The sequence below is a fragment of the Pelobates fuscus genome, chromosome 4 (genome assembly GCF_036172605.1).
Source record: "Pelobates fuscus isolate aPelFus1 chromosome 4, aPelFus1.pri, whole genome shotgun sequence".
Taxonomy (NCBI): domain Eukaryota; kingdom Metazoa; phylum Chordata; class Amphibia; order Anura; family Pelobatidae; genus Pelobates; species Pelobates fuscus.
Genome location: NC_086320.1, coordinates 322714827 through 322859005, shown reverse-complemented (window position 1 = coordinate 322859005; position 144179 = coordinate 322714827). Strand labels below are relative to the sequence as shown.

Genomic DNA, 144179 nt, shown 5'->3' with positions numbered 1-144179 from the left:
CTCTTTGAATCCAACCACGTATGGTGGCACCATCTAACTTTTGGTCGTCTTCGACCACTTTGAAAATCTAGGCTGTTGCGCCCAAGATATCCAGCACCTTATCCTGGCAGTTCTGTAAAGAGAAATCTAGACCCTTATTGGGTTTCCAACCCATCTTTCCCAGGAATTGTATTATTTTTTTTATCAACTGCAGGTGTTCTGCAAGCCCCCTCTGGGACCGTAGGGCGTGGGCATTCTGCCCTCAATTTGTTTCATGTCACCTTATCCAAAGGCTTGCGCACTCTTGATGCTACATATCTGGCTAAGTGGTCTGAGGGAGACCATTCTCCTGACCATGGATGGCGTAGCTCATCGAGGTCAAATAGGGGTTCGCCATGGGGATCTAAAATCTTACCTATGTCCCCTGAAGCCCCATGCTCCAAATCGATTTTAGCAGGTTTCACCATAATAGTGTCCTGGGACGGGTCAGATTCCTTGACTCCAAAGTCAGAACCAGGATCCGATGGATCCCCTGATTTATCCATATAGGACGAGTCAGGTTTTCTGCTTTCACCCCACTGCTCCTTTAAAACTTTGCCCATGACTCCCCCTTCCCTTTCTTTTCCATCATTTGAAATTCATTCGATTCGCATTTTCAAACCTTTCTCTGCTAAAATTGCCGTTATTTATCATCCCCCTGGTTCCCCTCTCCTATTCCTTGACCACTTTGCTGCCTGGGTATACTTCCTCTCTTCTAATATTCCATCCGTAATTTTTGGGGACTTCAATATTCCCATTAACCCACCTTTGACCTCAGCAGCCCTAAAATATTTTCAATTCCCTTGCCATATGTAGGTAGTGGAAGTGCATTCAGCCCTTCATCCTGGAATCCTGGGTGCTGAACTGGATAAGTCCCAGTACCAAAAAGGACCAAATATAGAGTTTTGAATATAGAAAATAATCCAGGCACTCCAACAAATTCCAAAAAATAGGCAATTTTATTGGACCCAAGAACCAGAAAGCAACGTATCTAATATCAGCAACACTCCATTTCCTCTGTCTGATCACCACCTCTTATTGTTTGCTCTTGAGTACCCCCTCACCCAACAACCGCAGCCTACCCCCCTCAACTCAGGAGCCTTAATTCTATTGACCTCCAGCAGCTGTCAGCTGATATTAATTCACAACTGCTATCTATCCCTTTCCTCTCCTGTCCCTCACTGTCCATCTCCACATATAACACTACCCTCACCTCTGCCTTGAACGCTGCAGCCCCGCTCCAAACATGCACCTCGAAGAGGACACGACCCCAACTGTGGCATACTAAATCAACACGCTATCTGCAAAGTTGCTCCCGTTGTGCTGTATGCTCCTGGAGGAAGTCTCGCACCCAGTCAGACTTTCTCCATTATAGATTCATATTGTGTTCATACAGCGCAGCCCTTGCCCTCACCAAACAGTCATACTTTTCCTCTCTCATTAATTCATGCTCCCACAATCCTAATCGTCTCTTTGACACCTCTTCTTCACCCTGTTATGACCACCCCCAAACTAACCTTACAGCCGATAGCTTTGCATACTACTTTACCAACAAGATTGAACAGCTAAGGTAAGAATTCTCCCTACCTTGCCATTCTCTTTCTCAACCACATGTAGATAATTTCCTACCCATCACACTTTCTGCCCGGCTACTGAACAAGAGGTGGCTGCGCTTCTCCTTTCCTCCTGTCCCACCACTTGCACGCTCGATCCTGTCCCGTCTCACCTCATCAGATCTCTCACCCTTTGTCTTGTGCCTTCCTTAACACACATCTTCAACTGCTCTCCCTCTTCTGGCATTGTCCCTGCTGACCTTAACCCCTTAAGGACACATGACATGTGTGACATGTCATGATTCCCTTTTATTCCAGGAGTTTGGTCCTTAAGGGGTTAAACATGCCACTGTAGTACCTATCCTGAAAAAAACATATCTTGACCCGTTCTCCCCCTCTAACTATCGTCCCATATCCCCGCTCCCTTTTTCCTCAAAGCTTCTGGAAAGACTTGTCTTTACCTGTGTGTCTTGCTTCCTCAATTCCAACTCTCTCCTTGGCCCTCTTCAGTCTGGCTTTCGCCCTCTCCACTGTACTGAGACTGCTGTTATCAAAGTTACTATCGACCTAATCGCAGCTAAATCCAAAGGCCACTACTCCATACTAATTCTTCTTGACCTTTCTGCTGCCTTTGACACAGTTAATCATGCTCTCCTTCTTCAAACTCTTCAATTACTCAGTCTCTGTGACTCTGTCCTCTCGTGGTTTCCCTCTTATGTCTCCCAACGCTCATTCAGTGTCTCCTTTTCTAATGATACATCCTCCCCTCATCCTGTCTCGGTTGGAGTCCCCCAGGGCTCTGTCCTTGGTACCCTTCTATTTTCTCTTTATACTGCCTCTCTTGGCAAACTTATTGCCTTTTTTGGATTCCACTACCACCTGTACGTTGATGACACCCAGATTTATCTCTCCTCCCCGGACCTCTCCTCTGCCGTCCTGCAACGTGTCACTGCTTGCCTTTCTTCCATCTCTGACTGGATGTCCTCTCGCTTTCTGAAACTCAATCTCTCTAAAACTGAACTCCTTGTCTTTCCTCCTCCTAATACCGATCCTCCTCTCTTGCTCTCCCTTCAAGTTAGTGGTATCCACATCAATCCATCCTTGCAAGCACACTGTCTTGGTGTCATACTTGACTCTGGCCTCACCATTGAGCCTCACATCCAGTATGTTGCCAAATCCTGTAGATTCCAACATAGCCCGCATCTGCCCCTTTCTTACGAAAGATGCTACCAAGGAGCTTGTCCATACTCTAGTAATTTCCTGCATGGATTATTGTAACCCTCTCCTGATTTGTCTTCCCAAAAGCCGTATTGCCCCGCTACAGTCTGTAATGAATACCGCCACCAGACTGATTTTCCTCTCTAGTCGGTCCTCTCTACCTCACCCCTCTGTCAGTCCTTACATTGGGTTCCTGTGTACTATAGGACTCAATTCAAAGTGCTAACCCATACACTGAACAATTCTAGCCCCTCGTATATCTCTTCACAGATCCATAGGTATGTCACTTCTCGGTCCCGCCGCTCTGCCCGTGACCTTCTCCTGTCCGCTGCTTGCACCCATATGGCCAACTTGGGCTTGTAGGACTTGTCGCCGGTGGCTTCCTTCCTATGGAATAGCCTGCCTACCACATCAGACTCTCCCCTAGTCTTCAATCTTTTAAGAAGTGCATTAAAACCCATCTCTTTAGGAAAGCTTATGGCCTCCCAGAGTAACCTCTACCTTACATACCTGTCTCTTGCTCTCTCCAAAAGAGCAGCACTCTACTCTCTCCTCCAGCTCTTCTTCACACCCACCTTATTTGATTGCTATTTCCTGTCCTAATGTGTTTTATACTCCACCTCCTATAGACTGTAAGCTCGTTTGAGCAGAGTCCCCTTCAACCTATTGTTCCTGTTAGTTTTCTTGTAATTGTCCTATTTATAGTTAAATCACACCACTCATAATATTGTAAAGCGTTACGGAATCTGTTGGCTCTATATAAATCGTGATAATAATAATAATAATAGTGTTCTCTTCTATATTTTGATTCAGGACACCCCCTTAACCTCAATAAAACCTGGAATAAGAGGTATTACTTCATTTTGTTCCTGCTCTCAGATTGAGTCCTGCAGCCATTCAATCCAACGTTTCTACACATCTAATGCAATGCTCCTTATAGAGAGGCAGTGTAGACGAAAAGTGTATGCATGATTAGCGTTGCACTCCTCCAATGGATTGGAGGTTAGCTGTGAGAACCAATTCTAAACATTAGAAGGCTAGCTAGTGCGCATGAATGGCAAATCACCTCGCTGAGCCAATCAAATGCTCTATATTAGTAGCAGTTGATTGATAACCAGGTTACTTGGTTCTCACAGGGAAAGTGCCTCTAGTGGCTGTCAATGAAGAGAGCTGCTAAAGTTGTGTTTAACCCCTTAAAGAAGCACTATAGTGCCAGGAAAATAAACTTGTTTTCCTGGCACTATAGGCTTATTAGGTACCCCTCTCCCTCAGGGCCCCTCTCCCGCAAGGCTGAAGGGGTTAAAATCCCTCTCCTCCCCCACCAACGTCAGCTCCGAATGCACATGTGCGGCAAAAGCCGCGTTTCTCTGAAACTGCTATGTTTTCAGCTGCAGGGTTAAAACCAGGGGGACCTGGCACCCAGACCACTTCATTGAGCTGAAGTGGTCTGGGTGCCTATAGTGGTCCTTTAATGTAAACATTGCCGCATCTACTAAATCAAAAAGTTATTACAGGCTTAAAACTATAAAATCATTGCACCTAGACCACTTCATGAAGATGAAGTAGTCTGGGTGCCTTCAGACATCCTTAAAAGTAATCATAACACATTTTTTATATTTTTGTTTTAATTTTTGTTTTGATTTTGTAATAGTTTTTCTTATACAATTGGGAAGCACTTTCTTAAACAATTGGGTATGTTGCCTTGAATTAACTGCAAATACCAGTATATGAGAGAGATTGAATGTGATGGGCACATCACATAGACGTGGATCGTTTTTAACTTCTATAATTAATGAAATAATAATTATTATTTATTACTCTGCAACACTGATATATTTGAGAAAGGGGTTTTTAAACAGCTTTAAACAGCTGACCATTGGAAATGGAATTGTGAAATTTATACTGAAGGAGCCAACCTGTCAATATTGCCAATTTGAAGAATTTTTCCAAATAAGCATTTTTTTGCAAAAATTTTGCAATTTGGTTTTCAATTTTACTTAAATCCAGTCTTTACAGAATAAACCCCACATTCTGGGTATGGCCTCTTACAAAATGCTTTGAGCCCCTCTGACAGGATCAGAACATTGTCAAAGCAATGAAAACTACAAGAAAGAAATGGAGAACAATTTAGGGCAGGGCCAAAAGGAAACGGTTTGTTTTCCTCGACACATGTTTCTTCATGGTGTTATAGGGCAGAGCATGTAGTGTTGCCCTGTAGACTGTATAATTCATATATATATATATTTTTTTTTATTCTTTATTTTTGTTGTGCAGGTGGTTACAGGGTTTGACAGACGCCACAATAGCGTATCTCAAGCTTTCACAGTAGTCAGACAGTGGCATGTTAATTCGATTCGCACAAATTTTTTATTTTACATGTTTAACTGAGCAGGTACGTTAACAGAGTGAGGTTAAGTAAATTATTACAAAATATAACAGCATATAACAAAAGAATGATGCTGGTTGCTTGAGATTGTTAGGTCATCTATGCTAGTATAGGTATGGTGTGTGAACTCGCTTTGTAGATTAACAGTAGGTGTTTGCACAGTGGAGCAGCTGTGCCCCATTTTTAGTATAATGCAGTGTGTAGTTTAGCGAAGCATTTTAAAGAACGGCGTAAGTGATATGCTTTGTGTGGTAAGTAGTGTAACAATGCCTATTAGAAGCAAGCGCACATAAAATGCAATACGTAGATTATAATGTAGTCAGTCACATGCAAAATAAGGCAAGGAACAGTAGATTGGTCGGAACAATAAAGGGATGATATAAGGCTATAATGACAAAGTACTGTCCTGCAACTAACGTAGTTTAAAAGAAATAATAAAGCTTGCCCTGCTATATGCAAACACGCTGCTCATGTTAAATAACGTTAATGCTACGTAAGGCTATAAACAAATGCCTGCTCGGTGTTAATCTAATAATGGTAATGATAAGTAAGTCATTGATGCTTCTGCCTCAGTTCAAGACATACATTAAACATGATTCAAAGTGGAAGGCTTCTTGAAACGTAAAGTAAGTTAACGAAAACTTCGGTGGTATGAAAAATGTATAGTTAAAAATGAGTATGCTTAGGTAAAAAGAGTTCTCACGTACATGCCCAGGCACGGGCTATGAGAGATTTTGTGGGTCAGTTCCTGAGAGATCAGCCGACGCCCAATCTGGAGGCTGTAGTTACCCGCCTGATGGACTCATTGGGGTTGATTGCCGACCAGGGTTCAACCGATTGCCCTCTCCCACTCCTGGCTCGTTGCAAGGCCGGTGTCTTGTAGCCCTGGACTCGGGGATCTGTGCCGTTGCTGTGCGCCACAGGGCTCCCTTCCCCAATGTGTGCCATTATTGCTGTGTTGCTGTTGCTAATCCAGCAGCTGCTGGGATGTGGGTATTTGCCAAGCTTGGGTCACGCACCCGGTTTTGGTCGCGGTGGTGCGGAGCTGTGTCGGTCCGGGGGTGGGAATCCTCCCTTGACCCGGGGTTGTAGGAGAGCCGGTGCTTGTGGTCCACGAGCCTGGGAACCTGCGTGGTCCAGGGTCGCCCCATAAGGGGTGGTGCGGTAAGATTTGTGTAGTCGCTTACGTGGTCGCTGAACTGCTTTCCGCCTGTGTGGCCTGCACCGTCGGGTTATACCCGGTGTTGCTCTCAGCCCGGGAGGGCCTTTGCTGTGGGACTCTGGGGTGTGGGTCGTGGCGTTGCCCTGGTAAGTGTCCCCAGACCTCCATCTGCCGTTGGCTCCGACCTTAGTAGGCGTTTGTCGGCGCAGGATTTCAGGCTGCATGCAAGCCTCCAATTTTGCCCAGAATCTGTCAAATATTTTAGTAATAGAGTCTCTTGAGCAGGCTTTGGTTACTGCTCTGTTAGTTTGGTGCCATCGCTTAACTGACACTCTCGTGTCAGGGTGAGCCACCATCTTGTGGGCGTCCAACTCCATTTTGTGTAGGGGGTTTGCTGCATCCATCGTTTGGTGTGAAGGTCGGAGCACCCTGTCCGGTGGGGACCGAGATCTCCCCCATCGGTCCATGGGGGGGTGAGTGTGGTCTGTACGCTTGGTACGGTTGGCATCTGGCGGGAAGGCGGCCGTCCGTCCCCCATGCCTCCGCTAGGCCTCATATCGCCACTGTGGTTTTCTTTCGAGTTCAGTGGTGTGAAAGGTACCGGCAGGTCAGTAGGAGCCTCCTCTGTGCGTTGAGCCCAATTGCAGGTAGATTCCAGCAAGTGGGTTAAAGATATTCGCAGGTTTTGGGCTCACACTGCAGGAGCTCAGGGAATGTGCGACTGATCTGCTAGCTAGCTCGGCTCCGCCCCGTAATTCATATATTTTTGGCAATTTAGTTACATCCATGTCTTACTCCGTCTTGTCACTACAGACTCTTGACATTTTCTTTTGTTCTTATTGATTCTGTACTGTTTCATTAAAGCTCATTGAGACAAAAAAATAAGAATTGAAATCCTGCAGGATGCAATTTTAATTAATCAAGAATTTCAAAGGAACTGACTTGATTGTGTGATTTCCATTCTGCTGCATATTATTAATTCACAGAGCAGTTATATTGATATATTGTCCATGAGAAGTGATAAACATCCTAGAACAGGGATAGGCAACCTTCGGCACTCCAGATGTTGTGGACCACATCCCCCATAATGCTCTAACACACATAATGCTGGCAAAGCATCATGGGAGGTGTAGTCCAAAACATCTGCAGTGCAGAAGGTTGCCTATGCCTGTCCTAGAACTCGTGGTAAGTGCAATTTCCCCACATGTATTGGATCATACAACACCAACAGGCATAACTGAACATGGTCTGTGGATGACTCATAAGATAACTTTACCTTATTAACAAATTCCATTTGAATATGCATTTAATGATATACTAAAACCTACTTGCAGTGGACCTACCAATGCACATAGCCAAGCCCCTATTTACTGCTTTTGGCCACAGTACTAAAAAATAAAAAAACACATTCTTCAAATAAAGTTTAATTTATATAAAACAACGTATATGGGGGAACTTCAGTATAACTTATTCATATGAATAATGTGTTGAAAAGCATGCATTTTAAAGACACAAAGGAGGCTGCTATTAGTTTATTCTCATCTGTGCAATTTCTGACCAGTATCTGTGATTTGAATTCAAGCTGCATTGTGATTGGCTGAAAATACAAACTAGCTGATTGGAATAAAGAACTGGTTGAACATGAGCCTTGTTAGGTAGGTACTTATGTGTCCCCACAGCTCACATTGATGCTGGTTATTTTTATTTTATTTTTTTAAATTATCTTCTTACAGCAATAATCGGCATAGCAGGTAAGACCTGTAATATTGATTTCAACATTTTGAGTAACTTTTATTCCAGTGTTCCATTTTATATGATACATTAAACTATTAGAGACATTTCAGACAGTTTGCAAGGATTTAAAAAAAAAAAAAAAAAAATACAAAATTGACAGTAAGGAAACTGTCAGATGCATGCTGAGAATTTTATACCAAGACATTTTCTAGCAGATGTAAAAGTGCATCTAGAATATCAAATTGTAGGGAATTCACATGCCTTATTTACTATGTATTTTAAGGCATGTGGATATATTGTGTATTTTACTATGATTTTTAAAAACATATTTGTTTTCTCCCCAGAAAGTAATTATAAGCTTAATTAGAACCCTCTCCCTTTTGGAGAAAATTTTACAGGGAAATTCTATACATGAGTCAGTGACTTGTTATCGATTAAATCAGCTTAAAGGGAACACTAGCATCCACCGAATAAAGTAGGTTATGGTTAGTAATTCAGAAAGGAAACCTATTGCAGGACAGCTAGCGTAGTACAAATTACTTAACCATGCTGCGCTCTCAGGACACAACATCAATCAGTCTTTATTTTGATGTATAGCTTGGTCCCAATCAAAGGAAAGCATCAGGGCCTCTTACAAAATGCTTTGAGCCCCCCTGACAGGATCAGAACATTGTCAAAGCAATGAAAACTACAAGAAAGAAATGGAGAACAATTTAGGGCAGGGCCAAAAGGAAAAGGTTTGTTGAAACCAGATTCAACAAGTTTTCCTCAACACATGTTTCTTCATGGTGTTATAGGGCAGAGCATGTAGTGTTGCCCTGTAGACTGTATAATTCATATATTTTTGGCAATTTAGTTACATCCATGTCTTACTCCGTCTTGTCACTTCAGACTCTTGACATTTTTTTTTTGTTCTTATTGATTGTGTACGGTTTCATTACAGATCATTGAGACAAAAATAAGAATTGCAATCCTGCAGGATGCAATTTTAATTAATCAAGAATTTCAAAGGAACTGACCTGATTGTGTGATTTCAGTTCTGCTGCATATTATTAATTCACATAACATTTCACAGAGCAGTTATATTCATATACTGTCCATGAAAAGTGATACGCATCCTAGAACTCGTGGTAAGTGCAACCCCCCACAAAAAATGGGTTTTAAAGGGGACTGTGCATCAGAAATGCACATTAGCAAATCACTGTGCTGCACCAATCAAATGGTCTTGACGAGCAGCATTTGATTGGGAACAGACTGACGCAATTCTGACACGTGAAGTGCCTCTAGTGGCTGTCAGGAAGAACGCCACTAGTGGTGTGTTGCACTGTTACCAAAAATAAACTTCATCAAATCTGTTTCTATATGGCTCCTGTGCCTGAACCTCTTTTTATTTATTTCCCGAGTGCTCTAGTTTATAGTATATTAAATACATAAGATAAAGTTGTGACAATGTTTTTTTTCCATGTGTATAGCAGTCAGATTCACAAAACTTAAATGAAGGTTCTGTTTCAGTTGCCAATACAATTTCTCCACAATCCATCAGTACTATCAGTCCCACAGAAGGGAAACTGCGGGCACCATGGGCAGAGAAGAACAAAATGGCTGCTCCCAGATATTGAGATCCAACACAAGTAAGAAAAGTTATTAAATGTAAACAAAGTCAAGTGACAACAAGGGGAGTATAATTAGTAACATACAGAGGGCATAAGGAAAGGAAAACAAAATGGGAAAAAGAAAAAAGTCAGGTCCATTTTAACCCTGCAAACATAATTCTATCTTTACTAAACGCCAATATTTTACATTTTTGCAGGGTCAAAAATAAGGAACCACTGCGCCCAGACCACTTTGTTGAGATGAAGTAGACTGGATGCCTTTTAGTGTTCCTTTTAATGGGTTATAAATGTGTAAAATAGTGCAACACCAGCAATCTATGTTCACCTTAACATAAGGCAATGCTTGCACTAGCAATAACCTGCAGTTCAGATATGTGCAGCCTTTGTAATGCTAATCTAAATCTGATGCTAATCTCAATGGGAGTGTCCCCATCACTGCATGATATCTCCCAAGTGGCCCTCTTTCAATCCCAATTTCCCCTGTCCATCTTTTTAAAGCAGTTCCACATTGTTGGTGCATATTAATGGACAACGGAGCCTCGCAGTGATGTCTCTTACTAAAATAAATGTGTTTAGTATTTTACACAGATTATTTTTTGAAACTTAAATTTCATTTTCTTACATGTCTATTAGCTGGTCACAAAGTTGCCTAGAATGTTCTGCAATAAATCCTGGCCACACACCCTAAAATGACAGTGTCCCTCTTTGGCAAATTGTTCTGCTATGATGCAAGCTGATTTGCAAAGAGCAACTTGTGATCTCCTTAAAGGAACACTGTACTTGCTAGAACAACTTCGTGTTATTGAAATTGTTACAGTGCCTACCGTAGTTCCTCCTTTAAATTAGCCCCTAGAATATTTTATTTTACTAATTAGAAGACTTGCAAGTGCAGCTCCAAGCCCCCTGAATAGGAGAGCTGGGACTGTTACTTTTCTGCTCTCATATCCAAGTATACTATGACGTCACTCACACATCCTCAGTACCACGGCTTGTCATATAAATTTGTTGCATTTAATGAGTCTCTGTGTCAAGAGAATCATTGGCCGATCGCGGCAAGCTCCACGCATACGCCTAAGATTCCCAATACTCCTGTATAAGGAGAATTGGATTGGGCTGGAAAGAATAGGCAGTAGTACCGAGGGAGAGAAAAGGGAAGTAAAATGTTTTTTAAGTCTCCACGGCGGGGGGCCTAGAACTAACTAGGGACATTAAGACTATTGCGTTAGGAATACAGATTTGTATTCGTAATGCTCTAATGTCCCTTTAAGTAGGATAACACAGAATTGTCAAACAGTATACCTCCAGTTATTGCTATACAAAAAATAAATAAATAAAAAAACCCTATATTCTCATGCCAACTAGTGGCAGAGAAGAATAGGGGTTGTAGTGCAGCAACAGCACAGGACTGCAATTCCACATCTCTGGGCTAATGGGTTTGGAAGCTAGTATCTGGTGTGGGGGATGGGGCACAGAATGCTGGAGTCTATAGATCTGTGTGTGTCGCCATAAAATCACTACACAATCAGTTGAATGAGAATTGCCAAAAAGCAGCACTTCAGTGTGTGTGTTTTCCTGTGGGGGTTGCAAATTCTTTCCTTTTTTAAAGGACATAGAACCCCCTGCTAACATGGCTTTTAAAAAGAAGAACTGAAGTTGCAACATTATATTTACTAAGCTAACATGTAACATTGGACTATATGGCATATGATTTTTCTGTTTTGAAAAAAAATACACAACATAACAAATAGAAAAAATAATTGTATTTTTTTTTTTTTTTAAAAACATTTATATTACAAATATTTTAGAACGCCCTTATCCACGTAATTATTTAGGTTTACTTAAAAAACTTTTTTACAAAATTAATACTTTTGATATACAGGTTTAGTTAATACAAGTTAGAATTATATATTACCTTTCAACTGTTATGTAAGCAGTAATAGAGCTAACATTTGCTATCTATCTATCTATCTATCTATCTATCTATCTATCACCTTATGATTTTATTAGTTTTCCAAAAACAATACACAGTGTGACTAGATCGAGGCAGTTGACATGTTTAAGAAATTGTTGAAGTGGGAAAGATACATTAATGCTATATGCCATTCAGTATACATTGATCATGACCATTTCTAGTTAAATTTGTTGCCCAATGTGTCTTATTTTGTTATTTATTTATTTTTTATTTAGAAATTGTTTACCAGAAATGTAATTTCAAGAAGTAGTATTCATGAGTAATTTGTACTATATCTGCTTTATTTTTTCATGTGCAAACTGGTACAATTTTCTAACAGAAATTCAGAAATAAGGTTACAATTAACGACTTGTATGCAGACATTTCTTGATGAACTGTTGTAGCACCTGTGTGTTCTCTTTTTAGCACTTTAGTTGCAAAAATGAATATATTTAAAGGTAATGATTAAATCTTTTTATTTATATAACCTTCAAGGTATACTGCTACAAAAGCAGCATGGCAGCTCAGAGCAATGTTATTCACATATATCAGACAACACACAGCAAGTCTGGCAAAAGAAACAATTTCGCATGTGATAAATCTTATTTTCATTTTTGTTAAATTTTATTTAAAGGTACACTAACGATAATTTCCGTTTTAAGAACTTTGCAACAGTTTATTTTAAAGAACTTGTTTGCAGACTGTATGATATGTTCATAAAAATCATATTCTTGAGTGAAAAGTTTTCTTAAATGTTACACGACAATAATGATGGATAATAGCCCCAAGAATTGATAGAAAAAAAGCACTATCAGGGAATATTTGTTAATTGTATTTGTTTTTTCGAAAGACATACCTAAAACACATAAACTGAACATGCAAAAATTATGACTACAGAGCAAACAACTTTCTTATATATTTTCCAAATTTTAGAAAGCTAAGTTTATGTAATATTGTAGACATTAAACCACCCATTACCTAATACTAGCATAAATAACGAAGAAAGTTTAAACTTTTTTTATATATCAATATTTATAATTGAGGGCACGTGCTTATTTTGATGTTAAAAAGTCTGAAAATCACACTATCTTCCATCTATAGAATTTGTATTTTCTTATTTAGTAACAGAATTTGTAGTTTTTTGTTGTGTGTATTAACTTTTCAACGTTGTTCTTTTAATTTATCTCATGACAATTCGAAGAATCAAGGTAAATAACATTTAAGTGCTAATCTCCAGATTATAAACAATATTTTTCAGAAAAAAAAACACTAAACTTTAATAAGGAATATTTTGAAGAAACATAAACATGTAACCCACATATATTTTATCAGAGTAAAATGTTTCTTTCCCAGGATATTTTATTTACTCAGTTTAAATGTAATAAAAACATTTTTAAAAAATACAAAAAGAATATTAAAATAAGCTAGATTAGAATGCAAATGAACGTTTTTGTTATTGTTTTTTTAATATATACTTCTAAAACTAACGAATCTGCATCTTTAAATGTATATCATTAAAGTATTTTTTTTTAAACTGTTTTACTTGTCGATTGTTTAAAAGATTTGTGCTACTTAAAGAATTGTTTTTACATTTGCAATTCTAATGTTAAAGCCTTATTTTTTATATTAGATATGCAGGACAATATAAATTGGCATGCAACATTTATATGAATGGACCATTAAGGTGATATGTTAACTTTGTGACTTTAGATTAAGTTTAGGCTACAGTTCTAGTGTTTTCACTTCCAAGAATACTTTATCACATTGAGGCTAAAGAAGCATGACCTAAATGTCATACTGGTTTGTTTTGAATGATTTAGTCTACACTTTAGAATGTCTATTTTGATGTTATGCTGGATTGATTAGATGTATTATTGGTTAAAGCTTTCTACCTTTAGAGGTTCACAAATTAATCCAGTTTCATATTGCTGGTGCAAGTTAATTTTGACAGATTTAATTACGCAGATTAAGATGTTTTGTTGTTTTATTTTTCTGATTATGAACGGTTGTTTAATCTACTGTCATATAGACTACTGTAAGTGTTGCCAGGTACTGTTAATAGCTTTACAACATCTGAGCCAATGCAGTTAGGGGCATGTTTTTTTCCATGCAGTACATGGTTTATTTGACACTTTGAGTTCTCCATGACTCAACTGACTATACTGTAACTCCCATGATTTCCCCAAAACTTTTAAATGTAGTTCAGGTAATGTCAAAGCTGGTCTTTGGTTTATCAACACAGTAAAAATGTAAGCTCATTTGAGTAGGGTCCTCAACACCCTCTGTTGCTGTGTGTCCATCTCGTCTTGTTACAAGTATATGTCTGTTAGTCCACCTATTGCACAGTGCTACGGAATTTGTTGGCGTTTTATAAATAATAATAATAAAAATGCTAGATCAAGGACCTGCAACCTAGGCCGTCCAGCAGTTTATTAGACTATACGAGCTGGCAGGGAAATGTAGTTCAAAATGTTGGAGAGCCAAGGTTGGACACCTCTTAACTAGACTGATATTTTTAATAGGCTAACTAAGAAGATGTCAGCTTTGAAAACGTTTATGTGATCAACGCAAGTTTATGCAAAACTTGTTACATGCTGAAAGAAACTGTATTTAAGGTAAAAAACATGATTCCCTTAAAAAAAAAAAAAGATTTGATCAAGGTATAGCTATGCAGAAGAAGTAAAAGTATAAGAAGATGTGAAATATTGACTAAATTGGCGACTTGTACTAAAATAGAGCATGGAAAAGCAGTACTTTTAACATTGCTTATAACTATTAACTTCAAATTATCTGTTTATTCAGACAGTGAAATTGTAAGTGTTTTATTTTATTCATAGCATCTCCTGGAAACCATCAATGCAGATTTGTAAAAACAAACAAACTAATTCTAATGCTCAAGCAACATTCATCAACACATACATACGGTATATAAGATGTATGGTAATGAATTGTATACAGGTATCTGAGCATAGAACATTTACTTGATTTACTTTAAAATGTCATGTCTCTACTGCACAATATGTTTAAAAAGACTAACATGGACCTGGTTGTGTCTGTTTACCTATAGTTGCTTATATTCAGTATATTGATTCATAAATATTTTATTTTTAATGTGTGTTTTAGGATAATAGGTAAAATACAAGCATTTTGAATGATATGTTATTTTATTGAGACACTTTTTTTTGTATAATTGGCAACCAAACCATGACCATAAATGACCTATCTGCAACTTATTATGCTCACAAGAGCATGAATAACCACGTTCAATCTATTATATGGATTATCTTGAAAAGTTTGCCTTCTTAAATTTTCAGTTTTTCCAGCTAGATAATACATTTCGAATCATAGGGAGCCCTTTTATTACCATCTGAAGTTTCACTTTTAGTGCTAAGGAAAACCTATTATCAGGGTGCTGTAATTAAGAGATAAGGGCACTCTATACAGTAAAAAAAAATATTTTTTTTTAAATCGAATTGTCTCCGTGTGTAATACACATACATATATACTTTGACTTGGTTTTAAAAAATAACCTTCAAAATGATTGAATAGATTTGAATGCTACAAATCTGAATAAGGGAATTGATGCCTATAATATAAGCAAAAGTGTACTTCTCTTTACATACAATACAGCAAATGTAAACAGTAATATAAAAAATTTAATGTTTTAATGTGGAAGGGTAAAGTATTTAACTTTTAATTGCTGTTAAATGAGTAAATGCAACTTCTAATTTTAAAGTAAAATATTGTTCAGGTAACCATTTAGAAGAAAGAGGGGTAATTTCCTGTTAGAGGAAGTGTAAGCAGAGTTATACACACATACACACCAAACAGGGCAAGCAGATATCTTAGGAATGTAAAAGCCTAAAAGGGCAAGGATCACTGTAGATAGCTCAGAGATCCCTTGCCCCCCTACCCCACCTCCTTTTTTCCTCTCCCCTTTTATGTATAAAGTACTCACCTCTTAGTATTCCTCAACCTGGAATATACTTTAACAACTTCAATTTAGTTAAGAAAGCAGAAATTTGTTAAAATACAAATCAGTTATATTAATTTCATATAGTGTTTAGTTGCTTAACCAGCTTATTATACTTTGTTCGAAAAGTTTAGAAACAATGTTCTACTGAAAGAGTTTGAAAATCTTTTTAACAAAACCTTTGAAAAGTTTCAAAGTGATGTTTTCAAGTAAATAAAAAATGATGCCATATAAATGCTGATCTATAAAACTAGTTCCAACCATATCTCTTCTTAGAAATTGTCATGCTTCTAAAAAGGAAGCTTAATTCCCCTATGAAATGCATTTCTGAGCCAGTGGTATGCAAAAGCAAACATAATCAGTTAATATAAATGCTGTACAGAAAACAATTTCTAAATAAACAAAATACTAAATTGACTTTTTAAATCAATAATAATCAGATATGGCTATAATAACCCTAATACTTAAAGTGAATTGTTGGATTTGCTGTACATAATATAAGTTTTATAGCAAATAGATCTAAAATACAGACAAAAATAATCCAATAAACTATTTTTATAAAAATGTTTAGTCTTAGGGGTTAAGAAACGGGATAAGCACAAAAACCCATGTTCACTCAATTTTGTTTAGTCCAGCAAATTCTGTTTTGTCTGTTTATGGATTCTTATTTAAAATGTACAATTATCAAGTGTCAGGAATAAGTGAAATATTTGGTTGCAAGAGGATAAAAAGGTTACATCAAGCAGGTCAACTGTAAAGCTGAGAATCAAATTGGACAGCACTGGGTTGCAGAAACTGTCTGAAAAAAAGACCAAAACATATTGTCACCAAAACACATTTTAACCTTTTTTTTTTTGTACAGAGATATAGATATGTTTGTGCTTAACTACGCCTATTCATTCTGTTGAGTTATTTCAAACCTCTATCTGAGACACATAGTTGGTTGTACATTCACTTTTCTGATTGTTTGAATTTAACCTGAAAATTCCAACACTATATAAGCAAGTCTTCTCTTGTTCAGCCATCTAAAAACATGCATGTGGGACCCTCACTCCTAGATGAAAATATTTAACATTCTGCTCCTCCAGAGCCCCTCTCATTAGCATGCTGACCTAAAACCACATGGCCTGCTAAGAGACTGATCAGCTGAAAATGTAGAGCTCATCTCTTTTGTTCATTCTAAAGTCTTTTATTCATTGAAATAAATATCTTGAGTATCTTCTATTTGACTTAAGTTAAGATTACCTTGTATTGATATGTCAATTTTTTTATTTTCTTAATGCAAAACCTCATTCCATGGATTTTGGATGATATATTGACATCAAATAAACAATCATATGAATTAAAAAAAAAGGTTAAAAAGGCTTGCTGCAAAAGGAACTTTGGCTAAGATTTTTTTTGTATTTCTTTAAAGCACATTTTGTTGTGATGAAACCTGTATATAAAATTAGGTGTATAATTAACATATATGATTTGTGAAATATAAAGATACAACTAAAAGTCTTTATGTTCCTTGACATTGCCATTTCCAAGTATGCTAAAAATATAAGCCGCTTCATTCATGTTTTTTTCATTAATATAAAGTTATTTTTTTAACTTTACAAATATATATAAAGAAAAAACACAAAATGCATTGCGTGAAACTGTTTTTGTTTTGTGTTTTTGCAAGTTCACATTATACATTGTCGGAAATCTTTTTTAAAAATTGCATTAACATGTTTCTCGAATAAAACATTCCAACACTCACATATTAACAATAACAAAGTATTTAACCAGGAAAGGTACATTCAGATTACTCTGGTTTCCAAGTACGTCCTGATGATGTAACCTTAGCCCAACATCCAGGGGTTGTTACTATTACCCAATTTAATGGTACTCTTTTTATCTACCTTGTGACCAGAAAACATGCCCAGATTCCTAGTAAAAATTAGCTTATATGAATATTTCTTTTATTATTATTAATTTGTAAAGCGCCAACAAATTCCACAGCACTGTACAAAAATACCCTCTTGTTTAGTTTATTAAACATTTCCAAGAAATGAAAGTTTTATTTTCTCTTCAAATGGAGATATAGCATTATCCATTGGTGTAATATTGCACCACTTTTATTAAAACTTTCACTTATATTTATAGTTTAGGAAACAGGGTAGATTAAGAGAACACACCTATTCTGTAGCACTGTACCTAAATACAGTTAGAAAATGTTAAGTGATTTCATCGTACTGACCACATTTTATATGCATAAAGTAAAACTTTTTTTCATGAGTTTTATTTATTTATTATTGCCATTTATATAGCGCCAACAGATTCCGTAGCGCTTTATTTTAAAATGGCTCCCTCCTATGTATGTCTATATTCACATACTTGTACATATAGATATGTGTGTGTGTGTGTGTATGCAACCCATTGTACAGCACTATGGAATTTGCTGGCGCTATATAAATAATAATATATATATATATATGTATGTGCATATGTAAGTGTATGTGTGTATATATATGTGTGTGTGTGTGTGTGTGTGTGTGTATATATATATATATATATATATATATATATAAAAAGGATAGTAGGTGCACTCGTAGGTCTTTTTAAGGTGAATTCTTTATTATAATTGCATATTACATTAAAAAGTCCCGATCAACGTTTCGACACCAATAGGGTCTTTTTCAAGCAATATTTCACGAAAGAGACCCTACAGGGGTTGAAATTTTGATAGGGACTTTTTAATGTAATATGCAATTATAATAAAGGAATCACCTTAAAAAGACCTATGAGTGCACCTCCTATCCTTTTTCAATATATATTTGTACACTGAGGATGCGCCAATGCAAGATTTTGCTTTAATATGCTTTTAGGGTGAGTGCCAAGACAATTTTATATATATATATATATATATATATATATATATATATATATATATATATATATAGCAGTAATCATACCACTACTCTAAGAGTTCAACTTAAATTTCTTCTTTATTGAATCAAAAACCCACATGTCGACGTTTCAGCTCTACCATAGAACTTTGAGGAAACTCTCAAACTCTGAGGAAAGTTCTTTGTTAGAACTGAAACGTCGAGATCTAGGTTTCTAATTTAATAAAGAGGAATTTTACTTGGAACTCCCAGAGTGCTGGTATGATAACTGCTATATACACATAGTGTTGCTGAGCACCGGGTAACATATGTCAATTTAAGTTGGAATGCAGAGCACAGGGGATTGAAATATATATATATATATATATATATATATATATATATATAAATATTTCAATATACAGAACACAATCAAGGCAACTCTAAAATATATCCACAAACACATGTCTGTATGATAAAAGTTATTTACAATATAAAAATCTGCTGGTTCATTAGCTTTTTAAAGCCCCACACACCAGCATTTCTACAAATGCATATTAAACAGAAACGTATCTCCTTTTCGCCAAGAAGGTTAAAGAAACTATTCAACATTCTTAAAGAAAGCATGGTTTAAACAACTTGTGCATATTGTTGGTCGCTCACTAGCATTATACTGACATGGCAGACAAACAAGCAATTTAGCAGATTCCTTTAGATCTTAACATCAGCACAGCATTATCAGAGTGAACAGATGTATTGTAGTGTATCTACTAATACAACTGATATTTGCATGAGGCCTTTGGACTTATTCTGTGATAATGGTTGTTGCAGGCATGCCACACTCCAGGTTCTAAAATAGGCTGGTGGAATGTCAGTCAGCCATCTTTGATGTTCAGCTTGTTTAGTCTCCAAGCACCATTTTAGGAATGGGCAACTTGAATTGTTCATTCTGTGAACCAAAGATCCAAATTACTCACCAATTTTACTCCTTGTACGTGATTACGTAATACATTATACCCCTGGAAAGACTCACCAAACCAAGCTGAAAATAAGTGTTAACATATTTTGAACTTATAAGGCAAACACATGCCTAAATAGCCACAAAGGCGTAATATATGCTTGCTTTTTAAGTAGTCTGCCTTACAAAGGATGTAAGCTACTGATTTAAAATACTGAATATGCACAGCATTTTGTAACAAATTAATTTTTGGTATATTGTCTGTAAAGGTAGGATTTTACCACATTCTAGCAGCTGTAGAAATTAGTCTCTTAAATACCAGAAATGCAAGGATTAGTGATGTCCCGAACAGTTCGCCGTGAACCGTTCGCCAGCGAACATGATGTTCGGTCCGCCCCCTATTCGTCATGGAGGTGGAAGGGTGTGGGAGGGAGGGTCTGCTGCTGATTGGCTGGAATGTGTCTGCTGACTGTGAGGTACAGGGTCAAAGGTTACTCAATGATGACAAATAGGGGCGGACCGAACATCGCGCGTGTTCGCGACTGCGAACACGCTATGTTCGCCAGCGAACGGTTCCCGGCTAACTGTTCGGGACATCACTAGCAAGGATACATCAGATAGAACTTACAAAAATATAAACCAGATTTTTTATTTATTTATTTTTTATGATTTCAGCTTTTTGTTTTTCCCACTGCAGCTTTGCCCACTCTCTCCCACTTCAGTGAGGAAGTGACAAAAACCTAGCCACATACGCATATTTCCCATAAACTACTGCACAGCATGTTATTATTCAAATAAGACGCTCATGCCTCCACAATAGTAATGTGAGTTTTTTTTTTTCACTGGACTTGTGAGGAAAATTAAGCATAAATAAAATGGACTCTGCTTTGCCTTCCACTCACTTTTAATATTGTAACAATTTTTATTCGTTTTCAAATTCACATATTTATTCTCTAGAATAAATATAATAAATTACTGAATACAATGTCAGATTGCTGAACATAAAGGCTCAGTAACCGTACTTTGAATATGACTGGATGGAGAGCAATTTTTGTGGGTGCTAAAAAAGGTTAGAGCCCAAGAGATTTAAAGTTTTTTATTTTTTGTAATGCAGTGTTTTTACAACGCATTCCAAACATGCTGGACACAATCTGGGGTAGCTCTTTAAACATAATCACAGTATGTTTGTATTATTACAGATTATTTTATTGTTTTTCTTTATTTTGAACATTGATAACTAAGATACCAAAATATTGGATGTTTTCACTGTTCAAACATTTTTCCATGTGCAATTGTTTTGAATAATGTTATCCCTTTTTTAAGAGTAATAAATACTGATACTACTGATAACATTAAATGTTATGTATATGACCGTTAGCTAGTTTTAAACAGGCCCCTTGTCTCTTAATATTTTTCCTGTCTTGTTTTGTTAATTGTATGAATCCGTTACCCCTTCTAAATGATGATTTACAAGCTTAAAATAGTTATAAGAAAACTAGCTAGTTAGAAAGACACCTGCCATTTGTAATCTCATCCCATCACAGATTTTACATTATCGCCAGTTGGTGCTATTTTAAAAAATATATATTTTACTTTGTTGAGACATAGGTGACAAAAACACATTTCAGTTTGTATGTGTATATATAATACACACACTTTGTTTTCTTTTTATTTAGCTTAAGGCATATGCATTGGTTACTTTACAAATGCAAGATGCTTGGTTTATATTTTTTAGGTGGAAGCAATTTAGCGAACATTAGAGCACCATAACTTTTGTAATTAAGCAATGACCTGCAGCATACAGTCAGTGTGTGGTTTTGGTTTAACATCTAAATGTGTTTATTTACATGAAAGCAAAACAGGCGCCTTTATCTAAATGTGTTTTTACAACACTGGGTATCAGTAAATATGGAGATTTTCAGAATCTCTATAAAACTTAGGAACACTACAGAAATGTATATGTTACTTAATTTTAAGTATATTTAACTGGTTTTAAGAAGATGGTTTAAAAATTATGTACCCAAACTCAGCATGCTAAAATTCTCCACATATACTGCTGGCATATGGTTTGAATTTCATAATAGGAATCCCTCCATTTTGGAGGAAACGGTAGCATGCTGAAAGTATGTAGTTTCTCCTATAGTCACTGGAGCAAAAGTTTTGTTTTGTATTAATCCCACAATGGATCTAACTTACAACCACATTCTTCTTATACTACATCATATGAATTCGCATGTAGTTTGGAACATTCCTTAAAAGTGCACTGTAGGGTTCGATGAGACACTGCAGGGCTACAATGTTATTTTTCACGATGCTAATTAATTGATTGACATGCTTTACCACTGCAAGGCATATATCCACCATAAAAAGCACATTATACACCTTCTGCTATGCCCCCTGTTTGTGATTGCTATTTCAATTGCAGCAGGGCAGTGTTTACTTCGTGAATTGATTGTAGTGAAAGTGATTGGAGGTTCACAACAAACCAGTTTAAAGTCAAACGCATACATTCGACCGAAACTCGGTGCTGTGTAGATTGGCTGAACAATTATTATTTTGTACCACACGACTGTGCCTGGGCGCGTCGCCCGTCTCTAGTCACCACGTGTTACTGTTTACGTGGGGGAGCTGACCACACAGAAAGTTGGCAAAAATCACTATGCGAGCAGCCAGGCGCACGAGGGGTTAAACCAACATGCTTTAACTGTATTTCTAATAAAATAACTATTATTGAAGTAGTTTTTTTTAATAGTAGATCCCTATCCCCTCTTGCCTTCACATACATATTTCTACCAATAAACACAATAGGCGCTGCTGGTAGAACTGTGACTTCTAGAACGAAGGCAACAGTATAAACGAAAAGGGCCGTTTAGAACGTTGCCACCATTTACTGTAGAACACCACATGGACCTGCTTTAACCCTTCCTATTCTTTCCAACCGCCTTTAAACAATAAGGTCACGGTAAACAAGGCGAGTAGTGATGGGATGGAGGGAGGGGGGCGTGTGAAGGGCTGACTTGGCGCCAGAAACGCAAGAGCTTAAGGCGCAGAGAAGCCAATGAATGGGGAGAGGGGAGGAAAGAAAGCAGCCAGCCTGTGTTAGAGGAGCAAGCAAGGCAGGGGAGGAGGAGATATTCAGTCAGCTCCTGGCCAATGGGGCGCCAGTAAAAAGACGCTTTACACACATACAGTGGCAGTCAATGCCGCACCATACTATGTATTGGCTACTACCATCTACTACACTCAGCCCCCCTCCCTGTACCCTTGCTCTTTCTGCTGACTGGGCTCTAATGGCAGGATGCAGAGGAGAATTCTGATCACCTGAAATTATTCCATGTTTTTATTTTTATTTCTCCCCACAGCCTTCCTATATATACACCCCCTTCCTTCTGTTATTGTTTTGTCTCCAGGTGCATGTACTGCAAGGGTTTTAATGAAATATTCGCATCACACACCCCCTTTTCCTTTCTCTCCTCTAGGCGCTATTTAGCCTTCTTGTGTGAAAGAATGATTTAAAAAAAAAAAAATCTTATATATTAAAGATTGTGGAGTAAGAAAGTTTCCTGCCTAGTCTGATGGCTAGTAGCTTTACAGCATGAATGGGGTGTTTGTAGTATTCTGTCCGGGATCCTCCATTCGCGTGTGCCTTTTTTTGGTGGTTTTATAGCATAGCCTGTGGGTTTATGTAAATCAGAGAATTCCACACTCGATAACACTTAAAATAGGAAAACAAAAAGCAGGCATTTTATTCGGAACAAAGGTTCAGTTATCTTGAAAATTGCTTGTTAATATATATAAGCCGCCCAAAACCTTTATTACAGTAAATACAAGGTTATAGAATCATAACCTATTGTCTTGTAATTGTATCTAAATGGAGGACCCCGCCCTCAGTATACATTGAAACCATAAATGCTTTTATTACAACCACTCCTCCCCCTTGTACTCAAATGTATGCATTTAAAAAGCACATATATTAAATTGTTAAATATACAAGTCAACAGCTAATAATGGTAAGTGAACTTGCAGAACTATTGTTTTCTTTAACCATAATTTTCTGAATATACAATATACGTAAATCTTTGTTTTTTCCCCTAAACACACGTCCTCCATTAACATTCCTTCTATTGATACATAATCTTTACGCCATACCCACCCCCCACACATATACTGGCCTTCCTTCCATGTTGCTGATAAATACATTGACCAGTGTAGGGGGTGGGGAAGAACAGATTACAGAAAACAGAATAGTTAATACATATTTTATTCAGTGGGGTGAAGTGTTTTTTTTTTTTGTTTAATATAAATATAACACCACATGTGCACGTCTAATAAAATAACTAAAACCTGTACATATACAATTAAATATATAATATAACTAGGCCTTCCTCTGTACTTAAGATGTAATTAATTACTAATTCAGATCATATCTATTTCCCTAATACAATACAACAATTATAAAATATATAAAAGGTTGCATCTTTAAAAATATGTCTGTTTAAAAACATGTAGTTACCTTAGTGTACACAATATAAATTACGAATGCAATTCATAAATACAACATGCAATTAAAATCAATTTTAAATTCCAGTTAAAATATATAATTTTTTTTATTTCCTTCAAGTCTATGTTACAATGTTGACATCACAAATGTAAATCTGTAAATATCAAATATACTTTCAGATTGTTTTATAACGATCACACAAAATTGTATATACATTAATATATACTTTTTGTACAAAAACACTTGCATGATGTAAATATCATAGTTAGAAAAACTGATTGGAAGAAAAGTGGATGGTTTAAATATTAATATTTCAATAGAAAACAGAATATATATATAAATCTTAGTGTTATAACACACGAAGCCTCAGTCATAGTTGTGCTAGATCTGTAGCTACTATACTCATTCAAAAAAAAAAAACTAACATTTTTAGTCCAAGGGGAAATACATTTACAAGTCATAGATGCTTTAATATATATAAAGCAGAACAAGATCCCTGCTAATTGGCTAACAATAAGGTCTAACCATGTATATAACCAATCACCTCCCCCCCCCCCCTCCTCTCATAAAAACTATTATACTTACAGATCTGTTATGTCGAACTTAAATAGTAAAAGTATAAGTCTGCAACAAGTGAACAAAATGAAAGCATACTGAAATGAGGCTCCGGGTGGTGAAAAATGAAATGCTTTAATTTCAGTAGGTTCCTGCTACCTCCACTCTACATTTTTTGTTTTTACTGTGTGAACCACTTCCCATCCCCTTCCCCTCCCCCACCAATCCACCATTGTATTCCTTGCAAATGCAGAAAAAAAGTATGAATGGCAATGTGCATGAGATAAGACGATGTGCTTACGTTGCTCAAATTTCAGAAGGGCTGTCATTTATTAACATATCATCATCCTAATCTCGTGGTGTTACTTTGTACACAAACTATTAATCAGGGATAGAGATAAATGACCAATGTAAGGAATAAGCAGCTTTGTTCCCTCTTCAGAGCCCTTCTTCTATTTTATTTATAACAGGGAGCCTCCGACTGTTGATAGATCTGTATCCAGTGCTGATCAGGCTGCAAGATAATATAAAAGGAAGGGGGGGGGGGGGAATATATCACATAACCCCCAAATATAAAATAATTCAGATTACCATACGCGGGGCCCAGGCAGTGGAATGCCCCCTTGTATACGTTACTAGCATACACCCCCTTCCTTGTCATTCATCGTTGAACAACCAATTGTAAGCAGGATCTCAGAAAGCTACCAAACACGAATCACAGGCTTTACTGCAGCGTATTACATACATGAAGTGTGGAGCAGTGTGGCACATGAAGACTATAGAGAAGCCTTGAACCACGATGCCACACCTCCTCCAAAGCAGCCAACGTCTCCATCCCCCCCTCATTCATTCTTGAAAGCGATCTACCTATTCAAAGTCCTCCAAGCCATATTGGCAAACAGCAAAGAGAACTGCAAGACCTCCTCCCATTTTTGCAAGAGGGATTTTTTTTTTTTACGCACACCCAGAGGAGGAGGAAGAGGGCGTGGGAGGGGAGAAAAAGAGAGAGAGAGAGGTGGGCTTCCCCTTCTCTTTTTCTTACACAATGTCTTATCAAATACAGAAATAAACATATAGAACGTTTAAATGTATCAAAACTTCACCAACGTTCTATTCTGGGACAGCCCTCCCAGAGTTGAGGGGAGTCTCCCTCTCTAGACCAGAGCACAACTCTCTTACTATTCAGCCCCCACCATGCCTACTGACAGACAGACAAACTGACACCGTCACCCTGCCCCCCCATCCAAACTTGTCCTGTCGTCTGCTTCCCCCCTCCCCCTTCATCTCAATCTTTTTTTTTTCTCTCGTTTTATTCTCCTCCCATCATCCCCTTGTCCCTCTACCCAATCTCTCTCTCTCTCTGCCACCCCTCCCTGACTTTTTTTCCTCCTCTTCTTCTCTCCCCCAAATCTTCTATCTAATTGAGGAGCTGGGATTCCTCACGTGAGAAGTTGATTTGTAGTTTGAACACGTGGCTCATTCAAAAAGCCGGAATATTAAAGTGATTTTTTTTTTTCTTTCTTTCTCCCCCTCTTCCTCTCGATTTTATTTAGAGGCGGCGCCTACATTAACGTAGAGTGACATTTTCACAGTCTGCCTGCCAAAAGGATTTGGGGGGGAAGACAAAAAGTAGTTTTTTATTTTTTTTTTTGGTTTTTTTTTTTCCTCCCTCCTAAGGCCGCCATTCTAGTCAAAACGCTTTTTTCCTCCCTTTTTTTTCTGCACATCCGGATAACAGCCCATATTGCTCCTCTTTTTTTTTTCCCTCTCAATTCTATCTTTGAGTCCGGCTGCGACTACAGAGCTGATCACTCCTCAGCGTGCACTGCTCCCCCCCCGCCTCTTTATTCCGTGCAAACATTGCAGAAGGTTGTTTGGGGGCGATCTCGTGTTTTTTTTCGTTCCGTTTTAAGATTTTTTTTTTAATTTGACATTTTTTTTTTTTTTTTTTTTTTACAATGAACAAGCTGTATATTGGAAACCTCAGCGAAAACGTAAGCCCCCCGGATTTGGAAAGTCTCTTCAAGGAGTCAAAGATCCCTTTCACTGGACAGTTTCTGGTCAAGACTGGATACGCGTTTGTGGACTGTCCTGATGAGAATTGGGCTATGAAGGCCATCGACACCCTCTCAGGTAATCCCACTGGGAGAGGGAGGGAGGGAGGGAGGCAGGCTGGTAGAGGCTGAAATCCCCCCTCTTCTGCCCTGTGCCCCCCACACCACTTTTGGCCTCTAACCTGGGACCCTGCGCAAGAAGGGGGTGCGCCCCCAACTCTGCTGACCTGGGAGGGTCATTTAAAGCACTGAGCCTGCAAAGGGCATCAGGTTGTACAACGACCTTCAACCCTGTCTGATTACTTTTTATTTTAAGGTTCTAATTTGCAAATAACGTAGTCTACACTAGTGCATGGAGGGGGAGTACACGCAGCCATTGCTAAAGCTCGCTTGCCCCTGGGGTGTGTTGTGAGTACATGCTGCTGGTAGTGGTGGGGGATGTGTGCGCGTGCAAACTAGGGTTCTTTGGGTGGATATACGGGGTGAGCTTAGTCTTGTTGTGACTGAAGTGTACAAGGGCACTTCGTGATCACACGCAGAGTGGGGGGTGGTGGTACCCCTCGGGATCCTCTACATCCAGGTGCTCTCAACGGCTCATTAACTCCCAATTCCGGTCACTTTGCTCGTTTAACCCATTGCCTTGCACGCTAAATTAAACCGTGGCGTGGGTGGTGGCCCACTCTGTGCACCACGTTCCACGCACGGCCGTGGGATAGAACGCTGACTATTCCTACGTGTTCTATTTCGAAGCTCTGCAAGGGTAGGTAGTTTTCGGCTTCTACAGGGTTAACCCCCTCTTTTTAATAAATGCACCCCTTACTTATCGCAAGGTAATGACACCCACGCGTGTTTATAATATGTAACCGAGATGGTAGGGGGAGAGAGGCTGGCTGCATTCTTTTTGCATGTGATAACCCTGCTTGGTGCTGGATAATAACTATATAGGTGCTTTGCCTTACTACAGGGTGAGTGATCACTCTTGGCTACCGGGAAACATGTCCCGTTGCCGAAACCACGAAAACACTCGTGCTCTAGTGAGGATTTAGCAGCTCCTTCCACTCATTTGAGAGTTATTTTATTTGATAAATGTAATTAGGACTGCTACTTCCCTAAGTCGGAGTGCCCCTTGGCCTTAATCTGCAAAGATCCATAGGGGCTCATTCATAAAAAAAAAAAATGTTATCTACACGCGTAAACACGCACATGACTCGATCACGAGCCTCGGCTGCACACTATCCATCAAGCGACAGCTGCTCCGATCCACATGCTATCGAGGATTGTCATAGAAAAAGTGCAGAAGCTCTATTTTGCCACTAACACAGCTGCCCAAGACCTTACTATACCCACTCATTCTCTTCCACCCATGACAACCCACCCCCTCCATCTCTGCGCCTAAATTATTCATTATTGCATTGCTGATCTCACACTAGCTGCTACTTCCTTTTTAGAAGACCTCTGCTTATTTTCTCCTTAATATTATTTAGACCATCATTCGTGTGTGTGTGTGTATATATGTATGTCTAATCATGGCTGATGCATAATTCTAGATCTATGGGGGTCGATAAAAATAGCTTTACCCTCTCCATTGGATGGAAACATGTTGCTTTTTTTGGCCTTTATCATCCTTCTAATAGGGAGTAAGATAAATGGTATCCATGAGTACTATGAATACCCCAGTAAGTCTAATTCCCATGTATTTTCTTTACAGGGAAAGTTGAATTGCATGGCAAAGTTATAGAAGTTGAACATTCAGTACCTAAAAGACAGAGGTAATTTTATTTTATTTTTCCTTCAAATCGGTGTTAAGGTGTGTTTTAAGATTTATAGTTTTACTACACTCTTCTGTGAAAACATGCATTTACAGATATATTTTTAATTGAGCAAAATACAACAATGTGATTATTTCCTGAACTGTATGTTGTGGTGAATTAAACACCAGATTTGTGTTTATGTGTAACTTTTTTTTTTTTTTCAAATCTATATGCAAATTGGGTTCTTAATTTCCTTGATTGAGAGTAAACCCCTTATTTGGGCATGTGTCAATGCATTAACATTTAGAATTTTTCCTTGGCATTTTCATCCTCTTGTCTCACTGTTGGTATTGTAGGTTTTGGTAATAAATACAAATCTTTATTCTTTAACTTGATAAATATGGAGTAATATTATTTTGGTAACTTTTCTTAGACCATCTTGGATTGAACTTTAACCCACAAGGGCCTGCAATCCAAACACGTGACTGACTCCATATTTTTCCTGTGTGCTTTTTAAATATATATTTCATCAGCTTTCTTCTATAGTGCACATCTTTAGTGTGCTTGCATGATATTATACAGTGTTGTTTTTTTATATTTGCTCCTTTTATTTATCTATCCAGATAGTCTAATGTAAATTAATAAATACTTGTTTTAACATGCAAATGTTTATATATATATATATATATATATATATATATATATATATATATTTTTTTTTTTTTTTTTCAACGTAAAAAAAACAGTTGCATTACCGAAGCAGCGAAGTATTTTTTTTTTTTTTTTTTTAATTTTTAATCCCCTCCCTGCTTACTCTGTGCCCCCATGCTGTGGAAGTTGTTTTCCTATGGCCTAGCTTTTCTGTAGGCTGGGCCTCACTTGTAACTTGCTGCCATTTTGAGGCCAAACTGGGATACTATTCATTGTAACTCTACATGCCTCTTTTGAATTACTCCATTGGTAGATCCTCTCACGATATTAGAAGCAAGAGCTAAATATTGTGGGAGGTAAAATAAGGCCCTCAAAGTAAAAAATAAATATATATATATTTTATTTAAGAAAATTTAAAGCTTTTAATTTTATATTTCCTAAAACATATGTAGGAACTCATTTGTTGTTTTACAATTTAGCTATGTTTTGTATGGTTGCAATATTTTGTCTGTATATTGCTTACAGTTTGCAATGTGACTTCTTTATTTTATCATACCCAAACACCATTTAAAAAAATAAAATAAAGGGTTTAAATGTATTATTATTATTATTATTATTATTATTATTATTATTATTATTATTATTATTATTATTATTATTATTATTATTATTATTTTTTAAACATTCCCCCCTACTCTCCCCCCACATATGTTTGATGCTTAGTGTATGGATGTCTTTATTGAAGATTAATAAAAAAATGTGGTCCCTTTTTGTCCCCTTCATATAAAATGTACTAGCATTTATACCAAATTAACTAAAATAGCAAAGTGTTTAATGAACTTGTATACAGATGACCAAGGACACTTAATATATTTTTTTGTGTGTGTATTACAATATTAAACTATAGGTATACTTTGAGGCAGTGAGATTTTCTTTTTTTTATTTCAAAGGCGTTTTCTTCCTCTCCCTAATTTCCATGTTGGAGGGGGCAAATTAATTGAATTGTTCTTTGCCTGCTTTATCTACACATTAAACGTGTACTGAATGGGTTAATTAAGGTGTGGGTGGTAGGAAAAGTATTTGTAAGGTAAATGTATATACCCAGTTAAAGCACACCCACCTACCCTGCTGTTTTGTTGAAAAAAATAAATAAATCCAGCGGGCCACAGCAGGCTTTTCTGTTCTGTTCTATATTCCCCCTCCCCCTCAAATGTGCAGGGTTTCTTTTCTGATTTTGGGTGACCCTCATTGTTAAGCTGCTAATGGAGGACCATGATTTGATTAAAGTAATGAATTAAAAGTTTTGGTCCCAGTTTACCACCTCCCACCATTATATGCAATAAGGACTAAATAAATAAATAAATAAAATACTCGCATAATGTGTTTTTGTAAATGCATATATATCCCCTCCTACAACACCCTCATCACTTTGATTCTTGCAGAAGCCATTCAGGCAGTGCATTATGGGTTAGGAGAAGGGGGGGGGGGGGGGGGGGTTGGGAATGTGCAATCTAAATCCTTTCATGTAAGGGAGGGTCAAGAGGTGGTGTCAGTTAGGGTTGCCATAAAGTTGCTGCTGCATTCTGATAGCCAATCATTGAAAACTGTGCTTGATTTGTTATGCACAGTAAAATTCTAAGGCCAAGTAGTCTGTTTTCCAACCCATGTTGGGACTTCTAGAGATCTAAGATGGACACTCCCACAGTGCTGGGATGACCTTTATACCTGCTGTGAAAGACAGGATGGGAATATAGGGATGCATCATGCAGGAGACTTAGTGAAGCATTAAAAGAAGCTGTAGGAAAGGAATATTGGTCCGGCCAGGGATTTCCTGATACTAGGAGAGGCATAGTGTCTGCCTGGGGGAGGGGAGAGTAGTGGAACAGGACTTGAAGCCTACTGTTGGCTCATGGTTACCATATAGCGAAGTCTCTAGAGATTATCATAGGAATGCAGTAGTGTTTTTGTTTTTTCTTCTCTCTAGCCGTGTTGTCCTTAATGAATTCTAGACTGCGATTTTAAATTCTATACAATTTATTATATTTTTCTTCTACATAAAACAATATTTTTGTAATGAAATCTGCACATTTTCTAGAAGTAACCCTGTTGAAATGTTTTGTGTAGTTACACAAAACCACAAGTTACAAGAACAAAATATATCCTCTCAGAATTTTCATTGATAAGCCTAAAAAAGTAAGTGTATTCATATCCTGTAAATTTAAAGGATGTTTTTTTTGTCCTAATCAGCTACAAAGTTTAACAATTAACATAGCAACGTATTTTATCATAAACGATAACATTTTGTGTTCTACATCTTTTAGCTAATGTGACTTTTTTTTTCCATTTGACTGGGCAATTTTAGTTTTTGTTTCTCTTATAAGCACTGCAAAATTCACTGTAAATTTTCACCAGAAAGTTCTATTTATTAACCATTTCAGTATTGTACAGCTTTGAAATGTCTAGTGCCTAATTTTATTCTAGTTGAACTCATCCCATACCTACAAGTGAAAGAATCATCCAGTTTGCTTCCTGCATACTAAATATATATATTTGCCTGTGACACCACATACTTATACGCCAGAGGGATCTCCCAACTATGAGACTAGATTCAAAGCCCACATAATTGAATTTTTAAATACATTTTTTTTTTCCCCCTGGCAAAAATTAGATGCTTAAATATTCTTATGTTTATATTCACTTTTTACCATGCCAAGGCTGTCAATCTTTAAAAAAATAATGTCCCATCACTTTTCTAGTATTCCAAATATGTCTGGTCATATATGCATTCTGCACATGTAAAAAAAAAAAAAATTAGGAAAAAAATTCTGTACTTTGGTTACTAACTACCTATTTATCAAAACGTTTTGGTTGGACTTAGTGCAATTGTTTGCATCCTAGTACTGTTGGTGTTCCTAGTGGTGTAGTTGTGTAGGGCACTAAAGTAAACTGAGGGTAACCATGTTATTCTCCATTTGGTGTAAAAAAATTAAAAAAGAGGATCCATTAAACATTCCTCCTTTTACCACCCTGTGTATTAATTATTGCTCACTTGTGCAAGCTGGATCGACTTGGAACCCTCCCACGATTGAGATACATTCCAGTTAACTGACCACTAGCAGAAAAAAAAGAACGTTAGACTTCTTTCCACTATTGTCCCCCCTAAACCTTTTCCTCCTCTCACTTATGGTCTTGCCATAATATGAGTTGTAACAAGGTTGATCTACAAATAAACCAATTTTCTAAGTGCTGGTGTAGTTTGATCTGTGCCATAGGCCACTCAGAATTATTGCCGTTTATCTCTGCAGTAATTTAACAAAACCACTGACATTAAAAACAAGTACTTATGTCTTTATCATACTAGTCTGAGTAATTGCATTATTTGCGTGGCCTTACTTAAACATGCAGGACTGAAGCTGTTCTGTGTTGCATTCTTCTTACTGATATGCAGGGTTTACTATATCTCTTATAACCTTAAAGGGACACTCCAGGCACCCAGACCACTTCTGCTCATTGGAGTGGTCTGGGTGCCAACTCCCATCATCCTTACCCCTGTAAGGTAATTATTGCAGCTTATAAAAACTGCAATAATTACCTTGCAGGGTTAAGTCCTCCTCTAGTGACTGTCTATTAGACCGTCACTAGAAGGATTTCCAACTTCTTAAACAGTGTTTAAAATGATGTTGGACGTCCTCACGCTATGCATTGATGCGCATTAGGTCTCCCATACTTAGCTGACATCGGTGGGGGAGGAGCGTGGGCGGAGCCTGACCCAGCGCCGAGGGACATCGGCGCTGGATTCAGGCAAGTCACTGAAGGTTTTTTTTTTTTTTTTTTTTTTTAATTCTTTATTTTATTTGAGACGTTATGAACAACAAAAAATAGCAGTAGGAGCAATCAGCACGTTAACATTAAATGCAGTCAAGTACGATAGGCTCCGTGAGCAGACAGCCTCTTTTTTTTTTTTTTTTCATGAGTAAAGGCAGACATAACAGTGTATATAGAAAAGCTGGTATACAAGCTAGACATGTTATCTGGATGCATATTTTTTCATAACGAACAATAGTTAGGTAGTTATATGAAACAGGAGAGATAATACCACTGGTACTGGCTGGAATACTGTTGTTATGCAGAGAGCAGACATAAGCAAACACAAGAGCATAAAAGAAAACATGGGGAAACATAAGGAAACTGCTGCCTCAAGTATGCTAAAGGGTCAGTTTAAGGAAGGATTGAGGGACCCCCTGGCTTAGGCTTTTGTTTTTACTCAGCTTATCCTATGCCCTTCTGGCATTGCTGTGGACCTGACAGAGTTTTATTGTTTAAGTCCCATATAGCAGTGCCCCACTTGCCCCTGGCTCTAGTACCGTCCAGTGCACCTTGCCCTCCGGTCCAGGCATGCCCTGCTTCGACTACGTGGTCTCCGGATCTGCCGCCTGTGGCCTGCTTTGCGTACAGAGTCTCTGTATCCCGTGGATGTGGGATATGTCTTTGGATTTGTTCCAGGTTGGATTTGGGCCCAGGTGAGTGAAGGCTGCCGTAGGTGTAGTGTTTCTGTGGTCGGTGCACTTTCGGCTTTCTCCTCCTCCGCCTTCCCGGTTGTGGTGTCGAGGTACAGTAGGGAAATGTGAGCTTTGCGGGCTTGAGCCGTATCAAGGCGGTGGTCCTCAGTGATTGTCGCTGGGTTTGGATGGGTGAGGTGGGGGTGCATGTGCGACTTGCAATGCGAGCCCAGAAGTCATGACAGAGTTTGTCGAATCTGTCCGTGAAGCTTTTCACCCAGTCTGAGCTCTCTGATTCTGCTTGGCTCCCTGGGACAGTCGGCACGTCGGCCATCTTTGTTCCGCCATGCGGTCTCAAGATCATCTGGGATCGCTGTGATTGCGGCAACGTGGTTAGTATTCTCAGTGGGGACCGGGATCACCCCCACCGGTCCAGAGGGGGGGGGGGTTTGGGGCCCCAGAGTCCTGGGACTGCAGTGAGATGTGTGCTCCAAGGCGGGAGATCGGCCGCCTCTCTCCGCCTTCAGGCTGCTAGTCACTCCAGGCCGGACGAGGTCTCCTTCAGGCAGATCAGTTTTGTTCAGGCTGGAACTGCTCTTCAGGCTGTGGTTTCTGTTTGCTATGAGTGGCTGGCTTAGTTTATCCAGGAGTAAAGCCTCATATTCTGAGGTTTGGCTCGTATTTTGCAGGAGCTAGTTGAAGACACGTCCGGCCATCTTGGACGTCAGGCCCCGCCCCCACTGAAGGGTTTTTAACCCTTTCAGCAACATGGTATGGGGGGTGGGAAGGAGGGAGGGAGTCACTGCACTGCCAGAAAAACAGATGCTTTTTGTTTATAAAATTTTGGGAATTTGACGTACTGTGATTGCAACAGTTCACAGCTGATGGGACATGCAGCATCTTGTGTCATGTGCATTACATGCCTATAACATCTTATTGCGTGTGCAAGATATTATTTATGGAAGATCTTGCAGGATCTTCCACAGGCCCAGTTATATACTTTTTTGCACGTGCGCAACAGTGCAGTAGTGCTGATGTACTTACCACCCTGTTTCTTTAGCTCTTGACAGCAATACCTGCCTTGATGACAATGCTGAGGAGGGACTGCTTCAGGAAAGTATTTTGCCCTCTCTCACCTGCACACAAATCAAGCTGTTCCCTTTTTGGGGCCCTTGTAAAATTTAAAGACGTGATTAATACTGCTTTAAATAGATCTGTGTTTTTGTGGGGAAAGGTGCTTCTGTTTTAATACTCCTTAATATGGGGGGGGCGGGGGGGGGGGCGCGACATATTGAATGTGTTGCACTATCTAATGACTGGAGATTGGTCCAGTCACATACATTTTAGTATGTATGTATTTTTTTTAAATTTTTTTTTATAGAAAATAGATAATACGTTTACATGTTGATCTTGAGGAAGACCCGAACGGGTCGAAACGTCGATCGGATTATTGTAAACTTTTTGATGTATTAAATACCACTTTATTTTTTCAAAGACCGAAGAGTGCATCTCTATTTTCTATATAATATCTCTATTATATATCTCTCTCATTCTCTTCCTTCAGCGTAGGATTGCACCATGGCACCTACTAGGTTATTTGATTGAAAGGGTGAGTGCCATCGTGTGTGTGTGTATGTATGTATGTATGTATGTATGTATGTATGTGTAAATAAATATATATAAAAAAAAAACATTGTAAGAGTTGAGGTAGATTCTGTATTGGTGCCCAATAGAGCATAAGAAATTTTAAAATATAACCCTGTTTGACATGGAGCTAAGATGGAAGCAACCAGTCTTTTAACCAATCATACAGAGTTATTTTTATGTTGTCATTCATTAAATGTTAACTTGCTTTAGATGTTATCTCCTGCTCTGTAAATTGAACTTTAGGACTTTGCAAACAAAAGGCTCCTGCAGGGTCTAGTAGGCTAGTAACAGACAGTGAGAGAAATTCTTAACCCATTGTACAGCGCCACGGAATCTGATGGCGCTACATAAATAACTAAACAGAATATGCATTAAAGGAAGTGTAAACATTAGATAACTATTTACAGGAAGCACTTAATAAGACTGTGTAAGTTATGTTCTGAGGGGTGTGGCTAGGGCTGCATATAGAAAGTGATTTAACTTCTAAATGAGAATTGAGCAGTGAGACTGCAGAGACATGGTCTGTATACCAAAGCCACTCCATTAACAAAAAGTTGTGGAGCACATGTAGTGGCCATTTAATGATTATAATCTCATCCCTGATCAATTACCTTTTTTATTTTTCTGCTTGCATTGGATCTTGATATCTTGATCTTGCGGCTATTTTTAATTTTTTTTATTTTTTTTTCTCCCCTGTCTGTTTTCCCTAATGTGGGATTCCTTTTGCTGATGAGTGGTGGGTACAATTAAATGGTAACTAAAACAAATCTTGCTTAAAGGGTTACTCCAAAGAATATGACCACTTTAATGATTTGAAGTGGTCATGGTGCCATAGAGAGATTAACCACTGTGCTGTTGGAAGTATAAATCCAACTCTGGCAGTGACATAGGGTTGCCATTAACCAGCCACTAGATATCCAGGCTAGCTAATATCCGTTCTGTGCTCCTTTTGTTGCACACAATGAGTCATTGACTGAGTGCAGTCAGAGGACGCTCTGTCAATGAATGCCAACCCCCAAGGCTTCTGCAGCTCTGCAGAAGTATGTCACTGGACCACCAGGGAGCATCGGAGCCTGTTGCTGGATATTTTGCAGCATTACTGTGGAACCGGTACAGGGTACTCTTCACATCATAACCACTACAGTGTGATAGGCTGGTTGTGATTCTTGGTGTAAGCTTTTAAGCTCCGCACATTCTTTGGTCAACTGTACTGCTATAACCAAGTAAAAGTAGTTCCTACCATACCTTTATGTATTTTGTGAATGGAAAAATAAATATATATAGATATTACGTTAATTTTTTTTGGTATTGTTACTGTAATTTACACTTTGTCCAAGCGAAAGCACATTTTATACCCAGAAAAATAGTATGGCAGCCTAATTCTGTACACTTCTATATTGTAAGCTATCGTGAGTAGGGTCCTATTGGACCTGCAGCATTTTGTAATTGTCTCACTTTATATATTTTTCCTCTTTATAATATTGTAAAGTGATGCGATATAAGTTGGGAACTATATAAATACCAATTTTACTGTATATTGCATATTATAAATACCTGAATCCACCTTCCCCCAAATATCCCGATCTGCGCATACACATTCCATATTCAGTAGGACATTATATTGTCTGCAGATTGTTGAATTGCAACTCCATCCCTACATCCTGATGTAATGGCTACAGTGCCATTAGGCCCATTGCACCATCCTCCTGTTCATTATTAAACTATTGTTGAGCTTTTTGACCAAATCCAATAGTCACCCAGAGTTTGCCTGCCTTCTGCTAATGTAGAAATTCCACTTCAGCGTTGGCAAATCTCAATTTCATCTATATTGATATAATTTACAGGCAGAGCTGCTCTGTGGAAACATGGTTATGGTGCTTAGACCCCTCTTTAAAATATGCTTTACTATAGTTTGACCCATTCTAACAAAAATATATATATAATTTATTTTTTATTCTGCCATTTTAGCAATCTGTTTTTACCTTGGTAATTTCTTGCATGGCAAAGTGTTTTTTTTTCTTTTTTTTTCTTTTTTTTTCTTTCTTGAGGTTGTGTAGCTTACGTAAACTGCACCTTAACCCCTTAAGGACCAAACTTCTGGAATAAAGGGGATCATGGTGTGTCATGTGTCCTTAAGGGGTTAAACTTCCTAGCCCTATAAGGTCCTAGTCACTGTTTAGGTGACTTACTCTCTAAAGGGTAAATAGCCATTTTAATTGTCTGTCAAATCATGCAAAACTTCTCCTTCCATATTTGCCACACTTCCTTGACTGAGAAAATCAATCTTGTTCCATCAAGCCAATGCTTTCCCTTAGAAAAGCATTGGGTGGCTTGTGCGCATGCGACCCTTTGATTAAAGCTTTTTTACTCCGTTGCATTGGAAGCGCCTCTAGTGGCTGAGTAGCAGCCAGTAGAGGCATTTAAACCCTGCACTGTAAGCATTGCTGTTCTGCAAAGAGAGGTTTTTATAAATTTGGTACTCCATTGCAAAATCCAAGACCAAAAAAATTAAAATAAAATCTCTGACCCTCTGCTGTTTGTTTTTATCCAACCTGGTTTAGGGAATATTCAGTATTGTGTAAAAAAATTGTAAAAAATTTTTGGTGGATAGTAGGGGGTGTTGCTTGCTATCAAGAAACATCTGTTTGTTGTGAGAGATTGCAATCTTCTTATGTATTCATATGCAATACAGGGAGTGAGATTTTTATTTTTTATTTTCTCCTTGCGTCTTTCAGCCATGCATTTACAGGGGTGACTTTTTTTTTTCTGTCTGGTATCCAGAGCTGCATGTCCCGCGCACCCGGCAATATAAGTTTTAAAAACCTCGCAGTTATAGTCTAGTTTTATTCTTGCCCAGAGGTGTTTTAAAAAAGGATACTAGTATTCGGAATACAAATCTGTATGCATGTAAAGGGGTCAAACTTTTTTTTTTACTCACTTGATGCCAGTGCCAATCTGCCTCCTTAGACATTATCTTACGGAGAGGCCTAATGCCCATTGTTTCAATGCTTTCCTATGGTGATCTCACTGACACTGGATGTCCTCATGCAGAGTGTGAGGTCATCCAGCATCCATTAGAGGACCGCTGGGGTCTGGTAGCGTCCAGGAAGTGCCTCTTGTGGCTGGCTGATCGCTACCAGTGGTAGTTTTAGTCCTGCAAGGTAATTATAGTAGTTTCTCTGAAACTGCAATGTTTTACATTGTAGGACTAACTGTGACCGTACACTACACCAAGACTACTTCAATAAGATAAAGTGGTCTGGGTGACTATAGTGCCCCTTTAAACATTAAAACTTGAGGGGTCTTCTTAGTAGTTTACATGGCATGCTTAATTTGTGATCAGATTATGCATGAAATAGACCAAACTACATTCTTGATAAGAAAAAAATAAAATAAACACCCTCATTGAATCATTTTTAATGGGTTTAAGAACGTTACATTTTCAGTATGTGGTGGTAAAGATTCTTTCAGTTATTCATAAGGTCTGGGTTGTCTGTTTTGATTTTATGTTCAGAAAGGTTTATCAAAAAATTTGTCGGTGCTGCTGCACCTGTAGTCAATGTACAATTTAAAACCTAGCCGATTAAGGGAACTATCTCTTGTAGCTCTCTGACAGATACTAGAGGCATACCTTTTTTATTAAGACTTTTGAAAATCAATGTTCTTAATCTTTTGTGTTGCTATGCACCGCAGTATAAAGCTGGACACTGCTAATGCATCTTTTTTTTTCTTCTGAGGGGCATCATTTTGACAGTAGGGCAATTGGTGTGCATGCATCCTGTGTCCCCTGATGCTTCTGAAATATGAAAATATATAGAAAGCCTACTGCATTCCTAAGCTGAGAACACTAAGAGAGCTTGATGCAGATGTATAAAATATTAAAAAATTATGGGACATTTGACATGACAAACACAAAACATCTTGTACCTACCCTTTTGATATATAAAACAGACTTTAGTCATGTTTTGTTCAGTAAAGCCTTATTCACATCCCAAGCATTCTTGCCTTCCTTTCAAGATCGTATCCAATGGAGTATCTCATTCACTCAGCTAAATTTGATAAAACTTGACCGCTTCATGACTAAGTGTGCTGCTTTGTCAGCTGTTCTATGCAAAACTTTTGGCAAACTTACAATAGGGGATTTATAAAAGTAATGCTTAGAGAGAGTGGGACAGAATTCTTAAAACTTCTGTTTTAAACCAATGGATTTAGAGCTGGCTGTCGGGGTTGTGTTTTTTTTTTTTTTGTTACATTTATTTGTTACATTTATACCTTTTAGATATTTGAATCTGGTAGACTTGCAAAGGGTCAATGTGGTTTTCTCCAGCATGGTTGCTTTTGGGAAATGACACGACAAATTACTCTTGAATTTATACCATTGAATAAAACTCTGAAAATTTCCTATAACTTAGGTTCACAAGATGCTTTTTCTTTTCAGTTTAGACATTAAGTTTTGGAAAGACATTCAGTTCAGACATGGTAAATGATGATGCATCCAACAGGTTTCATTTTATTCCTGAACAAAGCTTGTGTTCTGTTTCTGTTAATAAGAGGATTGTTTAATAATTGGTGGGAGTAAAGTACGGTCTACTTAAGTTGCAAAACTATGGATCTGAAATAATTTACAATTAATAACTTTGTGCAAAGGCAAAGAATTTTTTTGTGTGAATTGATATAACCTGCATTTCATTTTTAAAGGACAACGTGTATATAGGTCATAACTGGACTATTTTCAGAGTACTCTTGTCACTCCACCTCCCCCTTCCCTTGTCGACTCATACTGGAATGTTTAATATGTTGACGTAATACATCAGCTCTTACAATTTTTGTGAAGTTTGGTGTTGTGTGTTTGTGTGGTATGAAATATCAATGTTTGTTTTTATATTCTCCTGCTTTCTGTATGTGTATAGAAGTGTGTAGGACAGAGTGTATAATAACTATTGACAGAGAGCTAAGATGGAGGCACAGAGCTGCAGGGTAGAGGCATAGATATCTTAATTTAAAGGAGCACTATAGAATTAGGAATGACATTTTATTCCTAACACTTTAGTATGCTCCTCCCCCACGGTCACGAGTGGGTTAAAATCCCTTTCACTTACCATTCCCGTGCCATGGTCTTTGGTGCTGGCTGAATCTCCACCTCCCCGCAAGGCCATGGTAATGGGGGACCCGTATGTGCATTAGTGCATCCCCATGGTTATGGGGGCAGGGGCACTGCACTCAGACCACTTCAAGGAGACGGTCTGGGTGCCTATAATGTCCCTTTAACATGTAGTGATTTATTTATTTTTCCCTCACAAGTAAAAATTAACAGAGCAGATGTTTAGAAATTCTAATTTAAACACTTTGCAATAAAGGAAGTTTATAAATCAGAGCTTTCTTAACAGGATATGTGTAGGGAGACTGATTTACACGCAGTGGAGGTGTGGTTAGGTCTGCATGATAAACTCCTAAATGGTAGAATATTGAGCTGTTAGAATGCAGGGGCATGATCAAAACACCAAAACCACTCCATTAAGCTAAAGTAGTTTTAGTGCTTAGTGTGTCTTTTAACAAGACTAAGCCACATCAGGATTCCAGTGGTCTGTAAGAAATCTCCACTGTTAAACATGAAGCACAATTTTTGTGTATATAATTACTGAAATACAATTTTTAATTCTAAAATGAATAACTGTTATTAGTATTTCTTTTGATATGATAACCTATGGTGTTTTCAAAATGACCATTCCAGATTTTGTGGACTACATCTCCCCTGATCCTTTGCCAGCATTATGGGAGATGTAGTCCACAATGTCTGGAGGGCCAAAAGTTGCCTATTCCTTTTCTAGACCCCTTCTCCCTTCTATCAAGCATTCTGTATAGTCTTCATATTTCTGGAGAAGTTGCTCTCACCAGTCTCTCCAAAATGCACCTTCAGTGAGGCTTGATGGTAGGAAGGGGTGGCATGTTTTGCATCAAAAGTGAACCCTTCTCAAAAAGATATTTTGCTGCTGGGCTCACAAAGGGTTAAACTGCAAGCAGTATTTGCAGCTCCCTTGTATGTACATACACGTTAATGATTAACCCAGTAATGTAGTTCTAGAATGGGTACTGTGCACCCTTCCATGTTTGTGCAAAAGTGAGTGTTACCTTCTATAACTTTACCAAATTCAGTGCTGCAACAAGAAAATTGTATGTTTTAAGGTTGCATAATTCTAAACTGAAAGTGAAAGTGTATGTTGTGTATTGCTGAATCATTATAGCTGGTAAACGTGATGGGGCCATGGAACAAATCACCTAGACTACTGTAGAGCAACGCAACACATGGCAAATGAGAAGGTTACTAATATATTCTGTGACCTAAGCTAGAAATGTAGCTTTTGTTAGCTTCACTATTAAAGTGTATGTTAGACCTAGGGAAAGCAGTGGCACTGTTAATTTACTACTTTGGGCTGGGGTCATATAGGTGCCTGTTTAAAAAAAAAAAAAAAAAAATAATAATGGGAAAGCAGGTTCAGGAACAACCCAGAATGGGGGTAGTGGTTTTAGTTTAAAAATTTTAAACTATTTTTATTTGTACAAACTTGTAGCCAAACTTTTGTTTCCTCGTGTGAATTTATACTCGTCTATACACTTTTTAGAGGGATATAGCCATCTGTATAGAGTTTAAAATACATATCTGCAAAACACCAAACCTAAACCTTTAACATATTTGGCTGCTTGTTTAAACGGATCGGTCATTTCACTTTATAAAAAGCCAAATTTTATCGGAGTATCTTGTGGCAAACACTTCTGTCAACCATGTGTATAATGCATTTATGTACACAACCTCTCTTTACACTTAACAAAACAAACCTAATTAAAATTTTAGCTCTATATGAAAACTTACAACTTTATTGATACAAAAATGTGTTGTACTCATTTAAACACAGTTTGAATACTTAGTATGAGTTGAGAAGTGCTTTCACCCCGAGCAGTCTCACTTGATGGGACAGTAAAGTTTCCCATACCTACATTTGCTAAAGGTAGGCATTGTTATGTTGCGTTTGCTAAAGTGTTTTGGAATATATTGACTTTATTAAGCCACATGTTATAATTGAATACCCTGCATTGAGAGAGATATATTCTCACACACAATATTGTTTGAATGCACACTTCCATTATGCTTCAGTTTTGTTATTTAAAATTAAATTGCAACCAAATTGCCTTCATCCAGTTGTTTCAGTTCCCCTGATAACAATTTAAAAGCCCCCTTAAAACTCAAGTAACCCTAAGTTTACCTAAACCACCATCTTAACACTAGCAGAGTTTCCTGACTTTAAAATCTCCCACAATAAATAGTCATGAATTTCACATTTGAGGGCTGTGTATGAAATGTTTGTTTTGTAAAATTTGAAAAGTTAAGCTGCGAATTTAAAAATACAGTCGCTTTGATTTCCTTACAAGTCACACATTTTATTTAAAGGGGTTTTTTGTTTTTGTTTTTTTCCCCCTTCTCTCTTACTCTTTTCTCTATCCTAGCTGGTTCTCCTTTTGATTCTTGTACCCTTTTCCACACTTGGCTAATTCTGAAAAGGCAGTAGCAGACATACTTTGTGACCTGTTATAATGCTACCTCCCCCATTACAGTAGCTACACAAGGCTATCTGCCCTTTGTATTTGTCTGTGTAAGTTGTGTTGACTCATTGAGGGCCATGGCACATTGGCAAGAGGACAAGACCTTTCTTATGCTAAACAACTAACAGTACATACAACACAAATAGTCAGCCGTCCATGAAGCTTAATGTGCGTTGATTTGTTTGAAACATTCTTTTTGTGGATATTTGCACTTTTTGTATGCCCTCCAATTTAAAACCCCATTCTGTTTTGACTGTGGAAACCTATGAAATACCAGTATTTAAAAAAAAAAAAAAAAAAAAAAAAAAAATTCAATTGAGTGCAATGGGGCATATTTTTAATCTTCTGCAGTTTTTCATCATAGTTTACCAGAGGTTTCCTTTTATTCCTGAACAAAGCTTGTGTTCTGTTTCTGTTAATAAGAGGATTGTTTAATTGGTGGGAGTAAAGTACGGTCTACTTAAGTTGCAAAACTATGGATCTGAAATAATTTACAATTAATAACTTTGTGCAAAGGCAAAGAATTTTTTTGTGTGAATTGATATAACCTGCATTTCATTTTTAAAGGACAACGTGTATATAGGTCATAACTGGACTATTTTCAGAGTACTCTTGTCACTCCACCTCCCCCTTCCCTTGTCGACTCATACTGGAATGTTTAATATGTTGACGTAATACATCAGCTCTTACAATGTGAAGTTTGGTGTTGTGTGTTTGTGTGGTATGAAATATCAATGTTTGTTTTTGTGCCTGAACTTCCATATCATTATATCTTGTGTTTTTGATACTATAGATCAGTGTTAATTTTGTCAACTAACAATTTTAATCAGATTTTAGTCAACCATTTAAGATTTAGTCGACAAAAACAAATCCGATGTCTAAAATACGACTAGAGGGGCAGGAAAAACTGACCCCAGAGTCAAGAGTGGACTAAATGGGTAATATGGGCTTAACCCAGAAAATACAAAATTGAAAAAAGAATAACAAATCTTAATTTGAAAAAAGGGGGTCCCAAGTCAAAAGACTATGGGTTACGATTCTCAAAAGTTAATTACCCACATATAACATGTGTAACCCACTATAATTGGTAAGAAACAAAAAAATAAAATATGCCCTTTAAATATTAATAAAGTTTATATCTACAGAATAGTGAAAGGGGGGAAAAAAGGCTAAATGAAAAACAAAAAAGTGACTTGTGAAAAGTGTAAAATTAAAAAGGAGAAAACCAGTGGGTCTGCCTATCTGGCTTGTATAAATCAATCACAGCAAGTGTGAGAAAATATACTAATTCTTGATCAACCTAAGTAAAAATATAGTATCAAGAAAGATAGCTGTGTAGAAATAAAAAGTCACTTTGGTGTAATTCACTTTGCCTTTTTTTCCTTTTTCGCTATTATGTAGAAATGCCCTTCAAATACTAATAGTCTATATTTTAATTTGTTTTTTTTTTTTGTTTTGTTTTTTTACCAGTTATAGTGGGTTATATGTGGGTAATCTCACTTTTTTTTTTTTGTTAGAATCGTTACTCAGTCTTGACTTGACCCCCTTTTTTCAAATTAAATTTAAAAAAAAGTTTTGTTTTTTTTAAAATGACTAAAATGGCGCTTTAGTCAAGACTATGACTAAAATTAAATTGAAAATTGCCTCCAAAACGAACACCACTATAGATGGTAAGAACCCTCTGCCTTTGATCCAACCAGTTAACGCTTATCTAGTTTTATATTTTTTTATTTTTATATAAAACTGTCTTTTTATTTGCCGCTGGGCGATGGTTCTGTTATAAGCCTTTTAACTTTACATTTTTTTTTCTTCTTCTTTGTGGTTGAACCATCCTATCAGGTTATCATTATAACATTTTAGACCATTTCTTACATTCAAGTGCCATGCATGACAATTTTGTTTAAAGAATACTCATAACCACTGTAGAAGTAACTTAGGAGATTGTGCACCAAGCTGGAAAATGTTGGAGAGTTGGCAAGGGGATTGCCAATTGAAAGGCAAATGTTCCCCCAATTTGGCAATTGTGGCATGTTCGCAATAATTTTGAATAAACTTTAGAATTGTCCATTTTCGTGGTGCAATGTCATTCTCCCTCTCCCCTCCATCAATGACATGCTTGAAATGCCACTACAAGGATTTTTTATTTTTTTTTATAATTAAGTAAATTATTTATAGTAGAGTAAAGCAGACATTTGGCAGAGGTTAAAAAAATAAAACTATACTGTTATTATTATGATGATATTTGTAGAGCGCCGTCAAATTCCGCAGTGCTTTACAATTGGTGGCCGAACAGACATGTAGTTGTAACCAGACAAGTTGAACACAGGAACAGAGGTGTTGAGGGCCCTGCTCAATGAGCTTTCATGCTAGAGGGAGTGGGGTAAAATGACACAAAAGGTAAGGATAGTATTAGACTAGTGACAGTTGCAGAAGTTGAATCAGTTGGGAGCTATTAACAGTTTAATTGATACGCTTTTATGAAGAAGTGGGTTTTTAACGATTTTTTTTTTTGAAGGAGTGGAGACTGGGTGAGCACCTAACTATACTATTAAACTGAATCTGTCCCATCAAAGTTGTTGAGTACAGTTATAAAAATAATTTATATTTTTAGACACCAATGGTTAAAAATAAATTTAAAGGTGCGCAAGAATGCAATGATTTCTGTTTATGCTAAACGTACAGCTTTCTTTGGCTGGGATTGGCCGATAAACAAGCATGCTGCAGGAATGTGGGCTGCCCTTTGCTTCCTCCCCTTTAGTTTGGGCACGGCGGCTCACTTGCAGCAAACTGCAACATGAAACCCACTTTATCTTAAAAGATACACCATCACTAGCCCCAGGTAATGACTAAGGACAGCCTTTCAATTTATAAATGCCCCATTGCCTACACGGCTTGTTCACCAGGATTCCACAACGTGGGTAACCCTGCTAACTACCTGCCACATACCTGAGAGGGCACAGGGCTGAGTGCCACACTCCTAGCTGAGTCCTGGCTCAGGATTGTGGGAGAATTTTAACACTAGAAGAGTTTCTGGACTTTAAAATCTCCCACAATAAATTGTCATGAATTTCACATTTGAGGGGCGATGTCATTCCACATATATAGAGATGTGGTGAACCTATGGCTTGCACAGTGGCCTAAATGACGTATAGAGTGCCCTGATGCAAGAATTTAGTTTGGGCCCACCTTTTTTTTTTTTCTTTTTTTTTTTTTTTTGCAAGGATGGCCAAAAGGTAGCAGGGTTTTTAGCACTGAGCAGTGTTAGTGTTTATATAATGTTTTATAGAACTTTCATTGTTAAATATTCCGATACTATTGATAAATTCAGAGAATATGATGTATTTTTTTGGGGGGGTGTAGTTTAAATATGTATATGTATAAACATCTTTTCAAGTCCTATGCCACTAGGGGTGGGTTTCTGCTTACCATTGGCTAGTAAAGTGGACATTTTGAGTATGTTGGGATACACTTGGAAACGTTTGGCTTTTTCTTAATTTTCAAATTGTAGACTGAGTTGACCCTCTTGAGAATCAAGGCTCGTAACATTGAGGTTTAAACGGTTACTGTGGTTTAAATACAACCTGCTCTTCTCATTTGTACAATTTTTTTTAATTTTTTTTTTTTTAAACCATAGATTTGTGCTAAAACATAATTAGTAAGGTCTGTCTTCTCTAGCAAGTTAAGTTCTAAATACGGCCTTAGAGGATAAATACATAAAATTAATTTGCCTTTAAATACTGTTATGCGGTTCATGCAAAACAGTCTTGAAATGTTGTACATCAGTACTTTTTAAATGTATAATTTTTAACCGCTATCTCCATTGCTTTTGTAGTAACACAGGTGAAGCAAATAAGATGCCTACTTGTAAATGTAGTTTTGTTACAAGTTGCCCCCTTGTTTAAGTGAGGTCTTATTTGTGAAGGCTGCTTCCTTAACCCCGTAAGGACACAACTACAGAATTAAAAGGTAATCATGACGGAATATTTCCGTCATGTGTCCTTAAGGGGTTAAATCTTTGGAATTGCTTGTTACCTGTGTTCTCTATGGTTCACAAGTAGTAGCAAATACTACTTAAAAATATATATTTTAAATATCCATATTGTGTAATCTATATTCTTTTAGTATGAAAAAATGGCATATACGGGCTGAAAATTATGGGATGTGCAGCCTTGTGCATAATTAATCAGCAGACTGATTTTCTAACATTCAAAAATAGTGCATTCGTAAATATAAGAATTAAATATCAGAACTGTTTACATACCACCTTTTAGCCCATCTGTCAGATGTCGAACACTTTTTTTTCTCCTCCACTACTAAATAAAAAGGTTCCTGAATTTAAGATCTAAAATTATTCAATTAGACATTTTTGCTTTTCTTAAAAAAAAAAAAAAAAAAAAAAAAAAAATATTATTCTTAAGATTGCTCTGAAGCCTAAATATTACAAGTCTTAACAGTGGGGTTTATATTTTGCTAGATTTACATTTGGTATACCAACTATTTTGCAGTATCTTCATGTTGCCCATAAACATTAAAAAAATTAAAAATGTTGCTTGTAAATTGCCCGAATTTTGTGTATTTGTTTAGTTTGTTTCTTTGCGTGAATGAGGAGTGTGTGTGTTTTGGTCTTGGAAAGGAGGTGTGACTGCACACACCCTACAATGCAGCAGAGAGCATGCATGTATGTAACATGAAGCAATGCAGCTAGGTTTTGGAAATAATCTAGCAATTGTCATTTGGCTTATATGGTAATAAACACACACGTTTTTATCTAATTTTTTTTAATAAAGGGTAACTTATTTGATGAAACGAGTGCCTATATTTAGTCTAAAAATAAAGTGTAGGTTAGATTTTAAGACTGCTGCTTCCAATTTTACACTAATTTTAGGCCAATCTTTACTTGTTCTTTCTGGCCATGAACAAATCAATCTATTGGTGGTAAATAAATTATTAAACACATCCTGCAGAAGGGCATGTAGCACCCAAAATTTATTTTGTATTGTTTTTGTAGATTGTTCCTTCCGTTTCAATATTATTCTATTTTCTGTTTAACTTTAAATCCATGTTTGATTTAGAAAATGTACAATAAATGGTGTTAATCAAATTTTGATTTGAAGGCCATGTATTATGCTTGTGGTGGATGTGTCCTTCCATATGCTTGGACTAGTCTCTGAGCCCCTTTCAAAGCTTAGGTTCCACAAGATGCCATTGTGTCCCCCCTCCCCCTCTCTAAAACTACTATATAAGATCCACAGTCCCCTTCTGTTATGTAGCTTGCTCTTACCTCGTTTGTGGCTTTCCCTGCTCTGCCACTTTTGCATAACAAGGTTTGTACTGTCAAACATTACCATAGACCTTGCCTATAAACATTTTTAGATTTTTCCTGTCTTGTTGTATACTTTATGATCTATAGCTGTTCTAGTGACTTTAAGTAGCTTTAAATACCTTTTGTCAAATTATGATAAATATGTTGGTGTTTGGGGGCAGCATGTGGCATTATTATTATTATTATTATTTATATAGTGCCATCAGATTCCGTAGCGCTGTACAAAGGGATCTCGTTGACCTCACTGAATTTGTTTGCAGTTCTGTTCAGGAAGGATGATCTTTTTTAGCAGCATCTAAGAGTGGAATATGACAAATACTTTTATTGATGAGGACACCCATTAGCCACAGTCACCAGCTGGATGATGGAGATGTGTGTTTGCTTAATAACACTAGCAAAAACTCCCAGTCTGGTGATGGCTAGTGCTTTCATGTTTGGGCCAAGATGGTTGTAATATGCAGACTTATGTAAACTGAATTTCTTTAAGGGAGAAAAACCTTAACGTATACTTCAGATTTCTTTGTTTTTGTGAATTGAAACGAAGTGTGTGTGTGTGTATATATATTATACACACACACGGCTTTGCATTTAGAAAAATTAAATCTATTTGTTTTGAAGCCCTAAAAGAATACCATAAAAGTTTTTTTAATTTTTTAACCATCCCTGCAAAGTTATAGTTTGCTACAGAATTTGAGGGAAAATGAGCTTTCCTGGCTTTCCAGACCCCATTTTGCAGGCCATGGCTGCTTTGCATTGCTACCAAACCATTGATCTTATAAATTGGGCCCCACTGTTCCCAAGGCAACGTAAGCGGCTGCACTGCCAAATGGGCAGGATTATATAGCTCTTGGTGATGGGGGAGGGGTGTAAAGGAAATTCTGCATCCTGATGCTTAATGTAAAGGAAGTTGACATACACATACGTGTGAACGTGGGATGCAAAGATCATTGACAAAGGATGGTGTCGTGTCCATTTAGGATTCAGATGAAGGAGCAGAGATTCAAAAGAAATTTGCCTTGTCTAATCTGACTACTTGCTTAAATGTTTAGGGCTTGTTTCTACCAAGGTCTATTGTGACTACATTTTACTCGTACTTTATGCTGTGCGAAATGTTTTTAGTAAATCTTGTTGTTTTTTTTGTTTGTTTTTTTGTTTGTGTTTTTTTTTTTCTTTTTATTGCATTGCAACCAATGTTGCCATAGATCTGGTTTTTAAAAATGTAAAGTGGATCCCAGGTGAGAATTGAAGTTTGAGGTCTTTCATTGCAGGCATGGGGTTAAATGCTTGATTATAGTCAAGCTTTTGTGTCTATTGCACTAGGTGTTAGATTTGTGTTTTTCCTTCAAAACCGGTATGGTGTGCTTTCGGTGAATGGCAAACTCTGTCCTCAGGACATCCTGAATGCTAACATAAGTAAATATTGAGTGCTGTAATCAAACCAGTGTGGTAGGTGGTATGCTGTATGAAAAGCCTGGCTTTACCTATTACTCCACCAACCTTTGTATACATTGTTTTTGAATGGAACATTTTTAGTGGCTTTAAATTAAAGAATTTTTGCATAAGCCAGATACAATGAGTATATATCTGTGCTCCAGGCATTATTGGCCTATTGACTAATAATAACAAAGTATTTATTTAACCAAGAAAGGTTACATTCAGATTACTCTGGTTTTCAGGTACATCCTGGAGATGTTACCTTCGCCTGACATCCAGGGGGTGTTGCCAATACCCAATTTAATGGTACTCCTTTAATCTACCTCTGAAGGATGAAGGGCAGAATAAACCCTGCTGGGATTCGAACCTGCAACCCAAGTGTCACTGTAGTGAGACCCACAACCACATTGCTGGCAAAAACACTGCCTTAAGGAGTGGGTGGCAGTAATTGCTAGGTCCAGCTGTCTTCCTTTATATATCCTTACTTTCTGCTTCTTGTTGTCCTCTAGGGATGCACGTACTGTGCCTGAATTATCAATGATGTAACTATGTAATTTGATTTGTTGTTGCCTAGTTTCTCCACTTACTGGCCATCTACATGTCAGAGAAACTAACCTTTGCTTCACCTCCAACAACCTGTTCTGCAGTTCACCGTGAAGGAAGGTGCTCCACCAAATTTTTGTACATGTGCAAATAAACTCTCCAATCATCCTCCCCTTCACCTCACCCTGTATACTTGTGTAAAGCGGGCAGGGGTTTCAGCAGGGAGGATAATTCTTTATCGTCCACTCCCTCCCTTAAATAAACAAAATTGTGTGGTTTGGGTAGAAACATTTTTATACTCGCCTGTCTTCCAACCCCGGGACAGTCTCAGCAGCAGAGCCCTACCTCTTCTGATAACCTCGGTGGTTATTATTATTAGTAGTAGTAGTAGTAGTAGTAGTATTTATATGGTGCCAACTAATTCCGCAGCGCTTTACAATATTTACGTTATCAATGCTTCTGTCTCTGTCCTATACTTATTATAGAGAAGCATTAAGGACCTATGGTGCGTGCTCTGCCAACTGGATGCTTCTTGTAGAGAATCATTAAATCCAGTATTTCTATAGAATCACTAACTTCTTTCTGCATTGTGCCGCTGTTTGAAGACATTCAAAAGCTTAACGGGAAAGGATCTGAAATAGGAATCATCACAAATCTACACTGAATGCTGCATATGTCAAATCCTAATACTCTTTACTCTAGAAGTTCTAAACCCATGGAGCACTTGGTTCAGACAAAATCTTTGTCTTTTGGTCACTGCTTTTGGGGGGGGGGGCGCGAGACATTCTTTAGTTCACGGGTAGGTCAACCTTCAGCACTCTAGATTCTGTGGCCTGTCTTCCCTGGCACTTTGTAGTCCAAAACATCTGGAGTGTCGAAGGTTGCTTAACCCTGTTTTTATTCTTATTTTTTTTTTGTTTCTAAAGACTTAATGAAGACCCTAATTAATGGTAGGGAAGTTCAGGGATTTATGTGGAGGATCTGTGGTCAGTCTGGAGAAATATCAGGATAAATGCGGCCCTTTTAGGCTGGGGGGAGGAAGGGAGTTGCCTTGGTAAACAAAATAGCTCATCTGTTTGACAGATGGTTAACCTTGACAACTTGGAGGTGAGCTTGGGGACAAAGGCTAAGATTTAAGTGATGTGACAATAGATCACTTGGCTTTTTAATTTGTCTTCTTCCAGACCTGGCTCTTGATGAGTCTTCACTAAATCTTGTAGGGTGATGGATTGATGAGTCCTTGGTCGCCATGGCGACTAGAAATTTTGCCCTGGCGACTGGGATCTGACAGATCTTTAATTGGGGAGCTTTGAAGGTGGCCACCGCGGGAAATATGGGATCAGCCTGCCCTGGGAAGCGTGGAGTCGGCCGCCCGCCCAAGGCAGCATTGTTGGCGGCCAGCGAGGAAACGGTACTCTTATTACAGTTCCTCTCTGCTGCCTTGTGCTGTTTAATAATGCCGGGAGCCGGAATATGCCGTCATTCTGGCCCCCGCATCACTACAGAGCGTGAGGGAGCAGAGCAGAGCTGCAGGCAGACTACTGCTCCCTCGCACCCAGGAAGATAACAGCCCTAATGAACCCCAGGGAAAGACCCACTCAGTTCTCCCAAAGGTAGGGAGGATGTGTGGGTTTAAATAAAATAAAAACAAACAAAATAAAAAAGTGTCAGCCTGTCAAAGTGTTTGTGTCAGTGTGTGTGTAAGCCTGTCAGTGTTTGTGCGCGTTTTGGTACCTCGCCCCTCCGATTGCATTAGAGCAATGTGATTTTCCTTTTTATTTTTATTTTTTTATTTTTGCGGCTGGTCCCACCTCCACCTATCAATCTTTATGATTTAGTGTTTGACATATCTGTTTTAAAAGCATACTGTTAGTGGTAGTGTTATACCTTGTATGCCTTTGTTACCGCATGTAATCAAACTTTGCAATGTTAGAAGTAAAGTACCTTTACTGTGTTCACAGCAACTTCTAGATAGCTTTCTTAAAACTTGTGTGATCTCCATTTCTTAGTCTACATTGTAGATTGTATTTATGATGAACCATAAAAGTGTGTGTGTGTGTACGCACACTCATTTACTAAGTGGCAACTTCAAAGCTTCCAGATTTTTACTTTTTATTTATTTTTAACATGTAAACTATGCAAAAATAATGTAGGTTTTGTTGCAGTATATGATCATACATTGCGTAAGCCTGCCACAAAGTCAATGTACCCAATTTTTGGCAGGTCTTCCTTTAACAACCTAAAGTCTGCTATATCGTGGTGTGTGTTTTTTTTTTTAGCACTAAATTCTTTAAAGGCGCTCTGCTCAAAAGAGCTTACATTCTTCTTACTCTGTTGGAATAAATGTTTAGCTAAGCTTAATATATATATATATATATATATATAATTGTGCAAATGATCACGCCAATGTCTAACCTATGTGAATCCTGAGATACGCTGTTGTAGCGTCTGTTGATATGTCTGTAACCTCCCGCACAACAAAAATAAAGAATTAAAAAAAAAAAAAAAAAGCTTACCTTCTAAGGATTTTTTTTTTTTCTTCTGATTTTATGTTGTACATCTGCAGCTTTAAAATAGTCACGAGGCAGGGGCATGGCAAGTGTCCCTTTTTATGATCTATACATTCAATGATTAATTACACACAATGTGGAACAACACTATTGTGTAAGCTTTCCAGGATGTACTTGAAAATTATAGAAATCTTGTGGTATTCTTTATGAAATGCTTTTATAAATGAGTAACAAAACAAAAGGATTGAATGAGCTTGGGAATAGGTGGGACTTAATGGTTTAACCGTTTATGTATTTAGCCTTGGAAGGTTTAAAGATTAAATGTTTATGATTAAATGTATAGACCTTTTTATTTATTTTTATTAGTAATGCCTGGCTGTTTATATATGAAATCTCTCTAATTTAGTTGAAACATTTTCTACATTACCAATAGGAATTTATGTGAGTTACTACAATAGTTATTCTTTCCAGTATATATATATCTATCTTTCATTTAAAAAAAAAAAAAAAAATTTTTTATTGGAGTGCTTCTTTAAATGGGGTAATGTGTTCTTTTAACCCGTAACATTTTGAGAAGTCCATGCAATATAAACAATGGCAGTTCAGTTCTACATGATGATGCTGAACGTTCCCAATAGAGATGCATTGAGTGCATACATCTCTAAGGAGAAGCTGGCTGGTACAGCATGGTGGTACTTGAGTGGCCTGTGATCATTGTCATGATGATCGCAGCCAGGTAGGAGCAGCAGCCATGGGGAGACCTGAGCAGTAAAGGATATTGGGTTATAAATAATTTTAACTTTTTTTATTTAAAAGGCAGGATGGGTGCGCAATAATCTAAATCTTTAGGGGGTTTATCTAAAAACCGCTTGCAAAAGCTGTAGATCTTGTGTGGAAGTAGTGGGGAGTTGTGTGTAGTGCACCTTTTCTTATATCCCCTTTACACCCCAATTATGCGACATGAGACCTAGTTGGTGAAAATAGGCCACAGCTTTGTATTAAAATATTTAACCACACGATATTACCAATAAAATATTTATATATTTTTTTTAATAATGTGAACATTAAACAATATATTTTAACCATGTTCCATAAACATACCCGTCCTTGCCAATCAATTATCTGTAACCTCAGAACTCACCTGGGCACTTGCCCTCGTCCCAACCAACACTGGCCACAAAACCTGGCCTTCTACCAACACCATGCTAACCACTAGCCGACCTTGAAAACAAGGTTAACTTAAAAATGACTTTCTATTGAAATCTGCAGTTTTTGTAAATTGGAAAATACTCTTCACATACAAAGCAAGCCAAATGTGCCTTTAATTTTCCCTTTATCTCCTTTATATAAACCTTTTATCACCTTTTTCATAGGTGAGCTCTAGATGTGTAAGTGCCGATAAGTGATTGTATAATTTAGTCGTGTGTGCGTTTTTCTTCTGAATGATGTTCTCGCCCCATGCTTCTCAACACAGCATTGAATCACTTGGTTTGGTTGAAATTGACTGAGGTTGTCGCTCTGATCTTTATAACTAAAATAAATAATACCTTTACTACTAAATCTTTTAAAAGAAGGAACAAAAAGCCACGTATAAGGGTAGTTGCTCATATTAAACTAGTACTTAAGAATTATTTTTTTCCAAAACCTATGGATACATGCAAATTTATGCAAATACATCATTTTTATTTTATTTTTCATTCTTTTAGAATACAGATTTTAAGAAAATCTACATTTCTTTAAAGCAGCACGGTCACTGTCTTGGAACTCTGCAGAACTTGAATATAGTTATAGTTCCTACTTTTTGTCTCCGTATCTCTTGTCTGGGTTGGAATTTCACTGTATTACCAACACGGTCAATATAGGTATTTCATAAATATTCTAACTTTATAAAATTAATATTTTCAGGGTGTGTGTGGGGAGGAGGGGGTCTTTTAGGTCTTTCAATTGAATTTAGCTTGTGAACAGAAATTAAAGAATGACAAGTGGTTTTATATGTAAGCTGATCATTTTACCATTTTCTAAAGCTATATGGCAATACTTAGTGACTTTATTTTATTTTTTGTTTGGTTTTGTGCAGTTTGTAGACAAGGTGGATGTAGTTTGGTGCAGTTTGATTTAAATTCTGATACAAATAATTTATCGTGATTTTTAACTCAAGATTAATGCTTGCTGGTTAAAATCGTTTTGGAAGCAGATGACCATTTCACGTTTTAGATTAACCTTTCACATTAATTTGACACATCAGAAGTAGTTTGTTAAATACCATTAGAAATTCAGTGATGAAATTGCAATGTGAACTGTCTCTAGTTTTAATAGGTCAATCGCTCAGATTTGGAGATCAACTTAAAACAATTGGTTTAAGGTCTATTTCTGTTTCATTGTTGCATTGAAAAAGGTGCATGCTAACTATGCAGACACAAGTTCAATTAACTTGGGTAATGGAATTTATTTACTAAAAATGTAAATATTGCATGACTATACAGCCTTGCGCTGAATAACCTTTGAACTATAATGTATGTTAAATCAAAAACTATATCTTTCAATTGTTCCCCCCCCCCGCCAAAAAATAAAATTTTTTATTAAAATCCAAAAAAAATCAAACTTTTTTGATCCACATTATTTGTAGACCAAATTCCTTACTAAGAGCTATAGGATTTATTTAAATGAACACTCTAGTGTTAGAAATAGACATGTGTACCTAACACTATTGTGCTGGAGTACATGTCTAGGTACCTGCCCCCCACGCACCCCGTATTTCAGAATGGAGTAAAAAGGTATTTTACTCACTTTTTCCTCTATTGCTACACCAGTCTTGCAGAATTAACAATTAAAAAAAAAAAAAAAAAAGATATAGAGAGACAGATTTTTACTTTTTGTAAATGGAATGATTCTTATAGTTGTGATCTGCTTTTAACCTTGGCTTCTGTTAAAGTCGTAATGAGTTTGAAGTTGTAAAAGCAGTGTGTCTGTATGTGTGCTATGGACCCTCCTGGCTTGCAGTGGTGAATAACTTTTTAAGGCTTGTGATTTTACATTTTAAGGTGTGTGTGTGTTATATTATATAATAATATACACCACAGCTTAAAATGTAAAATCACAAGCCTTAAGTGTGTGTATGTATAGAAAGATAAGTTCTGCGCTCACTCCCATCACTGGGCGGCTGCAAATGACTACAGTACACATCAGCCCCAATATATAGTAAAAACCAAAGAAAAACAAGTTACCTACGCTCTCTCCTTAATCCCTATGTATTTTTAAACAAATGGAGGTTTTTTTTTAGTTACCTCCAATGGCCATGAGAGGATGAGCCCACCTGCCAACGTCAAGGCAGACCTCCCTAGGTGGGTCCTAACTCTAACCATTCACCTTGCTTCCTTGAGTCTCTGGCAAAAATCTCTACTGAGACAGAAAGGGGTATTTTTAATATACACCCCTATACATTATTAACCCTTAATAGGGAACACATGGGATGGGTGGCTGCATTGTAACAAGGCTGAGCAATACAAAAAATGGATACAAATGCAGAAAGAAAAGTCCTGCACTCACTCCCATCACTGGGCGGCTGCAAATGACTACAGTAATTAATATATATATATATATATATATATATATATATATGTGTGTTTATGCATCTACAGTACAACCATTTTTAGTATGTTTAGAAGATGTGCATTTTCTTTACATAGACAAGGTGAACAATCAATATGTGTCCTATATGAGCATTGATCTCTCCCTCTCAAGCTGCACATTTTAAATCTGGAAAAAGGCAGAGAACTGCATTGTTACAGAAAGCTGGCAACCTAGTTTATTTAGATATTTTTTTGGGGTTCTAATTGTGAATACAATTACTCGGCTTAAAGAGGGCCTGTCACTTTTTTAAATACTTCATAAAGATATATTCTTAAATAATGAAATACTGATCAAGTCTGCTTTGGAATTTTGCTATAATTCAAATACAAATCAAAGATTCCATAAGACAAAGTAGGGACTACTTTCAGTCTTATGGACAAGGCTGAGGTCTACAAAAGGCGGAGTTCTGCTGTCGAATCCCAGCCGTCATCACAAAGGCTGTGGGATTCTGTATCAATCTACAGAGGACCCTGCCAGCGACCGCTTCAGGAAAGTAAAACCTACCTCACTCTGCAGACACTGGCACACCTAATATATTACTTATCTGGGGTCTTTACGAAACAAATAAAGAATCGCTAAAAAGGAAGCCTAAAGGGTGGGTTACTATGGCCACTGTTTGCTTTATGGTGTACATGGTGTATTTAAGCTACATTTGGTAAGGAGGTCGCCTGTGTGTAGTAGTAAGAATATTGTACACTCAGATTTCAGATATGCAAATTAGTGTTGGAAATAGTTGCTGGATGTTTGCGTTTTTCGCAGTGCCACAATTTTTATTTCAATACAAAGTATATTCAGACGCCATTGCTCCTTGAGTTTGTCAGACCTGATCATGGCACATTTTGCTGTTAAATCCAAGTTGTGTGCAAGTTTTAAAGCTTTGATCTGGTATTGTAACCACTGGATAGGTTAATCATGTAGCTGTATTTTTTTGGGCCTGCTAGGTGAAATCTGCCTTTCTGTCTTGTTCTTTACGGTCATTAGAAGGAAGATTATTTTATATTCTGTTTACAAATTATTAAATAGTTGATTTATAATTTTTCTTTTTCTTCCTCTCAGGGCATAAAATACATATATAAACACATGATACGTATACACACGCAAATAAAAGCAAGTTGTTGGGTTTTTGTTTTTTATTGGGAGGAGTGGGGTGGGGTTTTTTTTTTTTGTATATTGATAATATTTAATACAACAAGCATGCTAAGATGACGTATTAATCAAATGTTTTAAAAGAAGTTGTCTTAGTTCTTAGTGTCCCTCGGTTGCTTTGACTGTAAATTTAGATATTTGCCAGGTGTCACTGTCAGTGAACTTCTGACACTTTTACTGATACAGCTGCTAAATATTTTAACAGGTGTGAATTACTCTGATTTAAATAAATACAGGGTTTTTTTTTTTGTGAAAGATAGGGCGTTCATATTTTCTATATTTAATGCTAATTTCCTCCTTTTGCTAAATGTTACAAGGTTATCCATTAGTTATAGAAGGCTTTCTTTGATAGAAGACTGCGCCAATGTTGAGTTTTAAAAACTGCATTAAGTGGCTTTACGTTGGTAAACTTTATTTGTAAAACCGTGAAATCTTGTGTTTTTTTTTTTCTCCCCCTCCTCCATTTTGTGTTTTTTACATAAACATTCTTCAATCCCAAAGATCATGTGGCATTTGAAACATTCGCTTGTTCATCTTTTGAGCACTGTGTGTGCATGTTCCAAATCACCACAAAGGTTTGGCTGTAAATCTCAGAAGGAACTACTTCATTGAACAGACTTTAACCCAGTGGGTGCCAGGTTTTTCCAGAAAGAAGTCCTTATTGATACTTTATTGCACAAGAGAACAAACTGGGGGATGGGGTTGAGCGGGGCTTTCTTTTACCCTTTTCTGACATTCACAAAAGACCTGGAAATGCATTGAGCTAATTGAATGATTTCAACTTCAAAGACCAGGAATGATTGGAATTCCTTAGCAGTTGTATATGATTTAGTCAGCCCCCAGCCAGTCAAGACTTCTTACTTTCAGTAGCAACAATGTTTCTTTAACAAGGTCTGATCTTAACTTATTATTGTGAATTTTAACCTGCATTCACAAGATTTCTTTCTTGTTTTCAGGAGTCGGAAGCTACAGATCAGAAACATACCACCTCATCTACAGTGGGAGGTAGGATGGCCTTTAATTTCTTTTCACAATTTCAAAATGTGTATATTTGTGTTTCTCACAAATTCAAGTTCTAAAGTATATTTAGCCAGCCATAAGTTACTTGCCTCTGCAAGCCTGGATGCTTCACTGCCCACTATTTAGAAGGGAATTTATTTTCTCCTGGATGGGTGAAGGGGGTAGAGGGGGAGAGATTCTGACCCCTATTCTTAAATACAGTTTTAGCAAAGTTATGATTTTTCAGACCACTTTGAGTTCACATTTTTGCTTGACATTCGCTGAATGTTTATAATTTTAAGGATAGTTGCTTTGGATTCCACAGCGATCAGGAAATTGCTCTGCTTTGGCAGTGTCAATTTATTTTGGGATCTGGAACTTTAAGGAACAGTCACATCTATAAATAGATAATTTGTAATCACCAGTCCTTTTATGTTAAATGTCTTATCTACAGCTTTCTGTAATGTTATGGAGGTTGACTACTAATGTGGTGTTTTTGGTTTTTTTTTTAAATACGTTTTTTATTTATACCAGAAGAGATGTTATAAGTTGCTGTTTGAATTTTGTTAATTGAGTCCATACTGTTTTGGCAATAAGATGTGGTTTGGGGTAATTTACCATTTGCAGGAGCAAAAAAGTGCAAATAAGTTGTAGATGGAAGAGGCAGTATAGTAAATTGCCATACATAAGGCATGTGGAATGTGTGAGAACTAAATCAGAATGGTTTTGTAATGCAAGCAAAATGGAAATTTCACTCTGTAGAAATGCATATCTCCATTGCATGAGTCAAATAAGATGCAATCTGTACATTTTCTTTAACTGTGAAATAAATCCCCATTTAAAAACAAACAAACAAACCCAAAAAAGTAAAATATCTCTCTCTCTCTCTCTCTCTCTCTCTCTCTCTCATAGATATATAGATATATATAATATATTCTCTCTATATATATCTTTATCTCCCTCATCTTAGTGCTACACAATAGTTTAAAGGAACACTCTACTCATATGTACTTCAGCATGCTGAAGTGTGTTGTGACAGGACTGAGGACTTAATATGAAATCAGCACTTTTATAAAAGCAGAAATGCCTCCTCTGCTTCCATTAGCTCCATGGAGGTCATATGTCACAGGAATGCTCTACTCAAGCGCACCTGCCTTATCCCCATGTCTGAGGGATTCCATGGCTTGCCTGGCTATCCCATTGAGAGGCATTAAAATTGGAAAGCTGTGTGAGTGAACCCGCAGCTCAAAATCACAGCATTTTCAAAGGAAAGTCTTTGGTCACTTACCCAGACTGAAAAGAGAGAAAGAGATCTACAACTTTTGCAAATCATTTTTAGATATACTCGCAATGTAAAAAAAGGGTTTGAGTTTGTGGCGCTGAAGTGTTTAACTAAATTTTATAATCGAGTAGAATGTGCGTATGTGGTTTTATATAAATATTTTTTTTTTGTTGCCTTTAATTCCAGGTAGGTAAAAACTCTTTATAAAATGTCTTAACAACTGGTGATTGAAACAGATACATTATAACGTAATATTATGAAATCATGGGACAAAATGGACAACGATGTCTTCTGCTCTCGTCCTGTAAAGGCATCGTGTAAGATTTAAAAGACGAGCTGTCACTGTGATTTTTCTGTCCATGTGGGAACTATGCTTCTATTTAAAGCTAGGTTTCAAACAGTCCATTTTTCACAACACCAGCACTGCCCTATTAGTCCTCTGCGTTCTGTAGTAGTGAGCATTGTTGCAAAATACTCGAGCCGTCCCACATTTTAATTTGGATTTAAAAGAAAATTCATAGTGTGTGGATACACTATTTATAAAAAAAAATTTTTTTTTAAATTACAAAACCGATAAAGCAGAACATTTTCTTTTCAGTCCTAAAGTAGCGTTTGATAATTCCCATTTGTCACTGGAATAACTTTGGTTGGTGTATGGAGTCATCAAACACCAGAATAGAGATAAATCCACCTTTGCTGATTTTGCTTTGCCGTTTTCTTCCCAGTTACAAATCCCAAAGCAGCTTTCCTTTCCTTTCCTTTCCCTTCCAACTGCTATGGAGCAACTCCAGCCAACGGCATGCCGGCTTTATTCATGGGCTGACTCTTTTTGTCGAAAACTCAGTCTTGGCAATTGTTTTTTTTTTCCCACAAACTCAGTACAACAACGTATGTGGTTGCATTCAGTATGTTATATGTAGAGCGTGAGAGCAGTCGACATACAGGGCAGCGATTGGCCAATCTGGTCATGAACGTAAGAATTTTTAACAAAGCGTGAATACACTTCTTTTATAGTGCTAAGGGCATCCAGACCTAGTCTCCTGTGTATTTGCGTTGCTTGATCACTTGAGCTCTATGTTGGATGTAATGTGGCGTTGACTACGGGAGCGACTGATGTTTGATGCTTGAACTTAAAATGTATATTAAATATCTGCAGATACCTGTCGTTTGTGTCTAGCTCAGAGCAATTCTTAAGGTGGGAGGGGGTGTGCCCGAGGTTTTGTATCTATTCGAGCTGAGGTGCTGGACTCATGTGAGATGTTTACTTTTGTATGTTAGTGATTGACTGCAAGCAAGATAGCGAACAATGATTTTACAACAAATCTCACATAAGTCCACCACCTCAGAGAACAGTAAATAACATTTAAACTTTATGAAGGCTGTTTGAGATATAGACTTTGATCTAGTGAGTTAAGTCGGGACAGCAGCATACAGGTTCGGAGCAGACCACTTAGGGATAAACTGCCTCGTTGCTGGATTCAACCTATGAGGTCCACCGCACTGTGCTCCAGAGTCTAGAGTCCTGCTGGAGATGTATGGCGGCCAACAAGGTTTTCGCTTCGGCGAGGTCCTGGATTATATGTCGTTCTTCCCCGTGGGAGATTAGGAGTTTGCGCGCCTGCCGCCAGTAGTATTGGATATTGTGCGTTTTGAGCAGGGATGTAAAGGGTGCCATCGATCTTCTCTATGCCAGCGTAACTCCCGACACAAAAGGTTACTGAAGGAAAGTGTTAAATAAAAAAACTTTAAACCATTCTCGAATGATTAAACCCCAAAGTGAGCCTCTAGCACCAGTCCAGAGGTCAGCTGATGCTCAGCCAATCGGTGACACCACATTCCTAAAACTGACTTGAAAAGGTACGTATTCACCCCCACTCCCCAAAAAGCCAGTTTTATAAATGGGGATTCACTGATTGACTGACTGACTGACTGACTGAGAGCATCAGCTGACCACACTTTGTGCTTCCTGAAAATGAGATTCAGAAGCTGGATACTGCCTGGGTTCCTGAGGAGTGACGCTGGAGGCGCTCTTTGGGGTTAAACCGTTCAAGAACAGTTAATCCCTTAAAGTGAGATTGTGGTCTGGGTGCCTATAGTGTCCCTTAAATGTCAGTTTTTTGTGGTTTGTTAGTCTGTAAGCAGACTATAAAACTTGATATTTTAGTATCACATATTGGAATATTGACACCAAATAAAGTCCAACAATCTCGGGAATGTGCAACAAAAAAAATTCTTCTTGCCTAGTTGTCGGAGTATAGGTTTTATGGCTATTGTAACATATGGCCTGTCCTTGGCTTGGTGGGTGGCTCACACATCAGGATTTCCTGATTGATTATTTTATTATTTATATAGCGCCAGCAAATTCCGTAGCTATGTACAATTGATCACTCGTGTGCGCCACAGTCAGCAGCACTAACTTGAACCAAGTAACTTGTACTGTGTATCTTTGTGAAATGTACATGCTTTGAAACTTGATTTTTTTTTTTTTCTTTTGGGCAAGGTTCTAAAAATGCTAAATTGCAGATCTAGTGATCGTAAAATATTGCTGTGGGTGTCAAGATTAATAGTAATGGTACACATACTTAATTTCTAGTGTGATCCCAGCATTACAAAGGGCATATTGTTAGACATGTTTACAGGTCTTGGTAACACTTACAATTAGTCTCTCATTGCCATTATTATAGCACTAAGACATACTCCTCACTGCTGCCCAATCCTTCCTCGTTTAGGTCAGCAAGGCTTTTTGTCCAGTCAAACAATTCTCACAGTGAAGCATTGCAGGCATACAGCACACTTGTGTCAATTGCTGCAATCCACCATCTATTACTTTCCTGAAAAGCATTGCAACCAAGGTTTATCACAGAGAAGCATTAGACGCACCCCAATTGTTTGACGTCTGCATAATTTGCATGCTGGCGCTGGATTTAAGATAGATTGAATAATTGAGTGTCCGTCCCCCCCGGCTGGCTTGCAGCCACTAAAGGTGTGTGAATTACAAAATGTAAATTGTTTTGTTTAGTGCTTTGCAGGGCAGAATCTGCCCCCAAATCACTTAGAATAAAGTACATTTTGGTACTTTTGAGACCATTAAATCAGCCTTGATCCCAGGGGTAAACTGTACTATAAACTTGTGCTTGTGTCACTGGGAAATTAGAGATTTGTGGGTTGCTTTTATTTATTTTTATCCCCCCCCCCCAACAATATACCTTAAGTGGTACTTAAGTTTGTGTGGTTGGCTGTAATGTATGTGATGCGAGTTTGCTCTCTCAGATCTGGTCAGGTCTCCAAAATTCCACCTAATAACATACACCTCATGTGGCACCACCTCATTTTTCCCCATCTAGAAAACAAAAATTTGATAAGACAAAGAGGCAGTGGGTTCTCACTTGAGTAAAAATGTATGAACTTTACCAACGTTGACCCTTTAACTTTAGTTAATTTTTACACTCCATACTTATCATGTACTGGGGAGCAGTGTGTATTGTATAGGAGTAGGCTTGTGCCTAGTCAGGTCTATCATTTTTGTTTGCTTGCAGGCAAGATCCTGAAAGCCTGTAGTTTAATTACAGAAATGTTTGATATAAATACATTCACATTGCCCTTCTCTAATAACCTGAAAGGAAGATTCTTAATGCATGCTCACATTGTCAATCATGTTCCCATAGAGTGCAATGTAAATTAAGATCTTTTAATAAAAAATAATTTTTAATGCCCTTAATTTGAATTTGATTTTTCCAATAAATTTTCTTTTTCAGTGGGAAAGTGTCCCCTCTTAAACCCAATAGATGTGCTACTGTGTGAGCTTGGATGTGAAAAAGAAGTTAGATGTTCTGACTTTATTCATTGCAAATAAAGGAATACGGCTATAATGTGCATTTTCTTCAACACTTTAAAGAAGTGGGTTGATGCTACCAAACTCTGCTACTTAATCATTTTCCAGTCCGTCTTGCATAGTTTTGCAAGACAGATTTGGACAGTGAAGTTTTCTGGGTTTACAGAAAAAGTAAAATCATTCCTTTTTTTTTTTTTTTTTTAAATCATTTATTTTTTTTTATATATAATTCTTTATTTTTCGTGCATAGGTGGTACAGGTATCATTTTAGCTAGCAATGCCACAACAGCTATCGCCAGAGATTCAGTAGACAAAGATAAACACTTGTATGGCATGAATAACAGTGCACATTTTTAAAAGTAAGAGTAGACAGTAGTGTGATGCAGATCGTAGCGTGTGTGTGTTGAGGTTGTAATGCGTAATCAAAATTTTGTGTATAAAAGTTGTTTAGGCTCTGTTTATCGTGATCTATGCAAGTAGTATGAAACAAGCTAGTACAGAAATACCTCTCACTAAGTGATGATCTTTAACATGCTTAATTGTTGCTTCTAACTTGTGTACAGGTATTTTATCAAAATCTGCAATAGTATGTCTGCTTAATGAACGTAGGTTAGGTAGTGGATTCAGGAGTTAGGCATAGAGCAGGGCATTCAATGAGAAGTTAGCTTGCAGGCAAACCTACAGTTTATCAAATGTATAGTTCTCATGGCATGTACGTTGTCAAAGAATGGAAGGAGTCAGGTAGGACAGTCCACTTGTGCCTAGCCGATACCCAATCTAGAGGCCTCGACTTTGGCCCTGGGATGGACGGCTGTGATGCGTCCCTGCTGAGCTCCTGCCCCTTGCGTATCGGTCTTTCCAGCTTGGCGGGATCTGTCTTTCCAGCTTGCGTTCGGTGGGTGAGTGTCCATCTCATTTCGTTGTGTGGGGCGGCTGAGACGTCTTGTTGGATGCGCCATGCTGATTAGAGCCGGCGCTGGTACGGCAGGGCGCCTTCTCTGCCTCCTTTGTTTGAGAGTGGGCTGTGGGGCAAATCCACTCACCGGGGTTGATATAAATTCTGCCGTCACTGGTATGTTGACAGGTTTAGGGATTGGTAATGTCCGTTCTCGTGGTGCCCGCTGCTTGTGTAGTGTACGTCGCCTAGCCCGCCGCCATTTTGGGGCCTTCCTCACTGCCGGAGCCCCGGGCTGCTGCTGCCGGGCAAGAGGTGAGTGTTTCGCCGGTTGCCGTGGGGACTTTTGATTCATCCGTTGCTTTGGGGTTAAGACATTGTTGGCCTTCTGCCCGGGTTCTATTCTTTCAGCCAGACTGTGCATTTGCACGCTTGATTGGCGTTTGGCGGCCATCTTGCCGACCCTCCTGAGGGGCACCGTCCGGTGGATGTTGTGCGCTTGGACAGTCGCCCAGGGCCGGCCTGGTGTGATGGCTGGCACCCTTGCAGACCGGGATGACCTCCCCTGGTCCAGAGGGGGGGGGGGAGGGAGGAGGGAGGAGACAAGCGAGACGCCGGCCGGAGACCCGGGAGAGCGGCCGTCTCGTCCCGGCTCCAGCAGACTCCGGGCCCCTGTCGGGTTGCTGTCGGTACTTGTGCGGTGTGCCCGCGTGCCCCCTGGGGGTCATTGTCGTGGGTCAATACGCGTGGTTGGCCTCCAGCTAGCTCCGATTTTCGGACCCTGGAGCAGGAGCTCAGACGGAGCACATCTGATCCCTGCCCGAAATCATGATTTTTAAATGCGTTTTTTTAAGATTAATTTCGGGATAGCGTTTATTTTCCCACATGCTCAGTAGTCTACTTATGAAAATGATTTATCTAAGACAAGGAGTTAAAGCTTTGCACATCCCTCATGCACTGTAATTTGCTGCTCACTGCGCAGGTTGGTATATTGGCATTGGGATGGTTAACCCAGGGCTTGACAAATCCCAGGTCGCCATGGCGACTGAACTCTTTCCTGGCGTCTTGGATTTGTCAGCCCATCCCCTCGTCCTGTCTCTCTCTGCGCGCCGGGAAAAAGTGAAGGGAACTGTAACTACTTCCTCCCGGCACTGAGACCGCGCAGGAAAAGAACAAGTTGACCGGGAAACGGGTTGAGATGGTCGCAAAGCCAACCTCCCATTCTGCAGAGCAGACCACCCGGCCTCCCATTCTGCCGCCTGCGTGCTCTTATTCCCATGCGCTGGTTCAGTGCCGGGAGGAAGTAATTAAATTCCTTTCTCTTCCTCCCGGGCACTGATATATATTGAAACAGAAGGGTTGGAGTCTGGATCAGCAGTAGCCCACTCCTATCAGCTGCATCCAGCCCCACTGTAACCTGCTCCCATTCCCACTGGACCCAAGGAAAGCCCCTCCCGCGCCCATTTGTCATTGGAAAAAACTTGGCTCCTAACTTTTTTAGCTGGCTCCTATATTTAAAGCAAATTTGTCAAGCCCTGAGTTAACCTTCCCTCAGCTTGAAGTGTATTGTGCTTGTGTGTTTCTGACTCATTTGACGAATGAGTAAGTCCTTGATCAGAGTTCCTGGCAGAGTCTGACCCACAATCTGACACATGCATATACCATCCCCGGAAGCTGTGACATCATTAATAGAGCATGCAGTTCCAGCACATGTGTTAACATAACTTAATAAGCTTTAACTGAGCTCAAGGAAAAAATCAAATGGTTAATGCTGAATGTGTTATTTTCATTTTAGTGACGTATTGTGCCCTCTTTAGCTCTGCAAATGTTTAGCTGTGTATGTAGAATGTATCTAGTCCAAAAAGGTTGTCTTGTGTATAATAGACAACGTATTTTTTTTAATTTTTTTTTGTTTGGTTTTTTTCTTCCCTCTTGTATTACTGAGGCAAACATGCATGTTGTGCATGTGTTTGTGGAATTATTCACAGCTGATATTTTTGTTTGCTAAAATTACTGTTTACAATTTTAAGGAATTAAGATTTTTTTTATTTATTTCCCCTCTCCTTCAAGAAAGACTGACATGTGAATTTAAAAGCAGAATATTGTGCTTCAGTTAATCTCTTCCCAGCAACCCGTCTCCAAAAGCTTAATTTGGCTAGATTCAGGTTTTCCTGTCTGTGCATAGCCATATCTGTTGCGGGTGAGCTACCCCTTAATTTATACCTGTTGTACATGCCTGGACGATTATGTCAGTGGGGGTGTTGTTCAAAGCTCCTGGCCCTGGTAGACTCATTGCTGTACACACAGGGCTTCCTGCCAGAACAACAGCAGTGAGAGTCTATCTCTTCATCTCTCCTGCTATTGGCTTCGTTTCACTTTGGTTTGCAACAAACTTGCCAAGTGTCGTCTGTGTCTGTTAGCACAAATATGGACCATTGTGCAAAATATTTTATAAACCTGTATTGTACCCACCAATGTGAATGCAATGTTTAAACACTGGAAAAATGTTTCTTTTTCTTTCAATCTTTCTTTTATTATGACATTTGCGTTATGGGGTACAGAATAAAGAGAGGAGGCGGTATGGGGTAATACAAGTTGATGGAAACAAGATGGTACATAGTACACTCCTACGAAGGACTGCCATATATTTTTAGTTTTTGAAACGTCAAGTAAACATAGTATTACAAGCAATTGTTGAAGAAATGGGTGCGACGGTCAGTTAGTAATTGCTCAAATGGTAGGTTTCATGTGTACAATATAACAGGTTAGTCATGCTATGTGTTAAGCAGCTCTGGCTCTCACTCAGTACATGTCAACATGGCATTGGTAGCTTACGGCACAACAGGTCAAGCGCTCCTGGAAAAAGTTTTTAACTATGCATTTAAATGTTCCTACTGTATTGTCCTGGATCTATCTGTAAGTTGCATTTATTCCACTGTAAAACTGTTGTATCTCAATCTTTTTGAAGGAATTTGCGATTCCTTCAATGGGGTGATCTTATTTAAGTGAGACTTCCAGGTTCCTAAACTTTATTTTTCTATCTGCTCCCATTATTGTATTGGAACAGGGTGCATATGTATACTCTTCCCCGCCCCCTCCCCCCTAAAATCCCAATCTAGCTGTAATTTATTGTAGTTTAGGCCTAGATAGCAGACGTAGATTTTATATGTACAACATAGCCAGATGCTAATCAAAGTATCGGATTGTTGTAAATGCTGAAATGGCTCCACGTAGCTCTAAACTTTAGCAAGATTATTTACTAAAGTGAGAATTCAGTCTATTTCAAGTTTAAGGCATTACAGTCAAACTGAAAGTATAGTTTGACGTAGAGAATTATTCTAGTTTGAGCTTAAAGGAGCACTATAGTCACCTAAACAACTTTGGCTTAATTAAGCTGTTTTAGTTTATAGATCATGCCTCTGAAGTTTCACTGCTCTATTCTCTGCCATTTAGGAGTTAAATCACTTTGTTTATGCAGCCCTGGGCACACCTCCCCTAGTTGTGACTGACACAGCCTGCGTGGGAAAAAAAAAAACTGGTTACAATTTCAATCAGTTGTACCTCATACGCCCGCTGTAAATGTGAGCACTGGAAGCGATCTTGCCCCCCCCTCCCTCCCCCACACACACACTGCTTATACTGTATGATGCTCTGCCTGTACGGAGCGCCTCGAGGGGTCGTGTGTATATATAAAAAAAATACTATATTGTGTGTGTGTGTGTATGTATGCCCCTCCAGGGCCATGTGATCACCATGATCAAATTGCCGCAATAGGACTCTAGGAGCTGCCATCAGGGGGACTGCCTGAGCTATCACGCAGTCCTCCGGGCTGCTAAAAAGTAAAAATAAATAAAAATAAAAAATATTATACATATACAGGTGGTTCTCATTTAGCAACCTACCTGTTTTACGATGGCCTAGTCGTAAGTGCGAGCCGTCGTCAGGATTCTCTGCTCTGGTGCGCATGTCTATGTTCGGGTAAACTTCCCCGAACATAGAAGAATGCACCAGAGCAAGGAATCCTTTAACTCCTCACTTACTGACAGATTTGTTGTGCAACCAGGTCGGTAAGTGAAGAGTCTTTTTAATTATAATATACATATATAGGAAATAAGTTTGTTTGTGTATATGTATGGATATATATATATATATATATATATATATATATGTGTGTGTGTGTATATGTCTGTCTACGTTTTATACAAAAAGCCAACTTTGGCCTGCGTTTGTGGCAACTACAAAATACTGGACATACCCCATTTTGAATACTGGGTTGTCTATGTTTACAAATGGTTGCCATGATGGGGTAATTTTCATTCCTGGGCTGCTATACGGTCTCAAAGGCAACATAGGCCCAGCAAACCAATCTGGCAAATTTCAATGTGCAAACATGGAAAAGGGGAAAGCCCTACATTTGACCTCTGCTAGTTTGCAAAAAAACATCCATTCTGTACATTGGGGGCACTGTTATACTCGGGAGATGTTGCTGAACACATATTGGGGTGTTCTTTGTCAGTAACACATAACACAAACTGAGAATCCATGCCTAAAGTACAATGTGAGAGAAAAATAACACAAAACGACTACTCAAAAGTTTGACACAGACTGGTGGTAGAATTAGTGCATGGAAAGTGTTAGTGTCTACTTTGCAAAAATATATGGTTTAATGGGGGTAAATTACATTGTCCGGCTTCAAAAATGTCCCAAATAGGACATGGGTGCCTGACCAGCTGAGAAAATTCCAAGTTGGAAAACTGGAATGCGCACCCTCAAAATAAGCCCCCAGAGAACCTGACACACCTATACATGGGGGGCGGAGAGGGAAATCACTGAACTCGGGAGGTGTTACTGAACACATATTGGGGTGTAACCCTTACAGTTACTCTGTACATGTTTTTTTTAAATTGCTGTGTCAAAAAAATCCCTATTTAATTTGGCATAGATTGATGGTAAAATGGTTGCATGAAAAGTATCAAAGTATCAAAATATCACACATTTAATACCTTAGGGGGGGGGGGGGGGCATTTAATGGCGATAAAAACGGTATATAATATGTGTGGGCTCAGTAAATGAGTGAGTAAGAGGAAAATTACAGCTAAACACACACACACACACTGCAGAAATGTAAAAAGAGCCCTGGTCCTTAACGGTAAGAAAATTGAAAACGGGTCTGGTCACTAAGGGGTTAATAGATTTTATCTCCTGCTCTCTAAATTGAACTTTAATCAAATACAGTAGGCTCCTGCAGGGTCTAACAAGCTATTAACAGAGCAGGAGATAAGAAAATCTAAATACAACAGAATGTGCAGTAAATTAAGGATAAACATTGGCTGATTCTCTACAGCAGGCTTCCCCAAACTCCAGCCCTCCTGATGTTGCTGAACTACAACTCCCCTGATTCTCAGCCTATCTATTTAATTCATAGAATCACGGGAGTTGTAGTTCAGCAACATCTGGAGAGCTGGAGTTTGGGGAAGCCTGCTCTACAGGGAGTGTTGAGGAAAGCTGTGCAAGTTACATGTTGGGGAGGTGTGCCTTTTAAATGTGAAATTAATTTTGAATTCGTAAAAAGGCTCTGTCAAACAAGTGTGGTGTTTTCAGCCAAAATTCGGCCATTGTGTTTTTATTGGAATTTCATTCAGACTAATGAAATTTTGATGTGGTGAGCGACTGCATTTTGCAGCAGTTTAGTATATAACTCCCTCAATTGGCAACTTTGTGGGATTGCCATATTTAAGGATACCAACTTAGGAGCTGTAATCTAGTTGATGATTAAACTGTAATAGATTGAATTGAACCAAGTGATGCCAAGATGATACTCTAGCCATTAGAACTGCTTGAAAAGTATGAAGTGGTTATATAATAAGTAATCTGTTTATGATGTGGTGTTAAATTCTTATATTAACCAGTTTAGCCCAAGGACAACTAGGGCACCCTTTTAAAATAACAGAAGCCAGTCCTCAATCGGGATGATCCCCCTGTATAGATGAAAATCAGCAGGCACATCCCCAAAAAGTGTAACTCATATCATGCTTTAAAGGATACTTACTCCAAAGCAGAGTTTCTGAAGTGTAAAACATGTTAAGAGTTTTTGGGGTCTGTCTGCTAGCTGTCTGCTGGGTATGGATTACAAAGGTCTATTGAACACTTTTTTTAATTGTGGGTTGTTCTCTCTTAAACCGTTAAATTCTACAAAGGGTGTATATCTGATCTTTTACAGTATAAAGAAATCATGTACGGTAAGAGAACGTACTTTATTGTTGCTTTAGCTCCTCTTTAAAACATTTTTTTTTATCTTTTGTCTGAAAAGTAATGAATTGTGGTCTAGTCCTATAGAGAATATATTCTAGCAATTCATGTTGTATGTAACACAAGGAAACAATTTACATAGGCAGAAAGTGGTAAATTGTTTCTAAGCAAATCTTTTTAAACTTAAAATTTTGCAGAAATCGGTTAGGAATATGGGTGTGAAAATTACCATACACTTATTTTAGATCTACCTTAAAGGGTTCCGCTAAAAACCATAACCATTTCAGATTCCTGTCAATCAAGCATTTGGAAAAAAATGTAGTCTGGATATATCCATCTATACAGGTTGTGTGCGGCATGCGCACATCTATCCAGGAGTGTTCTGAGCCATCGACCACACATGTCTAAAATGATGGCAGCCAAGGAATAGCTACTATAATCAGTGATGATTGGAATTGCTCTCTACTAATAAACTTCTTATCCACATGTGCAGGGATTTATGAAGTTTTTTTTTTCTATACTACACTGCTTGCAAATTGCCCTATTTAACCCATAGTTTCCTGTCAACACTTTTATTGAAAGGAACTAGATTTTAAAACCTAGTTTATTATTTTGTTTTATTTTTTTAATTTCCTTTTTTGTTAATTGTAAACTTTTTATATATATATATATATATATATATATATATATATATATATATATATATATATATATATATATATATATTTGCCTTCAAAGAAATGACTTTTATTAGGAGTTTTTGTGTGCAATGTTCCTGATGGGTGCTGGGTTGGTTTTTTTTTTTGTTTTGTTTGAGGTGTCTGTTACAGTTTGAATTGCCTACCGAGGAAAACTGAAATTTAATGCAAACCTGTCATCACCTGACCTTCTGCTCCTGTGCCACATTATGCTCACTGAGCCCCCACCCTACCCCTCTCCAAAACAAAAAACCCTGCCAAGTGACAGTGCTGCTTTACACCACAACAAAAAGCAAGAACTGATTTTTAGTGATGTCGCGAACTTAATTTTTTGGTTTGCGAACGGTGAACGCGAATTTCCACAAATGTTTGCGAACGGGCGAACCACCATAGACTTCAATAGGCAGGCGAATTTTAAAACCCACAGGGACTCTTTCTGGCCACAATAGTGATGGAAAAGTTGTTTCAAGGGGACTAACACCTGGACTGTGGCATGCCGGAGGGGGATCCATGGCAAAACTCCCATGGAAAATTACATAGTTGATGCAGAGTCTGGTTTCAATCCATAAAGGGCATAAATCACCTAACATTCCTAAATTGTTTGGAATAACGTGCTTTAAAACATCAGGTATGTTATATCGATCAGGTAGTGTAAGGGTTACGCCCGCTTCACAGTGACAGACCAAACTCCCCGTTTAACGCACCGCAAACAACCGCAAACAGTCCATTTGCACAACCGCAAACTCCCCATTTGCACAAGGTTGGATACCAAGCTAGCCATGTCCTGTTCCTTGTCCTCACTGATGTTATTGAAGGTCTCTCTTCCTCCACCCAGGAAGCGGGAGATGGAAAAAGATGCTTGGTCGGTCCTCCTACTTCAAATTTGGGGCACTGCGCCTGCAATCTAATGTGCCACCAGATAGGAGTGGTGTGTTAAGTAGTTCCCCTCATCAGGCCTTTTTTAGTCGAATGTATCGCCCACTGTCAGTCCCTTCGGGATCCATCCCTCATTCATCTTAATAAAGGTGAGGTAATCTAAACTTTTTTGACCTAGGCGACTTCTCTTCTCAGTGACCATACCTCCTGCTGTATAAAGTATACTTTTTAATTTATTTTGGAACTGCTGCATCCTTTCCGACTTGCGGTAATTCGGTAACATTTCAGGCATTTTCTGCTTATACCAGGGGTCTAGTAGCGTGGACACCCAGTACAGGTCGTTCTCCTTCAGCCTTTTTATACGAGGGTCCCTCAACAAGCACGGCAGCATGAAAGACCCCATTTGCACAAGGTTGGATGCCGAGCTACTCATGTCCTGTTCCTCGTCCTCAGTGATCTCAATGAAGGTATGTTCTTCCCCCAGCCACGTACAACACCACGGGTGCCAGATACGTGACAACGAGCACCCTGGGATGCCTGTTGTGGTTGGTCTTCCTCCTCCTCCTCTTCCTCAAAGCTACAATCCTCCTCTGACTCCTCTTCCTCACAATCCTCTTCCAGCGTTGCCGCAGGTCCAGCAAGCGATGCTGATAAGGCTGTTTCTGGTGGTGATGGTGACCAAAACTCTTCCTCTTCATGCTCATCTACGGCCTGATCCAGCACTCTTCGCAGGGCACGCTCCAGGAAGAAAACAAATGGTATGATGTCGCTGATGGTGCCTTCGGTGCGACTGACTAGGTTTGTCACCTTCTCAAAAGGCCGCATGAGCGTCCAGTAACGTGGCAAAAAATTTCCCAGCTCCGCAGAGGCTGTCCTAGCACCCCGGTCATACAAATACTCGTTAACGGCCTTTTCTTGTTGGAGCAGGCGGTCGAACATTAGGAGTGTTGAATTCCAACGTGTCGGGCTGTCGCAAATCAAGCGCCTCACTGGCATGTTGTTTCGCCGCTGGATATCGGAAAAGTGCGCCATGGCTGTGTAGGAACGCCTGAAATGAAATGGCCACACACCTTCCTGGCCTGCTTCAGAACGTCCTGTAAGCCTGGGTACTAATGCACAAAGCGTTGTACGATCAGATTACACACATGTGCCATTCATGGCACATGTGTCAACTTGCTCAAATGCAATGCAGCCAACAAATTTCTTCCGTTGTCACAAACCACTTTGCCGATCTCCAGTTGGTGCGGAGTCAGCCACTGATCCACCTGTGCGTTCAGGGCGGACAGGAGTGCTGGTCCGGTGTGACTCTCTGCTTTCAAGCAAGTCAACCCCAAGACGGCGTGACACTGCCGTATCCAGGATGTGGAACAGTACCTGGGGAGCTGGGGGGGTGCCGTTGATGTGGAGCAAGATGCAGCAGCAGAAGAGGACTTGGCCGAGGAGGTTATGGAAGAGGATGGAGTAGGAGGAGTAGAGGAGGTGGCAGCAGGCCTGCCTGCAAGTCATGGCGGTGTCACCAACTCCTCTGCAGAGCCACGCATTCCATGCTTGGCAGCTGTCAGCAGGTTTACCCAATGCGCAGTGTAGGTGATATACCTGCCCTGACCATGCTTTGCAGACCAGGTATCAGTGGTCAGATGGACCCTTGTCCCAACACTGTGTGCCAGACATGCCATTACTTTTGCACAATCGAGTACAGGTTGGGGATTGCCTTTTGTGCAAAGAAATTTCGGCCGGGTACCTTCCACTGCGGTGTCCCAATAGCTACAAATTTTTGGAACGCCTCAGACTCTACCAGCTTGTATGGTTAAAGCTGGCGGGCTAAGAGTTCAGTCAAGCCAGCTGTCAGACGCCGGGCAAGGGGGTAACTTTGTGACATTGGCTTCTTACGCTCAAACATGTCCTTGACAGACACATGACTGTGGGCAGATGAGCAGGAACTGCTCAAGACGAGAGACAGAGGGGCGGATGGTTGAGAGGGGGCAAGGACGACAGCAGTGGTTAACATGGCTGAAGATGCTGGACCAGGAGGTGGATGGCGGCTTTGAGTTTGTGTGCTGCTTGTACTCATGCGTTGATTCCATAGGCGTTTGTGATGTGCGATCATGTGCCTTCGCAAAGCAGTTGTACCTAGGTGGGTGTTGGACTTACCACCACTCAGTTTCTTTTGGCACAGGTTGCAAATGGCATCGCTGTTGTCAGAGACAGACACACACAAAAAATGCTACACTGCTGAGCTCTGCAATGACGGCATTCTGGTGGTGGCAACAGCATGCGTTGATTGGCGTGCTGTCTGGCTGAACCCGGGTGCCGATGCATGCTGTCTGACTGTGCCACTAGCTCCTTGCGACGACCTCCCCCTGCTTCCAACTCGTCTCCTCCTCCTCCTCTCTGTCTCCCCATCTGAACTTTCCCCCTGTTCTTCTCTTCTAGCGGGCACCCACGTGACATCTATGGACGCATCGTCCTCATCAACCGCTTCACTTGTATCTGACAACTCAGCAAAGGAAGCATCAGTGGGTACAACATCATCACACCGTACGTGTGTAATGCTGCCTGACTGAGACATATCCCTGCTATCTACATCCTCTGCCAATAATGGTTGCGCATCACTCATTTCTTCCAACTGATGTGTAAATAACTCCTCTGACATACCAAGTGAAGCAGCTGTGGTGCTAGTGTTGGTGGTGGCGGCAGGCGGGCGAGTGGTAACTTGAGAGGTGCCCGAAGCTAAGCTGGTGGAGGATGGTGCGTTGAGGTTCCGAGCGGAAGCTGTAGAAGATTGGGTGTCCTGTGTTAGCCAGTCAACTATGTCCTCAGAACTTTTCAAGTTCAGGGTACGTGGCCTCTGAACACTGGGCATTATTCTAGGGCCAAAGGGAATCATAGAACCACGACCACGACGGCCCCTGCGGGGTGGCCTGCCTCTGCCTGTCATTTTTTTTTTTTCAATTAGTGGTACTATGCGTGCAAGCTACTGTGACAACAGATGAGTGGCACTGGTGTGACACTGTACCCTGGCAGGCCCTGAAACGCACACTCGTGAAGGAAACTGACTGCTATTATATTACAGTCAAAGTTTTTTTTTTAATGCAAGCTATTGTGACACCAGTGAGTGAGTGGTGGCACTGGGCAAGTGGGCACAGTATATGCTGTGAGCCTGACACACAGGCTGGCCGGCAGGCAACTGCAATTACATTACATTACACAGAAAGAAAAAAAAAAAGCGGACTGATGTTCTAGCCCTAAAAAGGGCTTTTTGGGGTGCTGTCCTTACAGAGATCAGATGAGTCCTTCAGGACTGTAGTGGACACTGAATACACTAGCCTAGCTATCAATTTCCCTATCAAATCAGCAGCAGCTACACTGTCCCTACTCTTACTAAGAATGCAGCTTCACAATGAATGTAAAATGGATGCTGTCCAGGAGGAGGGAGGGTCTGCTGCTGATTGGCTGGAATGTGTCTGCTGACTGTGAGGTACAGGGTCAAAGTTTACTCAATGATGAATAGGGGGCGGACCGAACAGCGCATGTGTTCGCCGTCCGTGGCGAACGCGAACAAGCGATGTTCGACGGGAACTAGTCGCCGGCGAACAGTTCGGGACATCACTACTGATTTTTAAAAATTATTTTTGTATTTTTTTTGTTTTTTTTGTTTAGCCTTGGTTTTCTTTTTATATAAAAGTAGAAACCACTTTTATGTAAGCATGATCTTTATAGCCTAAGCATAGCTCTTCTGATGCTAAAGGTTATCGATCCACAATTCGTCAATCTAAAGAACGCCACAAAGTACAAACTGCCGACCTCGTGAACAGAGGTAAATAAAGTGGTGTCCCCAGTATTGCAATCTGCCACAAGGCAGAAAAGATAGCCTTTTGCCTTTAGTTTAAGTACAAGAGGTATAAGGGAAACTAAGAAACACCATGGTGCTTAAATTTTATGTCAATGTTCCTGTGCATTTTTTGTTTATTTTTTTACAGTTGCAGAAAGGTTGAGCATTGGTAAAATAGAGATGGTTGTTTATTGATTAACTTATTCTAGACAATTAATCCATATGGAATAGAGGTCAACACAAACCATGATAAGCCAAAAATGAGGACACTTCAAAAATGTAATGAAAATAGGTGTTCTTGACCTCGTATTTCCTTCCTTTTAACACAAATTAGCAGACCACCCAAATATTAACTCTTATCAACCTACATATGGGGAACAGAATTTTTGCTGTCATGTATGCCTGTTCAGCATACATGTCTTTATGAATTTTAGAATATTCCAGCACGCACATATTGTACATGCTAATTTAACAGTTGAAACAAACTGTGCTTTCTTTCCACGATTATGGAAAGTGTGGTTGGTTTTCTAATGTATCCTGAAGACCCTAAACTTGCTCTCGTGAATACTTTTGAACTTACCACCATAACAGCATGTCTAATCTTTTACATGATACAGTAAGAATTATGGCCCTCTATCCTCGTTGTGATCAAGTAGAAAAATTCCATGTATGGCGTTTTTTTTAAATTTATTTGTTTTATCTTGTGTAAATTCTTTTTATAATTTTTAGTTTTTCACCTTCTCTGAAAGTAAACATTTCACTTTGCTTGTGTAGAGGGGTAACAAGGGACTGTTATTTGTGAGCAATATGCCTACTGTTATATAAATTAGGATAGCATAGAAATACACTGTATTTTTCATGTAAAGACTGCAGCCCCATCTACGTATGCACATGATCTTTAAACTCTATAGATGGCAAGCTTCTTCGGCTGCTTGAGATCTCACTAAATTGCCACCTCATTACCTTTACATTTTACCTGTTGCTGCAATTATCCTTTAATTCTCTCTGGCCATCACCTCCAAATTTCTCCTGCTTCCTCTTGTTTCAATTCCCCATATGAACATCTAAATTGTTAGCTCAGGGGCTGTTTAGCCAAGTACTCTGTAAAAAAGACCTTCACTGGCTAGATCCCAGCTCGGGCAGAGGCTTTATCCTTTGTATCTGTGTGTATTGTACTGTGGTTTTCCTCCCCCAGTTGTACAGCACTGCAGAATGCGTTGGTGCTTTTTAAATGCCAGTAATGATATTGGTGACTTTAAATTATGATTATTGGTATTTATATAGCACCAGCTTATTCCGCAGCGCTTTACAGTAAGAAGGGAATTTACCAAATGAGACCATAACAAAATGTATCAAAAACAATAGAAAGTTGAGGACCCTGCTCAAACAAGCTTATTTAAATGTGTTATGCAGTTTGGTTTGAAGCTGGTTTAAAGTTATTTCGATGTTTAGATTTCAGACATATGCCAAACTTGCAGTCTGTGTTTGAGTACAGTCTAGGTATATCTGCTTTGGTAAGAAAAGAATGTATCTAGGTCAGATTATAGTTCATCAATGACCTTTTAAGGGCATACAACAAAATTAGTATATAATGCAAATGCATGGGATTTAACAATGCAGTAGTTACTAGACATGCAAGTCTCCTAAAACTTTTTTTTATACCATCTAGAAGAACTTTCTAGATTACTTTAGAATATGCTAGATAAAATAGGTATGCTGTACTTTCTATTAAGACAACTAGACACACCCAGACCACTTAATTCCAGTGAAGTGGTAAGGGTGCACATTAGTCCTTTAGTTTTAACCTTGCAATGTAAAGCATTCCCGTTTAGTACATTTGACAATGCTCACATTGCAGGGTTATTAGACTCTAGTGGCTGTCTGACAGCAAATAGAGGCACTTTCACCGTGAGAACGTGGTTCTTACACCTAAACTCCAATAGTTGTGCAGCACATGCAAGTTTTTAAGTTATTTATTTATTGTCCCCATGGCTCCTTAATGACATTTTAGAAGTGTAGACGTGATGTCGCAAGATACAAATGGTGTTATCCTAATGTCTTCTGAAACATGGTCAATGCAAGGCTTCTGACAGTTGCTGTCCTTGCTCATGTACTTTTCAGCATAGCAATTGTTACACAAAGAAGTTTAAGTTTGTAAAGTGACAACACATTCTGCAGCACTGTACAGTGGTGGGTGGATTAACAAATAGTTGCATCAAGACAAGTTGAGCGCTGCAGAATATGTGGGAGCTTTATAAATCCCAGGAATGGATGAACCTACAGGAACAGCAAAGAAAAAAAATATTTTAAATACTCTTTTGGCAAAACCATCTGCTTTTAGTTTGATGTAATCTGCCTTTTTTTTTTTTTTTTTTTAAGATTTAACCCCTTAAGGACACATGACACGTGAGACATGTCATGATTCCCTTTTATTCCAGAAGTTTGGTCCTTAAGGGGTTAAAGACTGAGTGGCAACAGAAAACAAGAAGACATTTAAAATAAAATCCAAATTATAGCGAATTCATATCCAAAAGCAAAATTTAGACTTAAATAGCTGATCTGGAAAAATATTGGCTATAGTCGCAGCGTGGCACCTTGTTTCCAAATTTAACTTGCTACAAACCGGAGTTTAAAGATTAGATCCCAAGATTTCTTGTTGCGGAGGCCAATAGTGTGTGTAAAGAGGTTTGTAGGTAAGCATGTTTTTAAACTGAATAAATCCCTTTGTAAAATGACACTTGGATTATGTGATTATTTAGCTTTATTTAAAATGTTATCTAATAAATATTAGATAATTTGATTGCTGAGCAGAGAACGTCTTCAGCCATGGTATTTTCTCTGTTCTTGAACGCCACCTAGGGAAGATTCTCTGTATTGGTAAATTGTTTAAATTTCACTTACATTTTCGATCTACTGCGATAACCTGGATAGGATTTGTTTGAAGTATGTTGAAAATCTTTTGTCTTTATAAAACACGAGCACACTTCTCAGCCACTGAATACGTAAGTGACAAATACAAGCAAATTATTTGTCAGTGGTAACTGAAGGTAACAGAACTTGATTAAACCATTCTTGTAGGTGTTTGCATTCCACTGTGAATAGCATAATAAAATGGACAATATTCCAAATATTGCAGAGTATGTTGGTAAACCGATGCACCTACCCTTTTCAAACCCATGCCTTGAATATCTTCAAGTTCTGTTTCTCAGCAATACGATTTTGTAGAGGAATGTCAGTCGAAGCAGTTTCTGGTAATTGTAACTGTGTATACAGGACTGTCTATATTTGAAGCATGTGCTATTATTTCCATATTTTGTAGTAAAACAAGATGGAAGTGTGTGGTCGGGTGCCCCTCTCTCTTCCCCCCAGATAGAGCTGTAAATGGTGATTTGTTTTTTGCCTTTCTGATCCAGTCACTGAGTTTTGATAAAGTTTATTTTCTAGGTAATCAAGGTTTTGAATTACTATGCGTATGTGGCAAAGTGATGAGTAGTAACAGATTTTGTAAAATTGTACATTGATGTCCATGGATTAGGGTTTAGACTAAGGCTGCCAAATAGTTTTAGGAACCTATTTAGAAACATGCCTAAAATGCAACCCTGTATTATATGTACCACTAATTGTGACATGGATAGGAGAGCATGCGTGTTGGCTCTTTCTAAATAACAATAATAAAATGGATCATTCAGCTTCATTAAATATTCACATTGAGCCCATGTTTGTTCTTATACACCCGTATCATTCTGATTTTTTTTTTTTTTTTTTTTTAAAGCACTCCCTCCTGCTTCTAAATATTTCACTGTGGAAAATACAAAAGTACTAAAGACCGCGTCACAAAATGAAAACTAGGGTCTCACAATGCTTTATTCTATGTACTATTTTAGTTATTTTTTTTTTTAAAGAGGTAGGTTCAGTATAGTTTCTTACATCTCTATTTCTTTCTGTAGTGTTAATTGTAAGTTACATTACCTACCCATTTCCCTTTTTTTTGGTTGCTGACTTATTTCTAGTAAGGCTTCACTGACCTTCTAAATGAAACCTTGGCTTACCTGTGTGTGTGTGTCTGTTCTTGTTAAATCACCGGTTTGTGTGTTCTGTGCTTTATTCTGCTACTTCTGTCTTTTGAACTCTGTGACCAGGGAGCTGTGCACGTGATCTCTGAGCTCTGTGTATAGAGATCACCGCACAAGATGTGTAACCAGTTGTGGTATTTCCAACATAATCCTCTCCAATCATTGCACTTTCATGCAGTGTGTAATGGGCGGTTTCTTTACATACATATGTACATGGGATTCTTTCTATCCAAGCCTTTTACGTGGAGGCAAAAGGAGCACAATTATGGTTTTCTGTGCCCTACCTAAAAAAAAAATACAGAATGCTTTGTAATGGTATCATTTCTTTTTTTTCTTTCATCCCTTTACCTCCCCACTCATAAAGCAGAAGTGTCAGATTGCACCAGTTCTTTCTTCAGCAAGAACTTCCGTAAGGTTGGGTGTAAAATGCACTTACCTGTACATCTCTGTGCTGTCCAGGGCAGTGTTTTAGCCTTATGATACTCCTGCCTCGCATGCGCCTTTGAATATGCTTTTGCTGTGTCAGGGAAGCCTAGAATGCAGTGCAAAGTAAAATTCAAAACTTTTCAAATGAGAACTGACACAGCCTGCGTGGAAACAAAATGGTTTCACTTTAATCAGATGTAACTTACTTTAAAAGTTTTTCTCCTGCTCTGTAAATTTGGCTTTTTATCAAACAGAGGATGTTCTTGCAGGTTCTAGCAATATATTAACAGAGCAGGAGATTTAAAAATCTAAATTATACTTCCTTTATTGCAAATTGTTTAAACATTAGCTGAATCTTAGAGTGAACTATACATCAAAACTGATTAAGCTAATATTGTTTTGGTAAATATAGTGTCCTTTTAATAGCTCCATGTTATGTGCTGTGCAAATGTTACAGCGTTGTTGCAAGGTGGTCGTGTGTGTTAGCCATTGTAATTGAGCACTACTACTGTAGTTAATAAATATGGTTCAATTACCAACTGCTTTAATGTGTTGAAAGTAAAACAGAGGACACTCAGTGCTTTATATTTAATCTTTGTTTTAATATATTGTCATTTAGTTTGGTGTTTGTGTCCTGTTGGATCAGCAAATCATTTCTGACTAATTATGACAAGTAACTATCCCCTCCCACTCCTCCAAACATGTGACTCCAAGTTTTAAAAAAAAAAATGTATTTTTAATTCTTCAATGATTGTCTATTTTTCTATGTTTTTGCAACCCACCTTTTCTCCAATAAGCGAATTTTACATTTAGCAAATGTGTAGTTAGTTGTATATTCCTAAAGCCGTTTCATAATGCAATGCCCTGAACTTTAAAGTGGGAATCCTAAACATAAATTAAACCTTTTCTGTTCAAACCTAAAATCAGTACTATATATTCATACTATAAGTAACAATTTGCCTATTCCTTTTGGCCTTTATAAGTGTATAGATTTGCTATATTTTTTTGTTTTTGTGAAGTATTCCATAATCTGAAGCAATTCGTGTTCTGTGCCAAACCTCTGTAAATGTCACTTTCTACTATACATGTGTTAATCGAGTATTGAATCTATTTCCTAACTGCACAAAAGTAATGTTTAAAGCAATCGTATAAAAGTACTGCCTGCCCATTTATTTACTCAGGTTTAATGTGGTCCTGTTCAATATAAATCCCTGATGAATGTGCTTTATGCAAAATTTCTACATTGTCTGTCACTCTGTCTGTAGAATGTGCACCATGGTAGGTTAAGTCCACAGCAGCTGCGACCTTATGTGTTTTTAACTGGAAGAAATGCAAATACTTCCTCCCTGGCAATTGAATGGTTACATTGGGTCGCCTGTTAGTAACTGCAGCAACATATGCTGACTTTCTACAGCTATTGAATGAAACCTGTCAATCAAACAAGACAAGTGGCTGGCAGGGGTTTGTGAGAGTTGAAATACAAAAATTAAAATCTAAAATCTGCCTTATTTCTTCTGCATTAATAATAAAGTTTCGAAGTTTAAACCCACCTCCTCCTCCCCTCGATACTATGTTTATATAGTTCGGACCTCCATAAGAATTTCAATAGGATTATTATATTTTTGCTGATGCAAATTAGCAATTACTATTCATATTAATTTTCATTAAAGGAACACTATATAGTCACCTAAACAACTTTAGCTTAATGAAGCAGTTTTAGTGTTGATTGAGTATAGATCATGCTCTCAGGTTTTACTGCTCAATTCACTGCCATTTAGGAGTTAAATAACTTCTGTTTCTTTTTATGCAGCCCTTGCCACACCTCCCCTGGCTATGATTGACACAGCCTGCATGGGAAAAATAAAAAACGTATTTCACTTTCAATCAGATGTAATTAACTTTAAACAATTGTATCTCTTGCTCTGTAAATTGAACTTTAAAGGACCACTATAGGCACCCAGACCACTTCAGCTTAATGAAGTGGTCTGGGTGCCAGGTCCAGCTAAGTTTAACCCTTTTTGCTGTAAACATAGTTTCAGTGAAACTGCTATGTTTTCACTAGGGTTAATCCAGCCTCTAGCGGCTGTCTCATTTACAGCCGCTAGAGGCGCTTCTCACTGTGATTTTCAGTGAGAAGATGCTAGCATCCATAGGAAAGCATTGAGAATGCTTTCCTATGGACTGGCTGAATGCGCGCGCGGCTCTTGCATGCGTATTCAGCCGATGATGGCGAAAAGGAGGAGGAGAGTCCCCCGCACCGAGGGAGCCCGGCGGGGGAAAAAGGGTAAGGGATTATTAACCCCTTCCACACCCTAGAGCCCGGCGGGAGGGGGACCCAGAGGGTGAGGGAGACCTAGAGACCCTGTAGTGCCAGGGAAACGAGTGTTTTCCTGGCACTATAGTGGTCCTTTAATCACATGCAGGAGGCTCTTGCAGGGTCTAGGAAGCTATTAACATAGCAGGGGATAAGAATCTAAATTAAACAGAACTTGCAATAACGAAAGGATAAACTTTACAGGAAGTGTTTAGGAAAGCTATGCAAGTCACATGCATGGAGGTGTGATTAGGGTTCATAAACAACGGGATTTAACTCCTAAATGGCAGAGAATTGAGCAGTGAGGCTGCAGGGGCATGTTCTATACACCAAAACTGCTTCATTAAGGTAAATTTCTTTTGATGACTAGTGTCCCTTTAACGTAAACCCTTTGTAATTGTATTGATTAAAAACAAAAATTCCTCGTAATACAACCATTGAAGCTGGCAACATAATTAATTGGTTAACCTTATGACTGGTAGTCATATTCAGTCCTTTGTTTCAACTTTGTGTTCCAGACTCTTGCAAGTGTGAACCACTTTCATTCTGTGTGCATAGTTGCATCCCCCCACCCCCCTTCAGAGCCTTTTTTCTGCGTGCATAGTTGCATACCCCCACCCCCCTTCAGAGCCTTTTTTCTGCGTGCATAGTTGCATACCCCCACCCCCCTTTCAGAGCCTTCTTTCTGCTTGTATTTTTTTTTCCTTCACGAGGCTTGGTGTGTTCTAGTTTTTATGAATGAAACTCCAGTTCAGAAAGACATCTGTGGTACGACAAGCGAGGGAGTAGAGCACGCACAAATGCTGCAACTTAACACAAGTGACTTTCTCCAGCTCAGATTTAGCAAGACAGAAAACAAACAAATGCTTATTTTCAGCGCCTCCTTCTGAATTGCAGCCCTACCAGCTCGGCTTGGTTTCTCTCTGATTAGAAGGGAACTGGATAAGAAGATTGCTGTGGAACAGCTGAAGATGCTTTTATTTTATATTTTTGGTGGGTGGGGGGTTGTGTGACCACAGAAATGGTACAGCTCATCCTTTTTCCTCCCCCACACACTTCCTAAACAGCTAGTGTCATGTAGCCAGTACAGTTGCTTTCCATGTGCAGTCACATTAGCATTCAGACTTGTTTAGCAAATGTTTTCAAAGTGCATTCAGAAAGAGTGGTGAGCTAGAACTGGTACCAAATGCCACCCGTTTCTCTCCTGTCCAAATTGAGGTGCGGGATGTAAATACATTTCTGTCTATGAACATCTTGCATAACCACTTACTCTGAGTGAACTCCAGAGATCGGAGCCGTATCGCACAACTTTCTTTTAAAAGGGTTAGACTGACTCGTATCATTGTCCTAAATTACCTAGTATTATTGCTGCTTTATACACACACAGCAGTTGGAAACTGCATTTCATTTTTAAGAGATTGTAGAGGTTTCATAAGAAAAGCAGTCTTTCTACATTTAGTGTATGGTCACACAATTCTAGTCCTAGGGACCTCTGGCCTTTTACATAGTGATCCATTTACACACGTTGTTGGTTTGTGTTTTGACTTATTGCGATCTGTGTTCCAGGATTTCATTGTCCTTTTTTTTTTTTTTGAACTTTATTTGAAAGAAAGTTGCTTAGTTCATATCTGTGTATATATATTAAACACTAATTTTGTATTTGCGGTTATTCATACTAAATATTGTAAATTGTCACTTTGTATTGTGCCAATTTCCTGTTAAACTTAGCAGTAAAACATTTGAAGTCCATTGTTTTCAAACTTTCAGCTGGCAATAAATAATTGCCTACCACTAGTAGTATTTTTTTTTTGGCCAGGAAGCTAGCGTAAAAATGTAACTTGCGCTTACTGACAACAGAGCAGATGCAGCATTACAGGAAGTGCTCGTCTTGTGTGGTGTCTGACACATTTTTATTATGTTTTTCTTACTGGTGATGCTTGTGTGTGTAGATGTATATATTATCACAGTGTCCACTTTGCATTTGTATAGCACCAACATATTCAGCATAGCTTTACCATATTATAATGAGGGAAATTTTCAAGAATAAATGAGACCATTACAAAGTGTTGCAGGAACAATGGGTTGAGGACCCTGCTCAAATCAAACAAGCTTCCTATATGATTATTATTGCCATTTATATAGCGCCAACAGATATCCGTAGCGCTTTACAATATTATGAGGGGATTTAACTATAAATAGGACAATTACAAAAAACTTACGGGAACAATAGGTTGAAGAGGGCCCTGCTCGATCGAGCTTACATTCCTTGGTATGTTCTTACTAGCAGCTGAACCGCTTTAGAGAGGAAATACATTTTTTACTCCATGCATAGCTTTTCCAACTAAGTTGACCTTAGTTTATTTATTTTTTTTGTCAAACCTCCTTGTTATCCTGGTCTTTGTGCCTGCTTTGCATAGTCAGCCTTGGTGGTCTCTTTTTATCTTGGGTTCATTTTGTAATTGGCTGGCTTGGAAGTAGATATGGCTTTAATAGCAATTCAGTTGTATATAGTTATTAAAGATGGCTCTTCAATGGGGAAAAATAAATAATTTGCTTACATATTTCTCCTTGGCTTTATTAACACTGGAATTCTGTTTTTGCAGCTGCCTCTATCCTTTTTGTATTGCATTTTGCTTTGTGTTTGGTCATGTAACCTGTGCAAGGTTCCTTCTGACTCTGCTTTTTCTTTGATCTGCATATAGAATAACCTTGTTCAAGGGTTGAACTGTGCACTCTGCCACGTTTCTCTCTAAATGTGTCTGCACACCGCCCTGGTTGTTAGATAATTTGTTTTACGTATTTTTGTTCAATTATTTACAATATACCTAATTAAGTTTATTCAATCAAATCCAAATGGCAAACTGTGACCATAGTTGGGCTGGAATCTGCTTTTTTTGCTCCAAAATGTGCAATTTAGATATTCACTAGAATTTGGCATTTAGTGAATAAATCCCATTTATATGCCTTCTTGTCATACATAGTTTTTTACCTCCTGTGCATGCTTTTCATTTTATGGATAAGACACAAGTGACCAGATCCATGTTCAGAGACCATTTAAATGTTAGTCATTTTACACAAAGTGACACATTCTTAATGTTACAAACCTGCCCATCTGGAATGCCAATGATATTCAGCAAAAGAATTGGCATAATTTTTAAAATTTTATACATGCGTTTTTTTGTTTTTTTACATTAATTCTTGTAATGCTTTTGAAAGAAAATCTATCAAATTGTCGTCTACATTATATAGAATAGGTTTATTCAGCATGAACTATTGATTAGTTATGTAGCAGGAGGCTGTATGTTCATGTGATAGTTATATTTTTAGTAAATGAAATTCCATTAATCCAAGTTAATGGAACTTTTTTTATTTAGAGAGAACATGCACTTTTTCACAGGAAAAAAAAAAACTTAGAAAATAAAGTTCAGAAAAAGACCTTAACCCCATTGTTTTGCACACTATTTACACTTTTTTAATTTGCATATCTGCAAACAGGAGTGATCAACCTATTAAACTGGCGATAGTTCACCTTGCAATAAATTCATCATGATATATGTATTTCTAATGGTGTATAACAAAAGCAGTTCTTGTCTAACTGTTAAATCTTCATATTTAGAATGTTTCTGATTAGGTTAACAACCAGGTTGTAAAATGGTTTAAAATCAGAGCTAGTGTTTTAAGTCTAATTTCAATGTAAATGGTGTCCTGTATAGCATGGCTCAACATTACCAGTAGAGTTTGGAGAGTATAAATTCCATGCACCCTCCAGGCTTGAGTGGTTTGTAACTTAAGTCTTTCTGGTAGCCTTGGACTTAAAATATGAATGCATGCTAAACTTTATTAGGATCCAATTTATGGGATAGTTACTATACAGCAGTGCTTAAAATTTAAAGTGCTGTATTTATTCAGGGTTTTTTAAAACATAAACCACATGCTTGAGTTGAGCCCCCATTTTATATATATATATATATATATATATATATATATATATATATATATATATATATATATATATATATATATATATATATATATATATATATATATATATATATATAATGTCCTACCTAGCACACTCACAAACTGTCCCCTAGATTGTGGATTCAGTGAACTTTCTGAACTAATCCTACTCGGTTAATGTTTAATAAATCTATAATCTTGATATTGATTTTTGTCAAGATCTCTTGGAGTATCTTATTATTTTTCATTTTCTGTTTTCGTGCTAACTCCTTGTGTCTAGACCACAATAAAAAATAAAATATATATATTTTTCTTTGCGAATCGTGTAATCTGTTCGATGACTTTTGTCTTGTTGTACCCATGTATAAATATTATAAGTTGGGACAGTGTTTATAAAACTGACAGACTTTGGCTGTGACTAAAGGACAGCCATTTTAGTTTTGCCATTTGTTTTGAATTTTTTATTTTTTTTTTTGCATTTAATGAACCAATAAAATTTAAACAATATGGTTCTGATAAATGAAGGATGGCTGAATACAAAATCTTGAAATTAAACTTTTTGATTTCAAAAATTTTAAGGATCACATTTATTTGAAACCATTGTTGCATTGCTAGCATATAAACCCAGAATAGAACAGAAGTTTTGTGTACAGATTGCTTTTCAGAGAAATGTAAAAATGAAAATTATGTAACAATTAGGCAGTTTTTATTTTGCTTATTCATTCAGCTTTTATGAAAAAAAATTACAAATAAAATAATTGTGAAATTACAAGATTTAGACCGTATACAGTGTTTTAATCTTGCAATATTTTACTCAGGGACCACATGGTGGGATAAATATATCTGGTTATTAAGTTAATGTGGCAACTCTATTTACTCCTTCTAGTAGCTTTATACCGGACAACCGCTAGATGCTTTTTAACAAAATGTAGACATTGTAGTTTTAAAAAAAATGGCAATATGCTACTTTTAGAGAAAAGGGACAGCAACTGTGCACAACACATTGCACGAAGATGTGGTTTTGGTGCTTAATTTCTTTTTAAAGGGTCGTTTAAGGTTGGAGTTGACCCATCTTTTAAAATCATTAAATGGTTAATGTATGAAAAATACTTATTTTACATTCTTCATTTTTCTTGTAAACCCCCAAAGTCTTCAGCTTCTACAGTTGGCTGTGCTCAGACCAGGAAGCAACCAGGCAAAAAAAAAACTCTGCTCTATTAAATGTGTATTTGGTTTTTTTTTTATGCAATACTGGTCTTATCCCACAAATCACTTCTAGCATTTCTTCATTCTTCATCCCAGGACATACTTGAAAACGAGAGAAATCTCAATGTATCTTTCCTGGTAAAATATTTTATAAATAAATTGTTGCAAAAGATTTAATTGAACCTCAGCTTTGGCTGCCACGCTGCACACTATGAATCCTCCATGTTCCCTTTTGCGTATTATCTTGCCTTTCTCAGACTTCCAATACTTCCTGCCCCTTATTTAAATCATGCACACAAACATCATTTATTGATCTTTCCATACACTTTTCTATGCACCCCCCATATCCCTTCAATCATTCCCATCCCCCTTCCACTTGGCACTGTGCTGTTCTTTTTTTTTTTTTTTTTTTCCTGCTGCAATCTTGCATCCCTTAAAGCTAGCAAAATCCCTCCCTTAACATCGCCTTTTTTCCCATCTCAATTGTTTCTCCCCACACTCATTTCATACTAACCACTTTTTCCCACCATACTGCAACACTATCCAAGTCCAGTTCCTTTAATTTTTAATTGTCCATATTGGCAAGGCTAAATTTCATTTTACCCTTGCACCTAACTTTTCACTTGAATCTATAGATCTTTTAGTCTTTAAAAAAAATAAAAAAAATCCACACTGCCTAACCCCCTGTGACCAAATACCACACACTTTTTCTTTCTTTCTTTTTTACAATACCCCCCCTTTCTTCTTCCTGTTCCTCCGTATGTATGTAGGTCTCCTCCAGGCTTGACTATTCCCTCTCCCCTCACTCATGCAAAAGGGCAATCATTAAGCATTTTCTTAAAATCAGCTGTTGATGTGGCCCTCTCATCTTCTGGTCCACCATTCCTTCAATTAATATAGTTTAGGTTTCTGATTATTTTTTTTATTTTTTAGGAATGTACTGTGAGAAATTAAAAAATTAAGATGTCTTATTATTGGGGTACATACACTTTTTTATTTAATTTTTTTTAATTTTCTGCTTTCCCTACAATAATGTAGGAAGTGGTTTTATAGTGCCCTTGAGAATTCCAGTGAGGAAACCTGCATTCCCATTACTTAAAAAAAAAAAAAAAAAAAAAAAAAAAAATCTATAAAAATGTACTTATCCCTTCTATTTCGGAAAATGTATGTGATGTGTGGAAAAATAAAATGTAGCGGTCATTTTAACAAAAATTTTACAATTCTTTCAATGCCAGTATAGGTTGTTTCTACAGCTCAATCGTCTCCTGGAAATCAATGAAATCTTGTCCCATTGTAGCCACAACATTTGTTTTCACAAACTGGTCTTTATTTAATTTATTTATTACTGGTATTTATAAAGCGCCAGCAAATTCTGCAGCGCTGTACAATTAGTGGAGAACAAACAATATACACAAATACAAAAGGTAGAGAGAAGCCTGCCAGTAAGCTGATATCTAGCCATTGAAGCTCTTTAATACAAAGTGCTTAGCTAGATGGCCCATGAGCTTACAATCTAAAGGACACTGTGGGGATTTGAGACCAGAGGTAGCATGGGCTTAAACATGGGAGATACCTATATCGCCACATATAGTCCTAGGTAATTATTGCCATGCTAGGGCAGAGTTGATATAAGAACATCCCTACTGCTCTGTTCAAAGGTAGCAAATGCCTATTGTTGCCAATGCATCGCACATCCCTACAGTAGCCAAACGTAAGTAGGATCAGGGTTTTTTTTCTTCTCCTCCTTACAGTTGTCCTAAACTGAGGTATTGTGTCCTAATGGTTTGTCCCTGTAGGTTGTGGATAATCTTGTTTTGATTTATTTGTGTGTGTGTGATTACATTCATGCTAAATCTTTAGTTCAGCTTTGGAAAGACAAAAACACGGTTAATGCGAGCTCATACACTCTGGTTGTTTGTTTTTATTTTTTGTTAAATTTTCTTTTCTTTTATTTTTTTTTTCTTCATTGTACTGCTCTGCATTAATCAATTTCCTGCTTCGTTGTTAAGCTACCAACTCTAAAATACTTCCTTTTCACTCATGACATGGTTGCTGCCCACAGGCTCAATACTGTTTACTGCAGTGTTAAGTTGTTTTTTTTATTTTTTTTATTTTCTATCCCCCTTTTAATCTGATGTGGGGCATCTTCCTATTTGACTTGTATTCCACAAACCTGTACTATCTTGCGCCACATGCAAATTTCAAAGCTGGTATTACTCCTAAGTTATAGCGTCTACACGTTACAAAACAAAGTTTTACACAAATGGCTTTGTTTTAAGCTGGGGGTGATTTAAGCCAAGCATTAGTGCTTTTGGTTCTGCTGCTCCTCAATTGGATTACTCTTGAAAGCTAAAATTCACCACATTTGTAGTTAATTGTAAGCAAGCAAATTAATACCAATTACATGCAATTTAACTTTGTGCTGTATAATTACAAATACACTTTTTATTAGTTCATTGTCTTCACTTCATTATGCATTCTGGCTGTAAAAGGTGTTGGTGTGTTTTCGGTGAATATGAGCAAGGGTCATGTTTCACTTTTCCAAAACTCCAAAATATCTACTTTTGGAAATGGTAGATTATAGTGATGTGCGTACAGCAGATAGTGTTTTAGTGCATTATTGCTGGGTGAGGCAAATTGTTTGGCTTTTTTTTTTTTCTTTTCTGTACTAGTTTACGGAACACTAAATGGAATTGTGCAGCGAGGCTCCTGTTTGGTATGTGAGATCCTATGGCAACATTTGCACTGGATTACTGTTAAGCACTGCACTTCTCCCTGATCCTGCCATACAATGCACAAAGAATGTGTTTGGACGAGCCTAGCCATAGATCTTAAAGCGTTTTATGTCGTGTTTCTAAATGGAGATGTTGTTGCCTTTTTGTACAAGCAGAACCAGAAAAATGTAACCTTTTTTGTTTTTTTAATACTATTGAAGGGAATTGTGTAGCAAATTGGGGCTTTACTCAGCAGTTGTATTTCTACAAATGTAGCAAAAGGGTTTATAGGACTACAAATAAACATGTGGGTGGTTTTACTATTGTAAGAGGAAAAACAAATCACAAAAATACTCTTTTGCGGGAGGCTCAGGTCACACATATCCAGATGGTCTTTGTTTTTAAGGAAGAGAGGGAATCCCATCTATTGCTCTAGGCGTAGTAGCTCTCTGTTTTCCTCTCCTCCCACACCCCCTCCAGCACTGCTATTCTGCAGGGCAGCTGGGCCATTGCAAATGGCAGCAATGCCCCTCCCAGCTCAGTATTCCTCAGGCAATAGGAATGAGGAATGTGAAATTTGAAGTAGGCATTCCATTGCCTTCCCGCCCCCCATCAATCAATGAAGGGGATTCTCACTTGCATGGAGACAGAACTGAGCTATTCAGAAACCTGACCCCTTTACATTTTCAGCAGCTCAGAATCTCCCTCTACAAATTGCATTAAAGGTCTGTGAGTGTATAAATAGGAAATGGATTTACTTCAGGGCTTTGATTGCCATTATTTACCAATTGTAACTGGTGTACTATATATATTTACAAGGATTTTAATGGGTCACGGTTGCCTACCCCTGATCTAGATAGTGGTGCAAATATAATGGCACTTGTAAAGTTTATTCTATTTTATAAACTGTTATAGTGAAGACCTTTTGGATCTTAGACTGCTGCTTGACTGTAAAACCTTTTTATTTTGCTCACACATGATACTGTTTTAACGTTTCTGTGGGATGTAACGTATCATTGTAAATGTTTGTCAATCTGCAATAAAACAAAATTCAAATATATGTTTTGTTAATTAAATTTCTTTCTTTTTTTTTTTTTTTTTAAAACAGGTCTTGGACAGTCTTTTAGCGCAGTATGGAACAGTTGAAAACTGTGAACAAGGTACGCAATCTGTTAAGATCATTGTTTATTTTAAAATCTATAAATTCAAATGTGTTAATACCCTTAATTTTTCCCCTCTCCGTAGTGAATACTGACACAGAGACTGCTGTAGTGAATGTAACCTATGCCAATAAGGAGCACGCAAGACAGTAAGTATATTATGGTGTGCAGAATGCTTGATGATACCAATGTGTAACCTGTTTGTGTATTGTAACACTTTAGAAACCAGAGTATGACCTTTGTCTTGTATACAACCGCCCCCATGTGTTCATTAATTATTGTGAGCTGCAGAGCCAGATAAATTGGCAGTGCGATGCAGGGTGACTATGGCTGTGTGTCATGTAGAACAGTGAATTTAAAATCTACCAGTATCAATTTTCTCGCTGTACACACTGCTGAATCTGCATGGATGCTGCAGCCATTCCACTCTGCTTCAACACATGGCTGAGAGTATTTGTAATTTGATTCCCCACCCATTTTACCACTACATAGCAAGGATGCAGTGCTTGTGTGTAAAGCTGGAACGCACTTGGCTTGGAAATTCCTGCCACCTAGTGGCAGTCATGAGTATTGACAGCACTCGCATGGAGATAATATGGAATGGTTTGGTGTCAGTGAGCTTAGAGTCTTCTTGTCCTGGTTTAAGTCCAAATTTTGCAAATGTATTTTTATTTTTGTTTAATCTCAAAATGTCTCTTGCATCTTTGAGGAACAGCTGGAGACAGAATTGTTGCTTGATGGAGAACTATTGATAATCCTTTCAGAAGATAAGTTTACACCTGAAGGCCCTTCTAGCTGCTCTGCATGACTTGCTGGGCATCATGTAGTCCATATGAGAGGTTACTTGTACAACAAATGGTGTAACTTATCTGTGCTGTGCAACTCCAAATTAAAGAGGAATTATCGCTGAGTTTTGCACAACAGTTACTAATGTTTTATTTTTTTTGGTGTGTGGAGCAGCAAAGTTGCTCTGCATTCCGTAGTGTTGTGGGGGGAAATGTCATGTACAAAATGTACATGCTTCAATGGCTTGTCCTTTAAATAAACATATAGGATGGGGAGAAGATGTATAGTAACAATAAGATGAAATTTATTTTGCAATATTTCAAGTAGGGTCTGTAATATATTTGATGCACAAAGGTGTGACAATGTATTATCTGCTAATTTGTATTTGTAGGGATCCTGATGTTTTCAAGAATGCATCTTTATTATAGGGAAACTATAGTGTTAGGAATAGAAACCTGTATTCTTAACAATATAGTGTGCCTCTGCAACCCCCGAGACAGTAGATCGGGGATCTTTTCATTCACTTACCTAATTCCACTGGGATCCGTCTCCCATGGCATCAATGATGGCTCGCGCATTAGAGCTTCCTCATAGGAAAACATTGAATCAGACGCTGGACATGCGTGAAGACATCCAGCGTCGTTTTACAGAGTAAAAATCGCTTAAACATCAGGAGGCGCCTCTGGTGGCTGCCTATGAGACAATAAAATTGATGGTTACTGGGACAGGGGCTCTGCACCCAGACCACTTCCATGAGATCAAATGGTCTGGGTGCCTATAGTATCCCTTTAAAACACAAACAGAAAATCATTGAGGGAAACTATTTTCATGCGTCAAGCTGAGGTGAAATGCATGCAATATAATAACCTTGCTATCCATTTTAGTGGTTGTAATAATATTTAGTTACAGCTGGTTTTCTGGTAGATCTTAATAGTTAAGTATTGTGCCATCTCATTAGAAGTACTTACACTCTTGCATCTGGACATTATGCCGTCTGGGTGCAAGGCTGATGAATTGCAGGATTGACCAATAATTTGACAGTCGTGGGTTGCAAGGCTGACGGATTGCACCAAAGGAGACACAGACCACAACAAACTGCAGAGTTAGAATGGGCATGTTCTAATCGGGAGACTTGAATCCAGGGTTTCATAAGCTCTGCAAAGGCTGCTTGGAGAAATAGCCTTGGAGGTCACACATGGAGATAAATATATTTTATTCTGAGTTGGTGCCACTGCATCTAAATTAAAGCACTGTCAAATGCACGCCAAAGATCAGAGATCTGGCTCTTTGACAGTAGGCACCAAGACCGCTATGGAACCAGGTGGCATGCTTGGCAACCACCAGTAAGGAGAGTTCCAGCTGCAGCTAACTGCACCAAAGCAGAACATTTTCAAGTTGGACGCCTCTAAAGGCTGCAGTACCTATGACAGTGGTGTTGGTTGTCTGCCTAAGTTATGGAAGTAGACTTGTGTGATAATCTAAAAGTACAGTAGTTTAGCAGTCGAGATGTCCAATCCATAGCTGAAGTGCTTTCAAGTTATAATCTTTAATACTGCTATAATTTGAATATCCTTGCTTGAATCTGTTTTGTTCATTGAAGAAAAATGTTAACAGGGCTTAAAATGTAAGGTCCTGTTCCTCTAGCTCTTCTATCATTTTTAATCCACTGCAAGCATGGAGATTCTATTCACCAGGGCTGATTTTTCACTCAAATAGTGTGAAGTGCGAATTTTTGAGCCCTGTGTCAGTATAAATTATTGTCCACTGTGTAAATGACCTATTTGGCTAGGGAGAGACCTGTACTGTAGTGGTTATAGTGCTTGGGGTCTTCCTTTCGTTTTTATCTTCTGGTAAAATATATAGCCAAAATGTTATACTGAAGTTGAGGGGTATTCTCCCTCTGGCCAAGTTTGTATGCTTTTCTAATCCAACTACTGAATGCATAATATCTTAATTTCTTTAAATTAGGGGACTCGAAAAACTAAACGGTTACCAGCTTGAAAATTACTCACTGAAGGTAACTTATATTCCTGATGAAATGGCCACACAACAAGCACCCTCTCAGCAGCTACCGCAACAGCCGCAGCAGCAACACCCACAAGGGAGGCGAGGGTTTGGGCAAAGGGGGCCCCCCAGACAGGGGTCCCCTAGTGCTGCTGCAAGACCTAAACCTCAGTCAGAGGTTCCATTGCGAATGCTGGTCCCCACTCAATTTGTAGGAGCTATTATTGGAAAGGAAGGAGCAACAATCAGGAACATCACTAAACAAACTCAATCAAAGTAAGTATCTTTCATTTGATACACTGTTTAATAACCCAGCACATAAAATGTCTCCCGGATATATTAAGATGGCTATTTGTAACTTATACCAAATAGAACTACCTATATAAAATGGGAGTAACAAAATAGGAATTCCTTTGAGCACCTAGTTCTTATGACACATTTTTACTTGGTAGTCAATCGAGCCAGAATAGCTGGTATCTTGAACTTGTATATGGTGAAGGCCAGGAGATACACAAGAAATCTAGGCTTTAATATAATTGTAATATAGAAATTTTGGAGCAAAGGAAGCTTGGCGCTTTAATTCCTTATAGATCAAAACCTGGTCTTTAAAGACTGTGCTTTAATGGAATGTTCGGTTTACGTTGTTTTTGCTCTTCTATGCAGCCCTGCATTTGTTAAATAGGAGGGACATTCTGTTGTGAAATAACATCTTTAAAGGCTAGTTTTATGATGTAGAATGGCTTCAGATGTTAAGAGGTTAATAAAGAATTGATGTAATTGTTGGAACACCACAGACGTGGAGCGCAACCAGCCTTCTACACTCCAGATGTTGTGCACTACATCTCCCCTGATGCTTTGCTGACATGGCGGCAAGAGCATTATGGGAGACTTAGTGCACATCTGGAGTGCCGAAGGTTGCCTATCACCCAGAGTATAGAAAGTGCTCTGTATAAACCATACTTGCATTCCCTGCACTTTGTGACAGTCCGTAGTAATCAATAGTAGAAAAGGGATCCAGGCTTGACAAACACATTTGAAGATACCTGGAGTGCCTGGATAATGTTTCTACTATTGATATCTACCCTTTTCGGCTGGTGCCGGCCCTTGGTCCAGTTTCAGCACCCGGTACTTCACATGTTTGCAGAGTGGTTCGCTTTTTTTTTTTTTTTGTGTGTGTAAATGTCCATAGTATTGACCAGAGAGGTGGTCTGTTATAATAATCTTGATATTTTTAATTCATTCAATCACTTTCAAAGTGTGTAGTGATAGACCTTTATGAGCAGTCTTACATATTGTGCTTTTAATTTAAAATTGTAATGTTTAATTAAACATTGCATTTATTATGCCGTAGCACATTTTATGTTTCAATAACAGCTTTAAATAGCTTTTTAAAATGTATTTTTTTTTCCAAGGCATTTAAAAAAAAAAAAAAAAAATGTGTGCATCTCTTCTAAAATGTGACGGTAGCATGCTGTGATACACTAGTTCTATAATTAGAAACACAGTGAAACTAGGAGTATAGTGATGGAATCGTTAAATGAAGGAACTTCATACAGAAGGTTTTTGTCTTCTTGCTGCCATTTACAACTTATTTATTAACAGTTAATCTATTGTTTAAAACTTGCATTTGATAAGTGCAACAATTCTAAGTGCAAGCACTTGAGTAGTTATTTTTTTTTTCTTCAGTCCGGTAACCCTGCATTCTATAGACCTTCATAACTACAATAAAATGCTACCCAATTTCACTAAATGAAGTACTTCAATAGTCTCTTTACTGGTCAGTTCCTCCTCTTTCCTAAATACATTATCCGTTTCTTTGCCAGTGTCTGACACCCCTGCTTTCAGTGTGTGGTCTCTCACACCGAGAGGCTCACGCCCCTAGGTAATGTCTTTCAATTTACCAGAACATGAAAATTTAAAGGACATAGTATAGAGAACTGGATAGACTAGACAAACTGTGGTCTTTGTCCTTGGTTCCTTGCAAGATATAATTCGGTAATAGGATGGCTGGTATTTATGGGATTTGTCTGCGACTGTAGAGTGTTGACTCACCGGTTCGAGGAAAATGATTGGGTCTGTATACATTTTTTTGATAGTTTAGTAATTTATGATTGTTCCTTCTGCTAGAATCGATATACATCGTAAAGAAAATGCTGGAGCCGCAGAGAAGCCTATTACAATTCATTCGACTCCCGAAGGCTGTTCAACCGCTTGTAAAATAATTATGGAGATCATGCAGAAGGAGGCTCAGGACACCAAATTGTAAGTAAAGACCATGTGCGGTGTAAATTGTCATAACTATTTTGCGGTCCCTTCTATAGTTATTCAGTATTGGTTACTGCCTGGGGACTGAAGGTCTGCCATTTTCTAGAATCCGCTTAATTTGTTGTCAAACTATAATATTGCATTTCTCTCCAAATCCATACTGGACCAATGGAATTAGGTTTCAGCACAGGAGTTTGTGCAGTAATGTGCATTTAAAGGGAATCTATAGGGGGAAATGCTTAAGGAACTTAAATGCAGTGCTTCTAAAGTGGATTGCTTGTGTGAAACAAACTCTACTTTCAGACCTCTTCATTACAGAAATTCCCTTTTTGCCTTGACTGATTTTCATCCCTTTATATTTAAGTCTATTCGGCATCTACATAAATTACCTACCCCTTCTGTGATGCCACTCCACCGCTAAGCAGTAATTGGTGTTGAATTTTAAAAATATCCAAACTATCTTCATGTTCCACCACAGAATGTCTAAGCTGAAAAAATGTTTGCTGATGTGTTTACCACTACTAGCTGTATATCAATCTGTAAAATGTTTCCATCGAATATAGGAAGCTTATTAGTTTAATATATTTTGCATTTTTTTTAGTTAAACCTTCTCAAGATCATGTTCCAAGTTATTTGGCAGCTGAATGGACTGAAGCCATTAAGCAAATCTAGTGTCTACCATTGCACATCAAGGCTGCACAATGGCAGCCTAGTTACATTGCAGGATTAGGGTATGCCAAGATTTAGGAAAACCAAAGGGACTGCTCTCAGTCTACTTGCAGCACCACCACAACAACAATACACTGTAGGACAGGCCTGCACAACCTGGGTCCCACCTTCCCTGATGTATTGAACTACAACTCCCATGATTCTCTGGCTCTCTGTTTCATTTAATGAATCATGGGCATTGCAGTTTAAAACATCTGGGGTTGCTGCAGGTTGTGTAGACCTGCTTTAGGGTGTCTGCTACACTGATCTTACTGTGACACCAAGCACCAAAGTGTACACCATAATACCTGTAAATAGGCATCATATAAAACAAACTAAACAGTCTTTAGCTGCACTACTAATGTGCTTTTTGTAAGACTCTTGTCTGTGCATTTGCTTAAGATTCTATAAATAGTGGCAGCATATTGATAGCTTGATAAGATGTGCATTTGATTGTGCTGTTAGCTCTGTCAAGGACTCTGCAGCTCAGAGTAGCACTTGTTTGCTTCCTCGTACTAAATCTTGTATTTATTTTTTTAGCACTGAAGAAATTCCTCTGAAAATATTGGCACACAACAATTTTGTGGGTCGCCTCATTGGCAAAGAAGGAAGAAATCTGAAGAAGATTGAGCAGGACACAGACACAAAAATAACAATCTCTCCGTAAGTTTGCATTTTCATTGTTCTTTCTCCACTGCATTGCATTGTGTTCCACCATTGTTGTGCATTTATACCTTGTTTCTGCTTTTTGACCTCAGTTTGCAGGACCTAACACTGTACAATCCCGAACGTACCATTACGGTAAAAGGCAGTATTGAGGCATGTGCCAAAGCAGAAGAAGAAATAATGAAAAAAATTAGAGAATCCTACGAAAATGACATCGCTGCTATGAATGTAAGTGATTGTTCTGCATGTTCTGAATGGGTGGGAAGTAGAAATGTATTCCTATAGCATTGTACAGCCTTTAGCATAAGGCTGCAGAGGAAATGATCAAATCCGAATGGAATGATTGCTATAGAATCTTCAGGACTTTGCAGAAAGTTCAGCCTTGCTGGAAAGATTTGGACTTAACCCTTTATTTGATCATTTCTTTTAATGTATTACAGCATATGTGCTGCTTACAGCTAAAATTACAAAGATTTTATACCGTTTGCAATAATGTTACAAGGAAGCTATAGGTGTACAAATAATGTAGTAGAAACACTTATTTAAAAAAAAATAAAAAAAAAAATTATATATATATATATATATATATATATATATATATATATATATATATATATATATATATATATTGCAGCCCACCCCGAAAATTCGGCTAGGGCTTATTTTCGGGGAAACACGGGGTATATATATATATATATATATATATATATATATATATATATATATATATATATATATATATACACACCGTGTTTCCCCGAAATATATATATATATATATATATATATACACCGTGTTTCCCCGAAATATATATATATATATATATATATATATATATACACTGTGTTTCCCCGAAATATATATATATATATATATATATATATATATATATATACACCGTGTTTCCCCGAAATATATATATATATATATATATATATATATATATATATATATACACACCGTGTTTCCCCGAAATATATATATATATATATATATATATATATATATATATACACCGTGTTTCCCCGAAATATATATATATATATATATATATATATATACACATACACCGTGTTTCCCCGAAATATATATATATATATATATATATATATATACACCGTGTTTCCCCGAAAATAAGCCCTAGCCGAATTTTCGGGGTGGGCTGCAATATAAGCCCTACCCCAAAAATAAGACCTAGGCATTTTACCTTTGGCGGGACTTCCTTCTTCTATGAGGAGGGGGAGGAGCGTTGCGGGCCGCGGCATCGCGCAGCGTGATGACGACGTGCGCAGCGCCGTCAGTCTGCCTTCACGGATCTTCAGCGGAAGGATCCATTCCGGGCGGTGAGGCACCCAGTGGTAGGACTCTTTGAACTGTGAGTAGATACCGGTATTTTATGCCTGGGACTTAATTAATTAAAGAGAGGGTGGATTAATTAAAGGGGTGGTGGATTAATTAAAGGGGTGGTGGATTAATTAAAGGGGGTGGATTAATTAGAGGGGGGGTGTGGATTAATTAGAGGGGGTGTGTGGATTAATTAGATGGGGTGGAATAATTAGAGGGGTGGATTAATTAAAGGGAGGGTGGATTAATTAAAGGGAGGGTGGATTAATTAAAGGGAGGGTGGATTAATTAAAGGGAGGGTGGATTAATTAAAGGGAGGGTGGATTAATTAAAGGGAGGGTGGATTAATTAAAGGGGTGGTGGATTAATTAAAGGGGTGGTGGATTAATTAAAGGGGGTGGATTAATTAGAGGGGGGGTGTGGATTAATTAGAGGGGGTGTGTGGATTAATTAGATGGGGTGGAATAATTAGAGGGGTGGATTAATTAAAGGGAGGGTGGATTAATTAAAGGGAGGGTGGATTAATTAAAGGGAGGGTGGATTAATTAAAGGGAGGGTGGATTAATTAAAGGGAGGGTGGATTAATTAAAGGGAGGGTGGATTAATTAAAGGGAGGGTGGATTAATTAAAGGGGTGGTGGATTAATTAAAGGGGTGGTGGATTAATTAGAGGGGGTGGATTAATTAGAGGGGGTGGATTAATTAGAGGGAGGGTGAATTAATTAAAGGGGGGTGGATTAATTAAAGGGGTGGTGGATTAATTAAAGGGGTGGTGGATTAATTAAAGGGGTGGTGGATTAATTAGAGGGGGTGGATTAATTAGAGGGAGGGTGAATTAATTAAAGGGGGGGTGGATTAATTAAAGGGGTGGTGGATTAATTAGAGGGTGTGTGGATTAATTAAAGGGGGTGGATTAATTAGAGGGGTGGATTTATTAAAGAGGGGGGTGGATTAATTAAAGGGGGTGCATTAATTAGAGGGGGTGGATTTATAAAAGGGGGGTGGATTTATAAAAGGGGGGTGGATTTATAAAAGGGGGGTGAATTAATTAGAGGGGGTGGATTAATTAAAGGGAGGGTGGATTAATTAAAGGGGTGGTGGATTAATTAAAGGGGTGGTGGATTAATTAAAGGGGTGGTGGATTAATTAGAGGGGGTGGATTAATTAGAGGGAGGGTGAATTAATTAAAGGGGGGTGGATTAATTAAAGGGGGGTGGATTAATTAAAGGGGTGGTGGATTAATTAGAGGGGGTGGATTAATTAGAGGGGGTGGATTAATTAGAGGGAGGGTGAATTAATTAAAGGGGGGTGGATTAATTAAAGGGGTGGTGGATTAATTAAAGGGGTGGTGGATTAATTAGAGGGTGTGTGGATTAATTAAAGGGGGTGGATTAATTAAAGGGGGTGGATTAATTAGAGGGGGTGGATTTATTAAAGAGGGGGGTGGATTAATTAAAGGGGGTGCATTAATTAGAGGGGGTGGATTTATTAAAGGGGTCTGGATTAATTAGAGGGGGTGGATTAATTAAAGGGGGGGTGGATTAATTAAAGGGGGGGTTCAATGTACATACCGGAACCGTAAATAAATAAGCCCTACCCTGAAAATAAGCCCTAGTGTGTTTTGTGTGTCTATCCTAAATGTTAACCCCATTATGAAACCTTATTGCCTTCACCTTCCTATATTCAAAGCGTGTTGGCAGAAATCCCAAAGCGGATCCATATCGTGCATTCTGTGATTTATAAGATGCTCTCTAAAATGAGTCGGTCCAGCTGGACCATTCCTAGTGTATGAGTTTGGAAACTTGACTTGTGGGCAGAATCTCCAGCAATGTTTTTACGCTGATAGTCTCTCAAAGAAAGTTGTGGCGAGTGAGCTATGGGTGGGATGTCTTGAAGAATCCATTGCTTCAGTATATCTCGCTCACAATGGAAGAATTCTTTCAGTTTCAAGATTTGACCAGTATTCTTATATGCAAATGGTGCATACTCATCCTATTTTATCATGTTCTATCTATAACGTTTTGTAGATAACCTGTATGTTTCATAGTAGCAAAGTCTAGGCAGTTTTGTAGCCTGATACCATAGTCCGTAAACCTATTTTAATATTGTTTTGATGCATGTTTAAACATTTACAGCGTATTATGTTGCACTCTCCAGCTGATGTAATTTTAAACTGTTCTAGGTTTCAAGATAATCTATCAGGATTTAATTATTTTATATTCCTTAACTTGCAAAATGAAGAATCTACTTAAAATGGTTTCTAAAGTGCCAAATCTGATCTTAATTCATTCCTTTTTATTTATTATATATTCCTTTTTATTTATTTATTTATTTTAAATACAGTTGCAAGCCCATTTGATTCCTGGTTTGAACCTAAATGCGCTGGGACTGTTCCCACCATCTTCATCAGGAATGCCACCTCCCTCAGTTGGTGTTTCCTCACCAACCACATCCTCTTCATATCCACCATTTGGGGTAAGTGTGGTCCACTTCATAAAGAGTTTGCGTTATTGCAAATGGCACGACCACTGGACAAATCTAAACTGGGGGGTGTCGTGTTTAGTCTTGTACATTGTTAAACAAAGATCTGCACACCACATAAATTTAGTGCAGGCTCTCTGCGCTCCCCCACTGGGGTACAGGTTTATCGCTTATTGTCTCTACTAGGAACTGGGTTGTTCCAGATAGGCCATAGAATGCTCTGCAAATAGACTAACTACAGCTAACTTGACACATTAACATGTATGTAGTAATACCACGAAGAGCTGGTTGATTGTACCTGTTATATATTTTTTTGTATTTGTTTTACCTAGAAAATCAATAAAAATTCATACAATGAAAACAATTCAGTGTAGGTTGCCTCTATAGGGTCCTATCTATCAATTCCACATACAAAAGTCACTAATTGTTACAACACTAGAACAATCATATGGCTCCATTCTGATTGTAGACTTATTGACCTCAACATTAACTTTCATTTCAGCAACAGCCCGAATCGGAGACTGTTCATCTTTTCATCCCGGCATTAGCTGTAGGAGCTATAATTGGCAAGCAAGGACAACACATCAAGCAACTTTCCCGCTTTGCAGGAGCCTCAATTAAGGTAGTTTGTTTTTTTTAGAAGTACTTTGAGTGCAAGGACGAAGATCTGGAAAATCTAACAAGCTGATTAAACATTGGCTAAAATACTGTATGGAGTCTTTCCATTTTCATGATTTGGTTATTGGTTACTTCTGCTTGGCTAATGTGCATCTATTTTCCAATTCTAGTATTTTATTGGTATTCCTCACTTTTGTGTGCATGCTCCCTACCTGACCTACTACAGACAGGTGGACTTCTTGGGCTGCAGTAGAGGAATTTTACTACTTATCTACTAAAGTATATACAGGCCTGATACATTTCCTTTTGAATTCCAAGTGATGATGCTTTTATGCTTTTTCCTAATATGACCTTTTCCCCCTCTCTTTAAAGGATCAATATAGGGTCAGGAACACAAACATGTATTCCATTGCCATTTTGGCCAATCAGGACCTCCTCATACAGATGCATTGAATCAATGCATCTCTATGAGGAAAATTCAGTCTCCATGCAGAGCATGGGGACGCTGACCGGCAGGGCTGCTTACTGTTCAGCACGGAGCCAGGAAGCCCCTCCAGTGGCTATCTGAGGAGTGGCCACTTGGAGGTGTCCCTAGGGGCAATGTGAAATGGCAGTGTTGCATTAAAATGCCTGAAGGGAGCTATTCTACTCACCAGAACTATATTAACCTGTAGTTGTTCTGGTGACTATAATGTCCCTTTAGTCTACAGTTACTTTAGAAGCACTGCACTAAAATCTTGGCTCGTGTCTAGTCAAGGAAAACTCTTCGTTATTTTCCATGTGTATATGACTGACCCTGCAGTCATGAGTGTGTTTGTATTAGTCTGATGGTCATAAATGCTTGCCAAATATATTGTGTTGGTCAGATTACCGTATGAGGATTTTCTTTTGGCGTGACTTCAATTTTTATAAACATATGCAAACGTACATAAAATTTGGTCCCATGATTTAGTTTATACAAAAATACTTTATGTACTTGCTAAACAAATAAAAATCCAAAGTAACCTGTGATATATTTTCAGATTGCTCCTGCCGAAGGACCTGATGCCAAACTACGAATGGTCATCATCACTGGACCACCGGAAGCCCAGTTTAAGGTATAGTCCTAGTGAACAATTTTCTTTAATTGTGTAATGTTATTTTAGGCAGCTCTGCCAACCCTTGGGATCTAGCAAGATTCCATTCTGATACCCCTTTAGAGCAGAGTTTAGTTTTCCATTTTGTTAGTTTAAAGGGACAATATAGTCACCAGAACTACAGCTTATTGTATTTGTTCTGGTGAGTAGAATCATTACCTTCAGACTTTTTGCTGTAAACACTGTATTTTCAGAGAAGTGATAACTTCACTGGCCACTCCTCAGATAGCTGTTAGAGATCCTTCCTGGGTCATGGCTGCCTAAAATGCATCCAAACATTCAGTATCTCCTCCCTCTGCATGCAGACACTGAACTTTCCTCATAGAGATTAATTGATTCAATTCATCTCTGAGGAGATGCTGATTGGCCAGGGCTGTGTTTGAATCATGCTGGCTCTGCCCCTGATCTGCCTCTTTGTCAGTCTCAGCCAATCCTATGGGGAAGCATTGTGATTGGATCAGGCCACCACTTCTGATGTCAGCAGACTGCTTGTTTTTGTTGTTGTGGCAAACCTCATGCAGAGTTACAGCTTCTGGCTTGAATACAGTATGATTTTGCTATATTTATGGAGGCATGAGGGGCCCAGGGGGGCTAGATGGTGGTGTTAACACTATAGGGTCAGGAATACATGTTTGTGTTCCTGACCCTATAGTGATTCTTTAATAGTTTGATATTTCTCTCATTTAGTGAAGTTGTTTGCATCTTGTTTTGGTCCCAGTTTAGGCATCTCAGCCAGGATATTTACACATTATCATGCGTTTCTTGGAGGTTCAATTGTAGTAACTACCGGTATAGTGAGATCTTTAAGAACATGGTTATCTTCATCTGACGTTGGGGGTAAATTGGGCATTGTGATATGCAGATGTTCATCCAGAACTGAATTGTTTTCCTTGAAGGAAGTGGTCGAAATTGTGATTTGAGAAGGTCATACTACACAAGCTAGCCATCTTTTTCTTACTTTTTTTTTTCAACCATAACAAACATTCCTCTTTCCCTGCAGGATAACTGCACATTACGATTTTGTTTTGTACTGAGAAATTTTACCTTGCATCTCTATATAGAAATGTAGTCGCATCTAAGACTGCAATTAAAAGCCACAAGATGGCACCCTAATGTCTGGATATACGATACGTAGGCTTCATGACTTTTAAGAAAGATTCCCTTTTGTTTTTTAAGGAATCTGATGCATTTAGTGTTGTAATGTGTGGACTAAGGTTACAAGTAGACTTAAACCAAAAAAGTTACGATCTATCCGCCCTGACCAATAGCTGGTTGTTTCTTTTCCCCTTTCCCCCTTTTTGCTTTTGTACATAATTTCAGTAGGCAAGAATTCTTGGTGTGGATGCCTGGCTCACTTCCTATTACGAGCCTTACTCTTCAGCTTGCACGAAGTGAATATATTTGTGACATCTCTGAATGGTAACAAGCTTCCAGTCTAGACAGTCACATGACAAGAATCTCTGGGACAGATTAAAAATACTTTGACATCACAAGTTTGGACAAATACCAAATGAAACGAGAAGAGTGTTCCAGCAATATGTAATAGAAGCCCTCTTTTAACATGCAGCTTTATGGGAAATGTATGTTTAGAGCTCTGTAAGAATGACGAAGAGCGACTGGCATTGGGGTTGGCTGTTCTAGATGCACAGCACTTTGGGTAGGGAGGGGAAACGTAAGAACAGTATGTATACAAAAGGTTTAAATTGAAGAATAATGCTCCAATCACCTTGTGTGTCACTCAAACCACACAAAGTGCAACATATAAAGTGAATAAACCGTTAGGTGATGGCATACAAGATAGTGTATAATGGCACACACATGCAAGTTACTATATTTCAGGGTACAACCTAAAAAGACAAAGAATTAAAAATCCTAGTATAACCTGTATAAGTAACGGATAAAATAGAAGAGAAATTATTCCACTCATGTGGTGCGAAGTCGTTTAAAGTGGGCTCAGACTAAAAGCGCCTTTTGGGTATGTAGAAATGGTTGCTGAGATCAGATGCTGGTAATTGGTAGTTGGATGTTCCGCTGAATGTTGCCACTTTCCCTTGGGTTACCAAATAGACGCCAAATATAGGGGTGGTTTTAGGAACAAACTTTAATTAAATTGAAATGTGGGGGGGAAATGTGTCCCATTCATCCGAGCACTTTTTTGTCTCTCTTCCTTCTCACCAATTTATCTGTTCTAAATAACTCCTACCTATATTAAAGTGTAATTTTAATGGGGAAATATAAAAAACAATTGTAGAAATGTGCTGCCTCTTGGTTCCCATTTTGAGCTTTTGTATACAGAGAGGGGCTTTCCGCTAATATCTATTAACCACAGTGCATCTTTGCTATGCAGGATTTTTGTTTTTTTAACTCTGCCAAAAATGTAAACTTTTTTTTCTTTTTCACTCACTTTTGTACTGTATAGCTCTGTGTTAACCCAACATACCCACAGACTCCTAACAAGTCGTCTGCATGCTGTGCTATAGATATTGTGCAGGGGTACAAATAGAAGGGAATAACCCTTCACTGTAATGCAAAAGGGACAATCGAACAGGGTTATCCGCTAAAGTAAGAATTCAAAGTGAATTTCAAATCGAAGATTCCAGTTCAGCTGCTTTTGCCTTAAGTTCACTTTAGTGAAATACCCTGTAAATGTGGAAGGAATACTCGATTAATGTTATGTTACCCTCCATGTTTTATAGCTGAGGGTATTTTAACAAATCCCAACTTGCCCACCAGCTATCCTGTTGACTGTTTTGGGAAACCCCTTGTCCCATAACCCGTTCAAGGAGCATATGTGGTTAATGGAGAAATAGCCAATTACCTTTTATTTTTGTTTGGGGGGGTTCTGCAAATTTCACTTTGCTAAAACCTTTCACAGTTTTTGTTGCACGGCTGCGTCTTGCTTGGAGGAAGCGGTCAATGTAATTGTTGCTTCCATGCCTCTTAGTCGGAGGGCAGGTAATGAAGGAAGAATTGATGTGGTTTACAGGCTTATTTTGCCACTCGTATGCAATTCAAAGTATGTTGTCATTCAACAAGATGGCACTATGCAAGCTTGCATCAACATACCGAGGGTGCCACTCTTTGCCAAATCATTGTACTCTTCACTTATTACCCGACTAAATAAATAAGTACTAGGGGAGCATTGCAGTTGAGAGCTTCTTAAATGCAAGTAATCTGCAAAAATTTAAACCTCAAATATGTGATGATGGATAGTGTCATAATTTGAAAGGAACACTTGTACACATCTTATTTGTTTATACTCTATGAATAGTTCTTGATGGAGGGCTTTTGAGCTGTACGCATATCACATTTGACTTTTGTGTAATAGAGCACATCATTGTTGAGACTTTGTAATTTTTTATATATATATTTATTTATTTGGACAGTATATTCAATGTTAATCCGTTTTGGCTAAATATCGCAAGCTGCAGTTTGGGTTAAATATTAAAAGCTTACAAGAATCACTTTTGGGTAGATCTAAATGTTGCACATTAATCCAGAGTAAACTTCTGGCATGCCAGCATATTTTATTTTTATATATATTTTTTATGTAGATAAATAGTAACTGCTTTGTCCAAAATATTTTTTTTTCTTTTTTTTGTGATTATCAGGGCATTCGAATTCATTAAGCCCATTATTGTGAGCTATTTTTCAAGCAACTAGTATCTTTATAATGGATGGAGCAGTAAAAAATATACATTTTGACAATCTTAATTTTTCAAGATTTTAGAACGGAGTGTAAACAAGTTGGTATAGGTTGAATAGATAAGATAATAGTTGTGCTCTGTTGCAGTTTGGCAAGTTTCATTACAGTACAATTATTCATATCCGGCATTTCACTAAAAGATAATTCCTAACTTTAAAAAGTACATGGCTACCGTTTGTACGAAGGGTGTGCTACGAATGTGAGTAGATTTACGTTTTAAGGGTAGTTAGGGATGGAGTGGAGAAACAAAAATGTTTTCCAATCCAAAGGCCTACATTTCCCGACCGAGGTCTCCTTTATTCTCAAAGCTTTAAATGTGACAGTTCTAGAGTAAAATATTTCTCACCAATCGGGAACATAAATTTTTCCTTCTATAGAATTATTCTAGGGTTAGCATGTTATTCCTCAGTAATTGTGTGTAATATAGTATAATAGGAGGGCTACTTGGTCCCAGCTGTATCTAGTTGATTTGGGGTTTTGTTCTGTAAATTTATGTTTGTATTTACTCGATCTCACATTATTAGTGGCACTCTAGGCACTTGTGTTATCATGCTTTGCATAGGCGTACTCAAAATTGGTACGATGTGATTAGGTAACTTCTCTTTCCCAATTGTTTTAGATCAATGAAAGTATTGATATTAATGCATAGTTTTGGTAAAAGTAAGGTATGTAAAAACATAGCTACATTATTTAAAATTTTTATTTTTTTGTGTGTAAATCCCTTAGGCCCAAGGAAGAATCTATGGGAAACTGAAAGAGGAAAACTTCTTTGGACCCAAGGAAGAAGTCAAGCTGGAGGCCCATATTAAAGTTCCCTCTTATGCTGCTGGACGTGTTATAGGCAAAGGAGGCAAAACTGTAAGTGTGTTTTTTTTGTTTTTGTTTTTTTCTTCCTAAAATTAATGATCTACTCATGACTTGTATGAGACCAGTATTAATGGAATTAGATCTCTACATCTACATTGCAAAATAGGCCAATATGCATTGCACTGGCATAATAAATGCCACATTAAAAATAAGAATTCCTGAGCATAGCGAGTGAGGTATGACCAAATATAGTTCATCTATACGATATTCATAGTGCTGGGGTTGCCTGCTATGGAGTCAGTCCTGGGGCATTGAGTAGGCCACATTAGAAGTTTATGGCAGAGTTGTACACCTATACTGGTTCCTAGAAACCAATATTATGCAATTGTATCTCTCACTAGCCTTTGAGCATGCTAAACTCCACTACAGGAAGAATTGTTGGAAATGCCCAATGTGTACCGTTAGGCATGCCTAAAGATTGGCTTCCAAAATACTTAAAATTGTCAGTTCCATACAACTTTTTTTTTTTTATGATCTCAAAAAGAAAATTCCAACTTAAGGCATTCAGTATGGATCAGCATAAATAATGGAAATATTATCCCCTAATAGGTGGAAGCTCTCCTGTTTAAAGGATATTTCAATTATTTACTCTAAAAAGAAGCATTAAGAGAAATGTGTTAGCTTTGTTATATATCAAGCAATGAGAAGTTTCTCAAAGCAAGCACTTTTAATAACGCTAAAGGAAATTTGCAACAATCCTAGTGCTTAAAGGACCACTCTAGTGCCAGGAAAACAGACCCCCTCCCGCCCGGCTCTGGAAAGGGGTAAAAACTTACCTTTTTCCAGCGGTGGGCGGAGAGCTCTCCTCCTCCGATCCTCCTCTTCTCCTCCCCGTCGGCTGAATGCGCACGCGCGGCAAGAGCTGCGCGCGCATTCAGCCGGTCACATAGGAAAGCATTCATAATGCTTTCCTATGGACGCTTGCGTGCTCTCACTGTGATTTTCGCAGTGAGAATCACGCAAGCGCCTCTAGCGGCTGTCAGTGAGACAGCAACTAGAGGAAATAGGGGAAGGCTTAACCTATTCACAAACATAGCAGTTTCTCTGAAACTGCTATGTTTATGAAAAAATGGGTTAACCCTAGAAGGACCTGGCACCCAGACCACTTCATTAAGCTGAAGTGGTCTGGGTGCCTAGAGTGGTCCTTTAAGAAAACATGCACACAACACCAGAAATGTGTTGTGTACAGAAAGTTAATCACCTGACCAAATAAGATCCCTGAGGATCCATACACAACAATACTGCCAATATCAAAGTATGGTATACCCATCTGGGATGTATGTTGTCTGTCATCAATGTCCCTCTATCGTGAGGGATTGTGTTGATGACAAAAGCTACTAGAACAGACCCTTATCGATGAGCTATTTGATGTAGTCAGTTTGGAGCTAGGTCAATCCTAATGGGGTAAATAATCACTCATTCATTAGTGTCACTGTTATGTAGTCTTGATGTATCCTATATCCTCTTCTGATTGCAAGCTTTTGTCACTTTTAACCTCTAAAGTAGCTAGACTTATGCAGTCTGTTTACCACAGGCAGCATATCACTGCGAGGGTAGCAGTAAGTTTGCATTTAAACAGATGACCGTATTGGGGGTCACAGCACCTTCGTGTTAGCCTCTGTTTATTGGCCTTTGTGTCTTTTTATGATGAACAGTAAATGGCAAAATGTGTTTCGCATAAACACTCAAGTTAGTTGGCTACACTTGCTTGTCCCAAAGTCTAACACAATACATAAAGCATGTAGGCCTCGTCATGAGGTTTAGTTGTTAAGTATAAATAGAAGCCTTGAGAGAGATTCTTCTTGAGCCAAAATGTTGGCTTTTATGATTTAATAAATCTTCCTTGGGCCACTCTGTATGTGCCCAGTTCTAGATAAAATTTACAGTAAAATAATTGCCATAAACACACACTACAGTTTAAAAAAAAAATAAAAAAATGCTTTGATAACAAATTTTCTCTGAGAGACCATTCCATTGGAGAAAATACCTCATAGGCCATCTGCTTTAAAGGAACACTACAGGCACCCATGAAAGTGGTCTGGGTACAGTGTCCCTGTCAGTTTATCAATAACTGCAATAATTACATTGCAGGGTTATACCCCACCACTAGTGGTTGTCTACCAGATCTGGCGTTCCTGGCAATTGATCGCCGAACAGATGCTGGACGTCCTCGCTCTCTGCATGAGGACATCCAGCGTCGGCTAAAACCCCAATCTCCACAGTCTTCAGAGATATAGATTGTTGGATCAGACTGCTGGGTTAGAATTTGCCATGAACCTTGTCAGTCATGGATGAATCAATCTTTGTGTCAACAATGATTAGACTGGTGATATTTCATAGGGAGAGTTCTTTAAAGGGTTACTTAAAGCACTATGACCACTTCAAATAAATTTTCTGGCAGCATGGCTTCCTTGTCCTCCTGTCAGCCCATCCATCCAGCAAGGGGGAGTGATGTTAGTGGAGTATGTTAAGGTTGAACTTAAATATTCCTGGTTTCTGGCCCGTTTCTAGACTGATTTGAATTTCACTTACATGGGTCTTGTACAAGTTACTTCATGCTTTCATTTACCTATACACGCATGCATACAATCTCCAGTTTTCTCAAAACATATCTGCAACACATAGGTATGTCACAGAATACATATTTTATGCAACATAAGCCACAAGTGTAATTTTATTTTATAAATTTGGTTTTAGGTAAATGAGCTTCAGAATCTAACCAGTGCAGAAGTTGTTGTTCCACGTGATCAAACACCAGATGAAAATGATCAAGTGGTGGTTAAAATTACAGGCCACTTCTATGCAAGCCAGGTATGTCGAGCTCAAATGTGCGTTGTGTTTTTGGTTTCCTTTCCTGTGTTTTTTGTTTTATCCAGATATTTGTTTTTTGCCTGGATAAGATTTTTTTTTTAATTTTGTTTTTGTCACATGTAACCATGAAGAGAGCAATGCATGGCCAAAGTTGTCTTGTCCCAAAGGTTTCATAATATTTGAAAATATTTTGGAACCTTTTGGACAAGACAACTTTGAAAGCAAATGCACTAAGATGAAATTAAAGGCTTGTTTGGTAAGCATTGTGTTTAGTGTGGTGGAAGAAGCAATTGACAAGTTATACTTACTGAATAAGTTTCTCATAAATCAAATGTAAGAAATAAATAAATACAAGAGTGTTTACGTCTAACATTTATTTATTTATTCATTTCAGCTTGCACAGCGAAAAATCCAGGAAATTCTCGCTCAGGTAAGAAGACAGCAGCAACAACAACAGAAAACCGTGCAGAGCGGACAGCCCCAGCCAAGACGAAAATAGAGGTTCAAGAAAATGGCCCTTCACAGAGACAGATGCCAGACCAAAGACAGACTGAGTAAAAGACAGGTTAACCACACTTGTCAGTGCTACGTGGCTAAAGTTTCCACCTAGCTCGTCACCTGTTTGAGGACCAGGCAACCAGTCCGCTGTCTCTGAGAATGTATTCTTTAGGCTCTCAAACTTTTGGAATCCAGCTTTAAAAAAGGAAAAAAAAGAAAAAAAAAAGGAAAAGAGAGGAAAAATAAGGACCCCTTCACTTCCCTTTTGATCTATTCTCACAAGTTAACATAAACCTTGTTAGTCTTTTTTTTTTTTTTTTTTTTTTTTTTTTATTCTTATTCCCCAACAATTTTAGAACTTTGTTTAATGAAGCTTTCTCTTATGAGTTCTCTGGTTCAAAAAGAAAAGGCATTGCTCTTATACGTCCAGATGTATTAGAAAAAAAAAGAGAAAAAAAAGAATTAGTAGAAGGTGGGGATTATTGGTGGGTTAGTGTTGATGAAGGGTATTGACGAGATTAAGTGTTAGTCCCAGTGTTGAACAAGTGGCATTTTTTTTTAATTTGGTTGCATTTTTACTTAACACTGCCATGAATAACCTAAGGGAAGTGTAGAAAGGTGTTGGCCAGGGCATAAAAAGATAAATATGCATTTTACTAAACTACCTCAGGCATTTAGTACCTCAATGAGAAATTGTTCCTTTTTATTTTATTTTTTTCTTTGTTTTTGGTATTTTGTATACTTTATAAAGCTAATAGTTCTTGAGCATTTTATTTTTTTAATAAAAATAAAAGATCAGCCAGCAGTTAGAAGCACAGATATATTTCAGAATTATTAGCAGAATGGTGCTACTTGCTGTTGGCTGATGGGAGTAAAAGATGGAGTGTTGCCTCGGATTTCGTGAGGCCTTCCAAACCATCATTTTGCTAGAAAGTTCAGTGAATGTTCAAATATAGATCCTGAAAAAAAAAAACATAAAAAACCGCCACCATACTGATAGCAGCAATGCCGTTTATTTTTCTTTTACTATAGGATAAAAATAGTTTGACGGTACTTTTTCTGGGAACAGGACACAAGGAAGTGATGGAAAGAGGCCGGCTGGGTTTGGGAATATATTTTAATGGTATAAGACTGGATATATATTTTTTTTATTTTTGTGGGGCGGATGGGGTCTTTTTATTTTTCCATTTTATTTTATTTTTATTTTTTTTATTTATTTTATTTTGGGGGTGGGGGTTGTGCTGCTTGGTTGAATGCAATGAACCCTTTGTGCCTTTGACCATCACTACCTAATACTACATTTAAACATTTGCAGCCTGTTTGAACTTTGCCATTCTGTTCAAAGAGCAAGCTTCATCATCAGTTTGGTAAATAAAAGAAAACACTTGATCTATGGGAGCATATATAGATATATAATTATATATAAATATATATTTCCTTTTTTTATTTTTTGTTTTTTGTTTTAATATATAACTTTTTTATTTTTTTTATTTTATTCTTTCCTCTCCTCCCCCACAACCCTACCATGACCATCAACTGATGCTTCCCATCAGATCAACACATTACGTTCAGTTACCGTGACTGGGGGGAGAGGGAACTGGGGATGAATCAAACACATGTTTGATCACATGTAAGCAAACGACAGGTGTAAGTTTACATATCCAGCAGCAGTAAAAAAAATAAATAAATAAAAGGGCCACACAAAGCCACTTGGAAGGTTTAAAAGCTGAATACAACAGTCTATTCTGGCTTAAAATAGCTACAGCAGGGTTTATGCACATGTTTCGTTTTTAATTAAAATTTATTTTTGCAAACAACCATTAACCCTTTTGCTGCCAGAGTTGCAAAATGAGTTTTTGCTGTACGTCTCTGACAGCTCAAGGGTCATAAAGTAAAAACACATTCAAAAGGCAGGGATAAAAGGAAAGCTACCAAATTCTTTTTAATTTCAGAATGTAATTTGAATGATGATTGTGGTAATATTACACATTCAAGTTTCTACAATAAACTTCAGTCTACCTCAGTTTTGAAAATGTGGCAACACTTGGTGCATAAAGACTGCTGTGTGTGTGTATATGTGTGTGTGTGTGGTCTTAACAGAGCCATGCGATTTACCTCTGAACCTTTATTTTTGTGATGTTTTTGTGCATGAGATGATCAATCACCATGCTGCACTGATTTGAGGGGCACAACTAGCAAAACCATATGTTTCACCATTTTGTTGATCTACCTCTTAGATTCATATTGAAATAGAGGCATTTCTTCATAGAATAGATATTTTTTCCCAAAGATCATTGTTGTACAGCTTAGAGATCCTTTTTTTTTTTTCTTTTTTTTTTTGCCTCCTTTCTTTTCCCCACCCACCCTCGCTCCCCTCCTCCCTTCTTACCTTCTTGCTCTATTTTTCCTCCTAATTTTGAAAATAGTCTGAAGTGTTTTTTTTTGTTTGTTTAGTTTTTTTTTTCTTTTCTTATCCTACATCTAAATTACTAATTTGGTTAAAATAAATAATAAAAAAATAAATAAACTTGGAACCTATGTTGTAGTTTTAAGAAAAATAAGGTGTTTTTTTTTTTCTTCTTCTTCTTGACGAGAGTGACTTCATTTAGTGTTTAGAATTTTTTTCTTTTCCTACATTGATAAAAAAAATACTGAACTATGAAAGTCATTAAATAGCATATTGAACTTTTAGTTGAGTCTCGAATATAGGCCCAACTTTCTTTTTCTTAACATGTTGAAGCAGACATAACTTGATTTATTTTCCATAAATTTTACTTTACAGATAGGTGCTGCATATACATCTGCTGATTTAAATACTGTCATATCTCTTTAAATTTCTAGACTGTTAGTGTGGTAATCATGTTATTTTCAATTGAGACTTGGTAAATTGGAGTATTTTGGCAATAGATACAGTAGAAAGTAATACTGTAAATGAGTTTAATATCTGCAAAGCATGGATCATTTTTCATCTGTAATGTGCCCCCAACGCAGCTCCACTTGCCAGATGCCTCTGAATGGAATAAAGAGTTTAACTCCTATGTTTGAGCCTCTTGTGATTTTATTTATTTTCTGTTTTAAATGGACATTTTAAAGGGAAATCTTCAAACTTGCCTTTTAGGTTGTCCATCCTTATCTTGTGGTACTTTATGTGAAAGGAGTGCCAAACGAGAAGAAAAACATTATAAGGTAATTCACTAAAGTGATAATTTTTGGGAATTCAACATAAATTTCATTTTTTTTTTTTTTTAATTTTTACAGAAAGTGCAGATTTCAAAAGAGATTGATACTCTTATGAATTTAACTTGTTACGCCTCTGGACTGTAACGCAATTGGTCCTGTTACTTCTGGGTTTCGTTAGCTATGTGAAGCCACAATTGTCCAGAGCACCTGCCTTGCAAAGACTTCTCATGGAGCTGCACTGGAGAGTCTGTGATTTGACAGCCACAGAGTCTGGGTGGGGTTAAGAAGGAGGGGGACTTGCAAAGGCTTCAAATAAGAGGACTGCCGTTTTTGTTAGCTGTTTTAGGTTTAGGTATACCCCCAATGGGAAAATGCGTAGTATTTCTACTGAACAGAGATTTGCATTTTTATTTGGTTAGTGAAGTGCCCATTTGAGGACAAAATGGCTAAACTGAAAGGATAGCTGACTTGGATCATTTCCCTGTTACCCAGCTGCTTTGGCCTGAAAGGATTACCCCAAGTACAGAAATGTATATTAAAAAGGTTTTAATAAAATACAATTCATGGTTTGAGTAAGCCTTAATGACTGGCATGCTCCCCAAAAGAAAAGTAATCTTGCTTGAATCCTGCGCTCAGGCAAAGTTCTCCCTGTAGCTTAATCCTCCCCCAGCACAGTCACATCACCTCACTACATTGGTAGGCACATGCCAGAGGACAGACCAAGGGGAGGACTGAAGCAGCACAGAGCAGGGGGCCATACCGCTTCCCCATTGGTTATCAGTCTCCAACATATGCCACATGCACATAATTCACATTAGCTAGCCCAGATAAATGTTCTGGGCTAGCTAATGAGACTGCGTGAGGAAGAGTTACACCTCTGGCAGCAATGTTTTAGTTTTTTTTTTTTTTTTTTTACATTCTTTATATTTGGAGCTCCATTTCAGATACATGCTTATTTATTGACAGTTGACAAGTGCCATATGATATAACAACTTATAGGTAGAAGATTTGATTCACTTCTTTCTTTGTGGAACATACAGGCACTTGTCTAGGTAAATAGAACCATCGAGGAGACACATTTTAGAGAAACACTAGACTTGGGTAGAAACAGGCAAATACATGCCTTGAGTAACAGACTAGTGAATCTACTGGCATAGAATAAATACTGTAAACTATGAGAAAAAGGAAAAAACACTGGTTGCTAGAAACTAATATGTCAAACTTAAAAAAAAAAAAAAAAAAAATTTTGCAAACATTGCTGTTGAGATACAAACAGGTGTAAGGAGAAGTCGGCTAGGAAGCTGGAACTATTTACCATAAGCGGGCCCATGCAGGCAAGTCAATCTTTGGCCAATGCCCAGCTCGGGGCCTCACTATTGTAGCTGCAAGGCACCGCATTATCCAATTCCTGGGCCTGAGAGGCTGGCTGCCAATATATGGAGGTTGCTGAGGGAAATGGCGCAATTTGGACGAGGTAAGACCTCTTTCCAGCCCCAGACCTGTTGAAGACAGGCATCTTGATACCACAGACTTTGCTGTGAGTCCTTCCCATAGTGGGAGCATCGGAAAGCCAAGGTGTTAAGTCGGTGGGGTGGGCGATGCTGTAGGGGGGCTGCTCCCAAAAAAGGCCCGCTTGGCACCCTGCATTGGCCTCTTTGCACCTATATCTGAGGTTGTTGTGGCTCTGGGACCATACGCGTTTCCAGTTACGCCCAAAAGCGTTGGGAAATCGTGGTATGGCGTCTGAGAGTGCTCAACCAAGCTGTGATGTTCTCAAACGGCTTGTATAGGAGGATGCCTTAAGAGGCGTGTCCGCCATTTTGTTCATCGGGAACCAATAAAGGGGAGTGCTGCAAGCAAGTTGGGACCGGGATAACCGGCCGAGGGCTCAGACTGTATGCAGCAGCCGTCTCTCCCATATCAGCCATGGCAATAGGCCGCATGAACATATCAGGTATTTCTGTTAGTAAGGCCAGCTTAAAGGGAAACTCCAGTGAAAGGAAAACAATCTGTCCCCTCTCCCTCCCACCTCCCAATCCCCGGTTGCTGAAGGGATGAAAACCCCTTCAGTAACTTACCAGAGGCAGCGACGATGTCCCACAACGCTGCTTCTTCCGCCGCCCCTCTCAGTGATTGCGTCGGCCGGTGGGAAACTGATCCCGCCCACCGACCAGGGAGACCTAATGCGCATGTGCCACTAGAGGTGAAGTTATCCCTGCAAGGTAATTATTGCAGTTTATAAAAAAAAAAAACTGCAAGAATTACACTTGCAGGGTTAAGAGTAGTGGGACCACTCCAATGGGCAGAAGTGGTCTGGGTGCCTGGAGTGTCCCTTTAAGTGGTATCTTTGTTGACACAATGATATCCCCTCTCAATTGCTGACCCTGGTAAGTCAAGTTATGACCTTTTGCTGATAAAAAGTTAAAATCATGAGTAAATGCAGGAGCTACTGTGGCTTGTCTGCTTTGCTTGGTGGTTAGGCCCCACCCCCCTGGCAGCACTGGGTTTTAACTCTGTATGTGCACCATTTAAAACTGAAATGCTGCACATACAAACTCAAAGCACCACCATTTAAAAATTACTGAAGTAGGTATGGTGCACGGAGTAATTTTTTATAATAGAATTTCTTTGAATTCCCAACAACCCTCAATTCAGTGAATAACCGTGTAGGAGTAGGTTTTTAGAATGGCCTTGTTACTGGCAATTATAAAGCGCCAACATATTCCGCAACACTGTACAAATAGGAGGGTAAAAATACAAAAGGTAAAGAGGGCCCTGCCTGTGAACCACTGAAGCCCTTTTATACATATATACATGTACAGATAGGTATACAGTATTTCTCTTGTGTGCAGACTCTTTCCACACCTGGATGAGATGCACACATCAGGTATTATCCAATAATCTTACTGGACAGGTATTTATAGGACATGTAATTTATCCTCCAAGTACGCTACTCCAATTTTTTTTTAATTTGTCTGATTCTTTAACCCCTTAAGGACCAAACTTCTGGAATAAAATGGAATTATGACGTGTCAGACATGTCATGTGTCCTTAAGGGGTTAAAGGAAATTATCATGTCTCTGGAAATTGTACTTTTTTTTTTTTTTTTTTTATTAAAAAATAAAATTGAAATCACATGGATTGTTTTTTAATTCTTTATTTTTGTGTGCATATGATTAACAGACAATCTGACAATGCCTCAACAGCATTGGCAAGACCTTGAATTGGACAAGGCATAATAGTGACAAGGCATGCGAGTATACTGCACAATTTTTCAATGTTGCATAGAGTACAAGCTGAGCTGAACAGCTGATACCAGAAAAGTTTATTGTATGTGTAAAAGCCCTATAAAGGGTTAAATGTGAAAGGGTTTATAAAATACCCCTTCCTGTCTTATTGGAGATTCTTGGCTGATATCAGCAAATCTAATGGCTACAGTAGGACTCACCAAGGTGAGCTTATGTATTCAAATGGCCATTGGAATAAAACTAAAGAGCCTCCATTTTGTTTAAATGTACATAGGGATTTAGGCCAGAGCGCAGGTAATGTTCTTTGTTTTTACTAAGCAGACATGTTAGCTTGAGGTTAGTAGGTGACAGGCTATCTGGAGACATGTCTAGTGGAAGTAATAAGACATTTTAAAATCATGTCATATTATGCAAATGAGTGTCATAACAGTGACATCAGAAACAATAGGGTAGCAGGTCAGAGGTGATAGCCTATCTATCGTGGCTTGCACTTCGCTGGCATTCAGTGCAGTCCGGTACCAGGAGTTTCACTGTGTATGCGATAAGTCCCGAAGCCTCTAAGTGTTAGAGTCTGTGGGCACACAGCAGGCCCTCCAGGTCTCAACGAGTGTAAAGTCATCCTATACCCTTGCTGGGCTGAAGTCCCAACCTGGAGTGCAGATTGGCACTGTGATGCCCTGATGAGATGTCTTCCCAGCCCCAAGGTCGCGGTAGGTTATGCACCAACCTGTCAGGAACCTGGGAGATTGCGTAATTCGTGCGCTTTGCTTGTAGGGTTGGGCGGCAGGCCCTGTGAATCAGTCGCTTGAGTGTTGGTAGGAGTTTTCTGTCCTGTTGCTTGTTCGCTGCCTTGCGTGTTCGAGCGCTGGAAGTCTAGGTCTGTATAGCCCCTAGATGCTGTCGCTGGTTCAGATGGTTAGTAGGTCTCCGCTGGAACAATAGCCGGAGCGAAGGTTGGAGCGTGGTCTGCCGCTGGAGTCGAAGTGTGGCTCTGTGCGATTTCAGCTTACGAGGTGTAACCCTCTTCCCTCTTGGTAATTAAGAAGAGGTCGCACTCCTGTTGTTCTGCGGCTTGGGTTTGCATGTTAGGAGAGAGGCAGGATGCTGTCGAGGCCTGTTTCCCTGAGGCAGTCTGTCTGAGAGTGGCATTTGTCTTCGTGTTTGATCTTTAGGCTGCAGCGAGGTTGTCGCCATGTGCCTTTCCAATCGTGCCCAGAACTCCTGTCTCTGGGAGGTGCTCTCTATGCTGCTGCCTTCTGCCTTACCGGTTGGTATCAGGCTCTGCTCCATCATGTAAGGCCCTCCCGCAATTTTAGCAGACATGGGTGGATGCTCTGGAGGTACAGGTGCTGTCTGTAATGGCATCAGGACTGAGTGGGTTGGCTCGGTAGGGACTGGGATAACCCCCGCCGGTCCAGGGCATGGGGGGGGTGAGGGGGATGTCGGAGCGAAGGTGGACTGCTCAGCAGACTTGAGAGCGGGGAAGTCGGCTGTCCCTCCCAAGCCCCGTCGCCCAGTCCAGTTTAGGGTTTTATGAACTGGACTGTAATTTAGTGCTGGATGTGAACCATAGACTTAAAACATGCTGTCCTTGGGAAGGATAGAAAGCCTTTGCTATGGTGCATATTGTGTGCGTGCACAACATGCACAGGTATGGACACAATTGATATAATCATAGATTCAAGTTCAGGGCTGCTTGGTTGACAGCTCTGTCTATAGTTTTTTTTGGCTGAGGGTTCTTAAAGTACTGAGCAGTTCTTAAATAAATGTAAAGTGCCATTGGTGCATAGACTGACCTTTTAATGCAAATGTATAATGTATTATTGTGGCAGTCACGTTTGCAGGTTTTTTTAATTTAAGTTTGCCTGTTTATTTTTATATAAACACTTAAAAAGTAAGGTAATTTTTTTTTATTATTTCTTTAAATCCCAAACCGTGTAATCTTTGGGCATGGATTGTACTAAATTTAATTTACCCACAATCCATCAGTCATGTGATTGACATATTTACATACCTCTGTCCTGACCGAGTCCAGAAACAGAATATATGATCTGTGCGTGAAGACCATGCCTAAACGTAGACATAATGGACAAAGATAAGCTATATGGTTGTGCATGATAATTGAAATCCAGTGCAAGTCAGAAAAGATCATAGATAAATACAAGTGGGTGTGGAAAGTAAAATCGGTAACCCCTTAAGGATGGCGGAAATTGAACAAGTTCTGATTGAAGCAAAATGTAAAAACAAACTGGAATTTGACTATTGGTCTGTACAACCATAATTCACCTCTTTCATATTAATTGCACCCACACTACTTATATATGAATTTGTTCAGAAGAAACAAGGCTTTCATTTCACATCAAATATTTAGCTATGAAACAATTTAATATGAATAAAATATAAAAAACAAAACAAAATGAGAAATTAAATGTAATTTTTTGTTTTGCATGGCATTTTAACTGTGAATGTCATATGGTTAGCTTTTACATCAATATAATACACATATTTGTGTTCAGCAATGTCTCACAAGTAAAACCGTAAACTGCATGTATCGGTTTTATAGTGTTTTGGAAAGTTACAGGGTAAAATATATCACGTTACATTTTTCTGTTTATACAAATTGAAATTTGCCAGACTGGTTATGATGAATTTAGACAGTATGGTAACCCAGGAATGAGAATTACCCCCATGATAGCGTAGCATTTGCAAAAGTAGACACAAGGTATTACAAATGGGGTATGTCCAGGCTTTTTTTTTTTGTAGCCACTTAGTCAGAAACACTGGCTAAAGTTAGCATTCATATTTGTTTGTGTGAAAAATGCAAAAACTAGATTTGAACACTAATTTTGCCCAGTGTTTTTGACTATGTGGCTATTAAAAAAGAGAGATTTGAGGTAGATAACTACGAATAAAAAGAGAGGGGATCATAATAGTCAGAGTAATGTTTCATGGTTCATAGAGAAGCTGTGATTTGCAAACTCACCAAAATGGAATAAAACAGATAAGCCTCTACAGCAAAATATGCTGTAAGGAGGTACAATTGCCTTAAATTAAGATATATCATAGCAAAAGAATGGTTTCTCCTATAATTAGGGGCTGACTACCACAGCCTCTCATAGGGACCTTGTCATCCCATTAATATCCATTGCATTGATTCTTTACAAGTAATTCTTTTTAAATATTACCCTTATTTACCTCCCGGGCTGGGGGACAATAACTCAATTTATTCCCTTTTTGTGTGAGTACTTATGAGAGTTGACATTAATTCCTCCCCCTCTCTGACTGCAAGAAATGGTAAGACTCATTGAAACTTTTACTGTATGGAAGAACGGGGTGAGCTGACAATTTCAGCAATTTGTAGATATTAAATGAGTGGCTGATGGCAGATAGTTCCTTTACATGAAGGAGTGGCAACCTACTACCTTTGGAGCGTTATAAAGCCCATCCTGGCACTTTTGCAGCCAGCAAATATATGCCAATGATAAAAATCACAATCAACATATGAAGAGGAAGGCACTTTCTTGCATATAGAAGCCGGGTGCTCCAAACCAAGGGTTGTCAAACCCTTATTTTAACTTAGTCAAGGAAAAAAGGATGGTCCAGGCATCACATTAGGTAGCTTAATTGGAAGTGAACAAGAATTGCAACGTTTCTGCCAAGTCAAAGCCCTCTGTGTGGTCTAAAACATTACAATTATTGTTCACTAGCAATAAAGCTTCTTAATGTAACGCCTAGACCATCCTTTTTCACCTTGACCATGATAAAATCACAGGCATCCAGCCCTTTTACTGCCAGTGAGAGCCTAAGTCTCTCAGAACATCTACATCCCTGAAACAGGCAAAACACGTACGACTTTTTGATAGTTTTATTTCATTCAAACACTTGTTTTCATTTGTAATCTGCCACCCTGCATGTTTACCTCCGGAACTTCCTGCTATTCGCTGAAGCCTGGCTACCAAGCTTGTTGCAGATACGCTTGATTTGGTCTGTAATCTTGTAAGTGCAATGAAGTTGTCATTTTTTTTTTTTGTCAATCTTTCTTTTATTGAGGCGTTTATAAGACGGGGTACAGAATAAAGAGTAGGGAATGCACATTTTTGTACAGGTTGGGAGCATGATAATACAATATAGCATCTCCTATGAGTGTCAGCCTCATTTTATATTAATAAGGTTAGCATAGGTATACTAACAAGTTGAACGGTCAGTAGAGTTGTAATTTTTTTTTCAATACAATCTGCACTATATTCTTTTTTACTATCCTGAGCCATCCAGAAGATTCCGCTGAAGACCATCAATCTTTACTACCTGATCCTATCTGAAAGGGAGACATGCTTGATTATACATCTACCTAGGGAGTTCTCTACCACCCCCACCCTGATATTTATATTGCACATACTGCACCATATATATTTTTATTTATTTGCAGAAAATCTTGTGATCATTTATCAGATTGTACATAACCTTAATTATTCACGTTATTTGGTGGTTTTATAATATGTCTTTGGCCTTTTTGTTTCTGTTTCTACGTCATTCTGAGTGTCTTAAATTGAACACCTTTTTCCTTAACCCCTTAAGGACCAAACTTCTGGAATAAAAGGGAATCATTCATGACATGTCACACGTGTTCTGAAGGGGTTAAAGGGTTTTTGTGTTTCAGAGAATATAGTGAATTTTTGTTTGTATGCACAAATAAGGCTTTAAGGAATGTTAACTAGAATCAATATTTCTTTAATGGTATGTATTGCTTTTGTAATGATTCCAAACAAGACGTCCTCAAAAGAGAATGGAATTGACAAGACAATCATCCAAAGCTAACAGGCAAGTACTTGTTTTATACTACTACAGTCAGCATCACCTGAATATTTATCAACCCTAATCTATAAAATCAAAATGTTACACATAAGGCAACGCATAGTACAAATATAACTACACGTACACGATTAGCACTACAATTGGCCATGTACACTATCTAGCTAACTCAGCCATTTAGTGCTCTCCCCGTCATCAAGACTGTTGGTGTTAGAAAGCTAATGGGAGGTTTACATTGTAGGTATAATTCTGTCAGGCATGCTTCCAGAATATGTTGGCCAAAATGTGAATTTTGCTTTGAATTCCTGACCACACAAACTATAATGTTTAACAGTAGTTCCCTCAAAACATACCCAGCATTTCCCATTTATATTGTCGCGATTGTGCTGTATTTGAGTTTGGAACAATTGGTGTACAAACTGACGGTGATGTTGAAGTGTTGTGGTGTCATAGGGACACATGCAAATATTATAGGCCAAAAATAAAACCAAAACACTTAAAATAACAGATTAGAGCTAAAATATGGATTCTAAAAACTGCAATAAAGTTGATTCCATACTATTTAATGCATGTTCTGATTTTTTGATGATGGTCATTGCAATGCACCAACTTCTCATCTGTAGGCATAGACTACAATTTCAAGGGAACAGATGCAATTAATTACCAACATGTCATCCAGTTTGCGGTCTGCATTGGTTTTTAGAAATGCTCATTTCACTTAATGAGTTTGTGTGAGATTTTTAGTGTTTTATATGAGGAATGGGGAACCAACAGTGCAGAGCTAACGGTTATAATTCTTCAGTGCCAATGTTTGAGTAGTAGTAAATCTAGAATTTAGATAATTTAAAATTACTCCACAGCACACCTTGAATCAATTTTCAAAAAAAGAAAAAAAAAAAAACTTTGTTATTCCACAATATATTTGGGCCTTTTCAGGCAAAACTTTTTCTCAAGAAGACATTACAGCAATAACAAAGGGAATTTTTTTTTTTTTTTTCTGAATCGTGTTTTTGAGAAAACAAATATACTTACCCGCCTAACAAGCCCCCACCCCTTCTCATTCATTCTGCTTTTATATGTGACAATGTGTCCAGGAGTTTTAATTGTATAACAAAATTCAAATGAGTTTCTACACACGTCTGTTTGCTTTATAGTGTAAAGAAGCAATATTCTGCTCATTCAGTCTTTGATTGAAGTCCAAATGTAAAATCTGCAGGTAAAATCTCATGTGCTATTTGAGACAACTGGTCATCATATGATCGTAAAGTCCATAGCTTCTCTAATTCATAAAGCTCTCTCGTCTCTGGCAGCATAAAATGGACAACAATATCACCTGTTTAAAAAAAAAAATTATACAATTAGCACGTTAAAATATTATATATGAAATATAATCAGTAAGGACTGATTATCGGTTTGGCCGATAAATATTGGCTGTATTCAGCATTTTGGCAAATATCGGTACTGATATCACCTGTCCACCCAAGGTGCCAACCAACTGGTATGGGAAGCGGCCGGGACCCAGCACTTGCCATCTTCAGTTTCCAGCCGGTCCTCTCTCCAACTCTTGCAAGCCTCTGGTTGTCAAAGTGACAACGATCCTAGGGCATCCAAGGCTCGTGAGAGTTGGAAAAAAGGACCTGCAGGAAACAGAAGATAGTGAGTACTGGGTCCCGGCCGCCCCTTCTACAAGAGGAGTACTACATCTATACTGCACACATATATAATAATACAGACATGGGCAGCGTACACAGCCACACCACCACCAGGGAGTGCAATGTGCCCTCCCTGGCCACAGGTAAAAGGCAGTGAGGTTAAAAAAAAAAAAAATCAGTACCGGTTGTTAACTGAAAAGGCCACAGATAATCGGCATCAGACCTTACAATGTATAATCAGTGGATCCTAACCAGCCTTGTGATTTTTTTTTGTGTGATTTTTTTTAATTAAATTCAGAATACAAATTGTGCAAATGTCCACTGATCTGTGGCTACAAGAAAATGAACAGATTGTGGCACAATAAAATCAATATTCAAAATTATTGTTTTTTAAAAAATATGCTGTACATTGACGTTTGCTTGTCAGAGATGCTATTCTAACAAAATATAACATACTTCTGGAGTACAGCTACTCCATGATAAAACTATGCAAGATCGGTATTAAAGTGACAATTTCACTTCTCAAAGCGTTTACTGGGGAAAATAATGCAGCAAAGAGGGATAAAGTATTCAATGTATTTCAACAGAAAAATTTGCTTCCCCACATTGTCTCGCATACTGTCATCTACTTTCCCTTACCACGGTTGACAATATTAATCAAATGAGATTATACCCAGATTTTACATAATGAGTGAAGACTGCAACATAGTTCTCTATATGAAGAATATGGGCATAGATTCCAAATATACAATGCCAAATACTCACTTTTTTGTGTTGAAACTATTTCAGCCTATACATCAACCCTTATTTATTATTTATTGGCCTCAATCACAATCTCGCTCGTGTGTTAATTGATAGAAGTTCTGACCTTCAGGACAGTATTTATAGGATTATGCACTAAAGTGAAAATTGCAGGGAATTCAAAGTGAATTTTAAGATTCCCGTCACAATAGTCAACAGAAACCTTGTCCAAGTCAATTCTGTTTTCGGTTTGGCCTAAATGTGAAATTCACTCTGCAGGGGGCGGAGTTATCGACAGACTGAAGTAGATTCAGGTTTGCAGGGCTGCAGAATGATAGCAATATACTGGACAAACGTCTGCCGAAGCCTGCAGTTACCAATATATCGCTCTATACTGGTATGGGAAATAAAGCCAAGCGCTTACATATGCTCTTCTATCTTGGAGTCTACACCCCCCAAATGAAACATTGTTTATACCATCCTTTACTTAAATTAGTAGAGTATAACCAGGCCCCTGGGTCTGTGGGGTGCCCAGAGAGCAAAGTCCCCGATGCCGTGAGCCCGGTGGGGCGGGACTGTGTGGCCCCTCGTGGACCGGTGGCCGGGGGGGCGTGCCCCGCACCAAATATGCGACCGTTACCGGGAGAGACGTTAGGTCACACACTCCCCCGAGTTTTGGGTGGTGATGGGGAGGTGCAGGGAGAGGGAGGCCTGTGGACTCAAGGTGTGGGAGTCGTATGGACTGCCTCTGCTCCAGAGTGCCCACAAAGCCACTGAGGACTCTGGAGTTGGGCGGGGGTCGTTGCTGGGGGGGACAGATGGGGACTCGGCGGCCCGAGAAATGCTTACAGTCGTGCCATGAGAGGCCCTCACCGAACTGATATTAAGGCCAGTCCGGCTCCTGCACTGCAAAAAGTTTTAAAGTTCACTTTATTAATTTTCTACGTTTTCAGTTATATTGCATGCCTCTTCCGCAGCTCACTAGACGCAGTTATAGCACTAATAGACATGATATACTATAGTCACACAAGGTCTGAAAAACTTCACTACACTTCCTTAACCCCTTAAGGACACATGACGTGTGTGACACGTCATGATTCCCTTTTATTCCAGAAGTTTGGTCCTTAAGGGGTTAAGGGTTCACTAACGATACATACCTTACCTAGGTTAGACTAATCAGTGCAACAGCACACACACATCGACTAAGATTTAGTTTACTAAACATGCCTTTCTCGCACGCAGCCCATCATGCACTTTCCGCTTGTAGAGTCTTACACACAAATATATCTAAAGTTGATGATTAATGTCATAATAAATAATTCGTGTTATGGGTACCGCTAAACATACGCAACTTATTTTCACATATTTTAACCCTTCCGCCTTACCAGGCATTAACTGTTTTAATTGATCAATAATACGCTTTGAGGCACATGCCTCGGACGCAAGTTTACTAAGCGAATGGGCTGTTTCACTTAGCCTACTCAGACCATATTTTCCATGCTACAAATATATGCTATCCAATATCATAATTCACTCACCATGCGCCAAACTGTTAGGCCAGAGGGTAACTGTAATTCAAGTTCAACATACTGCTGTACACTTTATTTGAATATCTAGATTAAGCTTAATGTTTGCAGATAATTCATAGGATCAGTACCGTTAATTATACGCAACATATGTTCACATACTTAAACTTTTTTGCCTTATCTGGCATTGACTGTTTTAATCTGATGTATACTCTGCTTTGCGGTAAATGCCTCTGACATATGTTTACTGTGATTCGCATACCTCCCCTGCGTGGGATGACCGCTCATTAACCAAACCAATAAAACAGATTTAAAACAAAACAAAACAAAAAAATTAGTAGAGTATATTATCTAAATGGCTATTTTGGAACTAAATACGGCCTTCGAAAACTCTTCTTTTATTACCTATTACGGCTACCTACGTTTTTAAAACTGAAGCCGGGAAGGTGTTTTATTCTGCCTTTAATCTAGCTTGCTACAATAAATAAGTACAGATTTCAAAAAATTAACTTCATTTTGAATTCCCAGCTAGTGTAATTCTCACTAGTGTATAACCCTGCTCTTGTTAAACATGATCACCATCCACAGAATTGGAGTGTGCTCAGCTGCGTGTGTCAGAAGATCTCATTGCCACAGGGCTCTATGTATCACGATGGAGTGTTTACATGTCCTTTTCCAAACCCTATGTTATCTAGGTTCAAGGGTTTTTAATTTTGTGTTACTGATTACGGGCTTGTCCGTTGCCATTATACCTGTGCGACTATACATAAAGAAAGTAAGGATATTGCTTCTCGTCACAGTGGCACCCCTCACCTTGCCCCTCCCTCTTATGTTTAAACTTTCTATTGTTTGGGTGAAAATCAAGACGTTGTTTCGAGATATTAACACCAGAAAACTGTTCATATACCGGGTTTCGTGTCTACAATTTCAGAATTGCATGCCTTAATGTTTAAACTGTGTAACTGCATCACAACACCAGACTTAGAAATCTAAAACTTGGGCTAAATGTGTGTTACCACTGATAAGCAGAGGAGGTTTAGATTGTTATGCCAGCACTGAAACGAGAAACAAAATGACGATTTCACATCCATTGCCACTAAATCACTCAATTAGACTGACAGACTATTAAAGGGACATGCATCACTTTGAGGAAACTGTTTATTTCAAAAGCTTTGGCAACAATTACAATATATTACAGGGGGCGAGGGAGGGAAACTGATCAATGTTTTCATGCAAAGCAATATAGGATAAAAAAGATAAGATTCTGTGACTGGATAACACTAGTATACGTGCGCACAGAGCACCTGTGACTATATGTGTGTCCAAGTGACAGATTCAATACACCAGAGAGATACTCTACTGGTGTCTCTGGGCTTAACCCCAAATAGATTAAAGAGAAAAAGGTAAGGCCAAAATATTCTCAAAGCAAAGGGAGAACAAGGCCCCTGGATATAAACCAGTATCCTACATAAAAACGGTAGATGGCTGTAGTAAGAATACGTGTAAGAAATGGTTATAAAAGAAATAACATTGCCAAATGTTGCAATGTGAAAAAAATAGCTACATGTATCAATATCAAAGCCTTATACGGCTATTCCAATGACCTTCACTACCAATAGCACAGGAAATCAATAACAAAATGCATACAGCTGGCTTTAATAAATTCAATTGGCCAATGTAAGCATATGTTTGATATAAGGGTAAAGGGATAAATCCTATGTAGTGGCTAGTTAGATTAATAACACTGGGAGGGGCAAAGGTCCTAATATACAAGTATCCTAGTATCTGGATAGTATTAGGTATTAGAGTGAGAAGTCCATCTCCTTATTAGTAGCATGTATCAAGAGGTCTTGAAATATTAGACAGTAGAGATACAGTAAAAAATAGATAAATAGAGCAAGCCTCTCTCCCTTCAAATCTAGGTAGATGGGAAACGAAAAACTTAGCCTATGTTCATATTGTTAAAAAAAATGTTCGGATATCACTTAACATATAATGCTGTGGTGCTAAAATAAAAGTGAGGTGAAATGCCCATGATAATAAAATGAAAAAAAAAAAAGCGCGAAAATAAACCCAAAGCGCCTTTCGGTGCACAAATATGTGCACCTTTGTCAGGGGCAGAGCATGCTCAGGTATCTCTTGCAGCTGCACAATGATGCCCTGTTTCTGTCTTTAGTGAACTTGTCTGAAACAGATTAGGTATGTAAAAGGAGGGAGAGAATCTGAAGAAACTATCCTAGCTGGAAGGTGTGCCCAATAATGCAATCTGACCAAGTTTATGAACTTTTATTACATATGTTTCAAAAGTTTTTCTTGCTTTATTTTTGGTTGCATATTTGTTTAAAATGTTTGCTTGCTGGTTAAAAAAAAAAAAAAAAGTCAAGTAATGCACGTGCCTTTAATTTGTTCACACGTTTAACTGGAGTGACGAATCGCTTATCCCTGACTGCTTTACGCAAGGTAGGGTCTTTCTCCCTTACCCCCGAACTAAAAATTGCAATAGAGTTATAAAGTGGAAAAATGTGATAGTGGCCACATCAAAATCATTGTTCATTGGAAGCCTTTAACATGTTGATAATTGTAAAATGACAGGATTGTGATGGAGGTAATTTTCATTTAAAAATAAAAGTCAGGAAGACTCCAGTTCCAAATGCAATACTTACCAAAATCTATGCACATCCAGTCATCTGTGTCCTTTCCCTCTAAGATGATTTGTGAATTACTGACCCTCTTCAGAGATTTGAACTTAAAAAAATACAAATAAAATCAAAGTTTATGAAGTTCTACCATTTAATTACCACATTCCCTTTCAAAAACACAAATGTAAAAAAAAAAAAAAAAAACCAACAACTATATACACACACACACACACACACACACACACACACACACAATTTAACTAGTGCATGTCTGGAAGATGGAAGACTTTTCAACTCTAAGAAAAAAAACTGTGTAGTAGTCTCTAGTGAATAAACCAACACTTTAGATTAGCGACAACACTCAAAGATGTTTGTGAACTACTTTCACATGATGTTCTGCCAGACTAGTTCACAAGCATCTGGAGCACCATGGAAACAGTGCAGTAATTTCAAGAGGGAGAGTCAGAGGGAAAAAAAAAAAAAAAAAAAAAAAAAAAAAAAAGCACACACAACACACATTTCTGGAAGTCACAATTACCTAACCTTTAGGACTGTGAAAAACAAACATAAAGGCTATAATAATGTCTGACAAAAAATAAATAGATACAAATCTTATTTATGCAACAAACATTTTATAGGATTTGCATAAATTATTTAAAATAATAGAAAAAAAAAATTACATGTCAAGTATATCCATAGACAACCATATTCTTCAAATCCCACTCATACTTTCTGTGTCTAAATGAACTGCAAATGATCAGGTAAAACATTAGATTATCTATATCTTAAAAAAAAAAAAAAAAAAATAATAATGATAACAATAATAAGACACCAGCAACATGATATAAAGTTAAATAGCTGCGCACACTGGCATAATTATATCATCCATATTCGTGCTAAATGCAACACTTAGTCATAGGTATAATGAATGTAACATGGTAACGTCATAAAAGTTTAATTGCAGTAGGGATAAACTCTGGGTCTGAAGGGGAGTCCTGTTTTTTTGTTAAACATCTAAAAGTGCGTAAAAAAAAAAAAAAAAAAAAAATATAGAATCGGGGACATTTTGCCCATAGACTTATGCAACCATAACTATTGCAGTGAGCTCTAGTAGTTATGGTGCTTAAAAATGCCACTTTAAAGCAGCTAGTATTTTTGTATACCTTTAGGATCTTACCACTTTCAAAGTATACTGTGCCATCGCCTGTAAATGTCTTGTAGAAAATCCACTGACAATTACAAAATACTCTGCATATTTCACTTCAGGAGGTATCTTGATAACACACACGTCTTTGCCATTCTCTTGTCTCAACAACTTGACCAGTAGATCGATGTTAAAAGTGAGAAGAGCGTTGTCTGAAATAAAAAAAAAAAAAAAATCAATCAGATGTAGAGGCATCTATTTTATTAATTAGACTTATTTAATGGTGTAAATGATAAATGTTTAAATATGTTATACCTTTTTAAAAGGAAAAAAAGTTATTAATCTGGAGTGTAATAAATGTGTATAAAGTTAATAAACACTTGCCCTATTGTAAGCTTAAAAGGGGAAGGCTTAGTAACAACCAGTATGTTTAACTGTAGTATTTAGAATGATAAGAGTCTATCAGGGTTAGTTACTAAAGTGAGAATTCAAAGCGAATTTCACAAACATATATTCCTGTCACTACAGCTGTGAAATGTTTAAGTGACCAGCCCCAGTCAGCTAAGTGAAAGGTGTTGAACTCTACTTTTACTCCAGCACTGTGCAGGTCTCTTTGCTCCGCCTCCTTGGTTGAGATCAAACTTGATTATCTCAGCCAATCCAATGTTTTCCCATAGTAAAGCATTGAGAAGCTATTGCACATTCATGGCAAGACGCAGCGCCAATTAGCATCTCATCATAGAGATGCATTGAATCAACGAGGAACGTTCAGTGCCTCCATGCAGAGCACGGAGATGCTGGACGTCAGTGCTGCATATTGTGCAGTACTGACCCAGGAAGCACCTCTAGTGGCCATCTGAGTAATAGCCACTAGGTGTTCCTAGGCCGTAATGTAAACTCTGCCTTTTCTCTGGAAGATTAAGAAATAAAGCTGGCACGGGGGATGGTATGAGAAGGCTTTTTGGCTTGGAGAGGGACCAAGAAAGGTAGGGAAAACATAATCTTGGTAAGAAGATAGTTTGTGGAAGAAAAAAAAAAAAGCCTGCAAATGAAAAATAATTATTTTGCCCTAGTATCCCTAGGCCCAGATCAACAGCATGTTGGACCAACAAATTATTTACTCACCAAATAAGCTGATCCATGTAATGAACACACTGTTGTTGCAACATGCTTATTAAAGGGACACTATAGTCACCCAGACCACTTCAGATCAATGAAGTGGTCTGGGTGCCAGGTCCCTCAGGTTTTAACCCTTCAGTTGCAAGCATAGTTTCAGAGAAACTGCTATGTTTACATTTGGAGTTAAGCCAGCCTCTAGTGGCATGCCTTTGGACAAATGTAAACATTGCCATTTGTCAGAAAGCAGATGTTTTGCATTGTCTGAGTAAGGGGACAACATCTCTAAACTAAAAAAAAACAAAAACCACACATTACCATGTATTGGTTAAAGTTTCCATTTTCAGATTTGATCTTAGGACTTGTCATTGGTGTCAATATTCTACTTCCAGCCCTACCCACTGTCTATAATCTAAAAGGAACTACCAAAACAGGGCTCTTAGTAACTCCCAGTACTTTCAATTAGTCTAAACATGATTGGAGTTGCAGTCCACACGTGTTGTCTATCAAAACACATGTCCTTGAAGGTCAGCCCGTGTTTGTGACTCTTGCCATACCCATCATCTCCTGTCGCGGTTCCGGTTCGGCCTGGCTCCGTGGCAGAGGAAGCCCATCTATGTCCTGGGTGTCTTCAGACCCCGAGCTCCTTCCAACGCCCCCCGCCGTTAACCCGTTTAACCCAGGGTGCAGATGGAGCGTCCGAACCGCTGCCTGCCCGGTAACCCGTGCACAGGCTGCCTCCACTATGCTCTGCACGGAGCCCAGAGACACATTTCGGCATAGCTGCGGGGCCGAGCATAGCGCTCTGTAACCCGTTACACACACGGGATAAAACCTAGGCAGACACTGTGCCCACATTGCTCTGACGACATCAGCTACTTCCTGGACAGCAGCCAATGGAACGCAACAGCAAGCCGTGCTGCTATTGGTCTAAAACACTTTACACGCGCGTTCCTATTGGTTAGTCTGTAACCTGGCAACAAGGCTTTGTTTACACAGCACCAGCTCATCTGTTTATCTGCCCCATAGTGATAATTTCATTATCAGTTGTATTGTTTTTAGAACTGTACTGTATGGCAGTGGTAGGCAACCTGTCCCTTGGCATTCTAAATAGTGTGCACTACATCTTCCTTGATGCTTTGCCAGCATTATAGCTGTAAGAGCATTATGGGAGATGTAGCCCACAACATCTGGAGTGCAGAAACTTGCCCACGGTACGTATGGGCTTCTCTGTAGACTCACAGAGTGCAAGCAATGAGGCTCCACATGTATATGATATATAAAAGTGATTTATTAAACTTTACATGTAACATGCTGGATTCACAGGTTTAAATGCTCTGATGTGCAACTTGCTCCCATTGCTATACTCCTGCCAATGGTGTCCTCTCATGCTGAGCCCTGGTATAATGAAACTGCATACCTCACAGCTGCCCCTTTTAGGAGTAACAGTCCTTATTTTGGTCTACCGTTGTTCCCCTATGCTTCTTTCCTATCCTAATGTCCCTCTTTTGTAGGAACTCAGTACTCTTGGTGTCTCCCAGGCAACAATTCTACTCACAGTATTGTGTATTTAAAAAACCCCCTAAAAAAAACTAAAAAAAAAGGTATAGTCCCTTGTCTGTATGTGTTTGGAAGGAATGGAGGGGTCAGTAGTTCACCCATCTGACTCTTCCTGGGTTTGCTCTTTTATGCAGCTCCCTGGCTGAGCTGCCACGGTGTTTCCCTATTGGCTGGGATCCAGGCAACTATTGGCTTTTGCTGTTTTTGCGCAGGCAATGGGGCTATATAAACGGTGATCTGTGAGGTTAATCTAAGAGACCAAAAAAAAAAAAAACTATTAATTTAAAGTTTATTCAGCTTGCTGCATTTGCTTCATGAAGGAGCCCCTAATTCCAAGAATGACTGCAGGCTGAGAATGGTGTGGACTGGCTCAGACAATGTCTAGTTCCTGCAGTAAAGCCTCCTGAGGTGGAGCGTGGTCCTGCAACAATGTTTTACGTGGAGGCGGAGAGTGCAAGTGAGTAGGAGAGACCAGCCCTAATTAACTCAATGCTGTCACACTCAGGGAGGTCATTCCCTACAGTTACTGAATCCTTAAAGGGACCACAAACTAAAAGGAAAAGAATCTTGAAGGCAGAAGAGCCTTTTCTCCTTCACTTCTCAGAAAGGCAACAAAGAAATGAAAGAATGTGATTGTCCAGAAGACTCTAAAACCGAGTCAAAAAAGCAGCAGAGAGAGAAAGTTCCTGAGATTATTCGTTGTACCCTTTCGTTTTTTTCAGCAGCAGAGCATCACGGTTATCGTGTTACATATAAACATAGAATATGACGGCAGATAAGAACCATTCATCCAATCTACTCTGCCCAATTTTCTAAATACTTTCATTAGTCTCTGGCCTTATCTTATAGTTAGTATAGTCTTATGCCTATCCCATGCATGCTTAAACTCCCTCACTGTGTTACAGGACTTTTACCCCATTTGAAAACCTGAGAACAGACCCACACATACATGCCATCTCTCACCTATATACTCTGCTCCTACACAATAGGAACCTACCCCTACCCCCTTACATGGGAAAATGGAAAACCATGACGGGAGACACTTTCACAGAACAACAATGGGTAAAAATATGCAACCTTACACACCACGGCGCACTGGCCAGTAAAACCCAGGAGACGGCATTCAAGCTTTTGACCCTATGGTATAAAACACTGCAAATCTTGCACAAAATGATCCCAGACCTCAGTGACAGGTGCTGGCAATGCCACACCGGAGTGGGCACATTTCTACACATATGGAGGGAATGCCCGAAGGTGGTCCATTACTGGAAAACGATCAGCAGGGTGCTACAAAAGTTCTCCAACAACCCACCCCCTATAAACCTACCGCATACCTCTTACATCGACCCCGACAGCCAAATACAAGAAATCCCTGACCATACGAATACTGAACGCAGCAAAACATATTTTACCTCTATACTGGAAGACAGACACACTGGTTTGAGAGAATGGAGGAGCTACGTGGACTTGAAGACTTGACATTCACGGCTCACAAACGTACTTAGACATCTGGATACATTTGCTAGTAAAAGTATATCGCACAGATTTTCAAAGCAAGCTGACATATAACCGACAGGGGCATGCCACGGGGAATGGGGAAGGTGACACATCGGCTCTGACCCAGACTTAGACTTAGACAGGAACCTCGGGTCGCTGGTCCACTCAAGCTAGGGTCGGACATTCCTCTACCCTGGCCCAGTGCTGAAGCCTGGAAGTCAGGAGAAGGAGGCGGGAACAAGGGCACACGAAGGAACCAACCAGGCGGGAAATACAGGTGGCTAGAAGGTGGACTACCGTGCCTGAGGGTGCAAATCTGACAGGGAGGCTGAGACTGGAAGCCACACCGCTGACCTTAATTACATTTATACCTACATACAGTACACTGCCACAAGATTCCATTGGATACCTCATGACGCTACCCACACCACCCAAATTTCTGTTACGTTGTCTTGCTCTGCATTATACACTGGTTTGCTACTTCTATGACATTTGTGATATGAGGAATTGATTGTGTCCTATAACTGTTTGCCTTGCCTATTGAAGCCCTGGGTGGCTGGTAACTTAGGCGCTCAATTACATGCAATGGACCTGCGAGTGCTACCTCTTTCTTGCAAGTCAAACCGTGATGCCACGCTCAATGACAAACGATAATAAACACTAGACATGTGCAATTCGTTTCGGTCCGAATGTGAATTCGGACAAATTTCGGGCAATTCGGACATTCGGGTACTTCCGAATGTCCGAATAGATGAATGTCCGAATAGATGAATTGCCGAATGGTCGAAGTCCTGAAATTACCGAAGTTCCGAAGTGCTTAAGTGCCGAAGTTGCCGAAGTTCTGAAGTGTCGAAGTTCCGAAGCACAGTATTGCCTAAGAACTAATATACTTACCCAGTGTAAGAATGAAGAATGTTACACTGTATACAATTTTAAATAAAAAGTATACAAACATAGCCAGGATTCAGCTGTAAGCATTTGCAACACTTCAAGTAACATACATTCATATAAAATGTAAGTTACTTAGCCAGTCAATGTAATGACAGGAATGAATAAGTAGATAACTCCCTAATTCCCACGGTATTAGGGAGTTATCTACCAAAAGGCTGAAAGACCTAATTGGTCTTTCAGCCAAATTTACTAATACTAAGTAAAGATTACTTAGTATTAGTAAATTATGCCCCTACTCGCTATACCGCGAGTAGGGGCATGTCTATTAAACAGTGAGCTGCTCACTTAAAAAAAAACTATTGCCCCCCCTGGCCCCCAGCATGGGAAAGTTCTTTGGAATTTTCCCACGCTGTGTAATTTGACTCATAACACTCTGATTGGTGAATTAAGTAACCAATCAGAATGCTCTGTGTCATTTTACATAGCGTGGGAAAATTCCAAAGAACTTTCCCATGCTGTGTAAAATGACACAGAGCACTCTGATTGGTGGATTTCAAGCCAACCAATTAGAGTGATGTGACAGGTAAATGTAGAGATTTACCTGTCAGTCTCTTCATATCCCTGTCAGAGCACTCTGATTGGATGGCTTAAACCCATCAATCAGAGTGCTCTGAGCCTAATTGCAGGGCGGGGCAAGGCTTTATAAGCCTTCCCCCGCCCTGCAGAGCTCAGTCTGTGCTGAGCCCTCCATGGATGAAAATGGATTTATATTTTACATTTTTTTTATGTGCGTCGGTTATTATGGATTTTTATTTGGCCTTTTTTGGGGCTGAAAAAAGAAAGAAGACATCAAATGGTAAGTCTATTTTTTTTTTTTAACAGGTATTTAGATAAGGGTCCCCTCTCATTATTTTTAGGATGAGGGAGGTAGGTAGGGGTAATTTTTTTTTGGGGAGGGGGGTAACTGGGGGTTTGGGGAACCCTTGTCACCTGGGTGTGGGGGGGGGGGTAAATTTGTATTTAGGGCACCCATCTGCCGCTCGTGGGTGGGGGCCGGGGGGAGGACATTAGGTCCCCCCCTTATTGTTATCTAGGGCCCCCACCCACCGTGCAGGGGTGGGGGCTGGGGAGGAGGACATTAGGACCCCCCCCCATTTTGTTATTTAGGGCCGCCACCCGCCGCGCAGGGTTGGGAGAAGGGAGGGAGGACAGTAGGTCCCACCCCCTCAGATTCTAATTTATGGCTCCCATCCACCACTCAGGGGTGGGGGCCGGGGGGAGGACAGTAGGTTCCCCCCCTTATTGTTATTTAGGGCCCCCACCCACCAGTCAGTGGTGGGGGCCAGGGGGGGAGGACATTAGGTCCCCCTCAATTTTTATTTAGGGCCCCCACCCACTGCTCATGGGTGGGGGCCGGGGGGAGGACATTATGTCCCCCCCCCCAATTTTTATTTATGGCCCCCACCCACCACTCAGGGGGAGGACATTAGGTCCCCTCCCCCCAATTTTTATTTATGGCCCCACCCACCGCTCAGGTGTGGGGGCCGGGGGGAGGACAGTAGGTCCCCCCTTATTAGTATTTACGGCCCGGACCCGCCGCTCAGGGGTGGGGGCCGGGGGGGCAATAGGTCCCCCTTTAGTTTAAAAGCCCCCACTCGTGCGTCGCGGGTTGGGACTCAGGAGGGGGGAAAAAAATTTTTCAACAGTGAACAGCCATAGGCTGCTCACTGTTTAATAGACATGCCCCTACTAGCTGGCTCACATGCTGACTGGCCAATCACAGCCATGCCATTAGTAGGCATGGCTGTGATGGCTTCTAAGGGCACACAAGTCAAACGCTTGTTGATTGGCTGCCCTGCAGCCTTTCGCCTTTCAAAACGCGTCATTAAATCGCCGAACACCGAACTCCAACCTGAACATACAGTGATATGTCCGTGTTCGGGTCCGGGATCCAAAAATCGTAATGTTCGGTACGAACCCGAACTTTTCAGTTCGGGTTCGCTCAATTGTACCAATTAGTTGATTGAGTTGTTAAATAACAACAAACCATTAAAATAATAAATACCTGGAATAAGGAGTTAGGATTGGAGATTTCAGAACTTGATTGGTGCACTTTTCTACGACAGGTATATAAAAATATACATTGCCTTAATTTAATAGAATGCCCATATAAAATCATGTGTAAATGGTATTTAGTTCCATCTAGATTATTTAAACTGTATCCAAATCATGTTCCAAATTGCTGGAGATGTGGAAATCCTGCGGGTACTTTTTTACACATCTGGTGGTCATGCCCATTAATTAAAACAACATGGAAGTGGGCATATGACTGTTTTAGGGTTTTATCGAATGAAAATGTGAATTGGTGTCTAGAGACCTCGCTATTATATTTTAAACTAGATGTACTTTCAAAAGAAATTAAATGTCTGGTTATTTATTGTTTTATTGCGACAAAAATTGTGATTACCAGGAACTGGAAATATAATATTCCTTTTAAAAAAATCTGTATTTATGTCAATTGAAATTTCAATTGCGAATGGAAAAATAATGGGCTAATTCAAACCCTCAGCAATTTAAAAAAACAGATCTTTTTGATCTATGGTTGAAAAAAATAAAAAAAAATAGTTAAAATCTGTTTACCTTGTAGAAAAGTATAATGGATAATGTTGTTAAGATGAAATAAAAAATAACTCCTGGGGGGCGGGGCTTGACTGCAGAGCGGAGCGGTCGCATGTCGCAGCTGCTCCCGCTTCTAACAGCACTTACCGTCGATTACCGACGAGCTGAGGCCTCGAACTGACTCCTAGAGACGCCCAAGCGACAGGGGTTACCGAGACCTACGAGCCGACACCACACAGGTGGATCTCCGCTCCGGTTTTGACCCTCGCTTGGTTGCGGCCTACAAGCATGGCGGCGGTGGGAGAGATGGCCGCTCTCCGCCGCGGAAACACTCAGCGACGCGCAATTTGGGCCTCCGTCCCCCCCCCCTATGGACCGGCGGGGGTTATCCCGGTCCCCATCGACTGGACACACGCAACAGCATGGGCTGCAACTTCCCGCTCAGGACCGAGCTCCGGATGCTCCGGGCCCGGCCTAACTAATCGGACTCAAAGTGCCCCTGAAATTGCTGCCGTAATAACGGCCACGCCACTCGGGGAGAGCACAAAGGGCCCAAGAGACTACCACGCTGAACACGCTGCACAAGCCGCAAGACTAGACGCTATATTTGAGGCGTTCTGGACCAAACTGGAGCGGCGCATGCAGCAGCATACCATACATACACATGGCACCCGCTCACTAAAGCACCCCCGAAGAGAGCACAAAATGGCCGCAGCGAGACAACCTCAGCTTCCGAGGGGCTTACTCACTCGCCCAACATCCCACAAATGCAAAGCGACTACCCTTCCTCACCGTAACCACAGACGGAGAGCCGCAGGGGAGAGACCCCCGGAGCACAGAGCACACCCACGGAGGGAGACACTTCAAGGCACTGCAAACACTACAACGCACCGGCGCACCAGCATGGAGGATACACGCAACCAGACAAGCATGAACCGTGTTCCAACTCAAGCCTGGAGCAGACGGAATGACAAGTTGGGGATAACTGGGACTTTCAACAGCCAAGGTGGACAGAAACCGAGACTAGGGATCGGGTGAACTTTTCAATCACTCAGCATATCAGTTTCTGCCTTGTTCTAGCTCTAGCAATGTTCATTTTCTGTTTTATTACAATTTTCATTTTTTTTTCTCTCACCCTCTTGTTCACTCGACTATGATGTACAGCCTTATTGAAATGCTGCTTAAAAGTTGTGAACCAGCGAGCCGATCAGTGTAGCTACTGTAGTCTAATCTTAAACTTGTCGTATTTTAAAAGATTAGCCAGAAATCTCAAATAACTTGGTAAGCTTACCCACCAATATTAAATCGCTGCCATAATTCGGTCACGTTATTAAAAATGAGAGCAGGCATTTTGCTTTGAGAGGTCGGCTAAAACAGAGGCCAACTTTCATGATAACAATACTTGTAAACCGTACATGTCATTGATCTCACTTAAAATTCATGTTATGATTCCACCTCAAAGTAATCTATCACAACAAACACATAGTTGGTTTTATTTTTAACTTTTGATAAAAGCATCAGAACTATTTCAGCCACAGCAGGCATGTAAAAATAGTGGGAACTAATTTACTGGTTTCAATATTTATGTGAAAAGAAGATTAATGTCAGACACAAAATGAGAGTTATAATGACATAGACAAAGGATACACAGAGCAGTAAAAAAAAGAAACAGGGAGGGAGGGGGGGGGGGGAGAAAGAAACAGGGAGGGAGGGGGGAAAAAGAAACAGGGAGGGAGGGGGGAAAAAGAAACAGGGAGGGAGGGGGGAGAAAGAAACAGGGAGGGAGGGGGGAGAAAGAAACAGGGAGGGAGGGGGGAGAAAGAAACAGGGAGGGAGGGGGGAGAAAGAAACAGGGAGGGAGGGGGAGAAAGAAACAGGGAGGGAGGGGGGAGAAAGAAACAGGGAGGGAGGGGGGGGAGAAAGAAACAGGGAGGGGGGGGGAAGAAAGAAACAGGGAGGGGGGGGAGAAGGAGGGAGGGGGGGGGAGAAAGAAACAGGGAGGGGGGAGGATAAAGAAACAGGGAGGGGGGAGGATAAAGAAACAGGGAGGGAGGGGGGGGAGAAAGAAACAGGGAGGGAGGGGGGGGAGTAAGAAACAGGGAGGGAGGGGGGGAGAAAGAAACAGGGAGGGAGGGGGGGAGAGAAAGAAACAGGGAGGGAGGGGGGGGAGAAAGAAACAGGGAGGGAGGGGGGGGAGAAAGAAACAGGGAGGGAGGGGGGGGAGAAAGAAACAGGGAGGGAGGGGGGGGAGAAAGAAACAGGGAGGGAGGGGGGGGAGAAAGAAACAGGGAGGGAGGGGGGGGAGAAAGAAACAGGGAGGGAGGGGGGGGAGAAAGAAACAGGGAGGGAGGGGGGGGGAGAAAGAAACAGGGAGGGAGGGGGGGGGAGAAAGAAACAGGGAGGGAGGGGGGGGGAGAAAGAAACAGGGAGGGAGGGGGGGGAGAAAGAAACAGGGAGGGAGGGGGGGGGAGAAAGAAACAGGGAGGGAGGGGGGGGGGAGAAAGAAACAGGGAGGGAGGGGGGGGAGAAAGAAACAGGGAGGGAGGGGGGGGAGAAAGAAACAGGGAGGGAGGGGGGGGAGAAAGAAACAGGGAGGGAGGGGGGGAGAAAGAAACAGGGAGGGAGGGGGGGAGTGACAAGGGAGGGGGGAGGGGGAGAGAGAGTGACGAGGGAGAGAGATTGACATCCATCACACACACACACAATCACACAATCATGCCACCCTTACACACACAGAAACACACAATTCATCTTTACACACACTCAATGCACCCCGTGCACACACACACAATCACACAATCATGCAATCCTTACACACACAGAAACACACAATGCATTCCTTACACACACTCAATGCACCCCGTACACACACTCAATGCACCCCTTACAGACGCACACACTGCATCCCGTACATACACAGAATCACACCTTGCAGCCCTTACACATACAAACACAGATTCACACAATGCATTCCTTACACTCCTATCAGGACATCCCCTACACACTCCACCCCCTGTGAACAAACTCATTGGTGGAACGTGAAGGTGGACCCTGGGACCCAGACCTTGAGCTGTGTAAAGGGCCCCCAAAAAATGGAGCTGCTTCCCGTTCTCACAGAACATTGATTTTTGGGACCACAGTTACAAACAGCCTCCAGAGAGCCTGTTCTACACCAGACCAGTGGAGCCAGACTGCAGCTAGAGCCCATCATCATCCTCATCTGGTTGTAAGTAGGCAATCTAGCATATCATTCGTGGCACTAATCTCTAATTTACCTCACATTAAAGAAACACTATAGTCCCCAGAAGCACTGCAGCTTAATGTAGTGGTTCTGGTGTCTATAGCCTGTCCTTGCAGGCCTTTTAATGTAAACACGGCGGCACTCTAGCACTGGCGTTAGTTAACATGGCAGAAAAATAATTGGAAAGGGTTAGGGGGGCTACTAATAAGGATAGGGGGAGAGGGGTAGGTAGAAAAATAATTGGAAGGGTTTAGGGGGGCTACTAATATGGATGGGAAGAGGGGGGAGGTAGAAAAATTATTGGAAGGGGTTAGGGGAGTACTAATATGAATGGAAGAGGTAGGGTGGGTTCTAATATGCATGGAAGGGGTTAGGGGGTACTAATATGCATGGAAGTGGTTAGGGGGGTACTAATATGCATGGAAGGGGTAGGGGGTTAATATGCGTGGAAGGGGTAGGTGGGGTTCTTTTGTGCATGGAAGGGGTAGGGGTGGTTCTAATATTCATGGGAAGGGTAGGGGTGGTTCTAATCAGGAGGATCCCGGCGCTGTATCCGGGTAAGTAAAACCCCTTCCTTGTAGTGACCCTTTAATGTTATTATTTAATCATTTATATAGCGACTGCAAATTCCGTAGCACTGTACAATGGGATAAACAACTCCTAGTTTACGGAATAAGAATATACCCGGCGAGTAAAAATGCTATCCCCCCCAGATTTTTTGGGGTTCCTACGCCCATGCCGGGGGTCTTTTATCCCAGACAGGGAATGATATACAGAGAGGAATAAGGTCATAATAATAATAATAATAATATATCACAAGTTACACAAAACTCTCTGTAATAAAATGTCAAATGATAAATTGCCATCATCAGGTCCACGACCAAGTTTAGCGACTTCCCCTCACGAGTTACCCCAGACCTATACTGTCAAGCCCGTTTAACCTGCATGATATATAACTTAACAATGTGCCACTATTTTATTCAACTACATTATCTTGCTAACTCATGTTTTTCCTCCAAAAGTGTTGTTTGGCTTAATCGTTATTGCTAATTTACCTAGCACGACTCGTCACGAAGCCACTCTCTGCCCAGACAAACAAGTGTTATGTTTAACTAGTTACCGTACTTTAAATATAAAATTTTGTGCTGTTCTCTCAAATGATGCAAAGTATTGTCTCTAACTGTCCTCAATGTCGACCTACATGTATCATTGAATGTTCTACAAATCCTCGCATTGCTGTTGTGGCAATGCAGGATGTATTGTAATCTAATGCACGTTCAAAAATAAAGAATTAAAAAAAAAAAATAATAACTCCTGATCTGCATTTTTATTTTTTTATTTTTTATTGTATTATGTCAAAGTTAGGTTAATATTTTTGTTTGTAGGCTATTTTTTTATATATTTGGGTATCTTATTGTCTAAAAGAACTGAATTTGAACAGATATTTAAATATATTTATGGATTTTGTGATGTATAAGCCTATGATGTCTTGTGCCTTGATTGTAAATTATTTTGAAAAATGAAATAAAGAAAATTTATAATAAAGAAAAAAAATCTGAATGTACGGGATCCACAGCCCGTTCCATGCACCAATTAAGCCAACTTTTCCAGGCTGATCTGTAATTTGCACGGTATCTGGTGCCCATGCTTCTGAGAGAATGTCTCTAATCGAGTTTGAAAATTCACTACAAGATTCGTATAATGAGATGCTATTAAAAGGTAATTGGCCTGATATTACTAGAGGGTGAAGATTTCCATTTGGATCGCGAAGAGCATCCCATTGCATCTGTATGAGTTGTGGGTAATCTATCAGCATGCTGAGAAGCTGAGGAAACCATGGTTGAGATGGCCAGAAAAGGGGTTATTAACACTAGGGTTGATTTCTGAGACCATGCTTTCGGAAGTACCCGAGATATCATTGCAAATGGGGGAAATGCATAATTGCCTCTGTCTTTTCAGCATTGGAGGAATGCATCTTGATCTGCTGCCTCTGGATCTGGGCGCCAACTGAAAAATGTTTCTAATTGGCGATTGAGTCGTGATGGAAAGAGGTTGTATTGAAACAGACCCCATAGGGGTGTGCAGCCTACCTGAATGCCACATTGTTGATTTAAAGATCCTGTTATGTTTATGCTTGTAAATAATGTTGTGGCGTATCAGGCTGTTTGTTACCACATGCGCACAATAAATAAAGAACAAAAAAAGGACAAGATTTCTTTATTCTGTTTTGGTTTAAGGGATTTATTTTGGATAGTTATGGATTGTGCACATAGGTTGCCATGGCCCAATGCCATTGTGATTCATTCAAGAGTAAGCAACGTTTGATCCATTAAATCCATTCACATTTTATTTGCTCTTCCGTTTTTGAGTTCATATCAGTTAAATTTCCAGATGTTTTATTACTATGGTCGGAAATTATTTCACATTTTATTTGGCTTCAATCTCCCAAGCTGAAATCTTCAGAGAGGGTTAGAAGAAAACCAAACAGGGCTATGTTGAAATTTTTACCCTCCCTGGAAGGATTTTCATTCCATCTTTTGGAGTTAGGTGCACTTGAGGGGCTTTGTTGGAGAGATGAGATTCATCTCTCTGATATGGTTTAGACATCTTCAACAATAACCTCCAATCAATTATTGAGAGGACCGTGATT

The 144179-nt window shown here is 38.9% G+C and overlaps 2 protein-coding genes across 2 annotated transcripts; one reads left to right on the top strand and one right to left on the bottom strand.

Moving 5' to 3' along the window:
- Window positions 1-26418: 26418 nt before the first annotated feature.
- IGF2BP3 (insulin like growth factor 2 mRNA binding protein 3) lies at window positions 26419-112128 on the top strand. The gene is made up of 15 exons (XM_063450713.1): window positions 26419-26610; window positions 28240-28300; window positions 58218-58266; window positions 91726-91777; window positions 91863-91926; window positions 94532-94843; window positions 96695-96829; window positions 98081-98203; window positions 98299-98434; window positions 101893-102024; window positions 102533-102652; window positions 103671-103745; window positions 108217-108348; window positions 111055-111168; window positions 111563-112128. The coding sequence occupies exons 1-15, from the start codon at window positions 26436-26438 to the stop codon at window positions 111665-111667; spliced, it is 1785 nt and encodes a 594-aa protein (XP_063306783.1). The 5' UTR covers window positions 26419-26435; the 3' UTR covers window positions 111668-112128.
- Window positions 112129-123893: 11765 nt separating this feature from the next.
- Window positions 123894-132611, bottom strand: MALSU1 (mitochondrial assembly of ribosomal large subunit 1). Its single transcript, XM_063450711.1, has 4 exons — window positions 132279-132611; window positions 130639-130817; window positions 129486-129567; window positions 123894-124236 (listed from the first exon to the last, which is right to left on the bottom strand). The coding sequence occupies exons 1-4, from the start codon at window positions 132577-132579 to the stop codon at window positions 124079-124081; spliced, it is 720 nt and encodes a 239-aa protein (XP_063306781.1). The 5' UTR covers window positions 132580-132611; the 3' UTR covers window positions 123894-124078.
- Between the last annotated feature and the right edge of the window lie 11568 nt (window positions 132612-144179).

Excerpts from the sequence above, each read along its gene's own strand:
- MALSU1 (XM_063450711.1), bottom strand. The coding sequence starts at position 132,579 with ATGTGGGCACAGTGTCTGCCTAGGTTTTATCCCGTGTGTGTAACGGGT. Across the intron at positions 130,818-132,278 it reads ACCGCGACAGGAGATGATGG|ACAACGCTCTTCTCACTTTT; the intron begins GTATGGCAAGAG and ends TTTTTATTTCAG. Across the intron at positions 129,568-130,638 it reads CACAGTATACTTTGAAAGTG|TTCAAATCTCTGAAGAGGGT; the intron begins GTAAGATCCTAA and ends TATTTTTTTAAG.
- IGF2BP3 (XM_063450713.1), top strand. The coding sequence starts at position 26,436 with ATGAACAAGCTGTATATTGGAAACCTCAGCGAAAACGTAAGCCCCCCG. Across the intron at positions 91,778-91,862 it reads AGTTGAAAACTGTGAACAAG|TGAATACTGACACAGAGACT; the intron begins GTACGCAATCTG and ends CCCTCTCCGTAG. Across the intron at positions 98,435-101,892 it reads ATGACATCGCTGCTATGAAT|TTGCAAGCCCATTTGATTCC; the intron begins GTAAGTGATTGT and ends TTTTAAATACAG.